General features: G+C 41.8%; 1 protein-coding gene across 1 annotated transcript; it reads left to right on the top strand.

The window, feature by feature from the left end:
• The first annotated feature begins 43,800 nt into the window (after positions 1-43,800).
• Positions 43,801-89,312, top strand: EHF (ETS homologous factor). Its single transcript, XM_006259974.4, has 9 exons — positions 43,801-43,906; positions 65,730-65,829; positions 70,942-71,187; positions 72,224-72,283; positions 74,626-74,694; positions 74,783-74,851; positions 78,171-78,230; positions 83,221-83,416; positions 85,244-89,312. Exons 2-9 carry the CDS (start codon positions 65,733-65,735, stop codon positions 85,341-85,343), a joined length of 897 nt encoding a protein of 298 aa, XP_006260036.1. The 5' UTR covers positions 43,801-43,906; positions 65,730-65,732; the 3' UTR covers positions 85,344-89,312.
• The last annotated feature ends 21,101 nt before the right edge of the window (positions 89,313-110,413 follow it).

Here is a 110,413-nt window from a genome sequence, read left to right on the forward strand (position 1 = left end):
GGTAATGATAAAAGGTTGTCTTGTGGCTGACAGATAAGTCTAAGACTCAGACAACCTGAGCTGTATTCTTGATTTCACTAGATCCTGTGTGATCCTGGGTAAGCCATTTAATGAAGCTATTCCTTTCTTTGTTTTTGCAGTGATGTCACTATTACTTCCCTGCTACGTGGGGGCCAAGGGAAGCCAAGTTCACTAAAGTTTGAATATTGCTTTGGGCTAGATCCAAAGAAGAATGGATGCATCCTACTCCCTAATGGAGACCAGTACCCCAGTTAAATTTCTAGGCTCCCCATATAACACGTAGGAAGAATCTGATGCCTAAAGATGGGATCCACAAAAAAACCCAGGTACTGAATAGGGAGCTGCCCTATCCAGCCACTACAAGATCCAAGAGCTGGATGCCTAATTCTTGGCTGTAGAGAGGCACTTCTCTCCAGTCAAACTTTCTTGGAGCTAGGCATTTCCCAAAAACAGCATCAGGAGGTCCTTCTCAGCTAGGATTTGATCATGGATCTCCTCTACTTTCTCAACTTAAGAGGAATCAAACCCACATCTCCACTCTGACAGAAGAGAGTACCCTAACCAATACAATATAGGGTATTCTGGGTTGAGACTCTGTGTCTTCTGTTTGGAACTTTTTCATTCATTTAATTCATTCAATTAAATATTCATGGTGAGAGAGAGAGACACAGAGAGAGAGAGAGAGAGAGAGACAGAGAGAGAGAGAGACACACACACACACACACACACACACACACAGAAATCAAAGAATCACAAAAGGATAAGGGTGAAAGGGGTCATCTAGTGCAAGATCCTGCTTAAGGCAGAATCATTTCTAATTCATTCTTGATGAATGGTTGTCTAACCTTCACTTAAAAGCATCTACTGGCAGAGATTCTACAACCCACAACTTAATGAGGGAAAGCTTCATCAGTGAGAGAGCCACACCCTAGAATATCCCATAGCTTGTTTGTCAGGACACTTTTCTGGTAGTGGTATATTAGTTGAAGGCACCTCAGGCAGAGGAGGGATTTGACCAGGGCCTTCCGCATCCTAGGCGAGTACTCCAATTACTGCACTGTTGGATAAAAGTGGAGTATATCCTGTGGCTGCATTTTGTTTGAAGGGTGATTTGGCAAATATGCCTTGTAAATACCTACTAGATTGGGCCTCTCAACTAAGATAGTTGGGGGATACCCATTTTGTAAATACCAGCTAAGCTGAGACGTAAGGTAATGGTTTATATATGAAGATAGGTGTGGTTCTGAGCAGAAGCTAATATTTAGGAAAATTTGTCACAGACAAAAATGTGGGTCCAAAGGGACTTGAGTTTACTTTAGAGTTAATTGGGGTTTTGAGGATATATATTTTGGATTTAGATGCCAAAGTGGTAGTTCAGCAGAAGCTGAGCACCTGTATACTCTTGTGAATCCATGTCCTTTGAAATTCTTGGATAGAATCAGAGAAGTAGGGCTGGAAGGGACCCCCATAAGTCATCTAGTTCAACCCCCTGCCTAAGGCAGGATGATCCCTATCCAAACAATCCTATAAAAATCCATAATCTAACTTCTTAGTAAAACTACACAGTTAACCCTGACAAAACACAAGACATAACACCCTAACCTGGTAAGGCAGGGGGACTACAGCAGCAAACATCCTGCTTCCTGTAAAAGGTTGTTAATATATGTTCAAGAGATCCCAGAAAGAGGGCCATGTCCCCAGCTACAGAGAAAAGCAAAAATCCCCACAGTCTATACCAATCTTACCATCCTGACCCCAAATATAGTGATTGGTCTTACCCTGCGTGGAGGAGCAAGACCCGTAAGCCAGGAACCTCCAGCTTTGGTCCCAGCAGGAGCACTGGCACACCCTAGCCAAAATCTGCAGCCTTGGCTGCAGTCAACACCCACAGCATTTGAGAAAGGCTTAAAAACCCTGATAGAAAGTGCTATATAAATGCAAAGTATTATTATATAATTAAATTAATCAAAAGGTCCCCATTGGCACCTCGTAGTCCTTCCAGGCAACTACTATGAAATACTATTCTCACAGAGACAACACATGGGCAGCTCAAACTTTCTTATATCTTTCCACAGGAACCACCATAACAGAGAAATAAGCTTAGTACAGTAACCTCGAGGCTTCAGAGGAAAGGGAAATCCCCCAGAAGGCACCTGGTTAATTATGAAATGCTGTTCACAGGGGAAAAAAAGTTCCTTCTTGACCTTGACAGATGATCAGCTGATGCCTTGAAGTGGGAGATTTGAGTACCTATATCATTATACTAGGTTGCATAACTGTAAAGGTCATTTATGCTGCTATAGTCACTAAAGTCTTGCTGCTACATTTGTCATGGTGATAACCTTCTGAAGTAGCCAATTTCACAGCCTGCAAAGAAACATTTCCTTGTATGGGTTTAGCTCCATAAGTTGGGTTTACTCTGAAGATATCGCTTAAAAAATATGACGACCTATTAAAATAGCAATAAGGAAAGTAAGCAGACTTTCTTTTGTTTTCTGTCCTCTACTTGTGTGACTGTTCATTTAAGACATAGACATCTCACTAAGTCTCACATAGTCTGCCCCTCAGGGCCCCTCAGTGTATATAACTCAAAGCTTCAAATATCAATTACCAATTACTCACTGTGGCAATATTCAAAACCTGCGGAGTCAAACTGAATCATCTTCCGTACTGTTTTTGCTGTTAAGAAAGATCACTTGTGGGCCACTATTGCAAAAGGGGGAAAGAAGGCAGGAAGTAAGAACAAGCAAGAGAAAGAAATGCATGCACATAGGCTAGTTGCCATATGAGGAGCCATGTAAAGGAAAAGAAGTGGTGTATCAAGTGATTGTCTTTTATTGTAGGCAGTGATCAGACACAATGGATCATGTTCTCTCTATACACTGAACAGAGATGTGAGGCTGACAGTGAGCTGTCCATGCTCAGCCTTCAACATACATTAAAGGAGCCCTAGGGCTGATGTAATATGTTCCACCTAAAAGTGAGCATTCACAAGATGGTGATTGGCAGAGCAAATGGCACTCCAGAGGGCTCTGAGCCCTGTTGGGTATTATAAAGAAGATAGTTTAGTATCTAGTTCCATAAACACTGGGGACTCCCTCAATACTAGGAGAATGCCCAGCTCCTAGCTAAAATCCATGTCTTTTGCTTTGCCTGGATAATGCTAAAGCTACAAATAGAATTGACAAACTGGTAGAAATGATTGGAACCAGTTCAGATCTATAACAACAGAAGTTCAGTGCACATAAACCACTTTTCAAATGGCCGAAACTAGATTAAGATAAACCTGGATGGATGTAGTATCAGACAACTGATCTAGGTTAAATCAGTTTATTGAACTTCTGTCCCAGATCCTATCCAGATTCAAGTTAACGGTCCCCAGTATCCCAGGATGCTTTGCACCTCCCCAACAAGGCTCCCTGCTCCCTTACAGGGTGGGTAGGCTAGACTTGGCCCAAGCTGTTTGCTCCAGGTGAACAGGGAGGCATGCTCTACTGCACACCAGCTCCTGCCTTGGGCCACTGCAGGCATGTGGCTGCATTTATGGAATCAAAAGTGAATGCCTGTTCACCTGCATATTGGTTCAATCTATGCAGCTTAGACTAACCTGTAAAGATTGAATTGATTCAGCCTCAGGCTTTTTGATTGTCTGTACTTAGCCCACGTGCACACTATAAAATACATAAGATGTTAAATCTTGATGTGTCAGTTTTCTTGTAGAGAACATTTTAGGTGTCCCTTTAATTGCATTAAGTCTTGCACTGGATATAGATAAAATATAATGTGTCAGTTCTGACCAAGACCCATCCTTAATCCAAGGACTTAGCCTAAGGGAGCAGAGAGCCTCCCCTAATGAGTACAAATTCTGCTCTCTCTGACACCACTGTAAAGCTGGGGTAACTGTTTTTAAGTCACTGGAGTCCCAGTGAATTTATATAGGCACAGAATTTGGACCGTTTGTACCGTGGTTTCTTTTTAGCTCTGCTCCCATCTCTGCACCAATGCTGTCCTTAACATGAAGCAGACAGCTCAGCTCCTAAAGCACTGAAGCATGGGGTATGACTCTGCAACAGCACTAAGTGAATATTCAGCACTGTTTGCATCAACAAGTCCCTCTCTCATGTGTCCATAGACAAAAGGATCAACCCAACCCACAGTGATATGCTCATGTTTGTTCTGGTTTATGGATCTTGAATAAGTCTCCTAACAATCACTGGTTGCATCTCACCAACTATTAGCTTATGAGGTTTAAGGACCCAAAGTCACAGACTGCAAGAGTCAAAACCAGCTTCTATGAATGTGGCCAAATGTGCATATTGTTCATGCATATTTCCCACCCCCCTGACTGTTCTTCAACTGTGGGAAGCAACCTGACAAGCTGTAACTGAACCCTAGGGCTAATAGCTGAACCCTTGCTTACACAGCCTTGGATTTAAACAGAAGGTCAGTGTGGTTGTCAGGTAAGAAACTCTAGAGTAAAGTATGAACAAATGGATGAGAAATGGTGCCAAATGTGGAGGGATTATCAGATTCAGTGAAAAATGAAACCTTGAAGAGTTGGAGCCTCTGTTTCTTAATCCTTGAAATTCAAAGGGACAGAAAAAAGTAACCTCTTCATCGCTGACAAGGTTCCTTGGGTGAATTTGATATCTTCATGCCTTTGCTTTTTACTGTAAAGTCATCTCTCGTATTTTGTAGGGGTTGGGAAGATGGGCATCCATCAGTAGAGATGCACTAAGGTTCTTTAGCGAAATGATTTCCTTTTCTCTGAGTGTCTACTTATGGGCAAAGAAAATTGCCCACAATAGCTGGGTCTCCCTTGTCTTTGACTAACCTACTTCCAGGTGTTCAAACCCCCAAAGCACAGATTTTGGATTTGAGTGAGGAATTGTTCATGTGATCCTCAGCTAAGCATGGACAACTCAGACTGGGAAACTGGTTAACTCACACAAGACCATGAGCTGGTATACCAACATATAAATAAATAGGACTTAATAAATCCCTTTCTCCTCCTCCTTTGTAAAGGCAGAAGATCATGAATGAAATAACATGTACAATTAAATATCAATAGGAACTTTTTCACTGACTTCATTGGAACCAGGTTTTCCCCTCTCTTCAATATTCCCCTTTTTCACCTAAATAGGTGAAAAAAGGCAGTTGCTTGGGCTAATGCCAATCATTGCAGTAATTCCTTCGAAACCCAGCTGAATGGAGAAACACAGACTATCCTCAGACATGGGCTTTCAGCAGGGCAGTTCCCTGTTGAGAGCCTCTGGAATATCATAGAGAATGTCTGTATGCATGGTCTGGGGCGAGGAATCAGGACAGTCGTGTTGTATTTTCAGCTTGGACATTAATTTCTTCTGTGAGATAAAGACATGTACGGATCTGGTTCTGTTTAATCACCTGTACAAGGGGGATATCAGTACTTCCCTACCTTACAGAAGTACAGTGCAAGTCAGGCAGTGTTTGGAAAAAGTTTCTAAGTCTGTCTTATTTTTTTAGCCTGATGAGTTCTTCCTTAGAATGACCTTGTGTGTCAGCTCTCAAAAGCAGCAGCCAGATGAAACCAACCCTTTGCTTAGTGATGTTCCAGAAAGAAAAAGAAACCTTCGGTGTCTCCTGTTTCTCAGACATTTTGGGCAGTAAAGAAAGCTAATGCTGCCAGTGTGTTGGCTCAGACAATGCTTCTAGCAGCTAAAGAATTAAGCATAGAGGATTAGCAGGTAAATGGCACACTGTTGTGCATATGAATGAAGAGTGGTCTTTAACCCCTTGTGCTTCCCAGCATGGCAGGCTTAGTGAAAAGACATTCAGCAGTGGCTGGTTGACTTTGTGCCATTCATTATAGGGTCATTCTCATCTTAGGGGGCTGCATCTTAATTGACAGTGGTTGCAAGGCAATCTTGTTGTGTGCACAGCAAATACATTGTGTGGAACGGGGAAAGGAATGAAAGAGTATGAGAAAGACTGGGGAGGTGAAAGTGAAGGAATCAGAGACAATATGAATAATTTGGGCAAATTTAGGCATGTTCACACATGCCACTGTACTGTGGGAGCATGGAATATAATAGATTTGTTTCACCAGTCTTAATTAAAAAAAAATTCAGATCAAAAGGTATGACTGTGTGAGGAAATGTGTGTTTCCTTGCATTTGAACAACCTCAACTCCCTGTGGGGAAACGTATTTGATTCAGCAGACAGTTAGTCCCTCTATACCTCAGTTTCAAAAATATTTAAAAAGATTAATGTGCCCCTGTTGGATGACAGAAGAATCTGAAGGCAGGAAAATCACAGGCATAAATAATACTGATGGCGCCTATCCTGACCTGTTAAATGAAAACCAGTTTATAGACTGAATATCAGGCTGTTCAAACAATCAGATAACCAGGGATTCTGGTTTTCTTTAATAAAAATAAATAAATAAAAAATCCCCAATTTTCAGATTAAAGAAGTAACTCCAAAACCACATTTTTTCCGTGATTAAAATGAAATGTTACTAATATATAGGAACATCTATAGTGGTGTTTAATTTTAAAATCAAGGAAAAATGTGGATTTGGGGTTACTTTTTTTAATCCGAAAGTTTGGGATTTTTTTTTTAAATGAGAAAACCAGGACCGCTACAGATAACCTTGGAAATGGAGAGAACCAACATCTTTTTGTTTTTTAAAGAAACCCAGTTAATCTTTTGTATATGAACCATAACATTTCATATTTTTTTGAGGATGGTTTGCTGGTTTCTTGGCTGCTTCCGCGCCAAAAAGCATCCCCCTGCCCAAGGAAGTAAAAGGAATTAAAAAAACAAACTGAAGGGGTAAATTGTTGATATTGTAGATATGAGGAGAGGTGGAGAGAAAGAGAGATTATTAGATAAAAACCCTCTTAATAAATGTTTAATATAGAGCAGTAATAGCACCTTCCTTCTGATCGGTCTGCTAGAATATCTTTTAGGAAATAAGCTGAGCTCTTATTTTGAAAGAAAGGGAAATTTTCCTTAGCCTATAGGCTGGTGTCAGATGCACAAGCCTAGCGGTATACACAAAGTGGGACAAATTCTTATTTCCACTGATCTTTATGGGTTTTGGTTTTGATCAAACAGGTCCAAAGCTAAGATGGAGGCTACATGAGTGATAGTGTCTGGTTGGGATACCTGACACATTTGACAGACATCTGAATAGGAACAAAATGGGTGAAGCTAATGATCCTATCAGGGAGCAGTTCAAGTGTAAAAGGAGCACTTTTACAAGGCAGCAAGGGGGAGGTAGAAGAATATGTAGGTTCTCACTTCCATGTCAGTTCATGTTCATTTGTTTGTTGCAGGTAGTTCTGGTGCTATGGCTTTAGTTCTCTGGTGAATAGTATTTCCCAATAAGATACTTAATTTGCCACATATGTCTTTGCCATATTTATGTATAGTGAGGGTAACTATACATGCAAATGGATGTGCTCTCATGCAGGCAAGGTTGAAAATCCGGACCTTAACAATTAGAGAGCAGCAAAAAAACCCAACAGTTTCTTCCACCAAAGGCAGGCCTTACAAACCTTCTATTGGCTTAACAAGAATAGTGACAGTCCATGCTTTTCTAGCAGGTTAACCCTCCAGTTGGCAACTATTGTAGTGGGTTTCTATATCACATTGCTACTAATCTTCCTGTCTGATTAAGGGAGATGAACAAAAGAAAGACAAAAAAGGATAGAAATCACTTCACCCCAGACTGAAATGCAGCCACCTCCAGCCCAGCTGGTCTGTTACTTAAGCTGTATTAAGATCAATGTAGCTACAATAACTTTATCACCCAGAGTTACTAGGAATAACGGCCACAAATTGTTAGAGAAAAGGTTCAGGCTGGACATCAGGGGACGTTGCTTTACAGTTAGGGTTGTCAGGCTCTGGACTGGGCTCCCAAGTGGGGTGGTGTTGTCTTCTACCTTGGGGGTCTTCAAGAGGAGGCTGGACAGATATTTGGCTGGGGTGATATGATCCCGGCACCCGTTCCTGCCCAGGGCAGGGGGTCAGACCTGATGATCTGTTTAGGTCCCTTCTGACCTTAAGTACTATGATACTATTAAAGAAAGCAGTTGGCAACTCAGCGCAATCAGCTCCTGATATTGCTAGTTCTGAATTTGAAACGCTCCTACTGTTGGACTTATTGCCCAGTTATGATATTCCTTGATTTCCACTATGGCTCTGAGAAGGAAGCCTTTTTCACTGCCCAAAACATGAGAGCTCAAATCAATATCCTAAATTTCCCTAATGAGAGAGCTGCTGGGGAATGACCACATGACTGAATTTCTTGAGCCCTCACTTGTCATGCTTCACTCTTCCAAAGGCAAACTTCATATATAGTATGTAAAGCCATACAACCAAGAAGTTACCTTATTGTCTGCAGCCCCAGATCCTTGACATATCCTTACATTGTTTTTGTTGCAGAAATACAATGAAAGATTAGAGTAAGAGCTAAGCACAACAATCAGATATGATAATATCTTTTTGGCTTTCTTCTTTTGCTTTAAATCTGCAGGTTTTTCAAGATGCTACTTGCAAACTACAAGAAAAATTAAGGTCTAGTGTGCCTAATCAGGTACTTGAAATTAAGTGACATCCAGTTAAGAACAGTAGGAGGGAAGGGGGCACTATATCAGTGAACTGTATAGATTTTTGGGGGTTGCATTTTGCAGGGGCTATAATAAACAAAAGTAAAGAGATGCAGCGTGGCAGTAGAGAATGAAAACAGGACTGTTAGTACCTTTTACCTCTAGTCAGCAACTACAGGGTTTTCCTTGTACTCACAATGAAATAAAGTCATCCCCCCCCTTTTTTATCTGTTTTAAAGATGCCCTACCAGGGTTTTAATTTCATCTGGTTCTTTAAATCAAAATCTTCAGCCAATTCCAGACCTGTCCAGACCTTCTGCTGCTATATTTCTAGCCTGAAACCCACTCATTTGTGAAATCCTCTTGAGTATTGTTACATAAGAAACAGAGATTATGATTGTAGGATCAGCTGCTTAAACACCACAAAGGGTATTATATTTTCAGGGGTTCCCAATTTGTTGTACATGAGCTTGCTTTTCCATCGAACCACTTCACAATGTATTTTGAAAAGGTGGTATGTGAGCCAATGAAGTTTGGATTATTACTCTCAATTTGGTATACTTGTCCACCAGATGGTGCTCTTTCCTCTACCCAGAAGTTGTTTTTCCATCTACTAGAACACAGATTTGTAACTGGTAGGATTTGCCATCACGTGGATGTATCCACTTATCCACATGTATTCATGTCACAGTCAATTCAGGGCTGATGCATCCTATTCACAAATGTGGCAGCTGCCCAGAACAACAGAATTGGAGGGGTGATGCCTCCTGGAGCTGATTACATAGGTCAGCACAGTCAGTTATGTGAACACAAGAGAACAGGCAGCAAAAGTGATTTTACCCAGAATGGTGAAAGTCCTAGCCCTAGTCATGCTATACTAGGGGAGAGTAGGTTTCCACCTCTCCTAGAAGTTGTCAAATATTCTTGCTTTGTCAGATCTGTTTCTCATCTTACGTGACCCACCTAAGCTGTTTAGAGACCAGAATTACTCCAAATCTCCATTTCTGTGGGTGGCCCTGGGAATTTGGGCTTAAGGCAAGTTCTTAAGGCAGGACTCATTCTCTACCTTATACCCACACACCTTTTTGTGGGTTCTGAATTTAGGTTCCTAGCTCTTTTTAGTGGTGTTCATATTTTAAGCAAGAGTAATAGGGTCCTATCCTGGTTTTAACATAATAAAAAGAGAGTGTTTTATGTAATGGCCATTTGTGACCTATTAAAAAAAGGAACCAGCCAGTCCGGGCCCACTGGAATATCCAGGCTTGGGAGAAAATTCCCACTTGTTGTCTAAGAGCCTTGTCATACTTCCTTGTGAAACTGGCATATTATAGCCGACTATGACAACGTTGTGTCACTGTTTCTCAATACTATAGGATTGTCATAGTGCCCTGTGACATCATGGCATGATTTGAGACAAGTTACCAGAGAGAACAAACAAAGGCGGTGTCCCCCAAGCATACCCACACACCTAGCTGAATATAATTGTTTTCTAGGTCACAACATGTTTACTAGGCATGTAAATATCCTAGAAGCTGCCTCTGGTGTGTGCTCTGCCTTCTGAAGTCACAGACTGGCTGGCTACCCCAGATTGGGTCTACATCCCAGTGACCAAAACCTTGCACAAATAATGAGTCAATTTAAAACAGTCTGATAGAAAATATTGCTACAGCCACCTTGAACCCTGAGAAGTCCATAGCACTTATTTCATTCTGTGAGAAATTCTACTCTTCTGAACCAGGATAAGGTTATGGACATGAATACAGAGGGTTATAGACTTTTGGACAGCTAGAGTGGTTTCAAGTTTTCAGAATATAAGCTAGTACTAGAAGGGCAGCAAGGGAAAAAGAAAAACAAATAGGCATAGCATGGGCTGCTTTACCTCCATTTTAAGAAAAAAAAGTTAATTCAATGTATCCCATGTTCCAGCCCCTGGGCCACTCACTCACTCACTCTTCTATATACATCTAGAATCTGGAAACCTTGTATTCACAACAACCTGACTTCCTGGTCTACATTAAGTCCTCTATGAACTCTACAATTTTGTCAGGTATTTGTGGCCAAGAAATACCTATCCAAACTTGCAGTAGTTACACTCACTAACTTGCATATTTTCTCATAGTGTATTACATTGCACACTACAAGAGTTCTCATCCTGCTCTGAACTCCAAATAGTCTAAACCTACTCCTCTTTCTAGGTTACAGATTTTCTTGATAATTTAGACACCAGCAAAAACCTGTTCTTCAGCCTAAACCTCCTTTTCTGAATCAAGCCCAGAATCAGCCCCTTCTTATATCCTTGTTGCAGTTAACAAGCTGCATCTGCCAAATTGATTCACCTATAATTATGCTGCACCTTCATGCAGCTGTTCAAGCACCTGACATACAGGGGGTTAGAGAGGAGAGCACTATTGCCCAGTGCAGGCTCCCGCAGTCTGCTATCCTGTTATGATTACTAGCATTTATCATACTTGTTTGGCTAGATATAGCACTTTTCACATACAGATCTCTAGCCATTTCACAAAAGTGAGAATTATTATCCCCTTTTTATAGATCTAGCCCTGAATTGCAGAGAAGTTACATGACTTGCCCAAGGCCACCTACTAAGTCAATAACATGCTTTAAAATAAAAACTGGGTCTCCCAGTTGCTAATAAACCTTAGAGGGCAGTATATCAACACAAGATTTAAAAGGGCTGTAAGAAGAAAGCTGAAAGAAATGCTATTACCCAAAAAAGCAGCTGTAAGGAATAGGAAACTGTAAGGGATGCTGAGGTCACTGAGTCCAGTCTCTTGCTATTGTAGGCTTTATATATATATAAATCCCTTTGAACAAACTTCATTTTGAAACCAATCAGGTGTTATTGCTCCATCTCCTTCTATTGGGAGACTGTTCCAGAACCATATTGCTCTGGTACTTAGACATTTTCTAATTTCCAGCCTAAATTAATTCTGGATTAGCTTATTTCTATGTGCTCTTGTGACAATATTGTCCTTTAGCTTAAACAGTTCTTTTCCTTTCTTGGGGTTTACTACACTCCCTGACAAGAATTTGAGTCCCACAAACACCTTCTTCAGTGACTCTCCATACACATCAATAAAAAGAACACCCTCAAAGCTTATGACAATTTGTTTGCTATCCATTTAAAACAACTCTAAGTGTAGTATTTAATTATCTTGTGTTTTTATTAAGGGATATATCAAATCAGTTCTTTGGCCTTAAAGTGAGGGCTTCATGCTCAAGTAAATATGTGTTGATCAAAATAGCCATTGCCTTCAAGTAATAGATCAGTGAATATAAAAGAAAGAAACAAAACCTTATTTAAAGGCATAATTACAATTCTAGAGCCATTATGTATGTTCATGTCAAATGTGTCATGGATTAATGACAGAAAGCAGGCTTTGTTGATCAAAGCTCCTTAAAAGAAAAGAAGTTCAGTGTAACTGGGCCCTTTTCTACAAGGTGGTGTATGTGTCAGGGTGGATTGCTATCTTTGATGTAGCACCAAAATTAAGGACTTGTTCCCATTTTCTTTTCAGCCCTACCTTTCTTTCCATTTTACTGTCACATGATTTACTTCTACCTGCCTGCCATTTACATACTTCCGGTGCTTGTGGAATGGAAATACTTGAGTGTTTCAAGGCCCATACCTAGTCTGCCAGTAGAGAGGACAGTCTGCACAATACTTGGGGCTTAATGGATTTTCTTTCTTGTGTTTAGAAATGCCTGTTTTAGCTCTCACTTGAAATAATTTATGAGAGGTAACCTAGCTCCTCTCACAGGAAGTGATTACAAACAGATTCAGAAGCACTCATCATGGGCAGCAGGGCTGTGGGAAATGCTTACTCCAACAGAGAGATGTATATTATTTCACAATGCGATCCTTGAAAAGTTAATCCTTATTGGCATCTTTACATGTGCTCCAGGGGTGGGGGAAGGAGGAGGATGCTTTAATTAGAATGGATCCAAGAGCCACTCGAATTAAAGTGCCCACAACATCTCATCTATCAGTGTTTCCACACTTCAAAATGTCAGTGGGGGCCCTTTAACTAAAGCTCATTTGATGGGGATGCTGGTACATGAGATGTGGAGGCTGCTTACCATGCTAATTAGCATGCTCCAACAGAATCAATTAATCGAGTTTGTTCTGATGCACTGTAATTACAGCACATTGGAGTAGCGTCCCTGTACGTGTACAGGCACCCTATGAACCCTTTTATCTCATTAAGTACACTTTTATACAGTTGTGAAACCTAATGCAAAAGATACCACGTTGCTCTTCCCTAGGCACTTTCATTTCAGATGGGAACAGATAAACTCCCATTCAGCAAGGTGATAGCAAGTAGGCATAATCTTTTCTTCTAAGCACTAAGAAACAAATGACTTTCCAGTTGGTTGCTAAGCTCCTATTCTGGGGGTGGTGCTTATGTGGGTGAGCAAGATCAGAAGAAATGTGCAGGACATCCCAAGAAGACATGACCCCATTTCCTCTTTATGCCTGCTGGCACAGAAAATCAGTTGCAGAGTGGACTTCATCCTACTAATAGGCTAAATAGCAACAGTCAAAAAGCCTGAGGCTGAATTGATTCAGTCTTCACAGGTTAGTCTAAGCTGCGTAGTTTGAACTGATAAACAAGTGAACAGGTATTCTCTTTTGATTCCAGAAATGCAGCCACATGACTGCAGTGGCCCAGGCGAGAAACCAGGGGGCACTAGAGCATGCCTCCCAGCTATGCTGGAGCAGACAGCTTGGGCTAAGGCTAGCCCACCCATTCTGTGCGGTGGGGTAGGCTTACAGGGGAGTAGCAAAGCATCCTGGGATGCTGGGAAATTGTTAACTCGGGAGGGGGGTCTGGGACAGAAGTTCAGTAAATCAATTTAACTTAAATCAGTTGAATTTGATAATACATCCATCCAGGTTTACTTTAAACCCGTTTTGGCCACTATGAAAGTGGTTTATGTGCAATGAACTTCTGTTGTGTTACAGATTTGAGCCAATTTCTGATCACTTATACCAGTTTGTGTAATTTTTGTCCCTACCCATAGAGTGCAACACACTGGCTGTGCATCTCCAGAAATCTGGAGGAGGTTGGGTCCTAAAATTTTCTGTGTGGTAGGTCAGTTGAGTATCACTTCCAACATTACCCTAGACATAAAGAACACCCAGGCTAAGTACAGTCATTACACACAAACTGGTTTAAGTGATCAGAAACTGGCTTAAACCTGTAATAGAGCAGATGTCCAGTGCACAAAAAACAGTTTGAAAATGGCTGAAACTGGTTTGAGATAAACCAGGTTGAATGTAGTATCAAACTTAACTGATTTGGGTCAAACAGGTTATGCAATGTCTGTCCCAGACCCCTTCCTTGTTGAAGTTAAATCAACATCCTCCATTATCCCAGATGTGTTGCAACCTTGGGTGAGGCTCTGCTCCAGCTGAGCAGGGCTGGCCCCTCCCCTCTGCTCCCTGGCTGCAGCACCTGCAGAAACTGCAGGTACAGAAACATCTGCCTGGCTTCTTCCTGCTTCCCTCCCTTCCCCCCTCCCTGCTCAAGCAGGGATTCTCCCCACCCCTCTGACTTATACAGACACCTCTCAGCATTAGCTAGCAGACCACATGCTGGCTACAGTCTGTTCTGGGGGATTCAGGACAAAAGCAGACAGGACAGTGTCCGCTTAGGGCTTTTTGGAGCTAATCAACAGGTAGTTGGTAATCTCCCTCTGTTCCTTCCTTGGAAAAAGTTGTTTAAGAAGAGCTTGAACAAATGAGAGAAGTTTTGTGTTGTTTGATGGGCTGATAAATGCTAACTTACTGTTTAACTCCCTGCTGTGTAACTCAATGTTCTGTTATCAAAGCAAGGGGGGGAACCCCTCCTGAATCAGAGCATCCTGCCGGGGCCTGGCCATGCCTCACCTCAGCTCAGCACTTTAGAAGGGAAGGGAGGGCTGCTCTAGTGCCCCCTGGCTTCTAGCCTGAGCCACTGCAGGTATGTGCCTGTATTTCTGGATTGTCTGTACAGTCACAAACTGGTTTAGCTTAGCCAGGTTAGACTAACTTGCAAAGATTGAATCAATTCAGGCTCAGGCTTTTTAAATGTCTGTTCCTAGCCCCACTGGCCCTTGGAGTTTTACTAAGAGATCCAGGTATAGCTAATACTACAAATATTACTGAGATCAGTAAATATTACTGAGATGTTTCCACATCTATTCCTTAAATAAAGTGATTCAGAATACCAGAAGGAAAGAATAGATTCTGTTGCCTGAAATGGACATTGGCCTGTCAGTGTTATCAAGGCACTGCAGTGACTCAGATTTAATATCTGAACAAAAGCGACAAAATGAGAATGCAGATAGCTTCCAGCCATGGCACCCACAGGCACAGTACTTGCTGTGCAACAACTCAGCAAGGTATTGATTGCTGATTTAATGTTATCTGATGTCCTTGAAGCTGACTCTGCATCTCTCCTGATTTACATTCTGGGATTAGGTCACCACAGCCAGGCCTTCAGAGATGTTTACTAGGGACACCTTCTTTCCCTGCACAATTAAGGCCAAGTTCTCATCTATCCCAGACTACAGGGAAGATCTGCAGAGGTAAAAGATATGGAGTAAAATTCTCCCTTGCAGATCACTCAGCAGAAGCAGCTTGATTAGTAGGATTCTTCTGCACCCATAGGACAGCAGTTGCTCCCATGTTTGGGGCACCCTTCCCAAGACGGGTATGAGAATTCACATGTATTTTTGGAGGTACCAGCCATGTCACTGTCTCTGTTCCAAGATGGGACTCAGGAAGAGTCAACACAGCTGTGCTCCACCAAGTGTGGGTAGTGCAAATGTTAACTCAACAATGACACACTTCTTTCTCTCGCTCTGTCTTTTTCTGCCATTTCCAGGGAAATCTGGGTAAATAGTAGGGAAAAATACAGCAGCAGAATTGGGGAACATACAGTTCTTTGACAGTACTCACTAGCCCTCTCATTCACTTTTCTTGACCTCCCATATTATCAACATTTTGCTTCCTTAAAGCTTGTGAAATGAGGAAGTACTGAATGCACACACATGCAACTGTGCATTTGCGTTGATGTGCATATGAAAATATATTTGCATGTTTACTCCCTGATGAAGTAATCATGTCATAATCTTGAAGGATCTTTGTGGGTTTTGAGGTCCTGCAATTAGGAAGGAGAAATAATGTGGTGACTTAGGTCACAATAAATAAGGACCTGCGAAAAGGAAATATGCTGGACAGAAGGTATAGCGACTAGCTGGTGAAAAATATGTAGGCTGAAAAAAATCTATAAATCATTCATAAATTTGCTATAAAGCAAACGGATAATTCATGAAGAGAAAGGGGCTAATTTAATTGAATATGCTGATCACTGTGAATGGCTTCCTCATCCCTACTCATCTCTGTTAAGCATCATTAGCAAATTCCTTTGATGGTAAATCATTAAGTAAAAATCCTTGAGGAAAAAAGAATTAATATGTCAGCTTTACCATTTATTACAGATAGATGGAGTAGTGAATAAATGATTCATGTTACTGTGGCAACCAGTGTTCCAACTGCAGATCCTAAAACATGGAAACAGAGTATCACTGGTGACATCTGACTGAAAACAAAGGGCTAAAGATTTCCTCCTGTTTGTGCTCACAGCCTAGATGTGAGCCTCTCTCATCTTACAGTGATGCCAGAGTTGCTGAATGAGGCAGAAATAAATGTGACACAGGGAACGTATTGTAAGATAAGAGCTGAGGATGTGCCTATATTACTTCTATGCTGCTCTTGAGAACCATGGCCCTACTTCTGCTTTGCATGTGCTAGATAGGGAAGTGAGTCGGTGAAACTTTCCTGTGGTGCCCTAAATCACTGGTCTCATCTATGCAGCAGACAGAGGGCTTACCAAAAGTGGTAGGGACTGCCCCCAAGGCATTGCCATGTTTCTGGGGCTCACATAGGTGGAAAGGGTGTTGGTTGGCTGGGCCAGGCTTACTTGTAGCATCCTCAAGACACTGTGAAAGCAGTACAGTCACTAGGATATATGAACTGAAGGGATCAGCAGTAAAGACAAGCATGTGGGTCTAAATAAGTAGTTCAAAGTAGAAGAAAATGAAGTAAAGCTCTGACAGAAAGTTTGAAAGAAAGAAAAACACTGGGAAATGGCAGTGTAACTACAGAGCTGCTGCAAGCAGGTCACAAATGCACAGTAAAAGCCATGTACAAATATTTAGTAAGATTTTCTGACCGAAACAACTGCTGAGTGACTGGGACAAATGACAAGAGTACTGATTCATAAAAAGAAGACAAGAGGAGTGTGAGACCTATAGAAGAATCTGCTTATTGATTGTCAAAAGGAAAGAATTTGCCATATGTCTGCAGAAGAGATTGAAGGAGCATATGGAGGAACAGGGCAGATGTAGACAGGGTGCGGTCTAGTTATTTGTGATAAGATAGGTATCAGTGGAGGGTATAGAACATAACTGAGCCTTTTATAATTTTATAGCATTCAAACAGACTTTTGATAGCATCTGGCAGGAGGGCTTATGGAGAGTTTTGGGAATATATGGTATCCACAAAGAACTGATGAGGTTGCTAGAAAGCTGATGGGTTGGGAAGAATATTTTAAAAGGAGATGGAGCAATTCAGGAGGACTATGGGAATAAGACAGAGGTGGGCGCTATCACCAGATTTGTACAACTTGGTACTGAAAGCAGTAATTACTTTGGTACTGAGATATGAAATGAGAGGAGTCACGTTATGTGAAAGGAACATGAGTTACCTTAGATCTGCATATGGTGATAGTCTTGCAGCATTAGCTAGGGATGACCTACAGAGACTTATAAATGGAGTGGAGTGGGACAGTAGAAAATTAAGGCTGCATATCAATGTGGAGAAGACAAGATAAAGTCATAAAGACAGAAGTTTGAGGCAAAGAACTGGAACAAATGGGAACGTGTGTATATCTTGGTGGATTAGTATTGAGGAATAGGCACTGTGAAGTTGATGTAAAAAGAATTTGACTGGCCTCTACTGAATTTTGAAAACTTTGTTGGATCTGGATGGCTAAAATGTTTCAATAAAGATGAAAATCAGGGTACATGAGACAATTATTATGCTATACAGATTGAAATATGAGGAAAGTAAATGAACAGAAATTGACTGCAGCAATGATGTGGCAGAAAGGAATATCATGTCTCAAAATCATAGAAAGCAAAAAAGAGGAGATGATAAAACAAGTATGACAAGAAATAACCATCCGGAAATCCATGAAAGATGGCTACATTGGGCTGGGAGTATGTCAATAAAAACCCCAGTAAGAATACTACATTTGGTAACAGGGCCAACCCTCCAGGGGGCAAATCGGGGTGACCACCCCGGGCCCTGCACTTTGGGGGACCCCGAAGAGCCAGGCAGAGCGTCACGGTGAATCCACACTACCGCCAGCTTCACATCTGGCTGCTCGGCACCCCTGGCTCGGCACCCCCCGCCAAATCCGCTGCTGAATCTGGTACATCTGGCCATTTGCCGCCCCGACACCCTGCCATTGAATCTGCTGCCAGCTTCCTTGTGTCCGGGGGCGGGGCCCCACACAGGCTGATTTGCCCTGGGCACTGCACCCTGCTTATGTTGTCTCTGTTTGGTAATATATATCAGGATGTAGGCAACAAGAAATATGGAAAGACCAAGGATGTGTTGAATAGGCAGAGAAAAGACTGGTATGCAACAAAAAGACTTAAAGATCAGCAAAGCCATGAAGGTGATTCAACATGGAATCATAGCAAATAGGGGTTGGAAGGGACCTCGGGAAGTCATCTAGTCTTTTGTAACCACCTGTAGCAGGGTGTCCCTCTATTAGCTTGGCCCAGGAGCCAACTTCCTTATAAAGGCTAGGCAACACTTAGGTCCCATTTCCATTTTGTTTACTTTTACATGCAAAAAGCTTGTCCCCATGACAAACAGTAATAACATAAACAAACATACAAATAAGAAACAAAAGTAAAACCTCAGGTCTTCTCCAACCTAGAGAAGCCACCTAGGTTCAGTGCTTTTCTCTCAGCATACCAGCCTCCTTTCTGTTTTCCTCTCTCCCAGCTACTCTTCCTGGGAGCTTTTAACTTCCCTGAGGGCTAGCCAATCATCATAGGCTATTACCTCCTAACCCTTTGCAGTTCCAGTCCCTGAGCTGTGAACCCTGTTATAGCACCCTTCAGATAGTTAAATCAGCCCTCCATCTTCTCTTCTCCTAATTAAATAAGCCCAGTTCCCTCAGCCTCTCCTCAGATGTCACGTGTTTCAGCCTTCTAATCATTTTCACTGTCTTCCACTGGATAGTCTCCAATTTGTCCACATCCTTTCTGTAGTGGGGGGCCCAAAATGGACACAGTACTCCAGATGGGGCCTCACCCATTGCCGAATAAAGGGGAATAATCACTTCTCTTGATATGATGGCAATGCTCCTACTAATGCAGCCCAGAATGCCATTAGGCTTATTTATAGATTCATAGAAGTTAGGGCTGGAAGGGACCTCAATAGATCATCGAGTCCGACCCCCTGCATAGGCAGGAAAGAGTGCTGGGTCTAGATGACCCCAGCTAGATGCTTATCTAACCTCCTCTTGAAGACCCCCAGGGTAGGGGAGAGCACCACCTCCCTTGGGAGCCCATTCCAGACCTTGGCCACTCAAACTGTGAAGAAGTTCTTCCTAATGTCCAAACTAAATCTGCTCTCTGCTAGCTTGTGGCCATTATTTCTTGTAACCCCCGGGGGCGCCTTGGTGAATAAAACCTCACCAACTCCCTTCTGTGCCCCCGTGATGAACTTATAGGCAGCCACAAGGTCGTCTCTCAACCTTCTCTTGCGGAGGCTGAAAAGATCCAGTTTCTCTAGTCTCTCCTCGTAGGGCTTGGTCTGCAGGCCCTTAACCATACGAGTGGCCCTTCTCTGGACCCTCTCCAGGTTATCCGCATCCCTCTTGAAGTGAGGCGCCCAGAACTGCACGCAGTACTCCAACTGCAGTCTGACCAGCGCCCGATAGAGGGGAAGTATCACCTCCTTGGACCTATTCGTCATGCATCTGCTGATGCACGATAAAGTGCCATTGGCTTTTCTGATGGCTTCGTCACTCTGCCGACTCATGTTCATCTTGGAGTCCACTAGGACTCCAAGATCCCTTTCCACTTCCGTGCCACCCAGCAGGTCATTCCCTAGGCTGTAGGTATGCTGGACATTTTTCCTCCCTAGGTACAGCACTTTGCATTTCTCCTTGTTGAACTGCAGTCTGTTGTTTTCTGCCCACTTGTCCAACCTGTCCAGGTCTGCTTGCAGCTCTTCCCTGCCCTCCGGCGTGTCCACTTCTCCTCATAGTTTTGTGTCATCCGCAAACTTGGACAGAGTACATTTCACTCCCTCGTCCAAGTCGCTGATGAAGACATTAAAGAGTATTGGTCCAAGGACTGAGCCCTGCGGGACCCCACTGCCCACACCCTTCCAGGTCGAAGCCGACCCATCCACCACGACTCTCTGGGTGCGACCCTCCAGCCAATTCGCCACCCACCAGACTGTGTAGTCATCCATGTCACAGCCTCTTAACTTGTTCACCAGTATGGGGTGGGATACCGTATCAAAGGCCTTCCTGAAGTCTAAGTATATGACATCCACCCCTCCTCCTGTGTCCAGGCGTTTCGTAACCTGGTCATAAAAAGAGACTAGATTGGTCAGGCACGATCTGCCTGTCACGAACCCGTGCTGGTTTCCCCTCAGCATAATTTGTCCTGCTGGGCTCTCGCATATGTGAGCCTTGATAATTTTTTCAAAGATTTTGCCAAGGATGGAGCAAGCTTCTTTGCAAAAAGGGCACACTGTTGGCTCATATTTAGCTTACCATCTGCTGTAATCCCCAGGTCCTTTTCTGTTAGCCAGCTGGTCCCCAGCCTGTACTGGTACATGGGATTGTTCTGTCCTAAGTGCAGGACTTTGCACTTGTCCTTATTGAAACTTGTGCAATTTCTTTTGGGCCAATCCTCTAATTTTTTTAAGTATCTCTGAATCCTAGCCCTATTCTTCAGCATATCTACTACTCCCCCCAGCTTGGTGTCATCTGCAAACTTGCTGAGGGTCCATCCCATCTTCTAGGATGTTGATGAAGGTAATGAACAAAACCAACGTCGGGGCTGATGCCTGGGTCACTCCACTTGATACTGGCTGCCAACTAGACATTTTGCCATTGATTATTACCTTTTAGGCCCTATGATCCAACCATTTTTCTTTTCACCTTATGGTCCATTCATCCAACCAGTACTTCCTTAGCTTGCTTACAAGAATGTTGTGGGAGACCATATCAAAAGCCTTGCTAAAGTCAAGTTATATCACATCTACTGATCTTCCTGCATCCACAGAGCTAGACATTTCATCATAGAGGGCAATCAGGTTGGTCAAGCATGACTTGCCCTTGCTGACTGTTCCTAATCACCTTCTCCTCCTCCAGGTATTTAGAAATGGATTCCTTGAGGACCTGCTCCTTGATCTTTCCAATAACTAGTCTGTAGTTCCCCAGATCTTCCTTCTTCCCTTTCTTAAAGATGGGCACTAGATTTGACCTTTTCCAAATCTGGGACCTGCTAGTATAATCCGGGACCTGTCCTGATTACTATGAATTTTCAAAGATAATGGCCAGCAGCTCTGCAATCACAGCAGCCAACTCCCTCAGCACCCTCAGGTGCATTGCGTCCAGTCCCATGGACTTATAGGCATCCAGATTTTCTAAACAGTTCCTAACCTGTTTGTTCTCCCTGTTGGCTGCTCACCTTCTCCCTAAACTGTGCTGCCAGGTGCAGTAGTCTTGGAGCACACCTTGCCTGTGAAGACCGAGGTAAAACAGGCATTGAGTATTTCAAACTTTTCCACATCATCTATCAAGTTGTCTCCTTCGTACAGTAGGGGACCCACTTTCCCTGATCCTCCTCTTGTTGCTGACATACTTGTAGAAACCCTTCTTGTTAACCTTCATGTCCCTTGCTAGCTGCAACTCTAGTTGCACTTTGACCTTCTTGATTTCATTCCTGCATGCCTGAGCAATTCTCCTAGATTCCTCCCTAGTCATCTGTCCAAGTTTCCATTTCTTATAAGTTTCCTTTTTGTGTTTGAGTTCCCTGCCAAGCCAAGCTGATCTTCTTCCATACTTGCTAGTCTTCCTGCACATTGGGATGGCTCATTCCTGTACCCTCAGTAAGGTTTCTCTAAAATACAGCCAGCTCTTCTGGACTTCCTTCCCCCTTATAGTGGCCTCCCAAGAGATCCTGCTCATCAGCTCCCTGAGTGAGTTAAATCTGCTTTTCTGAAGTCCAAGGTCCTTACTTTGCTGCTCTCATTACTTCTTTTCCTCAGGATCCTGAATTCAATCATCTCATCTTTGCTGCTGCCCAAGTTGCCATCCACTACTACATTCCCCACAAATTCTTCCCTGTTTGTGAGCAGCAGGTCAAGAAGAGCATGGCTCCTAGTTGGCTGCTTCAGCACTTGCAGCAGGAAGTTATTCCCAACACTCTCAAAAAATGTCCTGGATTACCTGTGAACTGCTGTATTGCCCTCCCATCCAACGTCAGGGTGATTGATTCCTGCTGGCTGTTTGAAGAAAGCTATGTATATCTCATCCTCCTGGTCTGGTGGTCTATAGCAGGCACCCACCATGACATCACCCTTGTTGCTCTCCTCTTCCCCTCTGGGATCCTAAACCAGAGACTGTCAACAGGCCTGTCTCCAATTTCATACGGGAGCTCTGAGTAATCATATGGCACTCTTACTTAAAGCACAACTCCTTCTCCTTTTCTCTCCTTCCTGTCCTTCCTGAACAGTTTATCCATGACAGTGCTCAGTTATGTGGACTATCCCACCAAGTCTCTGTTATTCCAACCACAGCATAGTTCTGGGACTATGCGAGGACCTCCAATTCTTCCTCCTTGTTTCTCAGGCTCTGTGCATTGTTTACAGACACCTGAGGTATCTAGCTGATTGCCTTATTTTCTCAGGAAAAATGAGAAAGCCTCTCCTGTTGCCCCTTCCTGCTTGTGCTTCCTCTAGGTCACCCGTTTCCTTACTTAGCACAAGGCTTTGGTCTCCATCTCCAAGCAAACCTAGTTTAACATTCTCATCAGTAGGATAGCTGTGGTAATGCTTATTTGGCCCCATTGTCATTGCTGAATTTATAGACAGGAATCAAAGAAGAAAACATCTGATCCTACCTTCTGCATCCTGTGTGCACATCTGCAGACATCTGTACAAAAATTTCTCTGGCAAAAAAAAGTCTTCCTCGGATACCATCTTTTAGAAGAATAAGACCATTATACCAGTGCACTTCTTTACTCAATAACATACAGCCAAAAAGCCCATTGGTGATTTAACTGTTCTACCTGAAAGCTAAAAATCATTCAGGTGTGTTCAAGAGTGTATTAAAAGGGTTTCTATGGCAGTCCTCCCAAATGCTCATGTGAGGTAGGAAGGCTGTATTATTTTATTTTACAGATAATAGAATAGAGACATCGAGAACTTGCCAGAAGTCACACAGGAAGTCTTTGATGAGCCTGAAATTAAGCCAAGGCCTTGTGAGACCTAGTCCAGTGCCTTAAACACAAGACCACTATGGCCAAACTTTGACTCTATTTTGAAACCAGATTTACAGGAATTTGAAACCAGAAAAATGAAAGGCAAATAGTGAGCATTGTTTTAGAGTACATCTTCTCCTGATATGATCTATGGAAGAAATATGATAATACTAAATGATGTCAAGCAAGTAATTACTAGAGTATTTGCATATTTTGGGTTTATGAAATCCTTGCACTGTGACTTGCTGTTCTCTCCCTGTGTGAATTCCACATTTGTTAAAGTGAGAATCAAACAAAATAAGACCTGGTCCAAAACAGCAGGTTGGAAAGTAACGACCATAGAGAATCAGAGAGAGATGAGTTTTTGTAACTCTGCAAAAGGAAGTGTAATAAAATGAAGGAAACCATTTTATTACTCCGTGCTACTCTTTTCCCTACTTTATGGCTGAAGATTAAAAAAAAGAAAACAGAGTAATGCTTTTTCTTTAGGTGACAATGCAGGTGAATAGCAATGCAAAGTTTCTTATATACATACATCCATTCATAACCTGCAATACCAGCTCTATTGTGCCTGTCCTGGGTTTCCTGTGAGTGTTGGCTGCTACTTGGGCAACAGATTTATGATACGGATGATTATCCACCAGGGCTAAGACAACTTCCCCACATTCATTTTTTTGGGCAATGGAGGATTAGATCCTTCAAGTGCTGGCCCCTCTCAAATCCCAAAGGTTTCAAGATACAACACTAAGGCTTTGAATGCATGGCTGCAAAAAATTGAAACAAAGGGTGTCTTTACAAGTGGGGAGGGGGCATTTTAATTAGAGTGGCTCTTGAGCCACTCTATAACACCTTTAGTGTCTCATGTATTCAGTGTCCTGCACTTCAAAATGGCAGTGGGGGCACTTTAATTGAAGTTTGTTTGATGAGCTTTAGTTAAGGTGCCCCTGTCACCATTTTGAAATGCGGGGATGCTAAATACATTTGATGCTGAGGCTGCTGGAGCGTTCTAATTAGAATGTGTAGTAGCAGATGTTGGGCATATATACCGGTACCTTAAATGCCTAGAAATGACCGTTAAGTGCTATAATTGACTGAATATACTTCTCCCTTGCTGGGCTTAACATGGTAGCTTAAAATAATGGAACACATATTATCATAAGGCATAAACCTTAAATACACATTTAAGTTGTAACAGTCAGATCTGTATCAGTGTTTCACACTCAGATTTTTTTTCATTATTCTCTTTATATCTGACCTGCAAGAGAAAACCAGTAACTCTGCTTGTTCCAACCTTTGATGGCTACTAATCTTTTTGACTAAGGGGTAATGATGCACAAAACAGGGTGAATATTACTGTTATAATTATATGCATTTTAACATACACATCACAGTAGTATCTGAACACTGGGGTGGAAGGAAGTACCTTCTATGAACTTGTTACTAACAAGAATCTGAAAACCAACTCATCCCACTAAATAAATGTAAAACTATTTGACTAGACAACTGTCCTATATGTCACTAAAAGGTGGAGAGTATTTTTGGGTACCTGTAGACGTGCTGTGAGGCTGCTCTGACATGCTGTAATTACAATGCGTCAGAACCGACTTAATGAACGCATCAGAACTGAGTCTGCTGGAGCGTGGTAAATTACTGTAATGCAGCCAGCTTCCATGTCTCATGTATCAGCATCGCCGTGCTTCATAATGGTGGTGGGGGTGCTTGAACTAATGCTTGTTGAATGAGTTTTAGTTCAAGCCCCTACTGCCATTTTGAAGTCTGGGGATGCTGATACACAAGATGCTGAGGTGCTTTAATTAGAGTGGATCTCAGAGGTGCTCTAATTAAAGCACCCTGCCCACACCCAGAGCACGTGTAAAAGGCCCTAAGTGTTTAGTGTTTCAAACTGAGTTATTTTTCAGAATATTTCCTGAGAAATCCAGAATGTTTCTGTATGTTATAGTGACAAATATCTGGTACTTTCCAAATGTGGTAGTTGATACGTTTTAGTTGTACTTTGTATTTCTGGTTTATGGCCTGGATGGATCATACATTTATACTGGTGTAATCAGCCACATACTGGTATAAAAAGTTGCAGAAAGAAGATGCAAACCCCAAAGAAGATAATTTCTTCCAATCTCTTGGAGGATTACCACTGCATGAATTACAGCATAAACCCTACCAGGATAAATGACATAATTTCAGGGTCTTTTGTCTGTAACCCATCTTAGGGTACTTGTTTACTAACAGTAAACAGGCTACTATGGGCTCCCTGAAGCATGGGAACAACTGCCTACTGTGTGAGCTAACGAAGGGTAGTACATGTGTGTCTATTCCTAATCCTGGTATAATTTACATCAATATGCAAAACTGATGTAAATTATACCAAGGTATATGTATTTCTATTCATGTACTCCCTCACACCCCTTCCCATTGTTGACACAAAATGCAAATACTGTTACCAACCAGAAAACCAAATAACGTTTTCATGGGAAGAACATAACAGGGGTCATCCTTCTTCTCAAGGAACAAATACTATGATTACACAGGAGACCTAAAATCACAAATTTAGCTATTAGAATTTTCAAGTGTTGTAGTTGCTTTGGACTTAAAGTATTAAAAAAGAGAATTATTTACTATCTGTAATTTAGGAAAGTGACTAACAATGAGATTGCAACTACAGAGCAAGCAGATAATAGTAATAGTATTAGAAGGCAAAACAAGGTCTTTGATCTTTTAATTCATTACTATACAAATGAACATTTTTATCTCAACTCCACCGAATAATTAACAGAGTAACAGGTTGCAGTCAGTTCTAATTCAAATAGATTCCCTATCATTTTCCATCCACTATATAGTGAGTCATAAGGGTCTTGATTTATTATCTCAGCTTTACAAGGAATTTGTTATCTACATAACTCTTAGCTCAAGTGACTTTTGGGTTATAAAGTTGTCAGTACAGTTTGAAAGATCTTGACAACAGGGAGACAATGCATCTATTCTTTAGGGAAACAATTTTATATTGACAATTAAGATTTCTTTTAAATAGGGAACTTCAAACCTATCCAAAGGCAGCATTGGAATGAATATCACTCTTCAACTAAGTACTTAGTATCGTGGATTTGCTGCACCCTCTTGATTTCTTCTTTTAATTCCTAATTTTCATTAGGATGCTAAAACTCTGTCTTTGAATATAAATTTACGGGAAAGGTATAACTAAAAAGTGACAGAGATGAATTTGCAGGCCTACCATCCTTTGTACTGAAGTACCATATATACTCAAATATAACATTATCCTGGATATAATTATAATTATTAGGTCAATAATTATTAGGTCTATGTAAGGAAATATATATACATTTGTTGCAATTTTCCAGGTATAGAATCTAATTATTGGAGGTTTACCTTAAATTTGTCCCTCTCCCACTGCTACATCAGTGAAAATAAATCTGGGAATGGGGGTCAGGGGTCAGGCGGCCCCCTTGTCCCCTGTCCCCCCAACTTCTTTCCCCCCTCCTTACTGTCAACCCATACTCTCCCTGAGAACATGAAAATGAGGGGCAAATTTGAAAAAACTCACTTTGAAATAATGCCTGTAGTAATTTGCATATATTACCTATAGACTTAGTTGACGCGGAGTTAATGCATTTTACCTTTTTTGAAACTATGGTGTTTCAAGTTAAACACACTTTTGTACCAATTTATATATAGTAAAAACTATGCATGATATTAGTCCAATGCCAAAAGGCCCATGATTTACCATATAGTTCAATGGGATGGGCCCCAGCAGAGTCAACAGCATTACAAGCTATGGTGACTCCACAGCTCAGCACTGCTTAATATGTGTGTGTACTCCAGAAACCCCTCACAAAGGATCGATTTGCCAATTAGCCTCCAACTCATGACTGAAACTGGGTGTTCTTGTCCCAGGTCCTGGGATCCTCCAACATTTATATGGAACAAGGTGCAGGACTACCTGATATGAATCCACCTAATGGAGAGTGGGGCCTGTGGCAGGGCACTGTTGGGGCCTGCCACTTTAAGGGCCGAGCCAAGCAGCCAGCAGGTGCTTAACTGCGGCAGCCATTTTAGATCCATGGCTGGCTATATAAACAGGGCAGTTTGCTGCTGGCAGGCCAGGCAGTAACATTGCCTGTCTGGAAAGCTGAATGGAACATCCTGGAGGGAAGGGCAGGAGCTGTAGGGGATGGTTTGGAGGCTCCTGAGCCTGCTGGGGGAGTGACCCTGCAGGGCCAGGCATGCTTCCAGGAGCACGTGAGCCAGGAATGGGGGGCCCCGATCCCTAAGTGCAGGAAGGAGGTGAAAATCCAGCCAAGGCACTTGACTGGTCAATTCTGGGGCCAGGACCAGAAGGGTCAAAAGGGCCAGGGGCCCACCGCAAGGGACACCCACGCAGAGCAAAGAATGGAAAAAAAAAAAAAAAGGCCCACCAGTATGTTTGCCTAATATGGGCCATGTGTTTTATAGTCATGATCAGTGTTGGCTGCATTTAATCAACTTCACAGTTTGTTTCTATTACTGAGCATGTGCTGCTTTTGGCAGCAGTTGAATAATAGACAATGTATTTAATAAGGTTTCTTTGTATGTGAATATAAGATGAGGAGGGTTTTTTTCCCATGCTGATTGGGGAAAAAAGTCATATCTTATATTTGAGTAAACATAACATATTCTGAGAAATACATGGCAGTCAGTTCCCTCTTGGAGAACTTTGTTTTCTAGATTGCCCTGAGCCAAATCTACGAATTTTATGGTAGTTAAACTTTAATCCCATTCCAAATTTTGCAAATACATTGAATCAAAACTTTCTCTTAAAAAAAGCCTGAATTTTGGATGTTTGAAATCTGGACCTAGATCTTAATTTTACAGGATGGATTCATCTGTGCTTTATATACAGATCGTGAATTTTACCTGCACAGCTCCAGGTAGATCCAGAGATACTAAATTATATTTTATAGATGGTTTCTAGTAGACCTATAAATACTTATGGATATTTTTTATAAGTAATATAGCTTGAAGTGAACAAGGGACTCTCAAATATGGAAAGGAGATATCTGCCCTGTGGCTCACAAACAAAATAATTTATAATACCTATCGGGTGCATCTACACATGAAATTAATGTGAAGCAATAAACTCCAGCACATATTGAACTGGAGTGTACTGCTCCCAGGCACCATGTTGGCATGTGTACTCAGGACTGTAGCATGTTGAGCTGGGTCAGAGCAGCCCTGACTGGTAGGGGGCACAGGAGGTCAACCCACCAGCCTGGGGCAACTCTAACCTGGCTCAACATGCTGTGAAGAGGCTGGCTGGGGATACGAGGGGGTTTCGGTGTGGGGCTAGCCAGCAGGCAGCCCCTGCACTGAAGCACCCTCATGCCCCAGCCAGCTGCGTCAGCATCTACACATGCATTGCTGCACAGTAAAGAACTCCATTGCAGGACAGTACTTGTATTTACAAGGAATAACCTGAGGTGGAATTAATTAGTTTACTGTAGCTTAATAGGGCCACACATGTAGATGCAGAGACTTTTCTGCAGAGCTAATTAGGCAACTGCAGTAAATGTCTCATGTAGATGTGCCCGTTATCATTTAAATTATGTGTTTTCTATCTCTGTAAGCATAGTACTCTTAATGAATTACCTAGAAAGATCAGTTCTGAAGTATACTCATTCTTTAAAAGAAAATACTAGGACCTTGCATTCTTGTAGCGATATGATAAATATATGCAATGGTAGAGCTCTTGACATGCATGCAGGTTCTAACAACATTTGTCTTTCTTCGCAAACCCAGGGAATGGTTGGTCCATCTAGAAAGATATCTATGTGAAAAGGGATTTACCTATTCTGACTGCAAGAATGACTCTCGGGGGAAAGTCTTAAAACCAGAAGAATTATATTTGGAAATATTTATGCTTATTTCTCATCATCAGGATGTTCTGAGGATTTTTTTGTCGCTTTTAACTTGATAACTCAGTACAATTGCATGGAAACAGGTCATTTTTTTTCTCCTTTTTGAGCTCAAAGTCTGGTTCCTTATTGAAAGGTAAATTTCAATATTCATCCATTTCAACTAAACACGGGTATAATTGCAGAGGGAGAATTAGCAAAGTATAAAAACCAAGAAGGGAGGAGCACTTTTCAAGATATTCCAGTGGAGTATAATCAGGAGTAAATGAATGAAAATATGAAGGATAGACTTAGGGTTGACTATCAGGTTAAACTTCCCGACAGCAAAAAAGGTCTTGTTAGGTTGTGGAATAGTTTTCTAAGGGAAGCAATGTAAGTACTATAAATAGGGATGTTTGCAGTTGCACTGGATAGTGCACAGATTGTAATTCTATTTATATCATGTAATTCATTATATAAATATAATATCGTATCAATCCTGCTCTGACAAGTCACTGGACATACAGTATAGGTCCTACTATGGGTATGGGGCAAACTGTAACAGTCCTCATGTCTCTATTAGCTCATCCTAAGAACACTTGCACAAACCAATTCAGACTTTTCCTTTAGACTTGCCTCTTTCTTAGATTTTGCTTTCAGACATGGTCCAGTAAGAAACATCTTCCTGCTTTTTGTGTATCACGTGGGGATGATGAGTCATCTACACAATAAGTCACCAGAACACACTGAACAGGATCAAAACCTGCTAACAGAGTGGGGCAATTCAAATAAACATTGCCAGCCTTTACAATAGCCTAACACAGAAACAGAATTATCTCCAGAGAGAATGCTTGTTAACTTTTGTGATGAGGAATCAGTATGTGAATTAAAGATTGGATCAGAGGTGTAAGGCCTGGAGATACAATTTCCCAAAGTTTTTGGACAAAAGGCCTTGATTTGGTCTGTTATAAAAACACTGACCAGCTGCAAAGTTTGGATCTTGGTCTCTCTCCTCGGAAAGTCAGTCCAGTGCGTTGATGTGGGTCCCTGGAGCTAATTTCCTAGCTGTAGAACATGAATAGCTTCAACTGAAATCACGTCATTTTTCCTTTTTTTTCCTCTTTCTCTCCTCCCACAAACCCAGTGCCATGCTTCAGCCTATTGTAGAATCCACATGGGAGAAACTAGGAAGAAGACTTTAAAAAAAAAAATCAAGTCATGAACAAACACTAATAGAATATTACATAGTAACTAAAAACAGTAGATGATGAAATACTAAATTCTTGCCAGTACCTCATTGCAATACCTGGTACTCTGTTCACATAGTGGGCTTCCAGGTTTTAATAACCTGCTTGGTAAAAGACAAATATAACTCCCTGGTTATAGCTGATCAAACATCTGAATGCCAGCAGAGAACTGGCTTTCTTTCCTGGTAAATATTTTAAGGGACTACACTCCCATTTGCATCTATGATTATGCCAAAAGCCATAATGACCTGCCAAATTGAGGGACTGACAAAAATGAAATATTTTAACAGGGCAAACTAGACACAAAAAGTCTACCTCTAGGAATAATGCACTATAAACATTGAGATGGGTATAGAAATGATATGATACCAACACAAATAGCTTACTAGGCTTCAATGTGGAAGAGTTCTGTTCAGATTGGACCATCTATTTACAGACTTTTCTATGGTGCTGAATACCATAGGATCGGATGTCTCACAAACAGCAGTAAATTTAAACTTCTTGGTTTGCAAACTGAGCCACAGAGAGATTAACTGGTCAGAAAGGAAATCAGTGGCACAGCCAGAAACATAATCAGATTATCTGATTGCCCTCCCTATGAAGGTTTCTCATCCCTAGGTTAGCAGGGACAGGGACTGTAGAAGTGAGATGCTTGATTTCTTCTGAGGCAAGTATAAGACCATGTTTAATCTACCATTTTCCCCCAGTGGCGCAATATTGAAATTGTTCTTGTGAATGATGATCATGAATCATCTCTGACAGGAGATGTTACAATGCATCTACTACTAAAGGTGATGAAAGGAGTGCTTAGAGCAGTGATTCTCAACTGGGAAAGCACAACACCTTGTGGTGCCTTGAGAGAATGTGTTAGCACTATTAGATGTGCAAACACAATTCAGAGATTTGAACTAGGAATCCATGGTGTCAAAAACACTCTCATCCATTGTGATCTTTCTGAGTTCTTTGCAACAGAAAAATTGTTCTATTATTTTTTCTCAGTCAAAAAATTAGTGAGAACTAAGACCTGACATTTTCCAAAGGCTGCCTTGAGTCTAACGAGAGGTGTCTCAGGCAGGTCTAAAAAGGTTGACTGCTGCTGGCAGCTTAGAGGTATGTAATAAGTTGTCATATCTTGACTTGTCCTCTCCTTTGGACCTGCTGGCAAAGTTTAACAGTAAGCAAAGGGTGTGATGTTTCAATTTCTTTATACAAACAAATAAAAAGTAGTTGCCTGTTCCATGGAATTTTAAAGCAGTTAATCATAAACCTGATGTTTGCATATCAATGTCACTGAACATTGTGCTGCCTCTAGAGATGGGACGAACCGATATTTGCCTGCTGTTGCTGTAAGAAGGAGTGAACCCAACTACTCAAAAGCAGGCTGAATAATTCAGAATCTGAAGCAATACCCTCAAGGTAAGAGAGAGAGAGTGAGAGAGAGTTTGTGCACACCTAACGATATAGAACTTGGCTCTGTTTGTTCTGCATAACCTCCAAAGGATCTGATCTGTGACTTGTATGATCAGAGCTAAACACAAAATGACAGATATATACTGATGCAGTTTTATGATCTCAGCAGCCTTGCAGCTCTGAAGTATGTGAATATGTTTGTGTCTGTGTGCCCAGTGCACATTTATGCACCAAAATAATGCAATCATCATAGATATTTTTCTGCGTCAGCCACAGACTTCCTCTTTTCACCTTCGTTCAGTCACTTGATACTATTACAGACACCCATGTACACACACACACACACACAATTATGTGACGTTTCCTAAAATCTGAAAAGCTCTCTTACAAAACTACCACCAGAAGATAAATTGTGCTTTGCTTGCCAACTCATTTTTTCTGGCCTCCAGTCCCTCCATGCCTATACATAAACTTGGGATCCATGGCAGTGATAATGGTGCCATAAATCTATCATTGCTGATCTAACCCATGGGTGCATGTAATGCAGTGTTTCCCACAGAGAGTACTCACTATACCACACAGACTCTTTTTGCTTGATGACATGTTTTTAATACATTTTACAGTAATTCTGGGGGCGTTTGTATTCATCTGTTGCACCTACTTCATACCCTTTTATAAAAGTCACAAAGGTGCAAAAGTTGCTTGCCATCTGATCACCATTTCATTCCACCAATACATGAGGTCAACAACTGTGGTCCTCTTGGCAATGTATGGAGTGTCATGGGGGGGAATTTCCATTTTCATGCAGTTGCTTTTATTTTGCAATTATTATTTGTATTTGGCTCCTCTGTGTGCTTTCATAAGGAATTATTGATGTCTTTGGTGTCTGTTTCCTTACTAATCAATTTCCTATTTTATTCAGAATGTGCATGGTTGTAGAGTGAGTAGGGTATCTTGCTATAGCTGTAGGTCCATGAATCTGAACTTCACCCCATCCTCACGCAGAAGGCTGCTCCTAGTTGCCCCAGCTATAACTATACCTAACCATTTGTGCTGGGGACTAAAAAGTGGGTAGATATGATACTAGCCACATGACTCACTCCTCTGTTTTTGGCTACAGAAACCAGGGTGTCACAACCACACTAGTACCTTATGGGCTGTTAGGTTCTTTGACCATGTATGACAGACCATAAAAGGAATCACATGGGGACTTAGAAGGTCTTTCCTCAGGTTGATTCAGAACCAAAACATATGATGTGATTGTATAGGAATTTTGAAAAGGTTTGAATCTAAAGTCAAACTTTAGGACTGTTCCCTATGCTTTACCCAAGAGAATTTCCCAGAACTCATCACTCCTGAACTGAAATGGTTTGGATTTGATTTTTACCCATTACTCTGTAATGTGGTGGCTTAGCAACACTTCAATGTGCCATTAAGTCAGAATTTGACTATACTCAAGTCCCACCCCCACCCCCCAGAGTTATTAAATATTTTGAGTTGCAAAAGAAAGTATCATAAGCATCTTTCTGAAGTTCTGTTATTCCAGGAAATAGAATATCAGACTCACAGCTGTAACTGTGCTCTTCCTGGTCCTAGTTATTATATAGCATGGATTATGTGTACATCAGAAAATTCATGACCCATGCTAAAGGTTTGCATTTTTTTAGTTTATCCTGGTGTGTTATTTAGTATTTGTATTTATTGGAAGATGAACAGTATTTTAAAATAGGTGCCAATGGGTGTATCTACATGTGTCATTAAGGTGCCATGATAAACTCCAGCACAGTTTATTCATAGATTCATAGATGTTAGGGTCAGAAGGGACTTCAATAGATCATCGAGTCCGACCCCCTGCATAAGCAGGAAAGAGTGCTGGGTCTAGACCCCAGCTAGATGCTCATCTAACCTCCTCTTGAAGACCCCCAGGGTAGGGGAGAGCACCACCTCCCTTGGGAGCCCATTCCAGACCTTGGCCACTCGAACTGTGAAGAAGTTCTTCCTAATGTCCAATCTAAATCTGCTCTCTGCTAGCTTGTGGCCATTATTTCTTGTAACCCCCGGGGGCGCCTTGGTGAATAAATACTCACCAATTCCCTTCTGTGCCCCCGTGATGAACTTATAGGCGGCCACAAAATCGCCTCTCAACCTTCTCTTGCGGAGGCTGAAAAGATCCAGTTTCTCTAGTCTCTCCTCGTAGGGCTTGGTCTGTAGGCTCTTAACCATATGAGTGGCCCTTCTCTGGAACCTCTCCAGGTTATCCGCATCCTCTTGAAGTGCGGTGCCCAGAACTGCACGCAGTACTCCAACTGCAGTCTGACCAGTGCCCGATAGAGGGGAAGTATCACCTCCTTGGACCTATTCGTCATGCATCTGCTGATGCACGATAAAGTGCCATTGGCTTTTTTGATGGCTTTGTCACACTGCCAGCTCATGTTCATCTTGGAGTCCACTAGGACTCCAAGATCCCTTTCCACTTCCGTGCCACCCAGCAGGTCATTCCCTAGGCTGTAGGTGTGCTGGACATTTTTCCTCCCTAGGTGCAGCACTTTGCAGAGTGCAGTTTGTGCCAGAGTTTATCATGGCACCTTAATGGCACCCTTAGATGCTCAAATTTCTGTGGTCCTGGGCACATATGCAGATGTTGTATTCAGGACTGCAGCAGTTTGAGAGAGGGCTGAGCAGCCCTAGGCTGGCAGGGTACTCTAGGGGTCAGCCCTGGGCTCCAGGACGTGGTGGAGAGTGGCAGAGGGGCTGGCTGGGGCACAAGAGTGCCTCAGCATGCATAGCCCTGTGGCTAGGCAGCAGGCAAGAGTCTGTCCCCCTGCTGCTTGGGCTGACCCAGTGCAATGTGTCACCATGTGGCCTGGGTCACCATTTACATGTGCATTTAAGGACAGTTATTTTTTGCTGCAGCTATCTTACTGCAGCACATATTAGTTGGCTGTGGTCTAAAGCATTGCATGTGTAGACTGTGATACTTTACACTGCAGCAAATTAGTATACTGCACAGTTAAGCACACATGTAGATGTCCCCAGTATGTGCAAAGACAAGGCCAACTTCTAAACAGCTGGAGGCTGCACCAGTGGGGGCCAGATGCTATGTGGTTGTGTGAGCCACAGCCCCTCAGGTGGCACCACGTATGCAGACACACAAGCTTGGGAACTGGCTCACATGTGGCACCACGCTGCCTGGAGACCCCAGGCTGTGGACAGGATGTGGACAGGACGTGGACACTGGAGGAGTGAATGGGAGCCACAGTCCTTGGCTGCTGCTGCAGAGGGAACATTGAGGAAGAGGGCGGCTTGGTGGAAGACTGCGGGCTGTAAATGAACCGCTCATGGGGTGGCCTGCGGCCCACCAGTTGAACAGCCCTGTGTTAAGAGATTCAAATAAATAAGACAGAGAAAAGACTCATTAGAGTTTTCCCCCTGTGTCCCCAGTCAATAGAGGACAGTTTCAACAGTATGTTTTCTAGGGCTCCATCCAATCTAGATTTGAATGACTTATTTGGTATGGACAAGTTGGAGACAGTCTAGTGGAAGGCAATGAAAAATGGTGAGTGGCCTGGGGCACGTGACTTCTGAGGAGAGGCTGAGGGAACTGGGCTTATTTAGTCTGTAGAAGAGAAGACTGGTGGTAGATTTGATAGCAGCCCTTAACTACCCAGAGGGGGGTTCCCAAAGAGGATGGGATGACCTCAGCAGGGGGATGACTTCCTGACGACCCTTCCAACCCTAATTTTCTATGCTTCTTTTATTCTTTCCCTTTTCCCAGAGGGACTATTCCACAGTCTAATTATTTTGTGTAATCATTTTGTCTTTGCATTCAGTCTGACATCATTGCACCATCACAAAGCATTCATTAGCCTCACTAGTGTCTGTTAAGTGTGGACCCTTTCCTGTTTGCGTTACTTTACATAAGCGACCCCACTGAAGCTAATGGAACCTTACATATGAGTAAGAAGAGACAGCTTTGGTTTTTAGGTGTTTCTAGCCAAAATAAAAGTTTGCATGGAAAATTATCTCCTGAGGTATTTGGCCAAGATCCCACCAATAGCTGTATCCCTTTATATCAGCAGAAAAATTATCTCCTAGTTTTTATCACGCTTCCTTATACATCAGTCCTTGGTGACTCCTTAAATATTCTGAATTCAAAAGACCATTGTTGACCTTATTTTTGCTACTGGGGTTCCCCTCCCTGCATGCTGTGCTGTACATAATGATTTCCTATATGCTATTTAAGGTTTATCTTTAGTGGGGACACTTTGCATAAATGTCTTTTGCTTTCTAGCAAGTGTTCAGTTACACCACCATTGCTGATATTTGGAGCCCTTATTCAACAGAGTCACTGGATTCTTTCTACCCTGGTGCCATAGTGAGCTGTGAGTAGTAAACAAACAAATGAGCAGTTAATATTAGATCAGTAATTCTTCAACCATTTGCCTTTTCCCTGCCATGTGTGAGCAAGTTGCTTACAATGATCTTACTTGTCATTCTGATTTTTTATTGCCCCTATATTTTCCATTGTAGACTCTGGATAGTCCTGTTCTGGATTCACCCCACCCCCTTTTCCATTTCCAGTGCAGACAGCTCCATAATGATGCAAGATTCCTAGTACAGCACCTCTGAAATTGATTATCATTACAGATGCATCTTAGCAAATCTACATCATATTTAGCATTAGCTCCAGTGACAAGCACAGCTGCTGACTGCAGGATTAATCAGAGCACTTCTGATCCTCCAGCTGTCCCTACTTAAAGGAGGGGTGAAGCGCTAAATGTGGAGTACCCTTCCTAAGATATAAGGAGGAACAGAGTGATGTAGGGCTATAGGCATTACAGCAGATGCTGGAGAAGGTAATGACCAGAAAGCCAGTTTCTGGTTGGGACAGCAAAACAGCAGAGGAACCTTAGCAAATACATCTTAGTCATGGTACTTGTCAGGATGTTTCATGTCCCTGCCCTGCAGAGATGCACTAGGAGGGGAAGGAGCTGCAGGGTACATACCCATCTAGTCTGAACATTAAGACACCACATGAACCACTGCTGAGTCAGATCTTCAGGTGGCATAAATCAGCATGGCTGCACTGGCTTCAGTTGCATGATGCCAGTTTACTCCAGCTGAGGCTCTGGCTACAGTGTGAGAGCAAAGAGGAGGAATCTGAAGAGGAAATATAAAAGCAAATCAAAACACAAGAGAATTAGAGGCACATCTGGCAGTACAATCTTCCCTTGAGGTTGGTCAAGACTTCCCTTAATAACCCCTGCTTTCAGTTACTTTAACAAACTTTAGGTCACTGGCAAACATTCATTTAAAGGCGTGATGGGATCTTATCCACAATACCAACAATTGTACCTCCTGCCATGCTACCTGTGGCAGGATGCATGCATTTGGGTTCAGAATATAGATCCCAATTGTACCCTTTTTACCAGTGCAGGGGGAGCCTCAAATCATCATTTCAGGCTCTTCCTAAACCAGCAAAGTGCAAGCTGGATGTTTGACAATCAGCTGATTGTTGCCTGGCTCCGGGATTACATCGGAGCTTGAACTGGCCCTGGTGCAGTTCCCAGAGCTGGCTGAGGATCATCTGATCATTAGCCAGATTGGGATTGCAGCAGAGCACAAACCAGCCCTGGTGCAGTTGCAGGAGCTGGCTGAAAACCCCAGTACAGTTCCAATTCAGCCAATGATCAGCTGATTGTCAGCCGGCTCTGAGGACTACACCAAAGCTGGTTCAAGTCCTAGTGTAGTCCTGGATCTGGCCAACAGTCACTTATTGTCAGCTGGAGGTGATTGAGACCCTGATATGGTCCTAACTCTACCACATATTCAATTTAAGGTGCAACGGAAACCAGCCACAAACATATTGCACACTTTTTGTGTGATATGTTTGTGGCTGATTTCCCTTTTTGTGGCACCATTAATTCCCTGAACGTGTGGCTGGGTTACTATTTAAGACACAATTAGCAAACTAACGGTGTCTTAAGTGTAACACCTGCCAGGAGCCATTTCATTTCAGACTTTCTTTTTAAGGCTGAATATGATGGGAAAAAATAATCTAGAGCAAGGCCTGGGCAGTGACAAAGTTGTCACTAAAAGTGATGGTGTATAGTGGTGATGTCAGGTTAGCATTTGCAAACACTTTTACAAGTGCTTTCCCCCTGCCATGTGTTTTAATTTGCACATTTCTTCTGAGGAAAACCCCTGCACTCTTTTTCCCTAACAGAGCATGTGTGAAGCACTTTCACCCCTGCCCAAATTATGGTGTCAGTGCCATACAAGAAAGCCACAACTATTCATACAGATGCTATTATGGGGCAGGAATAGGCACACTTATAACTCTATGCAACTGTGCTAACAACACAGATGTTGCCTGCCATTCTGGTTCTTTTTATACCCATCTCTCTTGTATGGGATGAAATCTGTTTTTCAGATGAGACATAACACTAAGGTTTACACCTGACCATGTCTGGTTATTCATAATCTTATGGCACTTTTGTAACAGTAGGAGTAATGATCACACTCCTGGTCATTTAATGTAATTACATTCTGCCTTTAAAATTTCCTCTGCCCAATTAAAATTTCCAGGTGCCTGACATTTCTACACTTCCCTGAAAGGTGATAGGATTCTTTAAAAAAAAAACAACTGCTTGCCGATCAAGGTTGAAACACTATAAGCATTATTTGAAGCTAAGCATTACTTCTACAGTAAGCACAATTGTATGTAACATAATGTAGGTTTTCAGCTATTATGATATTAGTGAGAGTTATACTAGGGAGAACTTCTTAAGTATTAAATATTGTTTTGGAGGCTGATACGTATTCCCTTTAGTTAAATCAATAGGGATATTCAATTCAGCCCAGAGTAGGACTTGCATTCTGTGCTTGCCACCTTTCACTTAGGAAACCCTCCATTCTCTCCTTTTTCTCTTTGTGACGACTGATAAATAGGACTGCTGTGCCAGATGCAGAAAGTTGACTGCATTCTCCATTAAGTCATTCCCTATCCCGAGCACATCCTGAAGGGAGAAAATAGCCCTGATACATGAACCTTCTTGTTTGTCTTTTGATACTTGTTCATCTTCATATCTTTATTTGTGCACAAGAAACCAACAACTAAAAGAGAACACTATTACATTCTAATTAGCTTGGGTGGATAAATATACTGCTTCTGATACCTTATCTAGCACGTTCGATGCTAGCTTGGAAGAGATCTTTACAGCACTTAATTATACCTTGCAGATCAACCCTCTGTCATAGAACCTGGGTAGTTGAATGCTCCAGGGCAGCATTCAACTGATTTATGCACTATCCTTTCCCAGAAATCACTCTCTCATCCACTACTTAACTTTGAATTTGTGCCACAAATGAAGTAGGAGTCCTGTGGAAAGAATAATACCCAGCCATATCATTCAAGATTATATCAGAATGCAGATTATATACAAGAGTGCTAACTTAAATTTAAACAGATAATCTTAAATCTGATGTTTTCTATCTTTGAACTTTGCAACCTTAACAAAGTTCTTTTCACATCGGTTTCCCATGCTTATATAAAGAAGAAAGATACCTCTTGATGTGCAAATATAAAAGGACAACAATAAAAAAAGATACAAAAGATGACTAATGTCCAGAGTTCATTGCAATGATTTAGATTGGGAAGTGTCAGGCATCCTTAATAATAGGCAGTGCAACCTCACCTATAATATCTAATATAGCTTGGGTGTGAGTCTGTTTGTTTGTGATATTAGCCTTTTCTATTGCTATTCTCATAGAAAGTTTATAATTTTAGTGCCTTTTGGTGCATTTGTGTAATTCTCTTTATTATTCATTTGTTCACTTCTTCCCAGACACACTGAAAGGAGGAACAGAATTGAGGCAGAGAACCTCATACATTAAACCATCATTTTCAATGATTATTTGAAAAAATCCAGTTTAAACAGCAGCTTCTCACACAGCTAAATGTAGTTATGAAGTAAAGTGGAGGTTAAAATACATTTATTCAATTGTCTATATTTCATGCTAGCTCATATAAGAAGTTGGAAATTACCTAACATTTATGCTCTTACTTTATCAGAAACAATAATGATGAGAGTCCATTCTAGATCTTAGCCAGCCAGCCAATTAATATAATATTTTTATAATGGCTAAACATGGAAGAGGCAAATTCTAGTCATTTGAACAGGCATTTATGCCATATCACTGATCATATTGGTTTAAAGATTTTTGGTTTTGCCTTTTCTAAAAAGCATCGGACATTGGTTATGTTGGAGATTAGAGATTGGCTGCAGTGTGCTGATGCTTTTAAACAATACCATGAAAACTATCATGGTGGGTCTTGCTCATACACTCCACGGTAAATCAATCATTAGCCCTGGGGTCAAAAAGACATTTTCAGGTGGGTAAGGACCTTTGTGTTTTATTTTGCATTCTTTATGATGTAGTCGTGGTCTGCTTCCTGGAATGTGAAGCCATATCATACCAAAACTAAATGTCTTTGCAGGTGCCCAAGATATTGCTAGCTCTCTAGTTTCTCCTTATTTTTTGTTTTGTTTTTTTCTTCTTGTTTTGTTATGTGGGCTGGGGAGGATGTTCTTGTGGATCCTTTTAAGTTCATATTTATTACGCAATTACCTGAGAATACAAGGGACTCAGGGAATACCTGGGAATACGAGGAGGTCCTCTCCAGTCCTGTGTTTCTATGTGTCTGAGTCCCTCATACATCCTCTGCTATCCAGAGAGGGGAAGTAGCAATATCTTGTTAGTTTTGTGGTGCTCAAGGTCCGGAGGATATGAATGGGGAGTCTGGCTGCCTCAGAGAGCCATCAGTAGATTCTCCATTGAAATAAGATGCATGTTACAAGATGCATAACCTAGGTCATAAGAGGTGTGGCTAACCAGTTGGGAGGTAGCGTTAAGGAGCAACTACTCTGTCCATGCTGCCTTTAGAAGTAGCCCATACCAGACTACTAAGTAACGCATGATGAAATGCTGGCCCATGGCTTCACACCGACCTGTTGGCACAATGTGGTTTTCTGTCTGTCTGAAAGAAACCTATTGTAGGTCTCAGCTGCTTTAGATTTCCCTCTCCATAGGAACCAGGATAAAAGGGGTCTCAGCAACGTAAAATAAGGGTGGTTCAGCTGCTCCTTCCCTGGCCCCCAGAAGTAGATACATTGTACTTCCTCTGTAGGTATTCTACCAACAGTTGGCATGTTGTGGTCTCCCTGACAATGTTTTCAATCAGTACTCTCTGACTATATTGCAGTGTACATAAGACCTATCTTACTGTGGTTTTTTTACCTTTCCATGTTAGGGCAAGAAGTGGTCTGTTGTTACTCATGCCATACAAAGGGCGTAAAGTGCTCTCTCCATCTCTTTTTCTGTCTACTCATTGACTTTTTATCTGTCTCCCTCTCTGAGCTTGTGTGGCTCTCTGATTAACATAACAACTAGTTATTACTTTGATGATGAAAGCGCAAGTATAAATATGTATCAGGGGAGATGAGCTAGTATGCAAATAGTTGGCTCCTGTGACAAGCACTTAGAGAAATCTTAGGGCATAGATAGATAGATCATTGACCTACTTGTGGAAGCTACTAACTGTGGAAGGGCTGGTTTTTACCATCATAGTTGTTCCTTAGCATTACAACTGGCATGCGACAGAGTGATGGAAGTGATTGTCGTCCTTGTTTCTCAAGTGTGACTTTCTTAGGCTGCCAGGAATTACCATGGAAGTGGGTTGATGGTGTCAAAGGTGACACAGCGATAGCTCACCCTTCCAAGCAATGGCTGTATTATGAAGCATCTTCTTTCTGATAAACCAGATCGGCATGTATTTTAATACATTTAAATACAGACTGCAGTGCTGGTGAGTGGTGCAAGATAGCAATCCCTAGAGACTGAAATCCTCTATTTATCCAGATATTCAGCAGAGCAGAAGGAACAGGGGTGCAAGTTTTTCCCTCCCCATCCCCTTAATTAACAGGCTTTTCCACTAGAGGTCAAAGGAAGATCATTCTCTACACCCATTGAAGGTTTATTCCTATGGCCATACCTATGGCCATACCCATGGTTTGCAGACAGCATGATGCCCATGAGATCCTCTGATGTTGCCTGTGGTCACAGGAAATGAAAAAGCTAAAACTGAGGCTGACAAGGAGAGCAAAGTGTGATAATCTTCACAGTGCATTTTTTGCTCAGTATTATTACTATTGCCTGTGGCCTTAGTGCCTGCATCAAGAATGTTTAACAACATCATTATATGATGACTGTTCAGTGGCCTCAGTTCAGTGCAGATCCATGAAGTGGGTGTTATGATGGATGGCAGGATCTGCACTGAACTGAGGCTTCTAAACTCATTTTACCAAGGCCACTGAACAGTCATCATCTAATGATACTTTGCTGTCTCTTGTTTCTTGTACACACACATGAGTTAACCCTCACAGCCTACACAGTTATTTTTAGTTTTATTCAAGTTAAATTTACCTTTAAGATGGGGAAACAAGCACAAGGACCACATTTTTGAGGTATTTAAGTCCCTAATTCCCCTGCCCTAAGAGACCTATCCAAAGTTAGAAAGCAAATTTGTTATAGCTTTAATAATAGCAATAGGGGGTGCATCTATACATGTCCCGACTGCACCAAACAAAGTACTCGAAGATAGTATAGTAACAGCCTATACTGTGCCATGCACGGTGTGCACGGTTATTTTTAGCTGCCATGTTGCCGTAGCAACACACTATAATGAGGGAGTGCATTGTTATGGTGATGTAGCTGCAGCATCATGGTTTGTGACCACCGATGCTACATTGCCATAGTGAGTTGCTACAGCCACATAGCATCATGTGTAGACATGCCCAAGGAGACCTAACTTCCAGTCCCTGTACTTCAAGCACAAACCTAACACGGTATTAGCTCACCAAAATCCAGAGCTGAAGTGGTGACCTACCCACTGAAAGGCTTTTGTCTTAGTCCTGATCTAAACTCAGTGAAATAATTGAAAATGTTCTCATTGATTTCAGTGGAGTTCCAATTCAGGTATATTTTTGTTAATATAAATCTCTTGGTCCTCCACTTTGATGGGAGGGCAGGGTTTGAAAAGACATAATGGGTGCCTGTACATGTGTGGGGATGCTGCTCCAATGTGCTCTAATTACAATGCATCAGAGCAGACCTAATTAATCGAGTCTGCTGGTGTGTACTGATTAGCCTTTTTTGCTCAGTGTTCCAGCAGCCTCCGCGTCTTGTGTATTCAACAACATTGAGCTTCAAAATGGCAGCAGGGGCACTTTTTAAATAAAGTTCATTGAACGAGCTTTAGTTAAAGCGCCCCTGCCACCATTCTGAAGCATGGGACACTGCATACACGAGACACTGTGGGTGCTTTAGAGTGGCTCTTAGAGCCACTCTAATTAAAATGCCACTGCCCCCCTGAGCACGTGTCAAGATACCCCATGGTTGTAATTCTCTGTTTTTCCTTTTGTGTTGCCTAGTGAAGCTCAGTAGTGGCACAGCAGTGTATGGGAAATGGGTAGCCCACCATATTGTATCATCCAATCTATCCCCCTGCCCATGTGTGGGATTGCTTCCTGCAATACATTTCCTAGTGTATTTTAAGCCTAACTTTAAATGTATTACCAAACAGGGGCATTCTTTTGTTTCATTTCTCCTTGTTCTATTTATAAGCCACCGATCTACCTGAAATAACCTTTCATCCCCCCAAAAAAGAAAAAAGTAGATGGTCTTAAAAAAACAATTACAGAGAAATCAATCCTTCATCCATTAACAGGTTTCTATTTAGTTCTTAAGACACATGGGTAACCTGGTTAGACCTGTTTTGTTTGAATACTAAGGTGTGAGTTGGCCATATGCAAATCTTTTGCAATCTTTTTTTTTGTTGTTGTTATTTCTGACCCAATCAGAGGAGCAGGAAATGACCTAAGGAATTACCCTATTGGCTGGGTCAATGTTCTACAAAATGTTTTAAAATTAATATCACATCCATTTATATTCACTCCTGTGAGGCTTTTGAAGTGATAACCCAGCACCTGTGTTTACCTAACCCTGCTATTCTCTAGGCAGTCTTTTCATTGTCTCAGCTAAAGGATTTCCCCTCCAGAATCAGCAGCTAAATGAGGTAAGGCTTTTTTTTAACTTCCTACTAAGCCAATGCCACTTAGAATAAAATGTGCAGAAGTGTGCACTGGAATCACTCCCACTCAAAAACCTGCTGCAGCCCCTCCCTTTCTACTTTTGAACAGCAACTAAGTTTTTCTGTGTTCTGATCAAGGACTTTTGAACATTACAATAAACACTTTTACTCCCCTGCATCCTGCCTTGTTTCTGTTTAAGAACTCCTGTCTATTTTTGTATTATGAGGAGCAGAGCTACAATCTTCATTTACTTTGAATGCCACCCAATATATACTCATTGACTTCTATAGAGTTATTCATAAATGCTATTCACTGTGAGATCACAGAAGATCATATATCTGGCCATTAGTTTCAGAAAAAAATAATGTTTATTATTGCATGTTTAATAGTGTTTGGGGATTAACTTCTGTTGCCCCTTCATCTCAGCATACATGGCCATACTTTGTCTCAGTGCAGATGGACCCTATATAATTAGAAAGGTCCTGCTGTTTTTGTACTGATGACAATGGTGGTGGGAATTCTGAGGATAATCCCAAAACCTAAAGTCCTTTCTCACCTTTTACACAGTCTTTATTCAAGCCCACTGGCTTCTGTGTGGCTTTCCTAAAGTCCTTAGCCCCAACTCTGTTAAAACTCTTCAATAAAGTCAATGCAAATCCTGCATTTACACAAACCAAATAAAATTTTAGTTAAGACCATCAGAATTTATCTCTGGGAATTTCACCTTTTGAGTTCCCATCAATTTCAATGACAATTTTACCTGAATAAAAACAGAGCAATTTCTTTGAGAAGCAGTATTTATTGTTGTCTGTACTTGCATTGTAGTAGACAAGCTTGTGCAAACTTTCAGCAGAAAGACCATTCAGCAAATGATTCAGAATGTATAAAACATCTCTGAAAGTAACCAGGGAAACATTTACTAATACTTACTAATATTGCATCATGTAAATGATTTTTCTGCATCTATTTTTATATATATTTGAGACGTAGTTAGCCATTTTAGTTTGAAGTAGAAGGCAGGGTAAGTTTGCACCTTATAAACTAACCAAAGTGTGTATATCTATATCTATATCTATATCTATATCTATATCTATATAGCAATAGCTTGTGTATAGCTTGTCTATAGCAATAGCTAACTTCCTCAGATGCTGTGAAGGGATGTGCAGAAAACCCACCTTTTATACATATTTGCTTATTTAGATTGCATATGTTGGAATGATTTTATTTAAAATCATTGCTTTTCCGGCAATGTTTAAAGTGCATTCAACTTCTTTGTTTTGCTATTTTGCTGAGTGAAAAAAGGCAGTTCATAATGATATAACATATGCTATAAACTGTAAACCATAAATCATAAAGCACAACCGATTTACTTCAAAATGATAATTTTTACTAAGGCATATGTGTCTGTTTTAGGTATATGTCTTGCAGCAATGTTCCTTTATTTTTGTGGGTGGGTAGAAAAATCTGTTCTGAGTGTTTTGGTAGTAAATTTGCTACTGACAGTGTAAGTTGGCTGTCTGACACAAATTTTGTATTTTATAATCATCACAGGTAGGGAACAGAGAAGATCTGTTGTTAAAATAAGCCTGGAAGCCAAAGAAAAGGGTGGTTGTTAACACAATTACACAAAAATATTTCAGTAATAGATCCTTCCTGAAACATCAGATATATCCAAGAGTTTCATAGATTCATAGATTTATAAGATCAAAAAAAGATTGACTACCATGTAATCTAACTTTCTGAATAAAGCTGGTCATCATAGGTGCTGACTTTTTTTTTCTGGTGAGAGAGAGTGCACAGGGGGTGGGGAGGGGGCAGTTAGATGATGGACATGTGGAAAGTTTTACACATTTCAGGTGCAGCCTTCCTCCCGAGTGGGGCCAGGGCCCTCACAGCCCTTACGTACTTGGCACCCATGCTGATCATAGACTCTCCCTGTAGTAATTCCTTCTGTGAGTCCAATAGCTGTTCTTGAACTAGATTGTAACTTTTAAAAAGCACACCCAGCCTTGATTTAAAAATTACCATTGATGGACAATCCAGCACAATTCTTGGTAATTTGTCTCAGTGATTAATTGTCATCATTGTTAAAATGTGTTGCCTTATTTACAGTTTGAATTAGGCTGCCTTCCAGTGATTTGACTTTTCAGCCATACTTTTGTCTGATAGATTGAAGAGCCCTTTGCTATCTAATTCCTGATCCACACGTAGGCACTAAAAGACTATGATTCAGTCACCACTTACCCTTCTTTTGATAAATGCAATGGATTTTGCTCCTTAAAACTTTCAGTAGAAGACAAGGTTTTATTATTTAACCATCCTCACAGCTCTTCTTTGAAGCTTCTCCAACTTTTCAGCTTCTTTCTCAAAATGTGGACATGATTGGTAGACCTGGTATTACACACTACACACCCCTACTTGAGATTCCCCTATTTATATTTCTTATGCTTTATACTGATATTATTTGCCACAGAATCACACTGGGAATGTGTGTTCAGCTGATGATCCCCACCTTTTTTCAGTCATTTAATTTCCAGGATAGCATACCCTATCCTGTTAGCACAGTTTACCTTTTTTATTCCTACACAGAAAAGCTTATAAATAGTCATTTTGAAAAACATTTCCCCATACACACCTTATCAAATGATTTAGATGCTCTCTATTTATGACAGTCCTCTTCATTAATCTCTGATATTTGAGTTATCAATGCACATTATTATAAGTGAACTTATATTTTGCCAAACTATTGGAATGTACTTAGCAATGAAGACTTATTACTTTGCCCCTGACTATACAGCCATCACGAGAAATTAAGTAGTTGCAACTCAGGACACATCTGTTTTAGAAAGCTTTGAGAAATGCCGTGTTTCTTAGCTAGGGTGACATGTGTCCATATTATTTCAGCTGAGGTATGTTCAGGCTATAGAACAGAATCTAGGGACCACTGGTAGTAATAGCTCATAACTCAAGAGATAACACTCGATTACTATAGAAATCAGGACCCTGTGTTTTAAAGGTAATATTCAGGTTAGTTTGAGTTTTAATGACTGAAAGGGACACATAACTGAACATAGGTATTAGTGGAGAACCGTACAAAGTCAAATTTTAACTCATTCAGCTACTGCAGAGCCTCTTTCTGCTGCTTTCATTCTTAATGAATATGCATAGTAATGTGGATATTTATTGTATCTGGGAGGTACAGAAATTAGGAAGAAGATTAAAGAACAAATAAGCAAACAAACAAACAAAAAAACCCTTAAAAGTGAAAAATCCATCCCAAATAATTAATAGAAATTAGATCTAGAAAAACCATGTTTCTATAGGTTTAGGTTGTAGCCGTGTTGGTCTAAGGACACACCAACTGCTGAAGCTTCCTTAGCCTGACGAAGGGTTTTTGAACCCAAAAGCTTGTTTAATAACTATTCTCCAACCATTTGGGTTGGTCTAATAAAAGATATCAAACTCACCCAAGGAACCTTGTCTGCCTATGTTTCTATAGGTGATTCTACATCCTGCCCAGAGAGGACTGTTAGTGTTACTGAGTCCTATTAGCACACTATTCTTTTTTAAAATCCATGCATATGATAGAGAAGTGGGCATCAGAGAGTAAGCATCAACTGGGAACTAGAAGCATTGTTATTTGAAGGAACTCTGGAAGGAGCTGAAATATTAAAGCAGCATAGCCTGTATACACCCATTTGAGTATAAGCATCAAAACCCTTCCAAATTCAGTGCTTGACGTTTTAATCAGTATGTACTTCTTGTGATTTCCACAGTAAAAATCTCTGTCAACACTAAGGGGCAAATCTTCCAGAGTTGGTTGAGGCAAACCTGCTGATTGCAATGGAACATTAATGAATTCACTCTTTTTGCTGATAATCCTAATTATTGTGGAGTCATTATGGGTATTCTTAAGTATGTTATGTACTCCTCTTCTCCTTTCTGACTGTTCATGAAATAGAAGTACAGCTCCACACACAGGGAAAGGCTAAAAGCAGATCAGCAGGGTCACAATATAACTTGAAGAGCCTAAGCCAGATCCTAAATTGGTGTCTTTGTTACTGAATAAATTTCACGGCAGTGCTGCATGCTCTCAAATGAGCTTAGACTTGGAAGTCAAGTGTCTTTCCACACCTGGATGCAACCACCTGGCCTAAATATTAATTACTGCACCGGGAGACATGAAAATAAAGAACTAGCCACTGAGCAATGTATTTCTGATGATCATAACCTCTCTGAGACCTTGTTAGATCCTCATTGCTTTTCTTCTCTTCCTGCTTTAGCTGAGGACTGGCTTTCAGCCACTGATAGGAAGAAAAAGATCATAGGCACAATTTTCTGCTGTAAATTTTCTGAATGGTTTACTAGAAAGATGGCTGGTTATACCGTATTAAGATGTAACAGAATAAAATATTCAGTCTACACAGAGCACCAGGAAATAAAAAGTTCCTGTACTTAGAAAATTAGCTATTTTAATTCCTGTGCAGGTGGTTATGCTGCATTGAAATTAAATATATGATTGTTAACTAAGCATAGTAAGCATAAAACTTTCAAAGCAAAATACGTTCTAATTTCTTACTAATGTTAAAAACTGTGCACAATCAGTGGTAATTCTAGTGTTAGCACGATGAAGAGACACTTATACCAGAAAAAGCCCAGTAGGAACAGTTGCTCAATATCATTCAAAATAGGAGTAAGACATAATGCATATTTGTTTTTCTTGCTCTCTTTCCAACATAACCACAGGCACTTATGCTTCAAGCTGTATGTACTGAGAGCCGGAATTAGTTCTTAATAAAGGACGAAAGATTTATCACAGCAAGATGGCAATAAGAGGAGATGTGATAAAAACTTGAGGGCTGTTAAAGATCTTGTAAAGAAATAGTAGCCAGGGAGATGCTTACTTCATTCACAGGCAAGACAAAAAGTCTAAAAACATTTCCCTAAAGAAAGGGAAATATCTAAGGGCCACTGAAATCAGAGCTCAGGTTGAGGTCTTTGTAGCAAAATTAATCCCTGAAAATGAACAGGAAAGAATTAGCAAAAATAGGATGTTTGACAATGGAACAAACCTTTGTTTATCTGACTTCATTCTATATGTCACATTGGTTAGCTACAGACATGCAAAAAGCCCAAGGTGCAATCAGTCTAAGTTATGCTGTTTTCTGTAAGTGGCGTAGTTTAGATCAATAGCGAACAGAACACACATTTGCCCTTTGTTGTGGGGGAGAGGAGTCCAAGTCTTAGACTGGGTTCTGCCCTTTTAAATCCAGTCTGTGTGCACCAAACTGCTGTTCTATTATGGGTATAGACTGGTTTCTGATCACTTATACCAGTAAAAGTGTAATGCCTGTACTTAGCCCCTGTGAGAAAGGGATTAGGTAACTAGTTCTTCCCTAACTAGTTCTCTACCATCTAAATGGCATTCAGTCCTTGTTCTGAGTGAGATCCATCGACCAGCATATGAGAACTTTTAAAGCAACCTACAAGAGAACATTATGCATCCACTACTCATAATATTCAAATCAAGATTACAAAGGGCACTAAAACAATATTATCTTGCAGCAGTGGAGAGAAGGAGTCTTTTCACCGGTAGTATCTATAAATAAATAACAGAAATGCAAAGTCCCTGCTTTGTATGCAGGAAAATCCAGACAGTGCTGTGAGATCTCTCCTGGGCTATGTGCTACAATAATCATCTCAGAATCAGATATGATTAGTAGAGGCCACTGAGCCCAGAAACATTTATGAATTTTCTTAATTAATCTAGTTGCAAAAATCCTCTTGTGGCTGAATTATGAGTGTGAACAACAAAAACAATTATTTTCTATTGTTAGATCTTGCTCTGCACTTTCTCTCACTCAGTGTGGAACAAATGACTAATTTAAGTCTCTGTATAATTAACAAGTCCAAGTAAAATTGTCCAAGACACTGGTTGGAAATCAGACTGAGCACACAATGCAATTATCACCCCAAATTTTCTTATTGGTTTGGCCCAAACATGTAATTATTATTACACAACAGTACAAAAGGAGGCAGCTTATTCTACTTCATCTCTATGATGCATTTTCAAAGGACATGTGGTTCTGCAATTGACTTATCATACACCCAGTGAATACTCTTCTGGGGAGACAAAAATAATAACAAGCAAGCCAAATTATGCCCTTTGATACCAGCCACAATAGCGCAGGAGCTTCATCAATTGACTCTCTACTCATCATTTTCAACTTAGTGCTGAAGGTTTGTCATATGTGAAGTGATGGCTGATTGAGTAGCTTACTGCCTTTTACTAAATAGAATAGCAGTGAAAGTGCTTTACTGGTGTGGCAAGTACTAAATAGTGATTTCTCCAGCTTTTTAGATTTGAGGCACCCCTCCTTAGACCCAAAGCACCCCTCAGAAATAGCCAGCTCTTTGTTTTTACTCTGTTTTTGACAACTGAAAAACAATAGCGGAACTCTTTTGTTGCAGAGAACTCAGAAAGGCTGCAACAGGGCAAAATGTTTTTAACACTGTAGACGACTCCTATTTGAAATCTTTGGGTTTTCATCTTGTGAATCCTGTTTGCACACCTAACAGTGCTAGTATTGTATGGCACTCTGCAGCACCTTTGAAAGTATCTCTAGGCAGCACCCTTGAAAAGATGTCTAGAATGTAGTAAAGGGATATTTTTCTCTCATTCAGAGAGATGGCTTTCTTCAGCACTCCTAAGATTGTATACATTCGTAACATTTGCTATTTCTCAAAATGAAAATAAAGCCTTTAAGCAAATCCCACCAAACTCTTACAGGAGAAGAAAAAATGGTTCCAAATATCTGAAGTGTCAGGTCTGGTCCCTAGATAGTTAATTTGTCATTAAAAAAGTGACAGATGAACAGAATGTCCAGAATGAAGACGAACACTCTTCACCTGTAGCTTAGCGGCTTCCAGCTTTCCATTTTTGTCCTTCAGGACAGCATTGGAATATCCTGTGGGAAAAAGCAGACTTCTTTTGTACATACTTCTTTAAAACCTCAAGTGATTAAATGGTTTTGGATGGTAGTCAAATTGCAGTCAACCAGATACATTTTTCTGAGACCTGATTAGTGCCACTCCCGACACACACATGCGTACACATGTGCGCATACGCGCGCGCACACACACACACACACACACACACGTGTACATGCTCATGTACACTTCTTAACACCTGAATGACAGGTTTGTCTTTCCATCCAGTTTCTTTCCGATAATAGAAATTATTTTTTTTTCTAGTATCATGAGGTGCCTTAAAGCTTAAGTGTGTATACTGCAGTGAACACTCCTGATACGTATCAGTTAGTGACTCATGTTGCCTTCTAATGGATGGATCTACTTTTCTCTCTACTTGCACTGCTCTCTATTTAGGTGCTGTAGGCCAAGGGATTCAGTTCCCGGTGCACCAGTTTCTGTAATTAGTGTTCCTGCAGCTCATGGCTTTACCACAATGCCACTCTAGAATGAAATACCTCCTTTTGCCACACGTCAGGAAATAGGTGTCCCTCTAAGCTCTGTAAGGGTTGATCACATTTTAGGAATAGAGCTGGGAGTGGGATTTTCTGAAGAAACTTTTTTGTCAGAAAATGCTGATTCATAAAACCTGCAATATATTGGTTTTGATGTCACTTTGCCTAAATACAGTGGGGGATCTGAGGGAATCTGCCAGGCTGGGAAGCCTGGCCATCTATGGTTTGTAAGTTCTGTAGAAACCCCAACAATGCCCTTGCCAGTGCCAAAGACCTGCATAACTTATCGGTCCATGGCTCTTGGGCAGCCCTGCCCTATGGACAGCTCTGGATTGATGACTCAAGGGATTCCAGGAGGTTTCCTTGGAGCTACACTCTGGAAGCCCTGGCAGCTGTGACTTTGTTGTGTTCATTTTGGGTATGTACAGCTATTTGGGGAGGTTAGAGGGAAGTTGGATAGAGTTAAAAATGACCACATGATCTAAGGGAAGTTGGGATATGGGGAGCTAGTAGGGGGGCTTGGGGAGATTAGGGGAGGCAAACAGGATCTGGGGGGGGAGTGGGGTTGGGAGAAATGGGTGGGGGCAAGTAGAGTCTACAGGAGGGATTGGTGGGATCAAGGGGGCTAGCAGGGTCCATGGAGGGGGGATTGGTGGGGACCAGGGGGTGTGATGGGATTAGGGGGGTCTAGCAGGTCTGCAGGGGGCCCTGGAGGGGATGGGTGGGCTCTCTGCACCCTGGGACCAGAGGCTATTTTTAGCTCCTTTAACCCCCTCACCTTCAGATGAATACCCCCCACCCTCCAGTGAACTAACCCTCCACCTCTCCAACTCATTTTGGTCAGCTTTTGGCACTGGTGAATGCTGGCAAAATTGATGCTGGGAGTAGGTTGCAGGATAGGGGGTTTGGCGGGCTTGGGGAGGGGCGGGCTGGTTTGTGGGAGGGGTTGTTTGTCCGGGGGAGGGGAGAGGGGGCCCAGTGCCAGGGGGATGGGTAGGGAAAGTGTAGCCCCAGGGCTGGGGTCAGTGGCTGGGCTTTCCCAGCCCCAGACTGAACTGGGAACTGTACAGATGTTCAGTTAGATTGGTCTCACTGGACACAAGACAACCTCTGAGGTACAATTAACTTAGACCAGGTCAGCCATTTTTTAGACCAATCTAACGTTCCTGAACTTCTGCACAGTTTCCACATAGATCTGTAATTGGGTCAGTCTAAGTGTAACCTGGGCAAACTAAGTTAGATTGGATGCCCATTTTTAACATGATCTAACCTCCCCCTAGCCTCCCAGAACATCTGTATCTAGCCTTTGTTGGAATATATGGGCTTAGGGAATCAAAGGTGTTAACATGACCCAGTCTCTGCACAACTCTAAACAGCTAAATGCGATTTGCCTGCATGGTCCCATGTAAGACAATCACCAGGACAAACTGATCTGAGATTGGCTGGACATTGTGCTTGTTGCTTGAGTCCAGTCCAGCTCACCAAACATACACACGCACATGCGCACATACACAAACAGATACAACACTACATATAAAAATTGCAGTTTCTGTTTCTGGCCCTGACTCTTAGTTGTAACCTTGGTGTAGGAAAGAGACAGGCACTGCACATAGTCTTATCAGTCCCTTCAAGACCTGGCAAACTTGTATCAGCATCAGGTTGCTTAAGACAATGCTTCTGGGTGGCTTTCTGTTCACAGTAGTGTTGCAAAAGATGAAGTCTTGGTTGGCTGAGTCAGACTTATTGAACAGCAGGCAAAAAGAAAGAGATAGATGAGAAAAGAAATAAAGGAAGCAAAGCAGAAATGACGGAGGGAGGAAAGAACAAGTATGCCAGTTTCATGTTCCAGGACGTTTTTGGATTATATCCAAAGCCAGTGGCAGTGACAAAATGTCATTTGTTGCTTTCTTTCTAGCTTGGTCTCTTGCTCCTTCAGTCCATTTGTCCTCCTTCATCATCACTGTCAAATTAAGGGCCCAAAGGCAGCAACGCTCATCTTCTCCTTATTGTATTCATCATTTTCAATGGCCAATTTTAGTCCATTGATTTTTTCTTGTTTACTAGATACAGTTTTAACACGGACCTAGTTGGTCATCTTATGGGAATAATTCAGTTGTTCCATCTTTAATATTTGCATCTTTGTACAAACATACAAACAGTTTTTTTGTAACAGGCCATGTTGGAGTCTGGAGCCTCAGATCAAGATATGGCCTCTATGCAGCCTGTCTAGCAGGGAGCCTCTCTGTGCTTCCTGGAACTGCAGGGTATTTGTAGGAGACAGAGAAAGCCTTAGGAGCCGCATGGGGAAAAAACTGAACCACAACATTTTGATTTGTTCAAAAACAAAAGATTCTGAACAGAGGCATAACAGGGCAACTCTGTGCCCTGGGTAGTGGCAGTGCATGGGGCAACAGGGGTTGCTGTGGTGCTGGTGGGGGCATCACAGCAAGCAGCCAGCTGTGGAAGCAGCTAGTTTTGTATCACACCCAACTGGTGGCAGCCTGGGTTGCTGCTCTGGTTGCCCAGCCCTGTACCGAGCACACTACTGATTCTGAATTTCCTTCCTGTAGGAACATTTTAACTTTCATTTTGCTATGGGATGAAAACTTTTGTATATTATCAAAATCCCCTGCAGAATGGATGTGCTGAATTTGGCTAGCCCTCTGCAAATTATCTGAGGTAACAGCTGCCTAATAGGTCCATGACAGTTTATTCTGGTGATGTATGGCTTTTTGTATGACTTTGATGGGATGGCAGTGGTTGGCGGATGGAGGCTTTGAAGGGCAGAATGGAGGAAATGTCAGTTCCTTGCTTAGAGAGCATTCAGCTCCTCCCTCATGCACTTCTATTTCATTTCTCTAGATAAAGCAAAAGTTTCCTAACTCACCTTCAGACAAGAAGGCCTGTTACAGGGGCACATGGTGCTGTGGACAGCAAACTGGAACAGGATCCAAGAGACCTGGATTCTGTTAGCTCAGCCACCCATCTGTTGTGTGACTAAGAAAATCACATTGCCATTCTGTGCCTCAGTTTCCCCATTTATAATATGGCATTAATGATAGTTACCTCCTTTTGAAAAGTGCTCTATGTGATTTACCATTATTCTCTCTCAATATTCTTTCCCCTTTATAGCTCAGCTTTGACTCTGTTGGCTTTTTTATTTTACTAGTTTTCCGGTCACGATAGATTTTTTTGGACTAGATGGGGCAAAGAAATTCAAAACACATCTAAAAGAGTCTGGCACTCAAATCCTGGGAAATTATTAGGTACCTAAATCCCTTTGTATCTTTTGAATATTTTAGGTTGGTTTTCTCATGTAAAAAAGAAACAAGCCCTTCCTCTTTAAAAAACAAAACCAACCAAACAAACAAAGAAAAACCCCACTCAACAAGCCAACCCTTCCTTAGACTTAAGGTTTTCTTTACCCATCTTAGATGAAGCAAGGAATGGTTTATTTTATTTAATGTTCCTATCACTTAAAAATCCATTTTGTCCCTTTTGACTTGTATTTTCCCCCTTTTAGCTGGGCATTCACACTTCCCACATTGTGCCTCTCCCTTGAGTTGCACTGAGAAATGTCAAGAAGCCACTAAGCCCTATTTAGATTTCAGTGGCTGGAAAAGTACAGCATGAATTAGCTGTTTATGGGACTCCTTCACACGAAACTAGGCAATTCTGTACCTGAAGCCTATTATGAAGCAGCAGGGAGTTCACCCACTAGAACCCATACCAGGCAGTTATATGAAAATGAATGGGAAAAGCTCTCCTTCCAAACCGGCCCAGGCTGTTGAGGCAGATGCCTTACTCTGCTCTTTTGTTTATTCTCCAACAAATCAAAGCTGACCTGTGCTGTTATCGGAGTAGTGCAGCAGGTGCAAAAAAATAGCTCCGCTGCCAACTCAAACGAAAGGGTAAGGCTAATACCCTCTGGGAGACATTGAGAAGATAACAGAAAGCTATGCCAACAACTGAATTAACGGCTCTATTTATGGTGGGTTTTGCCTTAACAACCTGCTCCCAGCCCTCTGACACATAAACACCGCATTGTATTGTTTAAGGCAGCCACTGGTGAAATGAATGGAAACAGGATGGGCAGCTTTCACAGTGCCAGCTAAGGAGGTGGGGGAGCTGTGAGGGTAGCTCTGCTCCCTGCAAGCCAGGCACAGCCTGGGGGAGGAGTTGTCCTCTTTTTTCTGCAGAGGGAGGGGAGCAGCTCTCTTCCAAGTGTTGCTTCTAACCTGATCCCTAGAGAAAAGCTACAGAACCAGAACCATTTCTTCAGCCTCAGTGAATTCTTCTTTGCCTGGCTTTGACTAATGCAGGCAGTAGCATAACTAAAGGGAGGGGGTTGTGACCAGGGCACCAGCCCTGGGTGCCAATTTAGGGTGGGTGGGTGCAAAAATAGCAGTTACATAGGGTAGCTTTGATTGATTTTTATGGCAGCCTCTGAATCTTAGACCACAATGAGTACCACTAGGCTGCTCTCAAACTATTCCTGTATGCTTAGTTTTGCACCTTATTGCCTATTCTGGGATGTCTAATGATCCAGAGGGGACTACTGGGAGGTGGCATTGTGACCAGCTATATTTGATGGGGTGGATTCTCTGAGGCACAACTTGCCCCCTAGAAAGTTTCTCACCAGGGCTGAGAACTGTGAGTTGATAGACAGCCAAAGACACTACTCATATGAGCAGCCCCAAATGCTTAAATTCCTACTGTCAAAATCCTTTAGGTCTCCTTTTATGCTACCTCCTTCAAACTCATGTTTGCAGTAAGGTTGAACGACTGGGCTGGCAGTCTTATGAATTGCACTCACAGGCAGTCCATACTCATACATCTTGCATTGATCTTCTCCCTGCCTCCCCCCTTAACCCCCACCTGTTCTATCTTGTCTTTTTGAGTATAAACTCTCTGGGACAGGGGCTACCTCCCTTTGTACAGAGCCTAGCAGAAGTCCTGACCAGGTTCAGTTCTCAGTGATACTGCTTTGTAAAAACCTATATATACTGATAGATATATCAGTTCACATATTAATAACCTATATATCATGTTCTAAATGCAGGAATCACAAGCTGTGCAATTTTTGTTTCAATCCAGAACTTGTTCTAGATTCCAATAGCATGAACTTCATAGAAATTTGGGTCCAGAGTTTTCCCTATTATAGCATAAACATAAATCCAGGTACACATTCATTTAATCAGTCAGCAACCTCCTTCCCAAATTTGGAAATGTTGGGAGGCTCCGAGGTTGACATTTTTTTTATATCATGAATAACAAAGTGTCCAGCTATAGCAGTCACTCTGGGCTAGACTATGGAATCACCAGAAGATCTAACTTAAAGGCTATGGTTGTCCCTGATGCCCCATGAGCACAACAGGGAGCCTTGATGCAAAATGCTTACCAAGCCATGCTGGCTTAGTCTGCCAGCCATTGTACTAACAGAGCAATGAAACCATGGCTGTACCACTTCCAGTCCCTGCATGCTCGCTCCTTCCCCACCTAAGTGGAAAGGGAAGGTAACAGCCCTTCTATGGCTGCTTTATTTACAAGTCAAAGCCAAGCAATGCAGGCAGCCTTGCTCTCTTCACTTTCAGACTGGGGAATTGATACAGTTTACAACACAGCCCCCTACTGCTCACGGAAGAGAGAATATAAACTTTTTCCCCATTCCTCATTTTATCTAGTTCTCACCTAGGAATGAACCCAATGAAGATATTTTCAGATTCAAAGCAGAATTATTGCAGACAGGGAGACTTGTAAAGCAAAGAGGGAAGAAAATCATCAATTTTTGGGAGGATGATCCTCCTAAGGCTAGGGACAGAAGTTACAAACCAGTATAAGTGATCAGAAACCAGTTCAGCTTTGTAACACAACAAACATAAACTGCTTTCAAAATGGCTGAAACCAGTTTAAAATAAACCTGGATGGATATAGTATCAGACAACTGATTTATGTTAAATCAGTTTATTGAATTTCTGTCCCAGATCTAAGTAGCTATTATTGTGGTTTCACGATGAAAGAGGAGTGGTGGTGTGGCAGTGGTTAAAATGTTCTTGCCTATAAAATGTCCACTTGGTTCCTGCATCAGGTTTTTAAGCTTTCACATGTTTAACTGGCTGTTATGTCATGGAAATCAAATGTCTTGGCTGAAAACAGGGAATCAATAAACGGCTCTAGTACCCTCCAGAGATAATAATAGTACACCATCATCCTTATAATTTATTAGTAACTGAATCTGGTAGTTGTGCAGGCCACTCCAGGCATTAAGAAATTAAACAAAATCACTCTCTCAAAAGACACAACTCTCAAATGAAAGACAGAGAGAAGTGGTAGGGAGACACAAATGAGGGGAAAGAGAAAGAGGATAGAAGATAGTGGCAGATTTTTGTTAGTTTACTATTTTCTCTTTAGTTACAGACATGTGGTCTGTTGTGACAGGAGTTTCTAGCTTAGTGTTTGTTATTTTTGCTTATTATTATATTATCTATTTTAAATTATCAAGGGAATGCACAGGGAGAACCCAAGGGCAAATCAGAAAAACAAGAGACTGCTGTTTAGGAGAGTAGGTTAATGCCTAGGTTTATGGGTGAAGGAAGGATGTTCCAGGAAGGTAAGAAAGGCATGAAAGAACATTTATGATTATGGAAGGAGGAGGCGGCAAATGGAAGATGAGTGAGGAGGGAGAAATACCTTCGTGTTTCTATATTCCAAGATTCCATAACAGATAACTCTGAGTGAAACTATTTCTAAACATTATGGGGACATGGTTGACACAAATTATCATCATTGTTAGCCTGACAAACTGTGGAAGCCTCTGGTAAACCATATTCCAGAATAAATTCTGATTTCTAGCTCCAATTACTTTTTCTCTGCTTTTATAGAGCTGGTTAACATTTTTGTGCATAAACATACTTACTGAAGGGAAAATCTGATATCTTTTATTAGACCAACTAAATAGTTGGCAACATTTTTCTTAGCAAGCTTTTGGGTTTAAAAACCCTTTGTCAGGCTGAGGAAGCATCTGCAGTTGGTGTGTGCTCTTCTTGGCTGGAAACCTTGTCTGCCTATGTCCTTAAACTAACACGGCTACAACCTACACCCCTGTACTGAAGGAAAAAGTGTGTTTTGTTTTGTTTTTGACAAAATGGACTTTTTCAAGATACCTACATTTTTGTAAAAGAAAATTAAAAATTGTTTTCACTAATATTTTTTTCAAGACGTATGTCTAGCTCTGGTCCTTCCCTTTTAGCTACATATACAATGATCCCATGCATCTATAATAAAAGATACTGTCCCTTTCAAATGCAGAACACATGACAATGTTTTGGATGTTGTTTGAAAGGTAGGGAGTTAGGAAGAAAATATAACACCTGAACTATGAATGAAATGTGGATCATTTAGGAATGTGGATCCTAAATACCAGACTTTTGCTTGATGCATGCTTGAAGACCACTATGCCATCTGTCAGTTTAACATTACTGCTGGGTGACTGTAGATAAGCTCTGCACAGGTCAAATCCTCCCCTGTCTTGGGAGCTTTCAGGCTACATCCCAATGTCAGATATGCATAACCCTGATAGATCTCCATGAAAGAGACTTATACTTACTTCTGATTGAGGAAAAAGAACTGCTGAAATTCTCTGTCTTTCTTCCTCTCATTCTCTTTCTCTCTCCCTCTCTTTCTCTAAATATACTAACTAATACCTGACTGTTGGTGACTACTTGTGAAGAGTATGAATTGTGAAAAAAGAGAATAATACATAAGGAATATTCTGGACCATTAGGAAATAATGAAGTAACATTTATTTTAAAACTTCTCAAGTGAAACTTGTTCGTTCTCAGAGAAGAAATTGTACGTTAGTTTCGTCTTCAAATTACATTGTTACTAGTAGAGAAAGAGAGAGACAAACCCAAATCCTGGAACAGAAGGGAAATTCAGATGCAGATCTGGATCCGAACTCTTCCATGCACGCTCTTCTGTAGATAAAATATGTATGAGATTTTAAAGGGTCGACATGGGCATGTTAAAACAACCACCGCCTCCTCTTGCAAAAGTTGCTTTGTGCTATGTCATGAGAATCAAGTGTTTATTAATTAAAGATTCCCACTGGGCTTGATTTGATTATGTGTATAGCAATCCTACCTAGTATATTGTAAATACTCTTAATGTTCCATTTCTATTTCTATTTTTAAGCATACCAGCATATACAAATTTAATACATATATATAGTACAACTAAACAAAAGAAAAATCCCAACATCTCCCTCCCCACAGACCTAATGTTCAAAGAGGTTTCAACTCAGCTTCTGAAAATCAACTCATTGCTGTTTTTGTGCACAAAAACCTGGTTTCACATATATATAAGTAAATCAAACTGGGGCGAAATGTCTGCTAACCTGGCCATAGCATACAGCTGTGCACAGAAATACTGGCAAGAAAATGCTGTGCAAGAAATCCTGTGATTTAAAAAAAAAAAAGAAAAAAGTCTGGGATGCAGTTTTAGGGATTGCTTTAGAAAATTTGGTCTGAAGTGCCAAAAAGTATTCCTTGATTTACAATCCAAATAGAATATGATTTAATAAACCCATTGCTGCAGCAAAAGGTTACATGGGATGTAATAAAAATGTAGTAAATTATTGCAGTAAGTATGTTACATCAATAACAGTACTTGAATTTCAAGGTCACCTTTTATCCCAGGCGACAAGTTTGGGAAATAAGGTTACACAGTGGCTTAGAGTAAAACTGAGGAAGCATGAAGGGTTGCAGGGATTACAGTGGAAACACTTGCTAAAACTGATTTAAGGCTAGCAGAAATTCAGTATCATACACATCCGTTCTCCCAATGTCTATATACCTAATTTGTGCATGCAGTTACTGCAGCTGTCTCTATAAAATAAGTGTTTACATGCAATTTGCATGAGTAAACACATAATTTATTTATGTAAGTGAAATAACCATATGTGTAAACTTTGCCTACTTGCTTTTTGTGCACATTGCTGAGCTTCCAAATTTTTGAAAATCAGGCTGATTTGGTCATAATCTGTATCTTGACTCTTAAAAACAGGCTGTAAAATTCAGTCTATCTCCTTTTTAGCTGCAATATTTGCAGGTGACATTTCAGTTACATTGATGAGTGAGGGTCTGGGCACAAGAACTGTAGCTTGATGTAAGCGAGGCTGTGAATTTACAGTATTGTAAAATATTCCATGATAACTCTCCAAAAGCATGCTCTTACCCAGAGATTAGTGCATATGCTTGATTACACTCCTAGATCCAGTACTTAAGGCCAGACAGATGTCACACAAAATACAATTTTATTTTGGTTTTGTACACCAGTTTAAATTAGACTGAGATCTGGAGCTGACAGATGTGCAGCTCTCCCAATGTAGGTACATATAGCATGAAAGTATTACAGCACCTCTCCAGTAGGTGGAGGGAGAGTTAGTAATAGACTGTTTGCCTTGAGTAAATGGCTGTCTCAAGGTAAGCTGCAGAAAGATGACACCTACACCAATATAATTTACTGTGGTGAGTAACACTGATATAACTACTCCTGATTAATTAAAGGGAATTCTTCATCAGATTGGGCAAAACTACCCCAGTTTAGAGGATTCCATTATCTGTCTGCCAGTTATTTGTCTTATAAACTGCAAATCCTGAAGATCATGGATTATGTCTTCACTACATAAGTAATATGATTCAGATAGTTGCAAGTAAAACCTACACTTGGAATTCAGCCATGATATGAATTAGGAAAAATGTGAAAAGATCCCACAGACATCAAATGAAACACTCTGAAATGAGGCAAAAAGATCTTCCCATTCAACCAAGCCTGAAGGAGCCACAGTGAGCTTGTCTCAGCTGGAAGCCACTCTTAGACTTTGCATAGTTCAAAGGTAGAGTCATACATTAGTTGTTTCAGTCTGTTTTGTTTGGATTTTTTTTTTGTATAGGGCACTTTGTTAAAAGAAAAAACTCAGAAAGCTGCATGCCTCCTTCCCCTAAGGGCTTCACACCCTCTGAGACTTACTGCTTAAGCACAAGTTGAGTGACTGACCCTTAGTTGACTCAACTTTGTAAGTCTTCCAGTTTTACAAATAGATTTCAGAACCGTCATGTTTATGCCATGGGGTGCAGTGGCAGAGCAATTAGGCATTTCACCATGGCTCCAGCGATGTGAGTTTAAGCTTTGCTTTCTATTTGTGCCAGTGGCTACCTTCAGTCAACCTAGCTGTAAATCGTTACTAGGTCATTTGGACTGGACTGCAAAAGACAGGTGGACATGATGGTCACCCTGTAACTCCCTCGTGTTGACTGTAGGAACTACCATGTTTTAACCATGCTAACTTACTAGTTTTGGGCAGACTTCTGACAGTTTATATTAGCCAAGTGTGAAATTGTCTCTTTTGCACTTCACACTTTTTTTGTAGAATTATCACAACAACCATGCTCAAGCAGGTCCAAAATCAAGAGGAGGGTTTTCTGTGTAGATCTATAGGCTCATTGTGTTGGCATGTGAAAATGGGGATCAGAGTGATCTGCATTCAGGACACAGCTGTATTGTAAGAAGGTAATTTGCATATTGCACGCCATACAAGGTTCAAAGCTCAATGATTCGTTATGAATATGTTTTGCAAAAATGCTGGCACTTCTCCATGATCAGACAATGCCTGTTTACTCCAGAATGTCAGATATCTGCCTTGACTGGCTATGTGGTCAAGAAAAAACAGAAGTACCCTGCACACTAATTCCTTTACTGACAATCCTGAAGTCATGAGTCAGTGAAACTCTGACTGAAGGCAACAAGAGATTTGGCTGTGACAGTCCTTCAGGATTTGGACTTTAGACTCCACCCAGTCTCCTCTACTGTGGGTGAAAGATTAAAATAGAGGGCCTCCCCCATTGCAAAGCTGCATATTATATCTCACTTTTTTGGAGGGAGAAAGGTTGTGTTTATGGTTTTATAACTCTTTATATTTGTCAATTGAAAAAATGTTCCTTTCTTGCTATCCCAAACTCGTGTGGCATTTTTGTGTGCTATTGAGGCATTATCCTCTGGAGGTGGATGTACTTCAGCGCTGGGGAATATATGTGTACAGCTATGTGTCTACATACACGTATGCTATTTCATACACACACATATACACACAGATACATATGAAATTGCATGTTAAACAAATACAGATTATTCATGAAAGGGGTAATTTCTGAAGTCTTTACTTTGATTTTACTCACCCTAAACTCTCATTAATGTACCCATTCCTAGGACCATGTTTTTTTTTTTATATATAGCAAAATATATCCTATGACTAAAATATATCCTCTTTCCTCTTGAGGTCTCTAATCATTTGACATTTTTTTGTCCACCAACAAGTGAGATTTCAGGGTCTGGCCTAAACTAGCAAATATCTTGAATTTGCCAGGAGACTGCTGTGAAGTCTAGCTAGAATCATTCAGGTCAGTGAGTAAAAATGTGGTCAATTTTTTTGTGTTTGGGACCCAAGTTTGTAAAGCCTTAAGGGCCTGAACCACCAAGATGTTCAGGCATCTAAATCAGTGATTCTCAACCAGGGAGATAAATCCAGAGATTTTAAATAGGAATCCATAGTGTTAAAAACAGTCTGACCTGATGCAGTCTTTCTGAGTACTTTGTGACAGAAGACTTGCTCTATTATTTTGCTGTTGTCAAAAAATGAGTGAAAACTAAAACCTGGTATTTTAGAGGAGTGCCTCAAGTCTCTCAAAGGGTGCCTTGAGTCTTAAAAGGTTGAGAATTACTCACAAATCTATGGACATTTAGGTGACTAGATTAGACTTAATTGGTTGAATCCAGTTTTTAGTGCTTCATCTATATGAAAGACTGAGTATTCTACAGTCAGAGAAGAACAATAAATATGATGAGTAGATGAAAAGAGAAAGTTTTAAACATTTTAGTACATTTAGCTTGGCTAAGCAATGATTAAGGAAGAAAGGGCAGGATACAAGCAATAAATTAGAGATGGTCTGAAATCACACACTTGAAGCCAAACACCCAGAGCTGCACTGATGTTTAAACCAAATCCATTGATGGGTTTGGACTGAATCCAGACCCATAATTAAGATCCCTGGCCTGTCTCAAGCTCTTTTTCTCACATAACGTATTCTCATACAGGTAATGTTAGAGAGATGAGGTTACCCTGTATAACACTTAAATCAACTATATGCACTGTTTTTGTTATTTTGAAAGGCAACATTAATGCATAAAAATTTGAAAATTGCTGTTTATTCTGTATTTGGAATACTGTGATCTCCTTCTGGACAGTAGCAGTTTCCTAGTTCGTGTAAAAAGGAGCAGATATTTTGAGATGATGTTAAAGGAACATAACTGAAATATGAATTTGGCTTCAGAGATTTAGGATGAATCTACTTTAGTCGGTGACATGTATTAGTTTAGTAAAGCTTAGAAGTGGATGAACCACAGAAGGGGCTCATTTACATGCTCATTGATACACTGTAATGATAGCACATTAAGTTTAGTACCTGTAATAACTTAATGGTTCGCAGGGCATGTCTACATGTGGTGCTAACTGCAGAGTAGCCTAATTCTACTGTGCATTAGTGTGCAGGGCACAAACCATGCTAAGACACGAATGTCCAGTAGTATTAGGCTACTGCCCAGGTAGCGTCACTAAAAAGCCATGCACTGGCACTACTGACTGGCTCAGTAGTGCCAGTTACTGTACATTCATACAGTATATGAATACAAATTATAAGGTTATACAAATACTAAACTTAATGAGCAGTAGCAACAGTGCATTAATGAACATATTGACACACCCACAGGTACTAAACTTAATGTGCTGTGATTGGCACTACTGTGCAGTAATGCTGGCATATGCTTTTTTGTGATGATAATGGACAGTAGACTAATTCTACAGTGCATTAGCTCTTTAGCACGTTTTTTGCCTGCTGCACTAAAATGCAGTAGAATTAGTCTACTGCACATTCAGCATCTCCTGTAGATGCACCCAAGGTTTGGTAATTTAATGTAACTAACCATCAAAAAATTCAAATGCTGAGCAAAGGGTTACCTGAACCTTTCAGCATGGGAATCTTCCTGACAAACTAAGAGCAGAGAGGAATGAGAGTTGAATTTAAATGAAGGTGTATCGGGATTAGATCAAATGTTCACAGGGACTTCAATAGAAAAATTGGTCCAGTTAGTTGCAGTTTTTCTTGGACAAACTTTTGCTCTCATGAACAGTCTGGTGTGAAAAACGATGCAGCTTTGTACAAATCACATACATCTTGCAAAGCCATCTGAAATTGTAAGTTACAATAACTTGTAAGGTAACTTAGCGAGTTACCTTAATGCTCCTCCAAACTAATAAAAGATTGTACACACCCATTAATAAAATAAACTTATACTTTTCATCTCTGGGTCTTACATTAATAAAAATTAGAAAACACATCAGTCAGGAATATGCTGTTTATTCACCCAGGTGTTTAACTGAGTGTTATGTTTTTGTATGTTATTACAAAGGGAACAGTATACAAGTTCCTAACAGGCAACATGACAGAGACTTTTCCATGCAGCTGATGCAGGCTAGACTCAAAAATAAAGTTTGTGTGTCTTCTAAGAATAGGGAGTGGTATTCTGAAGGTAACTCTCTGTGTATGAATAGTGGTATCTTTCTCTCCCACTTTTTCTATTAGAATAATATCCTGCTCATTATTAAGCTCTTATAACATGGTCTTTTGAGTTTGCTGGCCAGAATGTTATGATTTGTGACATCATATAATGACAACCTTTTCCCGTCACTATCAACATGTATTAGACAAGGTAAAACAAGGTTTCATATACCATTATCATGTGGGTCTCTGTGAATGTGATAGATATTTTGAGCATGTCTCTCTCTCAAGGCTGTGGTTGCATTTATTGTTTAGAAAGAAATTCTTTTTTAAACTATGGCCATTTAACCTTCTTAAATATTATGTTAAAAAAAAATCTCACTGTATTTCACATTGCAAAGCTTGGCCATTTTCCAGTACTGTTCTATCATGAGCCTTGCGTTTCTATTCAGTTTCATCCTTGATCAGAGATTATTCATTTATGGATGGGAAGCTGTAAAAACTTGCTTCATAGATATGCAAATTGAGCATGGTTATGTTTATTGCGAGGAGATTTCATTGCAGCTTAAGGGGTTGTGGCAACATGTTCCTTGTGTCTTTTACGAATGGAATTGGCATTGCTCACTTCACCTTCAATGGTTTTGGGTTTTTTTTTTGCCACTTGCCTGGTGGAATACCATCAGTGCTGAGCAAGTTGTTTGATTCCTTTGCAGATCATGATTTTGGAAGGAACTGGCAGAATGAGTATCAGTTCCAGCAGCAATCTACTCCACCAGCAGCCGTCCTGGACAGAGGGATACCCAACATGTAATGGTAGGAGGAATTCAGCGATGATCTGCTAGCTATATTGAAGGAGGGGGTAAAGGAGAGGTGGCTGTACTTTTAAATGTGCTTAAGTGTACTTTCTAACTGCTCCACTTTAACATCTTTTCTCCTCTGCTGGAGTTAGAGAGTACACTTCCTAACCTCTCCACTTTAACATCTTTTCTCCTGCACTGGAGTCCCACTACTGCAAGGAACATTCCCATTTGTTAATGTATTAATAAAAAATGTCACTGACAGGATTAAATGCCTGGGAATGGCCATTATTTATGGTTTATTTTGTTACTTGTACCTTTTCTTGGAGTGACCTTGTTACCGATAAAAAAGGCAAGATTGACAGCTCTGAGGTTTCCACTTCAGAGAAAAAAATGCAACGGGGGCAGAATCAGTTCAGACTTCACATACACATATGCTGCCCCAATGGTCAGCAAATATCCCTGGCTAGAAGGAATCAAACCAAAGACATACTCACACAATTTACCTCCCATGTGATATTTTATTGGGGAGATCAGTTTCACCAAACTTATCTTTTAACTTGGAGCAGTAGACAGATATATTGACATTAAGGGTAATTAGTAATGATAAGTTTAGGGATGTGGAAAACCTGCCCCTTATAAAGTGGACCTAGATGTCCAGTCCCAGTTCATGTAGGTCATCCAACTGCCATCAGATTGCAATGACTTTTACTTGCTACCTTCTTGGGTTAGATTCCAGGCAGTGACTTAAAGTGAAAGTTTGTTGTACAGATATTTTATGACAACTGAACTGTGGTAGAACTGTGCAGGTATATAATGCATTAGATTAAACTTTTAACATAATTTTTGTCACTCAAAACAGTGTCATGGCAGCAGCCGTAATCGCTGAAACCTAGTCAGGCAACCACACAATGTAGCCACACACCAATCACAGTCTTGTAGGGTGTTACAACCAAACATACTGTACTGTGAAAGTTTTTATGCAGCATTTGAAGGAGCTCAATTCTTTTTGTGTGTCTAATTCCTAAATACACAAAAATATGTACAATTGCACTTAAGAAACCCCCTTTGTTGCCTTTAAATACTCAGGAAGAAAATACTGGTAATGTTTGACTAAAAAGCACTATTTTTAGTTTACGTGGTTTTGCCAACCTAAATTGGTGGGCTTTATTTGTGGCAATTGGGGCCCTTGAAACAACCCTTCAATTCCAAACAGCAGTTCAGGTTCACAGGAACCCAAAACTCCAAGCCAACCACATGCCTCCGTACCGCTAACACAATTGCTTTCTTATTCATATCTGAAGTCTCCTGGTTTGTATTATGGTGACTTGTGAAAAGCCCTCTTAATCCCTGGGACTGTGGAGGAACACATGCAAACAATTTATTCAGGTTATCCCCCTCATTCCTATTATTATACTCTAGGACCCCCACCCCTGCACTTTATTGCTTCCAACACTTCCTCCCACAGTCCAGCACCAGCAAGGCCAGGAAACAGTTCCTTCCATTACTGCAGGTAGTTCCCAACACAACCTTAATTCCCCTGTGCTGGTAGTGAGGGCAACTCAAGGATTTTATTAGCAACATTTTTTACAGCTGCTTTGGATATTCTTGTTTTGGGCATATACAATAACAGATCAGTTCCTTGGATAGGAGAGGTGTACTGAAGAGCTGGTATAGCAGAGCTATACTTTGACCATTTTCCCTCTCCACTCCCAGTGTACAAGGGCTATACAGTTTGGAATTTAAAGGGGAAACAAACCTTAAATGTTAAAATACCGATGTTCATATTTTGAGGAAATATCATCACACGATTTATACCCCCCCTCCTGTTTTTTGACCAGCTCTTGTTCTCAGCGTTAATGGGTAAAGGTGGGGTGGGGACTGAAATGGCTTATATGCAGGGTCACCTACTGGTATGTCATCTATAGTCAGAGTGGAAACTTTACTAAGTTAGTAGCAGTGAAGCCCTTTATTAGACTTTCTGGCACATGAAATAGCTGTAACTAAAACAACCTTTATATGAGTAAAATGCCATTGTTACAGATCACTGCTCTTGCCTACACCAAGCTTTTCCTGAGTATCTCCTATTGTTGCCACTCAGTGGCTTTTGTCTCCTCCTCTGTGAATATATCACTGGTTTAATGGAGTTTTCAGCAATATTTCAGTTCCTAGAAATGGCTTTAAAATATTCAAGCCAGTATTTTGTAGATTTTAAAAATTGGGTTACAGTCTCTCAAATTACCAGAAACTTCTGAGTTTGTTGAGAAATTCTAACAGGGAAGGAAGAGTATTTTCACCCAAATTCAAACAGAATAAGTGTTTATAAATATATAAATATAAATCTCTCTCTCTCTCTCAATCTGGAATTGGTAAAACTACATTTTCCCTTAGGGAAGAATATCTAACTGGACAGTATACTGCTTGGTAAGAAAAAACAAATTTGTGTTACTTATGTTTTAGATATTACACTTTTGGGAGGCAAGGATCTTGTCCTGCTCTCTGTCTGCAGAGCTTCTACCATATTCTTTGTGCTAACTACCCAGATAATAGTCAAATTTAATTAAGCTGTGCACTGACTGCTGGTTTCTCAAAGGGGGCCAAGGTAGAAGCAAACAATACACTTCTAGAATGTGTTATTGTATGGCAACGAGGAAGTGCTCTGGCACCATGGTACGCCTACATTGTATGTCTACCGGTACCATGAAATGCTTGCTGAGACACACCATGCCCGCCCTGTAAAGCTCCAGCTTTTTATTAGGAAGCAGCATCACTGTATTAGTGTGGCACAGCACATGTACTTAACTCATGTACACAAGGCAGGGACAGTGTTTCTCAGGTTGGCAGTGGCCTGTCTCTACGTGGAGTTGTCTTTCTCTGGAAAGACATATTCCTGGTCTGGTCTTCTGCATAATGCAAGCTATAGGATTTTACCCATGAATTTCACCTATTGAGTTTGTGTCATGTAGCTGAGATACAACAATCTGTCTTTTCTTTATGACCCCCTTCTCAAGCCTTCTTTATGCTTTTGTCAACATTGCTAACCTTGATTGATGTAATTACTTCATTGTTTCTCATCTTTCCTTGATCCCAGTATACAAAATATTGCAGCTAATATCATCTCCCTCCTTTAGTTTGCAAACAATGTGATCCTTCTCTTGAATGTCTCTTTTAGTTTCAGTTTAGTTTTAGTTTTCTGTCCTTTATTGCTTCATATTCAGATTTTTGCCTTAATCTCCAAGGCTCTTCACATTCTTGTACTCCTGTCTACAAATCTGTTTTTTCTTTCTCTTGATCTCCATGTCCTTTCGAGTCCTTACTGCTCTGCTTGTCTCCTTTCCCTAAGTTTTACTTTGTGCATTTATCCTGCTACTTACTCTTTGAGAAACATGCCACTATGCCATATCTCTAAATATCCTCACTCTATGCCTTCTAACCTTTTATTTAAATCCACCTGTTCAAGTAAAACTAATTTAGTCTTTTTAGCATGAATTGGCCCATGCATCCTCCCACCTCTTGGCTTCTTTAGGTTACAAGCAATTTAGGGTAAAGAACATGCCCCTTTCTAAAGACCAGGTTTTGATACATTTACTCATTAAGCAGCCCCTTACTCACCAAATAAGACATGCATCTTATTTTGGGAAGGCAGGATGAAGAAAAAAAGATTTTTTCCTTTTAAACAAACTGTTCAGAATCACTTTCTTCATTTAAGAACTGCACCCCTGTTATCAATTACTAATTTTCAGGAAAAAGGTGACTGTAGTATGTGAATAAAATAGGATATTAATAACTTTCACTCCACATTTATATTGCAATCACTATTGTCAACACTTTGATGGCACTGGTAGCATTTTGAATACTACTGCACATACACACCTCAGAGCAAGCCTTATCAATTACATCTTCCATAATCACCAGATGTAGAGATCAGGCCACGAGTTGCCTTTCCTCAAATTGCCTTCCATACCAGTCCCTCTATTGCATAATGTCATAGCCCACAAGTTGCTTCATTCCCCCAGCTCTATGTTTCTGCATTTACAAGAACGGTGGTAGCCAACATTTTTGGCAGGCATGCCACCAATTAGCCCTACACCCTCCTTGAGTGCCATTCTGATCCACTTCTCCTGCCCATCTGCTTCCTATCCTGTGCTCCCTGCATGATCTACTGCTTTGTTTTTTGCTTCCTGCCTTATCTGCCACTGTGCTGCCTGTCCCTTCCATGACTACACTGCAGAAGCTGCTTGTGCCACTTGTGGAATATATGCTACAAGTTGGCCATCCCTGTATAAGAGGATCAGCTCTGCTTTATAACTGATGGATATGTATGTGTGTGTGTGTGTGTGTGTGTGTGTGTGTGTATGATTGACTTTACTGCACAAGTTATACTGGCTGTGTCTACACAAGATGCTGCCTGCGCAGTTATTACTGTGCAATCATTTAGTACTTGCATACATGAGTACTGAATGACTGCGCAGTACCATTGCCATAAGGCTTTTGGGTGACACTGACTGTGCAGTAGCTCCTTACTACAGAGCAGTAGTGTTGCGTCATGCTTTGTGCCACACGATGCTACTGCACAGTAGTAACTAGCTACTGTGCAGTCAGTGTCTCGTGTAGATATGGTCACTGAGTACATTTATTTTTCTGTATTCAAACCCTGCAATCCCTACTTTATTCATTCTGTCCCTATTCAAACTATACTGCCATTGAATGCAAAGGGAGTTCTGCAAGAACTGGCCTGTCATTGATATACATATTTTGAGAGTGCCTTTTCCTACATGGACATCAATGCATCTTTGCTTTAATACTTTTCCCTCCAGCTGAGCTTCCATCCAAGAATTTCAAACCACTTTACAAACATTACTGAGTTTAATACTCACCACACCCTAGTACATGGGTTAGTTTTCTTACCTCTGCCCCCTCCCCCTTTTGCAGATAGGGAAGATGAGATAGAGTTGTGAGGTGACATGCCCACAGATAATCAGGTCAGTGTGGGATGCTTGGAAGAGGACCCAGATCTGCTAGTGTTTAGTTCATTTGGTTTAAATACTAACCCTTTCTGCACACAGTACATGGACTTTACTACTGTTGTTCTAAAAGAGACAGTAAATAAATAATGTTTCTTTCTCAGTGTCTAGCAGTTTCTATGGAACTCAGTGGCATGAAATTCATCCTCAGTACTGGACTAAGTTCCAGGTTTGGGAATGGCTACAACATCTCCTTGATACCAACCAGCTGGATGCCAACTGCATACCTTTCCAGGAATTTGACATCAATGGTGAACATCTGTGTAGCATGAGCTTGCAAGAATTCATCCAGGCAGCTGGGACAGCAGGACAGCTTCTTTACTCCAACCTCCAGCATCTAAAATGGAATGGTAAATATGCATTAGTATATGGACAGACAAGACTGCAAATGCAAACACAATTCTTTTAGTTTTGGATTGATCAAAGGTCATTTATGTTCCTCAGGTTTGCACTCACTGAAGCTCTGGGGGATACAACAGCTCCCTGGGAATGGAGCTTCCCTGATGTAGAGCTCCTAAGATACACAAGACTGAAACCCCTCGCTGTCCAAATCTGCAGCTTTACAAAGTTTTCCTGGGATCTCTAAGACATTAGCCATTTTGGGAAAAGACCCTGAAAGAGGAGGGGACATTGTAACAACACCCCAAAGCTGTTCTTTGTTAGCAGAGTAGCCCGCCTTCTTATACTGAGGAAAGGAGCTCTGTATCCCATTAATGCTCACATGATTTGAGTTTGTCCAACAATGAGGAATTCATTGAAACATGTTTGCTGCTCAGTGTCCTGCTAGTGCACCTCTACCACTAACTGAAAGTCTTACTATTTGGAAATTTATCACAACAATATGTACCAAGTCAGTAACAGGTTATTAGATATAGGAGTTAAGGTTAAAAATAAATCTTTTGATAATGCTCACTAAAAGTAATTTAAAACAGCTACAGATATGTTCAACTATACCTGAATTACATAAAACACTGCAAAAATGTGAACTGGTTTGTCATATCACACCCACTTAGTTTCAGGTTATCCATATGCTGTTCCCTGTATGATGTACTTTTATTTATATCTTTCTATATCCCAAGTCTGCAAAGGGAATATTTTTTCTGAGGCCCATGTAGGCAAGAAGTTAACTCACTTTATTGCATAAAAAGAGACAAAGAAAGGTAAATGACAGACTCTTCCATCCATGCTTCCATCTGATCTTTCTCATGTCCAGCAAATCCCTCCTTGAATATTAGACAGGAGATTGCAGTGTGGGGGAGACTGTGTGTGTCACATCATATCTTCTCCAAATTAGCCTTCTGTCTCAACTATATTAGTTCCTGCAGGGAGATTTATCTTCATTTCTTGTCATGTCTTGTTATAACTCTCTTCCAACATTTATTTCAGGTCAGTGTGGAAGTGATATGTACCAATCACATAATGTCATTGTTAAAACAGAACAAACAGGTCAGTAATAACAATAGTGATGTGCTGGGGAGCAAAATTTTACCTTGGGTGGCATCTGCTTCACTTAAGCACAAAAAATATCTGCCTTTCATAAAAGAGTGTGTTAAACAATGTAGACTGAACTAAACCTGAATTTTCTAGAGTGCTGGTAAATCCTTTCCATTGTATTGTGGAGGCACTGGTATTGCATGACACTGGTCTGCAAAGGGTCACTTGAGTTTGGGGAACCTATACAATGTCTTCTCCACCCTTCTCCAGATTCTACAGTGGCTACCCACGAGGGTTGTGCCAATGACTGTATTTTGCCTTACTGCAGGTTCTGGGGGGAAATAAAAGGCATTTTGGGGTCACCCCAAACTAGACATTTTTTAAAACAAATATCTTTTTAATTTTCATTGTTTAGTGGATGAAAATTTAAAAAAAAATTGTTTAAAATAATTTTTAAAAATAATTGTTTAAAATAAATTTGTTTTAAATGAAACAAAATGTTTGTTTCCATTTTGAAAGCTCTTAAAATTATTTCAAAGAAACTCAGAAATGTCAAAGCGAAAAGTCTTTTGAATAGAAATCTTGAAACATTTCATTAAGATGTTTTCATAATCCCCCCCCCCCCCCCCCCCCCCCCCAAGTTCAGTAAAATTGAACCAGGTTTGTGAAATACCAGGATGGCTGTCAAAAATACACACAACTAACTTGATTCATTCCTGGGGCTTGGTTAAATTAACAATACAATCCAGCCCATGTTGTCTGCTTGGACATTTTCAAGGTTCCTTTTCAAACATATCTTGGCTGATACCTGACATCACAATACACAGCCACTCCCAACTCCCATACATGTGGGCGTCTTAATGACCCACCAGCAAACACACATTTTTTTGACAAAATTAACACCTACACATAGTATGAGGCATTACAGACATTGACAGCCTTATTAAACCACTTAGCCTATTACCCTTGCATTGCAGAATGGAATATAGTTAAGGACAGAGTTGAAGGAGGACCTAGAGTTGGAGAGAAAGGAGCTAGAGTTGTGGGGTGCCTTAAACATTAGTGGATATGATTCAAACACCAGCTTCAGTTTTTGTCTGGGATCTGGCAGGGTGCAGGTGTGCTGCAGAAAAAATAGGCTGTGCCTTTCAGGAAGAGTAAGCCTGATAGCTTGCTCCTTGTGACAAAACAGAAATGATACTGAAGGAAGCTTGGCTGGTCCCACTAAATCAGGGAAGATTGCTGGGATGTGGGTTCTAGAAAAGGTAGAAATGAGAGGAAAAATAATTCCCTTCTCCTATGCTCCAGCTTGATAAGATTTGTTTTCAGAGACAACATTAGGTAGATCAGGTGTCTAAACAAGAAGAGGGTGTGTACTAATACAAGAACATGGGTTTAGGATGCCTAAACATGTACCTATTAGTTGCATACCTGCTAAATTCCTAGCCAAACCTGATGACTTAGCCAATAGTTCATTTTTAACTTTTAATTGCATTTATACATTTATGAATAAAACCCAAACTTGAATGTTATGCTTTATCTCCTTTGATTTAGAGCTAAAACGAAAATTACACTTAACACGTCTGACTTCAAAATCTGGAATATAAAAAGACTAATTCCACCAGGTGCTAAAAAAAAAATCAAATATGTACAGGTTTTGACTATATCACTATAACACTCAATTAAATTGTGCTTAATGAGTAATGTGCCTCTAAGGGTAACTTTAAAATTCTTCTCTAGTTTTGTGTTTTGCATTCTGTGCCCATAAAGATGTCATTTAGCAACAGGCTCTCAGTCTGTGCTCATGCAAAGACTCCACAATAGAATGTAATGATAGAAAATGGATCTTACATTAAAAAGAAATCAAATGTTTGGGTCTTACATAAAAAAAAAAATCTCTTTGTGTCTCTTTATATATCATTAAATCCAGTGGGGGCTTCTGGGCACAGAGAATAATAACAACCTCCATACTGTCTGATTTTACTAGAATCCCAAATATGTAAAAATACAATCATTAAATAATAAAAAAAAGCATTGTGTCAAATGTGGCTGGGCTAGATTAGGCAGGAGGATGAGCTAGTTTAGGAAACACAACTGAATTACTAGCTAAGAGGCTATAAGAAAAGAAAGCCCAAACAAAATAACTTAACCTGTTTGCCAGTAGGTAAACCTCCCCCTTATCACATAGCTGAAAATAAGAGTCTGCTTTGTAACCTCTTCAGTGTTCTCTTCCTAGACTCATTTGTCACATAAACCTCATTCATTCAGTCTTTCAGTGTCTCATTGTTATTCACCTCATCTCTCAAAACCTTTCTTTTAATGATACAGTTTCCCTTTTGGTCTCTTATCTTCAGATCCATCATTAATGGCATTCTGGAAAGAAGAGAATTATCTGTATGACAGTGGCTATGGTAGTACCGTAGGTAATTGATGCAACTCTTCAAGATTTTCTGAGGTGTTTTTATTGGTGCAAGAGGATGTCACTCTAAATTTCTTCTTTTTAATCCCCAGATTTATTGGATAATAAAACTTATTGTCGTGCCCAGATTTCTGCAACCAGTCTTAGTCAACAGTCTATTGGTAAGGCATTCTTAATTCTCTTGCTCTTGTTCTCTTGCACAAATCCTTGAGTTACCGATCAACAAAAGCCTTTGTGGTCATCTGTTGAAGGACTTTTGAATAATTTTGAACCAAACAATACCAATGTTGAGGGCTCTTTGAGTTGCTCTTTCTACCAGAGAGTGTTTTACAGAAATCTTTTCTTTGATCTCTGTCAAGAAGAAGAAGAAATAATCTGCAACTTCAGGGGTCACTTCACATATCTTGCAAAGGGGACTGGCTCAAAATGGAAGTTAGTGTTAGAGAGACAAGATGTTCATCTCCTGTTGCAAACTGTTGTGTGGTGCAAAGGTATGACTGCTGTGTTCCTTTTTGGTAGTGTCTACACTCCAGCGGTTAGTAAAGTGGTTTGCATGAAACACATAAAGCGGATTCAGCATTGCCTTATGGTTCATTTTTGCTTGATAATCCAACACAGAGGAGCCAGAGAGAAAGCATGAAGCTACCTCATGAATTGTGTGATAGCAGGGGGTGTTTCAAGGCATGCTGGGGCAAGTCAGAAGCTTATCTACAGTGTAGTATCTACAGTGTGGAGGGGTGTAGGTTGTAGCCGTGTTGATCTAAGGACCTTGTCTGCGTATCTACAGTGTGTCATTTATATCTCTAGTGTGCCATTCCATCTCCTCTACGGGTACTGTGTACCTCCAGAGTAATAGGGATATACTTCGCCTTTTTATAGAAGGCAAGATAGTGGCATGGTGCGTGGATGCATCTGAGTGTGGCTGGGATGCTTTGGAAATGGTGGTTTAGTGGCTGCTGTGGGAAGGCAGTGAGGAACGTGAAGAGGAAGACATGATGGATTAGTCAGGAGGTTGTAGAAGAATTAGTGACAGATGGGAAAGAGCCAGAAGAGAAGGAAGGAACAAGAAAGAGGAGAAGAAAATGAGGTTGACAGGAAGGAAGGCTTCTTGACAGAACTGTATTTAGGAGGGAAAAGAGAGAAAGATAAGGAAGAAATATTATGACTTGAATCCTCTCCCCAGGTGTTCCTGCAGCTCCCCACAAAGCTTTATGCTTTGTCCAGTGGTCCCTGATCCTTAATCCACCTGACACCATTTAAGATATAGTAACTGTGTGTGTGTGAGCATGTGCATATTTGGTGCAGCACGGGCTTATATGCACAGCAAGGCTTGCCAAGGTGACGTAATGCTTTAAACAAATGCACTCAGCAATAAATGGAAAGGAGGGGGAAAAAACTTTGCTTTTTATCTTGCCACCACCCATTCTCATAAAATGTCTGCCAGCTCCTCAGATCTCCCTGACAGTACTGAGAGCCTGTCAAATTTCTTGGCTTGGTGTGCTTATCTGTTGACTTGTTGAGCCTAGAGCTAGGGTGGCACGCCAAGGGCACTGCCTGTTGCAAAAACTAAATTTGTATATCCCGTAAAGAAGTGGCTCATTCGTGAATCATATGCAAATAATCTGAAATCTTTTGTCACAGGTGTTGCAAGGCAGCTTTGTTGAAACTGCTTCATAATTCTTTTCATCTGTCAAGCCTCAGCCTTCTAATGTTGAATGCTTGGAACAAGTCTCCATGTAAGAGTTGAGGCAGAATGGGATGCTGTTTACACAGGTGAAATGAGGAATAAATCATTGACTAGGTGGAAGGCAACTCCATTTCAAAGAATAAATCTCCAGTTAAATGGAAAATAGCAAAGCAATTTCCAAGCTATATGAGGCTTTCAAAATGGTGTTTCAGGTCAAACTGCCTAACAAATTGAAGAGCAGATCGTTACACAAAACAAAATTCCTACTGACTCTTGATTTCTAATTATAAGAACAGTAGGACAATATACCTAGGGCAACTGTAGAATTGTCTTCATCAGAAATTTTCAAGAAAAAAGAGAAATAGGCATTCTGTCTGATCTAGGAATGGTGATTCCTGAATACTTGGAGGCCCCTTTCAACCCTGTGATTCTATGATAACCATTTAATAACTTCTGTGAGAGCTTCTGTGGGAGTTTGGACACAGACAGCAAAATCATTGCCTAATTTCTTTGTGGGTTAATTTCTAGCTTAGTAAATGTCTTGCTCTTTGAAAGGCAAAATAGACATGTAAAGATGTGCTCAGAGTTTATTGCGGCTCTGTGTCACAACCATGTTATGTCAGGCTAAAAGAACAAGTAAGGACTATCTTCTCTGACTTGTACGGTCTCCACTTCCGAGTTTGTGCATCCAGGTGGCCATTGAGCACAGTAAGCTTGTGAAATGTTTTGCACCTATTTTTTCACATGCAATTATTACAGTTGTATGTGCAAACAAGGCACATTTTAATGCAAATATATATATACTGTAAGTTGTTTGTACATACAAATGCTCAATTTCCATGCAAAATGATGGTAATTATGAATGCATAATAGCTGGAAAATAAAGGTGTGCTTCCTAAGCTTTACTAATAAAATTTGGGCACTAAACATCCTAAAACAAATAGGGACAGGACTTATAATTGGTAATATGGTATATTTTGACAGTTCTTTAATTAATTAAGATAAACCAATTCTGATAGATTTCAGTAATAGATTTCAATTTTGCTTTCTTTGAGAATGGGAATGTTAAATACATCGATTTCTATATAGGTGATAAGTGATAAACAGTTGTAACTTCTTAGCTTCTGAGGAACATCTTGAGCTAGAAATCCTGTCCTATCTAAGCTGGTTACAGGTGATAATATTCCACCGATAAGAGTCAAAGGAACAATATATATGTCTAGCTGCCAAAAACTCTGAACAACTTGGCCTGAGTATTAAGATTACTTTGTGTTTTTAAATTTTCTTAGCAACAATGCCCTGCTAGATCATTATGTTTTTAGGCAAGCAGATATACTGTACATTAACACTAGTACATACATTTCACATTAGATCATCTCTATAACAATAAAAGAGTCCCCTAAATTACATGCTACAGCAAAGCCTGCGATATAATTGGACAATTTATTAATTCCTTTTATAGACCTGATCCTCTTTCTTTTCATTCTGACACATACATTAGGTACAAGGGACACTAATTGAGGGATTTGTTAATCTAATTTATGTTTACACAGCCAGCTGTATATCTCAGTATTTATTCTTTATTTATCAATGGTCTCTTTGTACAACTGGCTGATTAAAATGTAACTCACAAAACAAAAGCATCCCCTTGTTTCCTGCATTAGTTTAACTTTTGAAAAGTTATTGTCTTCAAAACAGGGACTTATTTTTGTGGTTTTCTTTTTTTTAACGTGCTAGTCAATGGAAATTGCTTGACCAAATTTACAAGAACAACTTCATTTCATTTTTTGCAGAGTCCTCTGATGGAAAAAAACCACAAGATCATCCTCCAAAGTCCCATGCGAAGAAGCACAGTAAGTTAGCGTCTTATGGTAAAAGTATTGGTTTGATAAAAGATGATGGAGACAGTTCAAGCTTAGGTTCAAGTTTTGAAAGAAAAAGGAAGCCAGAAGGGAAAAAAATCCAGTTTCAGAATGAATGGATCAAGTGGAGCTTAATATACACCTGCTGAGGAGCTGATAAAGTATTTCTTTCTAGCTCTGCTTATGTATCTGGCTTGGCTCAGTCCAAGATAGAGTGAAGAGGTACTAAATAAAGTTCTAATCAGTGGAACTATTTCAGCATGATGGGAGCAGATATTAGTTGATAGTGTCCTGTTTTATACTGTGACTCATGGGTTGGAAAGATTGAAAAGATTAGTTGGCAAGTAGGAGTTCAGTTACTAGTTACAGCTGATAAATTTCATTCTCATAATGCTGAGGGTTTGTCCCTCCATTAGAGAATAGTTTAAAACATAAAGGGTATGTCTACATGTTCATTAATGTGCAGTAGTTACCGTGCATTTAATTTAGTATTTGTACAATCAAGAACTAAATAAACATGCAGTAACTGCAGTTACTGCACAGTAGCACTGGCAAACACCATTTTAGGCTAGGGACAGACATTACACATAAAACAGTTTAAGTGATCAGAAACTGGTTTCAACTTGCAACAGAAAATAAGTTCAATGCACATAAACCAGTTTCAAAATGGCTGAAACTGGTTTAAGATAAACCTGGTTGAATGTATTAAGGGACTTAACTGGTTTGGGTCAAACCCGTTTATGCAATGTCTGTCCCAGACCACTTCCTGGTTCAAGTTAAACCAGTCTCACAGCATCCCAGATGCTTTGCAGCCATGGGCTGGACTGTGTTCTCTGCTCCAGAGAACAGAAATGGCCCCATGCCCCTGCTTCCTAGCTCAAGCTCTGGCAGAGGGGTCTGCCTGGCTTCCCCCTTTCTCCCACCCCACCTTGCTGCTCATTGTTCAAGCAGGGTTCCCACCCTTCCCTCCCTCCCATCTCCCACAGCATGGACCCCAGCTCCACAAACCCTAGGCATGTGGTATGTTAGCTAATGCTGAGAGGGGTGTGTGTGTGTGTTCAATTTCACTGGGACAGGCAGACAGAACAGTGTCTGCTTAAGGCTTTTTGGAGCCAATCAACAGGTCAACTGGTAATGTCCCTCTGTTCCTTCCTTGGAAAAAGCTGTTTAAGAAGAGCTTGAACTAATGAGAGGAACTTTTGTTTTGTTGATGGGCTGATAAATGCTGTGTTATCAGTTCTCTGCTGGGTCCCTTGCCTGTCAGGTTTGCAGACAGTATGAAGAAGCAGAGAGAGGGAGATTGAAAATCTCAGTATTATCAACAGATGCGTACACTGCACACACATCCCTTTGCGTCAGAGTACTTGCCAGGGGCTGAAGTCTGTCATCACTCCTGCCCCTTGAGCAGCGAGCGGGAGGAGAAGCCTGGGATGGCACAGGCAGGATGGAGGCTTAAACCTCTCCTTTATCATAGCATCCTGCCAGGGCTTGGCCACACAGCCTCTGCTCAGCACTGTGGAAGGCAAGGGAGGGCTGCTCTAGCACCCCCTGGCTTCTAGCCTGAGCCACTGCAGGCATGTGCTTGCATTTCTTCAGTCCAGAGGGAAAGTCTGTGCAGTTGCAAACTAATTTAATCTAGGCAGGTTAGACTAACCAATCAATTCAGGCTCAGGCTTTTTGAATGTCTGTTCCTAGCCTTAGTGATCCTACTGCACAGTAGCCTGTGCACAGTATACTGTGCAGTAGTGTATTAGCACAGCTTGTGCTGTGATGTCCTACTGCGCAGTATTGTTCAGCTACTGCATAGGTAGTGTCTCGTGTAGATGCTCCCAAAGTGTGTATGAAGATTTCAAGAAAAGCTGTTCCCAAAATTGTGTAAATATTTTCACACATCTTAGCAAATGGTGCCAGAAAATATTCTGCCTTTGAGTAGAAGAGACCTGCACAGCAAACTGGGGAAATCATTAAAAGTGCTTTGCTTCCTGAATGGATCCTCTCCCTTTGAATTTAAATGGTAAAAGCTATAGGAAGCATAGGACATAGGGCCAGAAAGTTACTGAGTCCAATCTCACAATGTGGTGACCTCATTGATGAACTTATCAAGGTCCGTTTTAATACTAGCTAGTGTTTTGCCCCAAGTACTATTGGAAATCTTTTCTAGAACCCAACTACATTGTTTAGAAATTTTCTTTTAATTTCCATCTTAAATATATTCATGGTCAGTTCATTCATTCTTCTGCCAACATTGACTTTTAGTTTAAATAGTTCTCTCTCCATGTATTTATAAACAGCAATCACACAGCTTTCATTTTCTAAGCCAGGGGACTGCAACATTTTTAGTGGGGACCTAGAATGATCAGCTTAGGTCAGAAATAGGCAGTAGGACCCAACCATTGCTACCACTTCTTGCTGCCTAGCTGCAGTGTAGTGCATCACAGAGCGAGCCTCCTTCCACCCAAGCCCATGCTGTCCACCTGTGGCATAGCCCAGGGGGAACTCCTTCTCCACCAAGCCTCTGGCATCCAGCTGCAGTGCAGTATGAGCAGAGCCCACAGCCTCTGAATGCTGCCAAAACCATGGCTCCACAGACTAGATACAAAGACTCCACAGTCCACATCCAGGCCATGTGTCATAGGTCGGTGACTCCTGTTCTAAGCTAAAGAATCCCATCCTATCAGGCGAGTGCTTGGGACTACTACAGCCTTGTCACAGTTTGTGACAGTGGGCCCTGAAGCCAGCCTAGGTGTGGCTTCTAGAACGGGGAGGGGGGGGACCTTGGGTCCTTTCCACTCCTTCCCACTCTTGAAACTCTGGCCTTTCAGTCCCTGACATTCCCCTAGTTTTCCATGGCTGTGACCCAAGGAGCTAATGTCCAGCTCCACTCTGGAGAGACTATTTAAGTCCTGTTGATATTGAAGTTCTCTCTTGTCTTGTCATGCATTTAGGTAGCTCTTACACTTAGCAGGGATCCTATTAATGCTTCTTTCCCCATGCACTAGCTTTATAGGTAAACTGAGGAATGCAGCTTTATTAGAACACGAAGACAGTTAACACAGAATTATTACAATAAAACTCATACTCCATCACAACATCATTCTGCCCCCAAAAGAAAACTGAAGGAATAATACATTTTTTAATCCAACAGCTTAATTGAAGATTCAGGAAAATAATGATTTATGTTGAAATAATTTTTTTAAATTGTATTTTTAGTGAAAAAAAAAAGATATTTAATTTGAGGTTAATCTGAAATGCTTCATGTGACCGGAGCAAAAATACCATTACAAAAGGAAATGTTGAAAAGTTACATTTCATAATTGTTGAACTAAAACACTTCAGCATTTTCAACTTAGAATGATTTTTGGTATTTCCCATTTCATCCCTATACTCTCGGAGCTGCATTTTTCCAGTGGCTCAATCCCTTTTTCCATTCCTTATGTGCTCCCTGTTTACTTCTAGTAGTCTTGTTGAGGTGGTTATTCATCTGGTTAGTTTGGGGCTCTTCATTATAAGTTATTTTATTCACCTTGCTTGGGGGAAAAGTGTCAGATATTTTGATTTAGAGAGATCCAAAGCTTTCTCCATTTTGAAGTCTTAGGCTTCACTTAGTTCCCTCAGTTTGTCAAAGTTTACTTTTTTAAAACAAAACCCTTTGTTCCAGACCTATGTTTGTTTATCCTTCCATTTAATTTAAATGGAATCAACTCATGCAGGGGTGATGTGTAGGGGGTGCATCCCCTGAATGTGGCGGTGTACCCTCTACAAAAAGGCACCACTGACACTGTCAGCTATGCCTGTGGGCGGTCACTGTTTGCCACCCCATAGCTGACACTGCCAGTGGCATCTGTGGGCAGTCCGAGATCTCTGCTGGCCGCTGCTGCTGACGGCAGCTGCAGGTGGTCCACAACCCTTGGTCAGCACTCCCCCCCTCCCCCCCAGCTCCTCTGCTGACAGCACCGGCAGTGTTTGTGGGAGCTCCACTGCTTACCGCCACTGTGCTCCCACTGTTTCTGTAGCCCCACCACGCTCCCGCCGTCGCCATGCCCTCCCAGCCACCGGGGGCATGAGTCAGTCATGAACTTATGTTCATTTGATTCAAGGTTATTGCCAAGAACCAACTCTTCTATAATGCTGTCACTGTTTAATAGAATTGGAAACTGCATATATGCCAAAAATGCCACTGCCACTTATTTTACTGGAAAACTGTCATGTAGATGCACAAGGTGAAACAGAATACTATTGTATGTGGCTAATAATATTATAAAGATCTTTAAGTATAGCCAGATTCAACCCCTGGGGTCTATAGAAGACTTCTTCCGCTACTCTAGTCAAACCTTTTTTACGATCCTTTTCTGAAATGACTTGGACCAAACCAACAATGTTTTATGCGTGCTAACTTCTTATTTCTTTTGAAGTTTTTCACATTGTTAAAGTAAAACTCTGTCCCACTACCTTTACTTTTACTTGTATTTTATGAAGTGTCCCCACCTTTAAATACAAATAGTCCAGTTGTGGTTGCTATTCCACCCTGTTTCTGTTCTCCTTATAACAGCTGGTTTCATGCCATTACAACAGAGCAGTGACGTGAAGTTAAAGGCACTGCAAGCATGAGGGTTAAACAAGGTATCCTTTGGATAGGAATAGTGCAAGCGCTGAGCTTTGTAGAATGAAACAAAAACTTGTGGAAACTTTAGCTCTCTATGTTGCATCCATTGCTGATTTGGAGCAGTGTTTTGCTGCAGTTTTTTGAGTTACTCAAATCACTGTAGAGCCATTTTAAAAATAGACTCAATCTGAGAAATGTCAAGATTATTTTCCTGTGTGTCTCATATACAATTTATATTACAGTTATGAGGAATGGTTAGGTTGTACATTTATGAATAGAACTGTCACATTTTGTAAATACATGGCTATTTAATGAAATAACATGACCAACCAAAAATACTCAAGACATTGTTTTCTTTGTTCCTCAATCTTGTTTTAGATCCTCGAGGGACTCACCTTTGGGAATTTATCCGAGATATTCTTCTAAATCCTGAAAAAAACCCAGGTTTAATAAAGTGGGAAGACCGGTCTGAAGGTGTCTTCCGGTTCTTAAAATCTGAAGCCGTGGCTCAGCTGTGGGGAAAGAAGAAAAATAATAGCAGCATGACTTATGAGAAACTCAGCCGGGCTATGAGGTAGTATGAGCTGAGAAAACATCATTTACAATCTTTGATTAATTAAAGAGACATTGAATCAATTTATGATATTGTTAATTTATAAAAAATAACCAAAAATAGTAATTGCTTGCTACATTGCAAGAGGGTTACATTGCATTTCTTTCTTTACTGATATGTGAAAGACTTACACAAACAATAAGTGAGACTGACTGACTGTAGGCAGAGCTGAGTATACACAAAAGATGAAGCATATCCCTGTGCAGACACTGAAGGCATATGCCTCCCTAAACCTGGAGAGCTTAAATTGGAACTTAACAGGGCAAGAATATTATTGCTTACTTCAAATGTTCAAAACCAAGAGTTGGGTCACCCAAAATTGTTAAACTAACTTACAGGGAAATTATGAGAGACTTTAAACAAAAAGAATATATATTTTTTTTTTATTTCCTGTTTGGTTATCACAATTTTTCCATATCCTTGTGGACTGGGAATTTCTTTTAGTTTTAATGAAAACTGAGATTCTAAGTTGAGAACAGCACTTCAAAAGCTGACACTTCTAGAAAAAGCACCACTGTGACACGCATGATAAAATCATACAAGTTGGCAGCAGTGCACAAGGAGAAAGATGCTTAATTTTACCCAAGGGCTGTCAAAAGCAAAAAATCAACAACATAAACTAAAAGAAAAAAGGATCTTTTCTTCTTCTATAATCTCTTTCAGATACAATCTTGTGTGTTACTTTTAGCAAAGGTAAAGAAAACATTGTTGATAGCAGTAGGATATCTTAGGACATGTCTTGCTCTCTTGCTGTGCCAGGCAAAGGCATGCTGAAGCATGCCACATTGCTCCATGCACTGTATCTCCTGAACTTTAAGTGTCTAGGCTAATCAATTCAGTGAAAGGAGGAGAAAATTATCCTGCCCAGAGCACTACAAGTGCTCTAAGTACATACAGTGCTTCTGGTTCACTGTGGGCACATCTATATGTGTGCTTTAATACACAGTAGCCTATTTTACTTCACATTAAAGTGTCATGTAAAAATCCATGTGATTATGCTAATGTGAAGCAAAATAGGCTACTATGCAGTAAGCATCACTTAAAAACCATGCACATTTGTTACTGAGCATTAAGGCAGCCTAATGAGCATTTCTTTAGTACCTCACACTGGAGGTACTAAATTTAATGTGCATTAGAAAAAGCACCTTAATGCATATGTACACCTGCCTTGAGGTGACTTATGAACATAATGCCTAAGTACAGACAATCGAAAAACCTGAGGTTGAATTGATTCAGTCTTCACAGATTAGTCTAAGCCGCATAGCTTGAACTAAAAAGCAAGTGAACACACATTCACTTTTGATTCCAGAAATCCAGCCATATGCCTGCAGTGGCCCAGGCCAGAAGCCAGGGGGTGCTAGGGCACACCTCCCTGCTTGGCTGGAACAGATAGCTTGGGCCAAGACTAGCCCTCCCACCCTGTGAAGAGAGATGCAAAGCATCCTGGGATGCTGGGGGACTGTGAGTTAACTTGAATCTGGAGGGGAACTGGGACAGAAGTTCAGTAAGCCAATTTAACCTAAATCAGTTAAGTTTGATACAACATCCATCCAGGTTTATCTTGAACCACTTTGGTCATTTGGAAAGTAGTTTATGTGCATTGACCTTTTGGTGTGTTACAGATTTGAACCACTTTCTGATCCATTATACCAGTTTATGTGTAATTTCTGTCCCTAGCCAATAGGTGAAATAGAATCTGGCCCATAATTGACAGTGCCCCTTTAAAACTATCCAGAGCACTAAGGTATGGCATCAAATTTACTTTCATTCTTTTTTTCCTTTTAATAGATACTACTATAAAAGAGAAATCTTGGAGCGTGTGGATGGCCGAAGATTAGTATATAAATTTGGAAAGAATGCCCGTGGCTGGAGAGAAAATGAAAATTAAAGATATCAACTAATACAACAGTTAAAACTTCTGGACGTAAATATTTCAAAGACTGTTTTGTTTTATTTATATACCAAAATGGGGGGAAATTCTACTTTTAATGGAAAGAAGGAACATTATCATTATTCATGTTAAAATTATTTGAAGTATGTCCTGTATGGGGAAAAAAAGTACACAGTTTTCTGTGAATTATAATAACATTATAGGATTGTGATTACTTTTCCCTTCTTGCAAAGTTTTTTTAAAATGCAGGAGTAATGTGATTTATGACAACGCTGTGAGCCATGCACGTTAAAGGGAGGGGAAAATCACAGGGCATTATACACTTTTTATGAGCAAAGGAATTTAGAAGATGGCCGCCTGATTTCTGCACATGAGAAAAATAATTTCCAATGTTATTTAGCTCTCTATAAAAACTTATATGTGATTTGGATCATGTCTCTCAAGTGTGGCATGTCTGTGGTGTATGGGGTATGATACAGATGCATGCATGCATGTACCTGGAAGATACCTGCCTCATACAGTTATCTCACAACAGTTGTACACTCTGGTGTGAATTTTGCACTTAAGATATGAACTGTGCGTAGATAAAATAGTAAGCTTCTCTGAGCCATGTGATTTTGTTCTGTAATTAACTGAGTTTTAATTTCTGTTGGCCAATAACATTTATTCCATCACTCCTATGATTTTCTTAGTTGCAACACTGCGGGCTTCCAGTTGCTTCAGTTAATTTGTGTGATGGCCTTATCCTTGGCTTTACCTGGCAGTAACTGAAGCTGGGTGCAGAGACACTATTAGGTGTTTATGAGTGTTTCTTTGGAGAACCCATGCAAATACCAGATTCATACCTTTCTTTATCAGTACAAATTTAAGACATTATCTTGCAGGATGCCAAAGTGCCTGTTCCCTGCTGCCAAGTGCCCCCTGTTAACTCCACTGGGCACTCAGCATATCCAAGGATAATGACACTAGATTTTTAACTACTTTTGGGTGATTGAAAAAGGGAATATGTCATATTGAATAAAGGCCATAAGAAAGAGATTCTGTTCTAACTCCCAAACTTATTTAAGAGGGCCAAGTGTTCAGTTTTTTATCTAGGACCAGATACATCAAAGGTAACAAGATCCAAGTAGAAATGGAGAAGGTGTGTTTTCCAATAACGTTTTAAAACATTCGAGATAAAAGAAGCAGGTGATGAGCTAAACAAGCACTTGAAGTGCGCTGTTGGAAAGAATGCAGACAAGATCATTTGGTGTGGAATAAATGAGAGAAGAGCATCCCTAATTCCCTGAGTCAAATGCCCTGTGCTCCAATTCCTTTGGGCTCCAGCTGGTAGGCCAAGACTCCCATGAAAAAGTGCTTTAAGAAATCCACAGAGAAATACAAAACCCCTTTGCATTTACATTGTGAGTTCTCCTTGTTCTCCCTGGTAGTAATCATATCATGCAGAGTGAATGTGATCCATTATTTCTCAAGGTATATCTGTGATGATTCTGAGGCCACATTCAGAAAACAAGCTCCACTGACTCTCTCTACTGCTCTGAATACATCTTGCGCCAAAAATTGTCAGGTAGTCATTTTTTTGCACGTGTCCAGGGACACTGTCGGGATTTCAGTCTTTGCTATGCTCCCATGAGTATCCCTGGGCATGCCTGACATGGTTCTAATAGCCACCACACAACTTTTTTTTTGGCATGTAGCATGTGAGCCGGACTGAATGAGTGGGCCAAGCTTATTTCTTGGCAGTAGTCTTGGAATAGCTGCAGAAGTGGTATAGACACTGTTAATCAAAATTTCTCCGCAATGAATCAAGACATTCAAAATGTGGGGGACTAAAGGAAAGGAAGGCAGTGGCACAGTAGGTCATTTAGATGGTTGGGGAGTGTGAGTCTAGGGGCCAATTCAAGATGATGAGGGAAGTGAAAAAGAGATCAATTCCAATCAACATAGTTTAGAGATGGGGAGTTTATAAAATCTTATCAGTGATGAGAGCATGCCAAAATGGTCACACTCCAACAGCAATGGCCATATAGATGCAAGAACTTTTGGAACAAGAGCAGGAAAATATTAAATGGTTAAGTGTGTCCAGCCAATATCTTCCTCCACAGGAATCCACTGTATTTGAATCCAATCTGGCTTGAAATCAAGTTAGAGTTTACAAAGAGGTATGAGTGCAACCAATTTCTGCTTTGAAAGGAAGAATGTTGTAAAAGAGTATAGAGATGAAACCAAGAGATAAGGAAGACTCAGTATAAAAGCCATCAAATGTGCTTGGCAACACTTTGCAGACAAAAACAAGCTCCCAGTTTGTTACCTATGCACGTAACGCATGTCAAAAAACACCACCTACTACACAGCATGTGCCAGGGCTGTCACCATGATTTATCCATACGTGACAATTTTTGCTTTTTCATAAGCTGGGTTGGGAGATGTTTGCTTTATTTACAAATTGAGTCATGAGACCTCAGAATTCAAAGCAAACTTTTTCTTAGGACATACCTTTCATTTTCAGACTGAATGTTTTTTCTAGCACTGAGTGTTTGGTTTTGCTCAGTTCATTCATGTCTTCTGTTTTTAAGTTTGATAAGTAGCATTCCATCCTTATTCTCCTCACGTGTAGTCCCTATAACTAATAACCACAGGGCTACTACCGCAGGGCTACTACTACCCTGGTACCTTTTAATTGGTCCCAGAAACCCTCAGCATCACAGGAAGCCCTCCACTTCATGCTGTTTGCCTTCTGGCAATTTCTTTAGATAAAGCATACTTAGGAGACAGCTTCATCCTATTAAAGTAAATGAGAAAATTACTATGGACTTGTAGAGGGCTCAGATTTCACTTTTGCTCATTCTTGGGAGGCAGTAGGTGCTTGGTAGCAATACTGCTATTGTACTCTGTCTCAGGTTAAAACACATCTCACAGCAGCTGATCGTAATAATGTTTTCGAGTTACGTTTCTTCTCAACAAACTTCACGGGATATAAAAATGAACTTGTAATATACTTTTGTTACCCCTTCATTATTTTCAGCAGCTAGACCTATTTGGAAATTCTTTGGGATTCTTTACCACAAAGCATGTGAATTATTATTGTAAATGAGTATATTTTATAAAGTTGAACTTTACTTGGCAAAGACTTGTATAGTAAAGAAGTGTATTTGAGAGAATGATTTATCTTACAGTTCCTTCGCGGGCATATTTATCAATAGGTGAGGATCAGGAAAGCAAATATTGTCCATTATTTTTAAGCTTTTCAGAGTGGGAATTTATCATTTTTCTTTATAGCTTGAATGGGAACCAGCTGGCATTTACTTTGCCTTACAAATATGTTATCTTTTGCCTAAAACAGATAAAGTGGATTATCTAAAATTGTAGTTCTTGCCAAGTACAAATGCAGCCAGGCAAAGGTGAACCTTTTTTCCAGTTCTAACCAAAGGGAGATAATGAAGATATTAATGTTTATGTAAATTGCTATTTAAATGAAAAGCATTTCTGATTGCTCTTATATTTTGTATTTCAAAGTCTGAGCAGTCACATTTTAGATGTATATTTTAGGTTAGCAGCTGCTGAACTGCTAACACCCTATGTATATATTTGTATTGTACCATAATTTTTCATATATACAAAGTCTTGATAGGAAAAATATTATACTATATTTGTATAGCTGCCTGCAAATCAAATGTCAAAGGTGTTGTAAGCATAAAGCTATATTTTGTGTATGTTATTAGAGCAAGTTGCTTAAAGAAACATCCTGAAAACTGTACATCCTGAAAACTGTACATATGTTAGTAAATTGGAAATACATTACAGTATTTAGCTACATTTTCATCTTTCTCTTTTCAGCAACTTGCTTAATACCAGCTTCCCTTTTATCCCACCTCATTGTACAAAATGTGGAAAAACACAGTATGTGTTCAGGTATTTTGGTGTTTCTATTACTAATCTCAGAATAAAAAACATATGGAACACAAAGGTAGTTTTAAATGGTTTTTATTTTTACTTATATTGTATAAATTTAAATAAAAGATCCTGAGATGAGTTGGCGTATCGATGTACTTCTACATTTTTATACCTTGACAACAAAGGTTTAAAAGTAATTTAAAAAGTTCCAGTAGCAGTGAGAAAATGATGTAATCACCACAAAATCTAGGAAGTGAAAAGTAGAAAGATGGTTCCCCATTTACAACTGATTATTAAATCATAGGCTTCTAAAATTGTGGCTTTTATTTCATAGGGAAAGGATCGTGGGAGCATTTGCTGCTCTTCTGAAAAAAGTCACTTGGTAATATTGGATTGCCTTGCCTCAAGTCTAACAGCTGAATATTACTGAGGCCCCAGTTCAACCATGTTTACAACCATTTAAGCATAAGTGATGTGTTTAAATCTAGGGCATTTTAGCATGTGGTTAAGTACTAAAAATGAGATTACTCAAAAATATGTGCTTAATTCTGAGAATGTGATTCAGCGAGTCAAGAACATATTAAATACTTTCCTCCTATGATTTTTTCTATTAACTGCTGAAGTTGCTGCAGGAGTGCCATATGTGCCTGAATAGGAGAGGGCCTCAACTGAGAGAATGTAAAGAAAAGGAGAGGTAGTTTACAAAATAATCTTTCTCTCTGTGGCCTACACTATGGGTGTTGAATATAGTCAAAGTGGGCCAGATCCTTATCCTACAGCACAGAGGCCCTGATCATGTAACCATGTTCTCAACTTTAAGCAAGTGAGTAATTCTCACTGGGAGTGTTGAGGCTAGACATTTACTGCGGGGTTGACTAATTAACTGTGCAGTAGATGTCTCAGCATCTAAACATGTGCCCCTATTAGGTAAATACAAGTACTAGCCTGCTCCAGAGTTTTTTCATGCGCAGCAGTGTACGTATAGATGCTGACCGCTGGCTGCGACACGAAGATGGTTCAGTGCCAGGGCTGCCTGCCAGCTACCCCACACTGAAGCATCCTCATGTCCCAGCCAGCCCTTCCAGCACATTGAGCCCAGTCGGAGCAGCCTGGGCTGGCCACCTTCTGGCTGGGCCTGCTGCGACCCAGCTCAATGGTCTGCAGTCTAGGCACACATGCAGATGCATGCCTGGGAGCTTCCTGGGAGCAAAATAAACTGTGGGACGTTAAGCTTCACAGTTTACTGCTACCCACTAATGGCACATGTAGACACTCCCAGTGAAACCAAAAGTAAGCATGAATGTAGAAGTGTTTCTAGCTTGCTCAATTATAGTGCCAGGAAGGGCTATATTGGAACATGTGTGTTTGCCCCATGTGTATTCCCTCCTGTATTAGAGGTAGTATTGTTAGAAGTTTTTCTCGGCCAGATTGGCTGACCTGCTTGACAGAGCTTTAAACTAAGATTGCTGGAGGACAGGTGGACAATAATCGGGGCAAGCCCAGGAAGTGACAAGCACATAATCAGCAGGTCAGGAAATACAATCAAACTTATTCTGACCTGAACCCAAGGATAGAACTCTTTTAAGTGCATAAAGAAGCCTAGGGCTTCTGATAGCAGGCTTAGCTGCCTGTTCACAAATGCCAAGAGCATGGGGAACAAACAGGAGGAACTGGCCCTCCTGCTAAGCAATAACAAATATAATCTCATAGGGATAATGGAGACCTAGTGGGACTCCACCTGGTGTGACCATAGGTGTAGATGGCTGTACCTGGAAAGGAGGGATTGTGTTGGGAGGAAGAGCGGGGGTGTAGCTCTCTATGTCAAGGAGCAGTACGCTTCCCTACTAGCAGACATTGGCACCCAAGGAGGGCAGCTCAAAACCATCTGGGTTAGAATACAGGGAAAATGTGGTGAAGGGGATATTACTGTAGGAGTCTATTACAGACCTCTTAACTACTAGAAAGAACTGAACCATGAATTCTCTAGGGAACTAACAGAGGCTGCACACTCTCAGTGCATGTTTGTCATGGGTGATTTCAACCATCCTGACATCTCATGTGAAAAGCATTCAGTCAAATCTGATCAGTCACGCAGCTTCCTTGCCTGCATTGAGGAACTCTATCTGGCTCAAGAAGCCCACGGACTGACAAGAGGTGAGGCACTGCTGGATCTGGTTCTGGCCAAAGGGGGCGATCTAGTGAGTGACCTGAGGATTGAAGGGAAGCTTGATGACAGAGATCACAAGTTGATCACTTTCTCTATCCATCACAAAGCTGGAAAATCAGTCAGCAAAGCAGAAATCCTCAACTGTAGGAAAGCTGACTTTCACAAGCTAAGAAGGTTGGTTGTCGAGGCCCTGAAACATCATGATCTGACAGGGAAGAGAGTCCAAGATGAGTGGTTGCTCCTTAAGGACGTGATCCTAAAAGCATAATAGAAGTCCATTCTGGCCTGTAGAAAAGGTAGTAAAAGGCCTGGGAGACTCTTGGCTCAATAGGGTACTCATGGACCTACTTAATCTTAAAAGAGAAGCCTATAAGTGTTGGAAGACAGGAAACACCACTAAGGAGGATTATGCATCACTAGACCAAACCTGTAGGGAGCAGACCAGAAAAGTCAAGGCTGAAACTGAGCTCAAATTGGCTACAGGAATCAAGGACAATAAAAAGTCCTTCTTCAGATACGTGGGAAGTTGAAAGAAAAATAATCTCAACATTGGACCCCTGCTGAACCAAATGGGGCAGCTGACAACCAACACTCAGGAAAAAGCTAATCTCCGCAATCATTACTTTGCATTGTTTTTTCACCAGCCCAAGGGGATCACCCTGCCTAACAGGATTACAAGGGTACGGGTAACCATACACTTACATTTCGTGATGGCCTTGTGAGGGAACACCTTGAGAGGCTGGGCATCCATAAGGCAGCGGGCCCAGATGGAATGCACCCAACAGTGCTAAAAGAGTTGGCTGACATTGTAGCATGGCCACTGGTGAGGATATTTGAGAACTTGTGGTGCTTGGGAGAGGTTCCTGAAGATTGGAAGAGGGCCAATGTGGTGCCTATCTTCAAGAAAGGAAGGAAGGAAGATCCAGGAAACTAAAGGCCAGTAAGTTTGACCTCAATCCCTGGAAAGATCTTGGAAAAAAATTAGTAAACAATCCATCAACAACAGGCTAACAGAAGGCATTATTCTGAGAGACAGCCAACATGGCTTCATTATGGGTAGGTCATGCCTGACCAACCTCATCTCCTATGACCAGGTGTGATGCATCACCTGGATAGGGAAGGAGAGGTTGATGTCATTTACTTGGATTTTAAAAAAGCCTTTTTCTTGGTCTCCCATGATGTCCTCATGGCAAAATTGGGGAACTGTGGCCTTGACAACCTTATGGTTCGATGGCTGGGGAACTGGCTCCATGGTCGGACCCAGAGAGAGATAGTCGATGGAATCAAGTCAACATGGTGCCTGGTGACAGGTGGCATCCCCCTGGGTTCAGTACTTGGACCAATACTCTTTAATATATTCATAAAAGATCTGGATTCAGATGTCAGAAGCAGACTGGCTAAATTTGCGGATGACACTAAATTATGGGGAAGCACAGTCACGCTAGAGGATAGGCTGTGGATTCAGGCTGACCTAGACAGGCCTGCAAGGTGGGCGGATCAAAACCTGATGACTTTCAACATAGAGAAATGCAAGGTGCTCTACCTCAGGAGAAAGAACCCACATCATACCTATAGGCTCAGCAGTGCTATGCTCACTAGCACCATGACTGAAAGAGACTTGGGGGTCATGATTGACCACAGGATGAAAGTGAGCCACCAATGCGATGCTGCAACTGGCAAAGCAAATAAAACCCGAGCTTGCATCTACCGATGCATCTCAAGCAAGATCCAAGATGTCATCCTCCTGCTTTATTTGGCCTTGGTGAGGCCACAGCTGGGGTACTGCATCCAGTTCTGGGCTCCACACTTTAAAAAGGATGTGGAGAAGCTTGAGAGAGTCCAGAGGAGAGCTATGTGCATGATCAGAGGGCAAGAGAGCAGGCCTTATGAGGAGAGGCTGAGAGGCATGGGACTCTTCAGCTTGGAGAAGCATAGGCTCAGGGGGGACTTAGTGGCAGCCTATAAGTATATCAGGGGTGTGCATCAGGATCTGGGAGAATGTCTGCCCACCAGGGCACCCCAAAGGAAGGCAAGGTCTAATGGTCACAAACTGCTGGAAGAGCATTTTAGACTACATAAGAAAAAACTTCTTTACTGTCTGAGTCTCCAGAGTGGAATAGACTCCCCCCAGAAGTGGTACAAGCACCTAATCTGGACATGTTCAAGAAGCGTTTGGATGATTATTTTTGCTGGAGTCATTTGACCCCAGCTGACTTCCTGCCCTTTGGGCAGGAAGCTGGACCTGATGATCCCGCAAGGTCCCATCCAACCCTAATGTCTATGAAATCTATGAAATCCTAGAGCAGTAGTCAGCAAGCTCAGCCTCTGGAATCTTGTAATGTTCTTACAAAAATTCTTCAAACTGATGGTCAAAATAATGTCTACATCAGCATGTTAACAAGAAATTTTTATTGTGGAGAGTTTAGTCATAATATTCATCTTTTTATTATTATTTTAAAATGAGGTTTGTGCATTGTTAAAAAGGATGATGCAAAATCCTAAATTTATGTGAAGCAGAAGAACTTTAATGGAGGGGTGCTGTTTTACATCAGCTACTATCTAATCTTATAATTTTCACAATAGCTCTTGCTATCTCTTCCTCAATATTTACTTTCTTATAGTCAACTACCTGGGTTCCAATATGTGTTAACCAGACAGCAAAGTACTGGAGGAGATTGAACAATTAATCAAATCACAGCTCATTGAACAGAGCTATGTTGAAATCTAGTGATGATATTTGCAATAAAGTTAGAAACACAAACAATGCTATTTATAATCTTCCCATTGCTATTTGATTGTATGATCCAGCACAATTAACCTTTATAACTGCAAATAAAAAGAGAACAAGAAAACAAACACAATGTGCTTTGGTGTCCTGAATAGTCAATGGATGGAAATCTTGTGACTGTGTGCCCTGCAAAAATGATTAAACTAAAATTATTCAAAAAGTTGTGTATGCTGAGGAAAAGCTTTTCCTTTTAATTTTGAGATGTTTTATTTTTGACTGTTGACAGGTCTTTTTACAGATTTTACCAATTCTATTTCATTTCAGCAGAGTTGTGTAGCGATGGATATACCCTACTTACTTGAATATAAGATGAGTTTTTTTCCCCAGTCAATGTGGGAGAAAAACCCCTCATCTTACACTTGCATACAAGGAAACCTCAGCCACTGATCCTCTGGATCATGGTGTATGTGTAAGGCAAGCCTGATGAATCTGCTTGTACAGTGTCCTGAGACCATCACACCAAAACCTTTGATATGGACACCTAGGCAAGAGTATGTAGGAATGGAGTTGGCCCAAGACATACCATCCCCCCTTTAGGCCACTGAGACAGAATCCAAAGGCCAGACCAAGGCCAGACATTTAGTGCCTTGATGGTTGTAACTTCTGCCAGAGCGCAACAGATAAGAAGTGCTGCTGATGGCCTAAAACCTCAGCAAGTGTGTGTTTCTGTCAGGGTGATTTGCCTTAGCTTTTCTCTGACCAAGGAGTACTTATAATGCAGTGGGAGGTAAGGTTTTGAGGTGTCCTATACTCACCTTACTCTGGAGATAGTAATATTGTGATATTTTATAGGAACTACCCCATCATAAGTAGCCTCATTACATTGCCACCAGGCCCTCCAGTCAGATGCAGCTTACAGTCATACCCAGAACCAAAATAAATTTTCTATCATTAAACTGCTGTCAAAAGCAGCATGTGCTCAGTAATGGAAGCCAAATATAAAATTGACTAAATGCAGCCAACACTGAGCATGACTCTAAAACACATGGCCCATATGGAGCAAACATACCACATTTTTTATTTTTAAGGAAAATTTTTCATGTCCCAGTTCAAATTAGCCAAATCAGGTCCAAATTTGTTCAAATCATTCAGGAACCATATGTGGCTCTCCTATTGGCAAGCATCCTCCAGGGCTTCAGGTACTTCCAAATCCTTTTGCAGGCATCCTACGTGTAAGCTCAAGCCTGGAGACTTGTGGTTCAGATGTCCCTGCATTTAGATTGCCTTCAGCTGTATGGCCACAGAATCAAGCTAGGGAGGAGTCTCCCATTTCCATAAAGTCAGTGTGTAGCCCAGATCCTCCTACTGGAAGCTGGCCAGTGGGAAGCTAACTATGAGGCTCTCGTAGGGAGTCCTGTCTGCAAGCAGACAATGGTGCAACCCTTCACTACACAGTGCCATTTAATTGCATTACTTCAGTCAGGGTATTTCACCTGCCAGTGCTAAGTAAGTATGCCACATTTTTTTTTAAGTAAATTTTTTCGTGTTCCAAGCCAACTTGGCCAAATCAATTCCAAATCCATGAGTTATTCAAGAACCATATGCAACCTTACTATCAGCAAGCATCCTCCACCCCAGCCTGGGGCTTCAGATGCTTCCAAATCATTTGGCAGGCATCTTATGTACAGGCCCAACCCTGAAGATTTGGGGTTCAGATGCCCCTGGGTTTCGCTTGCCCTCAGCCGTATGGTCACAGGAGCAAGCTTGGAAGGAGTCTCCCATTTCCATAAAGTCAGCATACAGCCAAGATCTTCCCACTGGAAGTGAAAGTGGGAGGCTAACTACACATTACCTTGGTCATGGTACTACCCCCCGAAAAAAAGTGGTTTTCCCCTGCAACTAGGAAAACTGCCTTAGTGGTCATGGTATTTTCCTTGCCAGATAAGTATGCTGCATGGATAAGTTAGTATAACCCATCTGAATAAAATATATGATGGTGCCCATTGAACTCAGTTCCTATCAGCACTGACTTTTTCAAGTCATGGTGAGCCACTACACTGACTACATTTCAATTTCCTTTTCATTCTCACAGCTAAGCTGCATCTTTCTTTCCCATTTCCAATGATTTCTGTTTTTAACCAGCATTAAATATCTGCTAAACATCACCAAAAAGGAACCCAAACAGCTTATCCAGAATCGTTGTCACCCCCTCTTTCAGCCTGTCACATGTGAGTAGTATGGCCCTGCCCTCAGACCATGTTGTCCTGCACCAAATTTTCATATAATTTTTCAGAGGATCCCAGGACTCATCCTAAGAAAACCAAGTTTCAATCATGAGTAGGGTCTAATTAGCACATGGATCCTTTGTGGGGGCTGTACACATGCATACTGAGCAATACTGAGCTGTGGGATCACTATGGCTTGAAATGCTGTTGTCTTTACACAGACGATCCTATGAACTGCACTTCTTCAACCTCCTAGGTACAGAAACTTGTGGACTCAGTATAGACACTGGAGTTCTCACACACTACAATCTGCTAGACACCTTACTCCCCAGCTACCTCTCCATTTTTACCTGCACTGCTACATCCCCCTTTCCCCCACCACCCCAGCCTGTTCCTCACCCCCTGACACCTCCATTTCCATTTTTACTGACTGGTTTTCTTGCCTGCATTTGATGCCAGCCTCTGGCTTCTTTACTATTCTGTTGATCCAGGAAGAGCACACACAACTGCAGGTGCTTCCTCAGCCTGATGAAGGGTTTTTCAACCTGAAAGCTTGCTAAGATATATTTCTCCAACTATTCTAAAATATATCAGATTGACCCAAAAAACCTTGTCAGCCAGTGCAATGTCCAACATGGCTACAACCTACACCCCTAGCACATGTCCCCAGTCAGCTAACTGGAAGGACACAGGGCCCTGGGAACATCTAAGACCCAGGGCTGGGGCTGACAGGGAATGTTCCCTGCCAGCTGCTGGAGAAGAAGCTCCTGCAGGAATGGAAAGAAAGGCTCTGTGACAGTTTGGCTGCCTGAGATGCTGCTGGTACTACTGTGCTGCTTACTTACCTGTTGTTATTTAAAGTGGTGGACTGGGATGAAGCTGTAGGGGAGGAGGAGACATCGTTGGGGCACATTACCATGAGACCCCAGTGCCAGTGAGGGTGCGCCTTAACACAACATAAAATCACAGATGTCACAAGTTTTTCTTGTCAGCTGCTTGAGGTGCAGTTTCCTTGAAACCCCTGCACATAGCTCCTTGAAACTTGACAGGCTTTGTGGCCTCATCAGGGGCTACCCTCCCTGCTGTTTTCATTCTAATCAGGCAAGAAATGACAAGGTTATAGGCATTTTCATGATTCCCCATTGTAGCCTATGGGCGAAACATCAAAACATGTTGAAACAGCAAAACAGTTTCAACAAAACAAAATAGAACAGTGCTTTGAAATGAATCAAAACAACAAAATGAAACAAAACAACAAAACAAAACAAAACAAAATACTGTCCCTTCAAAACAGCAAAATGGAAGTCAAAATGAAATGGTGCTGTTTCACACAGCCCTAATATATAAATGTATGTGTGTGTATATGTATACATATATGTATATGCATGTATGTATATGCATACATACGTGCATATACATACATTTAAAAAAAAGTTTGTACTATATACAATTAGGTACAGAAGTGCTGCTTAAAAGTGTGTTTATGGAGTACCTGTGCTAAAACCTGCAGCAGTTTCAAGAGAAAAAGTACATCAATTCTGAGCGATCTAAACCTATGGGTGCCTGTTGTATTTCTCTATATAAAAGTTATGACAGGCATGTTTATTTCTAGGTCAGTGTTTTCAAATTTTTCCCTCACTTTCATGTGCTCAGAGAACACAGGGTCTGATAGTGAGGAAGAAGCTGCAGAGGAAAGAAAGTGGAGTGGGGCAGAGGGCAAGGGGGCTACCTGACCTCCCAGATTTATCTTCCCTGCTGTAGTGGTAGTAGTAGGACAAATTCAAGGTAAACCCCCAATAATTAGATCCTATACCTGAAAATTATAACATGTTTATAATTTTTCATATATAGAATCTAATTATTGGGGCGTTTCTTATAATCAGGGTCATCTTATATTCAAGTAAATATGGTAAATGCTTCAGCATTTTAGTATCTCATCTTGCAAAGCAAATTATGGATTTTTTTCCTATAAGTTCATGAGAATGTGGATAGAGAGAAATGTGGGTCCATAGTGATAGTCATCACTAAAATATAAACATAGGAAGTTGCAAGGAGTTGTCAGATAAAATCTTTTCCTTTCTTGAACTGCAAGCTTGTTGTCAGGGTAGGACAAGGTCATGGCATATGTAATTGTATTGTGCTATTTGTATAGACAAATGGCATAATTCAGTTTCTTCTACTAAACAAATATATTGGTTGAATATTTGGTTTACAAGAACCAACTTTTCAAAGCTACAAAAAATAGAAATTAGGCATTTAATATTATTTAATACATCTAATAGACAAAGAATTTTAATTACGTGCATGTGTGTGTCTGTATATTTTGTCCCCTCTTGTCTCCCTCAGCAATTAGTATAGAATTACTACATGGCCCTTCCAGCTTTCCAACTCACACTCTGGCTGGTCCACATGCAATCCCTCAGACCATGTGGCTACCGGCCTTATGCCTCACAATGAGCCTCTAATATAGTGGCTCACCATGACTTGAAAAAAAATCAGTGCTGATAGGAACTGAGTGCAATGGGCACCATGATATATTTCATTCAGATGGGTTATACTAATCTACTCATGTGGCATACTTACCTGGCAGGGGAAATACCATGACCATGGAGGCAGTTTTCCTAGTGGCAGGGAAAAACCACTTTTTTGTTGGGGGTAGTACCATGGCTGAAGTAATGCTCCAATGAGGGGGCAGAAAGGGGCCCTGGTGAGGGGGGCAGAAGTATGTGTGGAGGCCCACACAAAGTAGGGTGCATGGTGGTAACTGAAGGGCTGTGTGGGGGGGCATAGAGTAGGGTCTGCCATGCAGGCCTGATGGGCTGCACCAGGGGGCATGTAGAATAGGGTTGCTCAGGTAACCTGAAGGGCTACACATGGGCCAACTATCATAAGAGTAACAACATGAGCAAGTTGCTCAGAGAGGGGCTAGTGGCTGAGTTCAGCCCAGTGTGAGGCATAAGGCCAGTGTCCACAGGGTCTGAGGGGCTGGGTGTGGACACGCCAGAGTGTTAGTAGGAAAGCCAGAAGGGCCATGTAGAGGAAGGCCCAAGGGAGACCTGAAAGGGCTGCATGGATCTGTGGCAGGTTGGGGCAGTATGAATGAGGTGCTCTGAGAGGGCAGAGTACGAGAGTAGAATGCTAGAGGCCCAGCAAGGGGCAGAGTTTAGGCTGGCCTCGGGCTGGAGCTGTTACCAATTTAAGATGCCATCTGTGAGGCATAGAACACAGTGTAGGGAAAGTTGGAGCCGTGTATAACAACCCAGGCATCAGGGTATTACACCCCAGGCATCAGGGCAGCCTTCTGCATTTCAACATCCAGTTTATTACACCAAGTCGTGGCAGGAAAGACAGGGCAGACTGCCCTAGACAGGTGGGTGAGCCAAAGTTGAGATCCAGCCCTGAGATGGCCCCCTGTCACAGTCTTCTACTGTCCGTAATTCACAAACCAAATTTGTGCAGCAAGCTTGACTCCTGCTAGGATCAAGGAAACATATAGACACACGCACACAAATACACAGACACACACTCTGCAGAATTTTTAATCCCCTTTTTTAATATATATTTCAGCATAGGATAGTTCATTTTGTCAACTGTGCAGCAATTAAACAGAATTTATTGTCTGTCATCTGAACCTGGGGATGAACCCTGTACTAAATGGGAAGATCACAGTTCCTTCTAAGCATATTAGTAAAGCAATGTATTTCCGTGTGTGCTGTCTAGGCCAAAGACCCAGATCATAAATCATGGATATCGAGTAGGAGGGGATTCAAAGTACTTAAATCATTCCTTACAAATAATGCTTATTATGAATTGGCCCTTTTTCATTTGCAAATTCTTCACAAACAAATTCCAGTTTTTGCAAATGCATACTATTATTTGCAAATATTTGCTAATTTCAGCCTACGGGCTACTCAGTGGAAGATGACTTTGCTCTTCTTTAATGATTAACTATCACAATTCAAATGCCTCAGCCTTCTGAGACATAATGTGGGCTAGAATCAGGTTTCCACAAGCAGGAGAGTCTGAGGTGTGTTTTTGTTGCTACTTGTTCCTCCTCCATTCTATGCATGAAGAGTAGGCAACTGTCAGTCTTTCTGGGTCATGCTGTATGCGTGAGAGGTCACCAGGACCTCTAACTTTATTTGGCTATTTGTGTCATTTGTTGCAGTCTTTTGACGTTGTTGTCATTGTCAATAATAGGGCAAATTTAGAGAATGTATTTTAGTAAAGCCAAACAAATCTGTTCTCACATGACTCTATTAAAATCACAAGGACATTTGAAAATGGATAAACAATACTGAACAATAACTATTTATTGGCAGGGGGTCGGACATGATGATCCATTGTGGTCCCTTCCAACTCTACAACCTATGAATCTATGACTCTAAAGGGACTGTAAAGATAGAAACAGATGTTGCTAAATGAAGTGGATCAGTTGTACCCAGGACAATGGTTAATGTGTTCTCTTGGAAGTTGAGGGGCTGGTCCTGCATACCCCAGGAATTCCCCAGGAATGTTGGATTGAGTCCTCAAGCCCTAGGAGCACCTACCTGGCTTTCACTGCATACTGAGACGCATCCTTGGGATCTCTGGGATACACCTAAGTAAAGAAAGTTGGGTTTTCCCCAATTGCTGTGTGTGGCAGGGCACTGTTAGTGCCTGCCCCTTTAAGAGCTGAGCTAAGCAGCCAGCAGGTGCTTGATTGTGGCAGCCATTTTAGATCTCCGGTTGCCGATATAAACAGAGCAGTTCCCTGCTGGCAGGCCAGGCAGTAACATCACCTGGCTGCAATGCTCTATGCAACACCCTGGAGGTAAGGGTAGGAGCTGTAGGAGATGGCTTGGAAGCTTCTGGTCATGACCTAAAACTTCACCCTGCTGGGAGTGGGTGGCCTGGTGGGGCTCTCAGTGGCGCAGGAGCCCCCAGGAAATGCCAGGTAAGTTATCACCCCAGTGAAAGGTAGGTAGGGGTGCCTTAACCCTAACCCTCACCTTCAGGTGGGTTGTTTATCATTGGAGGTAGTTGGGACCAGGTACAGCTGTGGCCACCTCAGCCCTGTGGGGTGAAAGGTACTGAGGAGCGAGAATTATCATCAGAGGTAGTTGGGCCCAGGCACAGCTTTGGCTACTTGAGCCCTGTGGGGTGCAAAACCCCGAGGAGTGAGAATTATCATCAGAGGTAGTTAGGGCCAGGCATGGCTATGACTGCCTGAGCCCACCAGGGAGGGAGGCCCCATGGCCCCAGTGAGGGGGTGGAGATGTGGAGCCCCAGTAGGGGGGTGGCTTCAAGTGAGGGGGCGGTGTAAGATATGGAGCCCCAGTGAGGAGGCAGAGATGAGGAGCCCCAGTAGGGGGGTGGCCTCAGTGAGGGGGCGTTGTGAAATATGGAGCCCCAGTGAAGGGGTGGTCCCAGTGAGGGGGTGGTGTAGAGCCCCAGTGAGGGGGAAAACCAGAGGGCAGGGAGACCAGTATGTCTGAATGCATAGAGTTGCCCTGGAAGGAGCCAGGGCAAGCTTAGACCCAGTCGGGTAATTGGTTGGCCACTATCCTGGTGAGGATCATGGGAGAGGCCCAAAAGACAGTACATCTGCCACCCAAGGTACAAACTAGTTAAAAGCCTATGGCCTAAGGGGCCTGCTTCAAGAGGGAGCAAGGCAGTATAAGTTGTTGATATGTGGAAGAGACCCTGTGAGAGGGGGTGGAGTGTGTGAGGCCCTAGTGAGAAGAGGGCGGTATGAATGTGTGTGTGACTGAGGCTTGACAATAAAGCCTAAGCTTGGTTCAGCTGTAAGCCAGGAGCATTATCATCTGGATGCCATCTGCGAGGCTTGGGCTGCAGTGTAGGGGAAGAATGGAGTTGCAGATAGTGCCCCCTGGCATTGGAGCAAGAATAGGCAGCCTCCCGCCTTAATTAATAACTTAATTAATTAACAACAAGGCATGGCAGGAGAGACAGGTGGGTGGCGTGTCCAAAGGCAGATGGGGAAACTAACACTGTGGTTGGTCTGGGACCCTCACTTTGCCACACTGAGAGACACCCTGGGGATCCTGTGGCTGTGTTTTGGTAATGGGGGAAAGTCAAGCAGACATTCCCAGAACTTGAGGGTCCTGATCCTTCCTGGGGAATTCCCAAGGTACACAGTATAAGGTTCCTCAAGCACCCCACATTAAACCTGCTTGGGGCAGCTGGAGAGTGTGGGCAAACCACCCTGTCCTGCTATAAAGGAAATACTATATTTACTTGAATATAAGATGTGGATTTCCCCCCCCCCCAATCAGCACGAGGTGGAGGAATCCCCTCATCTTACATGAAGTAGAGGGGAGAGCAGGAAGCTGCTGTGGCTTTGACTCTGCCCCTGTGGTTGGTGCTAGAGTCACACTCACAGCTGCTTCCTGCTCCCCCTCTGCAGCTTTTGCCTCCTACTGTGCACACACTTTCCTCCCTCTTATTGTCAGGTGCAGATTAGCTCTAGCTCCAGATGAGGACCTCTCCCATAGTTTCATAGTTTCTAGGGTCAGAAGGGACCTGAACAGATCATCAAGTCCGACCCCCTGCTCTGGGCAGGAACAAGTGCTGGGATCATAATACCCCTGCCAGATATCTATCCAACCTCTTCTTGAAGACCCCCAAGGTAGCAGAGAGCACCACCTCCCGTGGGACCCCATTCCAGAGCCTGGCAGCCCTAACCGTAAAGTAATGCCTCCTGATACCAAGCCTGAACCTACTCTCAATCAATTTGTGACTTTATTCCTTGTTATCCCAGGTGGTGCCTGGGGGAACAGAGCCTCACCTATTTTCCACTGGTCCCCCATGATGAGTTTATAGATGGCCATCAGATCCTCTCTCAGTTTTTTCTCGTGGAGGCTGAATAGATTCCTTTTAGCCGATGTTCATAGGTCCTGGTCTGCCGCCCCCTGACCATGCAAGTGGCTCTCCTCTGGACCCTCTCAAAGTTAGCCACATCCCTCTTGAAGTGCAGCACCCAGAACTAGATGCACTACTCCAACTGTGGCCTGACCAGTGCTGCATAAAGGGGAAGGATAACTCAATTTGAGTGGCTCTCCTCAACAATGAGTCCAAGATCCCTTTCAGCTACTGTGTTGTTGAGAAGGGTATTCCCCAGCCTATAGGTATGTTGCAGGTTTCTTCTCCCTAGATGCAGCACCTTGCACTTGTCTGCATTGAATTTCATCCTATTCTTATCCACCCACCTCTGTAACCTGTCTAGATCTAGTTGGATTCTGTCCCTCCCCTCCAGTGTGCCCACTTATCCCCACATCTTTGTGTCATCAGTGAATTTGGACAGTGTGCTTTCCATGCCTACCTCCAAGTTGCTGATCAAGATGTTGAATAGCACAGGCCCAAGGACCAAGCCCTAGGGAACTCCACTGCCCACATCCTTCCAGGTCAAAAATGACCCATCCACCACCACTCTCTGCATGTGACCATCAAGCCAATTTGCCACTCATCTGACTGTGTAGGTATCAATACTGCAGTCGCCTAGTTTTTTTTATGAGCATGGGGTGAGAAACAGTGTCAAAGGCCTTTTTGAAGTCCATGTAGATGACATCCACCTCAACGCCCACATCCAAGGACTTTGTGACCTGGTCATAAAAGGAAACAAGCTTAGTCAGGCAGGATCTACCCGCAATGAACCTGTACTGGTTGCCCCTGAGCATTACCTCCCATGTTGAGCCCCCACAGATGTGCTCCTTGATAATTTCCTCAAAGGTCTTCCCAAGGACTGCGGTAAGACTAACTGGCCTATAGTTACCCGGGTCCTCCTTTCTCCCCTTCTTGTAAATGGGGGGACCACATTGGCCCTTTTCCAGTCCTCTGGGACCTGGCCAGAGCACCATGAGTGCTCATACAGCTGTACCAGGGGCCCTGCTGTGACCTCCATCAATTCTCTCTGTACCCTTAGACAAAGAGCATCCAGACCTGCTGATTTAAACATGTCCAGCCTCTCCAGAAGTTCCCTTACTAGATTGTCCCTGACCCTAAGCATGGCATTGTGTCCCCTGAGCCTGTTTGTAATCCTAGTGGGGGAGTTGTCCTGGTCCCTGCTCAGAAATATGGAGGCAAAGAACTCATTGAAGAGATCAGCTTTTTTCTTTGCTGTAATCACCAGATTGGCAAGTCTGTCCTGTAGGGGCCCCACATTACCTGGTGCCTTCTTCTTACTCCCTATGTATTTGAAAAAGGACTTTTTGTTATCCTTAATTCTGGTTGCCAGCCTTAGTTCTGTCTCTGCCTTGGCCTTCCTAACTGCCTCCCTGCAATCATGAGCAACGGAGGTGTAATCCTCCTTGGTGATAGCCCCTTGCTTCCACTGATTGTATGCCATCTTTTTTGCCCTCAGGTCCTCCTGGATGCCTTTACTGAGCCAAGGGTTTTTTTTAGCACTCTTGCCCGCTTTGGTTCGTGTTGGGACTGACTCCCCCTGAGCTCAGAGGATCGTCTCCTTAAGGAACAACCACCTGTCCTGGACTCCCATCTCATTGAGGCTCCGAGTCCCCAGTGTCTCTCTTACTAATCTCCTTAGGTCATTGAAGTTGGCCTTCCTAAAGTCAAGGACTTTTGGCTTACTGATTCCTTTCACCACCCTGCTCTGGACAGTAAATTCCAGCAGACAATGATCACTAACGCCTAGGTAGTCAATCACCCATAGATCCCTCACCAGGTCACTGCCTGTGGCAAGTCCAGCAAGTGATTTCCTCTGGTGGGATTGTGTACCTCCTGGGTTAGGTGGAGGTCCTGTATACAGGCTAAAAACCTACATGAGCATTCAGACCTGGCTGACTGATCCTCCCAGCAGATGTCTGGGTAGTTTAGGTCACCCATGACAACCATGTCCCTTCTTCTTACAGCTTCTGTGAGCTGACCTGAAAATTCCAGGTCCAGCTTGTCCCCCTGGTGAGATGGTCTATAGTAGATGCCCACTATCAAGTCGCTTTCCCCATGACCCCCTTGCACTCTAACCCAGAGCGCCTCAGTTTGCCCCTCTTCTGAACCCATTCTGATCATAAAGGATGTGTACTGCTCTTTAATATAGAGCATTACACCCCACATTTTTTCCCTCCTGCTTATTTCCCATACATCTGGCATTTGTGTAGAGGCAACTGAGACCTCCAATGGGTGTTTGTGCTGCCCTTTTGTTCCCAAGCTTGCTCGGGCCCTTGTTCTTACCCAGGTTGTTCCTGCTCACGTCACCTGACTTGCCATCAAAGTGTCCTGCACCTCTGCATCTTCATCTCCTAGGCACAGAACACATAAACACTCCTTCTTCTGCTTGGCCAACCATCAGTGATGACACTACTGTATTGCCTGCCCAGCCAGTCACCAGTGTGTACACTGCTGCATGGCCAGGCAAGGGCTGAGCTTCCATGTGCTGTGCTCCTGATGGAACCCCTGAGCAGCCTCTGACAGCAAGGTGGGGAGGGAAAGTGGCAGAGACTGGGGAGGGTGGGGGAAGGAGCAGAGGCTGTGAGGTGCTTGGTGTGCAGGTGGAAGGGGGATTAGGAGGGAGGGCAGAAGGCAAGGGGAATAACTGAACCCCTCTCCCCCAGCCAGTGCTTTCTTTGCTGGAGCAGTGGTGGCAGAAGAAGGGGAGGGTGTGTGTGTGGAGAATTCAAGACAGTAGGGGTGTGCAAAGTGGGCCCTATTCGATTTGGATTTGGCCCAAATCGGGGACAGTGATTCAATTAGTTGATTTGGATCACTGTCCCTGATTCAATTCAGATGAATCCAAATCTGAAGATTCAATGCTGATTTGGAGAATCAGTGATTCGGATATAGACACAGATTTAAGTTTTTTCTACATACCTTGAGGTGGCAGGCATGGCTCGTGATTGCTGTGATACTGGGGCAGACAGAACGTTCCACATGAGTGCAAGGGAGGGGGCACCCTCCACATGCTCAGTGGTGAACCCGGAAGTGCACCAGAAGTACTTCTGGTCCAGTTCTGGGTCTCCCAGGGAGCACGCTGGGCCCCACCCCCCGTGCCTCCCCAGCTCAGTGATTCATAGATGTTAGGGTCAGAAGGGACCTCAATAGATCATCGAGTCCGACCCCCTGCATAGGCAGGAAAGAGTGCTGGGTCTAGATGATCTCAGCTAGATGCATATCCAACCTCCACTTGAAGACCCCCGGGGTAGGGGAGAGCACCACCTCCCTTAGGAGCCCATTCCAGACCTTGACCACTGTAACTGTGAAGAAGTTCTTCCTAATGTCCAGTCTAAATCTGCTCTCTGCTAGCTTGTGGCCATTATTTCTTGTAACCCCCGGGGGTGCCTTGGTGAATAAAACCTCACCAATTCCCTTCTGTGCCCCCGTGATGAACTTATAGGCAGCCACAAGGTTGCCTCTCAACCTTCTCTTGCGGAGGCTGAAGAGGTCCAGGTGCCCTAGTCTCTCCTCGTAGGGCTTGGCCTACAAGCCCTTAACCATACGAGTGGCCCTTCTCTGGACCCTCTCCAGGTTATCCACATCCCTCTTGAAGTGCGGCGCCCAGAATTGCACGCAGTACTCCAACTGTGGTCTGACCAGCGCCCGATAGAGGGGAAGTATCACCTCCTTGGACCTATTGGTCATGCATCTGCTGATGCACGATAAAGTGCCATTGGCTTTTCTGATGGCTTCGTCATACTGCCGGCTCATGTTCATCTTGGAGTCTACTAGGACTCCAAGATCCCTTTCCATTTCCGTGCCACCCAGCAGGTCATTTCCTAGGCAGTAGGTATGCTGGATATTTTTCCTCCCTAGGTGCAGCACTTTGCATTTCTCCTTGTTGAACTGCATTCTGTTGTTTTCTACCCACTTGTCCAACCTGTCCAGGTCTGCTTGCAGCAGTTCCCTGCCCTTCGGCGTGTCCACTTCTCCCCATAGCTTTGTGTCATCTGCAAACTTGGACAGAGTACACTTCACTCCCTCGTCCAAGTTGCTGAATAAGACATTAAAGAGCATCTGTCCAAGGACCGAGCCCTGCGGGACCCCACTGTCCACTCCCTTCCAGGTCAAAACCAACCCATCCACCACGACTCTCTGGGTGCGACCCTCTAGCCAATTCACCACCCACCGGACTGTGCAGTCATCCAAGTCACAGCCTCTTAACTTGTTCACCAGTATGGGGTGGGATACCATATCGAAGGCCTTCCTGAAGTCTAAGTATACGACATCCACCCCTCCTCCTGTGTCCAGGCGTTTCGTAACCTGGTCATAAAAAGAGACTAGATTGGTCAGGCACGATCTGCCTGCTACGAACCCATGCTGGTTTCCCCTCAGCATAATTTGTCCTTCCGGGCTCTCGCAAATGTGAGCCTTGATAATTTTTTCAAAGACTTTGCCAAGGATGGAGGTGAGACTGACTGGCCTATAGTTGCCCGGGTCCTCCTTCCTCCCCTTCTTGAAAATGGGGACCACATTGGTCCTTTTCCAGTCCTCCGGGACTTGGCCCGTGCACCACGAGCGTTCAAATATTCCCGCCAGTGGCTCTGCAATGATGTCGGCCAATGCCTTCAGCACCCTCAGATGGAGCTCATCTGGGCCTGCCAACTTAAAGGCATCCAGTTCCTCCAAGTGACCCTGCACCATCTCAGAGTCTACGCATGGTAGTCTGGGACCCTGCTGCTGCGTCTCTACAATCCCAGTGAGAGACTTGTCTTGCCCCTCTCTTAGGAACACTGAGGCAAAGAACTCATTGAGGAGTTCAGCCTTGTCCCCCCTGTCCGTCCCCAATTGCTTCTGCCCATTTAGTAGGGGTCCTATTCCCCCCTGGGCCTTCCTTTTACACCCTATGTATCTAAAAATTGGCTACAGGGGGACCCCGGGTACCCCTGTCAGACCCAGGAGGCACCAGTCACCAAGCCGGGGGGTGCGGGGAGGCCCCCTGCATACTCCTCAGCAGACCCGGAAGTGGACCGGAAATGCTTCTGGTCCACTTCCAGGTCTGCTGCCGAGCGCACTGGGGACTCCACTGCACTCCTGTGGGACGCTCCATGTGCCCCAGCATTGCAGCATTCATGAGCCCCTGCTACTTAGAGGTGTGTAGAAATAACACTTAATGCTGTCTCTATGTCTGAATCTCTGAATCTTTCCAAATTTCTCTGAATCGATTTGGAGGATTCTGATTCAATTTGTACAGATTAAAGTGTCCTCTGACTCAATTTGGATTCAGAGATTTGGCCACTGAATCGGGCGGAATCTCTGTTGAATCGAATCAGGGACTGAAGCTTCTCACAGCCCTACAAGACAGCTCTCCAATAGTTAGATTCAATACCTGGAAAATTTCAATAAATGTATAAATTCTTCATATATAGAATTTGATTATTGGGGGTCATCTTATATTCAGGGTTGTCTTATATTTGATAGATACAGTAGGTGTCTGCTGTAGTGAAGCATCACAAATTATTACCATCTTTTGGCACAACCACATTGTGGCACAACAGAAGACATGGATGTCTATTTTGCTTTCACTTTATACCACCATAAGCGTGGCTTTTATGGATTCACAAAGGCAATGAAAAGTGACATCTCTTTTCACCCTAAAAGCCCCACTTTTGACAGTGAGAGCATTCCTCTTGTACAGGCACAGAGTAAGAAGGACAGAAAACAGAGGACCCTTTTAAAAGAGGTGGTATAGAGTAGCATTTCCCAAACTGTGAGGCATGACCCCTAGAGGGGTCATGAAAACTTCCAGGGGAGATACAGTTGGTGGTAGGAGAAGCATCAGCAATGGCTTTGGAGAGGGAAACAAGTGGCTGGAAAGCTGCAGCAATCAGCAGTTGAAGAAAGGGGTGTGAGAGTGGCCATGAGAATGGGAAGTTTAGATAATGCTGGGGTAGAGGATATACCATTAATGTAGTCACTTTAGGCAGTGGGGCATTCTGGGGAAGACACTTCAACTTAAGGAAGTCCCTAGAGCTGTCTAATTTAGGTTGAGAGGCTTTCCAGTCCTTAGAGAATCCCAGGATCTAAAAGGCTTAAAGGTGACTTAAAGCATAGAAGTCAATGAACTAATGAGACTATTGAATCTGATCTATGGAACATGAAAGCACGATCTTCCAGCAGGAGCTAAGGGATGGTACAATTCTCCTCCAAAGCCTTGCCAGCTCTGGTGATGGTACAGGCTGTTTTTCAAACATTAAGTTCATCTTCTTGCTACTCTTCCTTCTTGTCCCACTTAGGGGTGTCTGATACCACTAGCAGGTCTATGCAGAAGAGTTGTCCTTTCACTTGGAAAAATGCAAAGACCAGTCCTTGCAGCCTGCCAGCCTCTATGCCATTTTGCAGATTGGGCCTCCTGGTTTTGTTCTGCTTCTGCAAGAGGTCAATCAAGCCAAGTTTTGAATTTTCAACCTCTCATCAGTTAGGTGTAAAACTGCAAACTCAAACCCCAAGCAGTGGCTGTTCAAAAGTGAGTTTCATTTTTCTGAAGCAATTCATTTTGGAGTGAAAGGAGGATTGGCAAAATAATCTGGTCACAGCGGGGTCCTGTAGGAGGGCCGTGATCTCCTTGAGGCCCCCTCTCCGTGTCAAGTTGGCCCAAGGGCACCCTCTATTTCTCGCCCGCCATGTCTTTGATGGTTTGAATTGGTTGGGAGGCTGCCTTACGCCTTCTCGGACATGTCTCTAGGTTGACTCGGACCCCATGGTTTCCCGGACTCCTCGGGGGTCTTGTCTTACAAATGGGTGCTTTGGGGCACCCTAGCCTTATGGGCTACGCGTGGCTCCAACCACCCCTGATACCACGCCCCAAGCCTCGCAGATGGGATGGACGTTGGTCTGTCTCTATACATACACTGCCCATCTCTCGGGCCTTCTCTGTTATGCCGTCCCCCTCCTGGGGCTCTCCGTGCCCACTCAGGGCCTTCTCTGTACGGTGGCCCTCTCTCTGGGACTCTCTTACACTGCTGCCCTCTCTCTGGGCCTTCTCAAGTGCTGCCCCCTTTCTGGGGCTTGCCCCGCCCACACTGGGGCCTCTTAATAACACCCCATCTCTGGGGCTCGTCACACCCGCACTGGGCTTCTTAAAAGGCTGCCCCCTTCCTGGGGC

This window comes from Alligator mississippiensis, chromosome 2 (genome assembly GCF_030867095.1).
Source record: "Alligator mississippiensis isolate rAllMis1 chromosome 2, rAllMis1, whole genome shotgun sequence".
Taxonomy (NCBI): Eukaryota; Metazoa; Chordata; order Crocodylia; family Alligatoridae; genus Alligator; species Alligator mississippiensis.

Coding starts and splice junctions, on each gene's coding strand:
- EHF (XM_006259974.4), top strand. CDS start 65,733: ATGATTTTGGAAGGAACTGGCAGAATGAGTATCAGTTCCAGCAGCAAT. Junction 78,231..83,220: donor GTCCCATGCGAAGAAGCACA/GTAAGTTAGCGT, acceptor ATCTTGTTTTAG/ATCCTCGAGGGACTCACCTT. Junction 83,417..85,243: donor AAACTCAGCCGGGCTATGAG/GTAGTATGAGCT, acceptor TCCTTTTAATAG/ATACTACTATAAAAGAGAAA.